General features: G+C 38.4%; 1 long non-coding RNA gene across 2 annotated transcripts; it reads left to right on the top strand.

Moving 5' to 3' along the window:
* Positions 1-66,111: 66,111 nt before the first annotated feature.
* On the top strand, positions 66,112-140,576 carry LOC101688061. Of its 2 annotated transcripts, none has more exons than XR_001176489.2 (4): positions 66,112-66,313; positions 127,744-127,834; positions 128,907-128,979; positions 139,986-140,576. It is a non-coding gene; the product is annotated as an uncharacterized LOC101688061 (long non-coding RNA). The 2 variants fall into 2 exon arrangements; XR_001176488.2 differs by lacking the exon at positions 139,986-140,576 and adding an exon at positions 133,137-133,645.
* The last annotated feature ends 3,603 nt before the right edge of the window (positions 140,577-144,179 follow it).

Here is a 144,179-nt window from a genome sequence, read left to right as displayed (position 1 = left end):
TTTTTTTATTTTTTATAAACATATATTTTTATCCCCAGGGGTACAGGTCTGTGAATCACCAGGTTTACACACTTCACAGCACTCACCAAAGCACATATCCTCCCCAATGTCCATAATCCCATCCCCTTCTCCCAAACCCCCTCCCCCCAGCAACCCTCAGTTTGTTTTGTGAGATTAAGAGTCACTTATGGTTTGTCTCCCTCCCAATCCCATCTTGTTTCATTGATTCTTCTCCTACCCACTTAAGCCCCCATGTTGCATCACCACTTCCTCATATCAGGGAGATCATATGATAGTTGTCTTTCTCTGCTTGACTTAGTTCGCTAAGCATGATACACTCTAGTTCCATCCATGTTGTCGCAAATGGCAAGATTTCATTTCTTTTGATGGCTGCATAGTATTCCATTGTGTATATATACCACATCTTCTTGATCCATTCATCTGTTGATGGACATCTAGGTTCTTTCCATAGTTTGGCTACTGTGGACATTGCTGCTATAAACATTCGGGTGCACGTGCCCCTTTGGATCACTACGTTTGTATCTTTAGGGTAAATACCCAAAAGTGCAATTGCTGGGTCATAGAGAAATTAAGGAGTCAATCCCATTTACAATTGCACCCAAAACCATAAGATACCTAGGAATAAACCTAACCAAAGAGGCACAGAATCTATACTCAGAAAACTATAAAGTACTCATGAAAGAAATTGAGGAAGACACAAAGAAATGGAAAAATGTTCCATGCTCCTGGATTGGAAGAATAAATATTGTGAAAATGTCTATGCTACCTAAAGCAATCTACACATTTAATGCAATTCCTACCAAAGTACCATCCATCTTTTTCAAAGAAATGGAACAAATAATTCTAAAATTTATATGGAACCAGAAAAGACCTCGAATAGCCAAAGGGATATTGAAAAAGAAAGCCAATGTTGGTGGCATCACAATTCCGGACTTCAAGCTCTATTACAAAGCTGTCATCATCAAGACAGCATGGTACTGGCACAAAAACAGACACATAGATCAATGGAACAGAATAGAGAGCCCAGAAATAGACCCTCAACTCTACAGTCAATTAATCTTTGACAAAGCAGGAAAGAATGTCCAATGGAAAAAAGACAGCCTCTTCAACAAATGGTGCTGGGAAAATTGGACAGCCACATGCAGAAAAATGAAATTGGACCATTTCCTTACACCACACACATCATCTTTCTTATCAGATAGTAGGCTGCTTAAATGCAGTGGCCTGATCTATTACACCTTACGCACCACTATGGTCTGGCACATACTAGTGAGCCCAAAGTATTTGTTACTCTCTTTTTTCCAAGCTTGATTACATACACCTGAGTGGGGGGAAATGGACATCCTCTTTGCTCCTCAATTTCTAGGCAACAAGACCATCCTTTCGTTCTAGGAGTGTGAGTACTTAGGCTTCCCTGTTAAATCTCCAGATTAGGAATTCAATAAATGTGTGTTAGATTTGAATTTAAAGTACAAGCTGAGATTAATCAAATAAAGGTGATCTGAGGGCAAGAGAAATTTGTTAGAAGTGCAGTAGCTTCACAGAGCAAACACTTTGCCCAGTCAAAGAAGAGTCTAGTTCAGGCTAAATCTTTAGGAATTTCACTGTGCACTTATTTTGTGCTATTTATTGTGCTCAACTTTGAAGACTCACCACATAGGTTCTGGCTTTTGAAGTCCCCATTGCACTGGAGGGGGCAGATTATAAACCAATACGGATGAGAAGCACACCTCAAGAAGGGCAAGAAAAGTGATTGTTGTAAGTGTTCTGAGATGAGTAGAGGGTGGGCAGTATTCTTCGTGTGGCTTATAGAGGAATGGAAAGTTCTAAGAGGCTTCACAGAAGGTGACAGTTGAGCTGGATTTTGAAAGACTGAAAAGGGGTTTATCCACAGAAAAGGGTGGGATAGCATGGGTGGTTTTGAGGAGGGGGTTTAAGGCAACATTTGGGCTCTAAGAAGGAAAAAAAAAGTTATTTCCCCTCAAAAGTCAAACTTTAACATTTCATAACTTTCATGTCTCTAGGAATTTGACATGAAAGTTATGAAATGTTAAAGTTCCACATTTCTACGTTGGAATTTTGGGGGGAAAACACCAACAGCTAACCACTGCATAGTGTTTGCTCTTTGCCAGATGCTGTTCTGTGTGTTTTCTGTACAAGAGCTTACTGAATTTTCTCATAATAATCCCATGTGATAAATACTATTATATCACTACTGGTGGAAAATAAGGTACAGAGAAGTTAAGAAATTATGCAGTCATGCAGCTAGTAAGCAAAAGCCAAGTAATCTGGCATTAGAGTCTTTGCTCTTAATTAGCAAAGTGCCCTTAGAAGTAAAGATGAATTAGGACCAATAGTTACAAATAACTATAGAAAATTAAAATAGATAATACCAAAGTGAGTAGCATTTTTGTGTGAAATTTCTCTCTTACACATAATTTGTGCTCTTACATGGCCTCTCAGCATGGTCACAGGAAGGCAGGATAGCGTGTGACTAATGGAGTTCTAGCATCCGCCAGATGAGGACTTGAGTCCCTGGCAGCTCTGCTACATGCTACCTCAGAGAGCTGGATCCCATTTATTAACTTCTGGGGACATTCGCTTCTTCACCTCTCAAATAATAATAACAGTCCCCATCTCATAGGGATGTTTTGAGAATCAAACACAATGCTGTACGTGCTGAACATACTGGCACACAGTAAGTGCTTAATAAATGTCAGCTATTTATTTTAGCAGCAAAGTTAGTGTTATAACTTCATCATTCATTTTACAAAGCTGAGGAAATAGGCTGTGCAGGAGCTAACCGAGAGCTGGGGGAGAATGGCAGAGAAGTCAAAGAGCACTGTGGTTGGAGATACAGAATCCCCTTTTCTCCTGGGGAGTAGCAGCACCAAATCTTCCAAGTGGTTCCATGCATGACCTTTTGTTCTTTGCAGTGGTAAGTCAGCAAGGCACAGACCTCAGTATTTACTTAGTCAAGGTATCTAGTGTCCCTTAATCTCAGTGATCAGGACTAGAGGGCAGAATCACCGTGACAAGCAGCACAGTAAGTGGTTTGTCTTCTCTCTCCAAGGGCTGTTGGTAAGGACAATTACTGACACAGATCCATTTCTTTCCTCCTCCTAAACAAAATATGCTCTATAATAAAATTTGATAGAGTAATATAATTACTGCATAGTAAGGAACTTGGTTCTGGGAGTTACCCTCTAAATCTTTGGAATTTTCCAAATGATAGGAGTATCTTCGGTATTTATCACAGGCCCTGTCTATGTTAATGCAGTGATTGAGGAAGAGGTCTGGCCACACCTGAAAGACCAATCATGTGACTGGAGGGTTGTGGCTTTGAGTCACAGGATAGCAGCCCAACCTCCAGGAAGGGAGAGAGATGGAGATTGAGTTCAACCATGTTGAATCAATCATGTCGTCATAATAAGACTCCAGTAAAAGCTTTGGACATTGAAGCTGAGGGGAACTTCCTGGTTGGTAATTCACACTGATGTGTTGGAATGGTGACACATCCTAAGGACTTCACCATGTGGGTCTCTTCTTTTGGCTGATCTTGATTTGTATTGTTATAATAAAACTCTAATCCCCAATTCTTGAGTTCTGTGAGTCATTGTACTGAGTTACCAAACCTGAGGGGGTAGTAGGAACACCCAAATATGCAACCAGTTGGTCTAAAGTATGAGGGGCCCAACCCCTGAACTTGAAGCTAGTGTCTGAAGTGCAGAGTCCCTGGGGAGTTGTGGGGGGAGACACTGTGCTGTGAAGCTTGCCCTCAGGGTAGTTGGCATCAGAATTGCATTGCAGGGATCAACTTGAGAAATAAGTATGAAATGAATTCTGTAAGACATCATACTCCATTGGGAAAATTATAGAACATGAGATACCACTTTAAAGCTATCTAAAAGCAAAAGAACTGTGAAGCTTTTGAAAAACACAATCTTCATAAAATCTTGCTTGCTTACCTTTATTCACATTCATTTGCATGGTTCTTGGTAGAGTCAGTGCCCACTGAAGGCCTTGCAGGCACCCGCAGGTTTTCAGTTAACCAAACCATCATATAAATGTAACTTCATCCCCATGAGAATACCAATGCAACAAGATTTACTTGTTTTTCTTCTCTTTGCTTGATTCTTAACTTTTCTAAAGTTGTGCCAGAAGTTGCTAGATGTTACGACACCCCTAGCTTACCATAAATGCTTTTATCCAATCATTCACTCATTCGACAAGAATATATTGGCAGCTACTGTGTGTCCAGCACAGGACAAAAGATCCTGAAAAGAATGCTACATTTGGCCTCAGAAGCTTTCTGGAGTTGGATCCCCCAGCTCTGGGATCTTCAACACATCACTTGCCCTTTCTATAAGGTAAGAAGATGGGACTAGATCACATTCCTAGGATTAGAAAAGTGCTGTCCGATTCTGAATGCTCTTGATTCCTTGAGTCAGCCGGTATCTGCTGGGAGACTGAAGCAGGAGCCCTCTTCCTCACTGTGTGTTTGCCAACTCTCTTGTGAGTCTTCCCTCAGCTCCTTCTCAAACACCCCTCCTCGTTCCATAAATCTGCATACGAAAGGACCAGACAGCTGTAGCTCTCAACAGCTTTGGTTTTCATCCCTGCCTGTGTCATCCTGCTTGCTGAAGCTGCTTTTTAAAGGGGCCAAGCCTCCTTTCAACAATTCTAAATATTTTTGAAGTTACGAACCAGAACATAACAAGCTTACAAAGAGATGGAACAGTAGTGTTTTTCCACAGGTGGTTCAACTAACAAGAGGACTTCTCTGTGGCAACTCTTCTGTGATGTGGGGTCCAGACGGGGCCAGAGCAACAGGGGAGAAGTGCAGGTAATGCGAATCAGTCAGAGAAGCTCCAGGGAGAAAGGCAGCATCATGAAAAGAAGCAGGAGAAAGGGAAGGAATCCTGCCTCAAGAGAGGACATCCCGCATGCCACGCAGTCTCTGCCAGTTGTGCTATTTAGAGCAATTTAAATTTCCCCATACAACCAAGAGTCATTACTGTGGTAAGCATTGATACTGAACTGAAAAGACATCGCTGCTAGAACAGCAAAATTACTCTGGTCTTGCTAAATATAAGGTAAAGGCGGAGAAAAACTCGCACCCTGCCACTCCCTGCTGTAAATCTTCTGCTTGCCTTACTCCCATGTCCCATCTTAGGTTGTGTCACTGATTTAAAGATGAATTGTTTGGTGGCAGCTGAGGTTAGCTAACAGGCACCCGGCATTGAAAAAAAAAAAAAAATAGCAGGACAATAGAAAAAAAATGGCAAAATATAGCAGTATGGTAACTTAACAAATGAGATTTAGATTTCGAAGTGTGAAACTCATGGTCCAAGAATGAGCATTGTCTTTGAAATGACCTTAAGAAACCACTGCCAAAGACTAGGTTCTGCAACTTACACCTTTGCCCCCTCCAGTTGCTCTGAATAAATGGCATTTTCCTTTATGAGAGTGAAATCAGAACACCGCCAAACACTGGTCACTTTATTTATTTTTACCAGTTTAAAAAAAGAAAAAGGTTTATTTGGGAATAACAGAATTATAATCCAGGACACAAAAGTTATATCAAAAGCATAGATTTGTCCACAGAACAAATGACAGGAGGTTCTTTTATTTGTCTTTTTTGTTTTTTTTTTTTTTAAAGGCAGCAGCGGGTAGTTGGGAAGGGTAGTTATACATCTAATGTCACAGCAGAACAGTAGAAAAAGGGAAGTCTAAGATTTTACTAAATGAAGGTGGCACCCATTGCAGTGTACAGAAAGAAGTAAGGAAAACCACTACCTTCCTTGCCCTTGACACAGTATGGATGACGCCACGGCTGCAGTAGACTGGCAGGAGGAGCAGCAGTTAACAGGGCATTGCATAGCCCTAGGGATGGACACTGAATGTCTGCTGGGCACAAGAAGTCTCATATTTTCTTCCCTAGCATCTGGGTCTGGGGGCAAGGACTGCCCCTCCTGGGAAGGGCTGATGTTGATGACAGAGTAGGGGTTAACTCTTTTGGGACCTCAAGTGTAGTGGGTTCCACCAGCACATCTGTGTCTATCCCCATCCTAACTTTACCTCCCAGCCAGGACCCTCTCCACCGTCCCTCAGAGCCCCTCACCCTTCTCCAGCTCTGTACCCCGGGATGCACCCCAGTCTCCCAGACACTGGACACTTTAGATTTCTGTCCCTAATATATTGTGATGTCTGACCTCTTGTTGATATCTGATTTTCACTTTTTAGTCCTTTTCATCTTATAGTAATGCTCGCTGACATTTTTCTTAAAAGAGCTAAGCCTTGGCTGAAGAAATGGTGACATCAGAGCAAAAAAAAAAAAAAAAAAAAAAAAAAAAAAGATGTAGGACTTTATAAAAAATTCAGCACTTAGAGCTTTTAAGAGTGAATTTAGACTTTGTTCACAGGAAAATTTTTAAAAATGTGATCATTTGCTTTGCTTGTATGATAATAGATATTTATGAAGGCTACAGGCTGAATGTTTCCTGTCATCATTTTGTTGGTGGACATTCTGTGGAATACGACCCATGGGACATAGAAACAGTCAATCTTTGGAATCTAGAGAGCTGGATTTTAGTCCCAGCTTGCCGACTTAAAAGTTGTGTAGCTTCAAGCAAATGAATTGATCTATAAGGGCTTCAACTTTCCTTACCTGTTAACAAAAATAAGGAGGAAAAGAGAAGGAAGGAAAGGAAGAAGGAGAAGGAAAGAGCATGTCAAGGAAGGAAAGGAAGGAGAAAAATAAAAGGGAACTAATAATATATACTCAAAAAGCTCATAGGGTTATAACTCACAACTCATTGAAAGCAGTATATACACTGTAAGATGTTTTTTAAATATAGTATTGTTGGTAAAAATCATACTTTAGATATTGTTAAAGTCCTCTGTATACTGGAAAAAAATTCAAGAAACAAGCTATACTTCCTAGAATAAGTAATAAAACCATCACCTTCAGATAAATGTCAGAATCTCCATTTCAGGACAACTGCAGTTTGCTTTTGTTGGGCGGCAATGTAGGTCTGGCTTTCTAGGACACTCGGCTCAAACCCACTGCCCCCAAAGAACGTGTCTTTTTCCATCAGTACCTTTTACAGATTACAGACTTCTGGGTTTGACTCTCCAGATCTTCCCTGTAGCCTGAAGTCCTACAGAGGTTAGAATACTAACCATCAGACTGTACACTAAGTACAATAAGTACAGTCCTGTGGATACCAGCCCCTGAACTGAAATAGTACCTGGTGAGTGTATGGTGACCAGCTCGGTGCACACTGGAGCTGTTAGTTCTGGTTTGGTATTCGGTAAAGAGAATATGAATCAGGTCATGGAGTCTTGCAATAAAAAGGAACTAATGGAGGTAATTAGGAAAGAACACCTGTCGGTGAGAAATTGCAACTTCTACATTGGCCATAGCCAGCCATTGCTCCCAATTGTTATTCACAACAATGGAGAGCCTCTGGACTGTGAATGTGAGCAATGATGGACAGCAATAAAATTCGCAAATGAGTTTTCACATTGTCTAATAAAATTCTATGACTTTGTCAATCTGTGTTGACACAGACCTACATAGGACTAGATGATAAAATGTTGTAATGGGAATCTAATTGTTTCCTTGGGTTTACGCATTTGCCTTTTATTTCTATGGTTCTAGATGCAAATTCTGACTTTCTTAGAAGCAACCAGGATAGAAGTCAATTCTAAGGCCCTAGCAGTCAAATATCCTATTGCCCAAACCATTTCAAGACAAACAGCTAAAAATGGGCAACAAAATGAAAGCCACACATGTGGATCTGACTTTTAGGGGTATGTGGAATCAGGATTGCCTCAAACATGGCTCAGAATTGTGCATTTTAATTTTTCCCTGTTTTTTAATTCAAGCATCATTAACATGCAATATTTTGTATTAATTTCAAGTGTACAATATAATGATTCAACAATTCTATACATTTCTCACTGCTCATCAAGTTTAAGTATACTCTTAATCCCTTTCATCTCTGTCCCCCATCCACCCACCTCCTTTCTGGCAACCACCAGTTTGTTCTCTGTATTTGAGAGTCTGTTGCATTTCTATATACTAATAATGAAGTGGCAGAAAGAGAAATAAAGAAAATAATGCCATTTACAGTTGCACCAAAAATAATACCTAGGAATAAATTTAACCAAGAAAATAAAAGCTCTGTGCTCTGAAAACTATAAAACAAACAAGCAAAAAAACCACTGATGAAGAAATTGAAGATGACAAAAATGGAAAGATGTTCCATACTCATGGATTGGAAGAATAAACATTGTTAAAATGTCTATGCCACCCAAAGAAATCTACAGATGTAATGCAATCCCTATCAAAACAACAACACCTTCCATAGAATTAGAACAAATAATTCTAAAATTAGTATAGAACCACAAAACTTCACGGATTGCTAAAGCAATCTTGAAAAAGAACAGAGCTGGAGGTATCAAAACCCCAGATGTCAAGATATACTACAAAACTGTAGTCATCAAAACAGTATGGTAATGACACAAAAACAGACACACAGATCGGTAGAACAGAATAGATAGTTCTAAAATAAACCCATGTTTTTATGGTCAGTTAATCAACACCAGAGGAGTTAATCAAACACCAAAGGAATATTCCCAATACTATGGAAAAAAGATAGTCTCTTCAACAAACTGTGTTGGGAAAACTGGACAGCTAGAAGCAAACGAATGAAATTAGATCACTTTCTTACACCACACACAAAAATCAACTAACAACCTGAATGTGAGAACTGAGCATTTTAGGTAAGCTGAAAAATAAAATCTGGATACTGTCACAGAATTTCTAGATTAAGGTTTGCTTTATACCTGTTCTAAAGATGCCATCCTGAAAAAGAAGAAAGAAAGAAAGAAAGAAAGAAAGAAAGAAAGAAAGAAAAGCATTTTACGCTTAAATTAGCCTCAGAAAATAACATTTTAAAAATTTACTTCAATTTGCAAATAGCTTTGGAAGTTGTAACCTGGGAAATGGAAATGGGGAATAAGAATGAAAATTTTTTGCAGATATATCTCATATTTATTTGACTTTACATATTCAGCATGTAATAACTGAAACAAACAATTGTGGAGGGAAAGAGGAGGGAGGGGGAAAAAAATAGGTTTATATACCTGTAAGCTCCATGTGGCCAAAAAATTTATTCAGTTTGATATTTACCAGAGGGAGGTGGATGCTCCGGAGGGGAGGGGTGGGATGCAAAAAACAGGTGATGGAGATTAAGGAATGCACTTGGCTTAATAAACACACAGGATGTTTTATGAAAGTGTTGCATCACTATATTGTACACTTGAAACTAATATTACACTCTATGCTAACTAACTGGAATTTAAGTGAAAACTTTAAAAAATTGTTTAGTTTACTACTCTACACCCATTGGCTAGAACAGGTCAAGCTTATAATAAATGTTTAATAAATACTTCTTATATAAACAAATAAAAACAGCATATCAAATTTTGCATTGTTGATTAGTAGACATCATTTTGTTCATCTAAGTTATCATTTTTTTCAAGTTTTTTTAAGTTATCATTTTTAACGCAGCCTTAACAGTATAAAATTGACAACTCTCTTAAATATTTACCCATTGAAAATCCCGCAAGCATGGACACACAAATATAGTAGAGTTACCTAGGCATTTTCTATATTAAAGATGAGAGGAACTATTGAAATAATCACCTGCTAATGTCTGCTTGCTAAGTATGTATATATTACACTTTACTTGAAAGGACTTTATTGATCTTTGCTCCATTTCTGTGGGATAGTAATTGAGGGTTCATTATACTTCGTTCTAGACTGTCTCATGGAGGGCATAGAATTAAAGCTAGTAGAATATTTTGAGTTGGTGGAAATAAATTAACATAATAATTATTTTAGAAATAAAAATTTGAAAATTGAGAGAAACATCACACTCAGATTTCACAGGGACTTAAATCTCATTAGCATCAGTTTTCAAAGCATTTTAACCAATGGAACCATAGTTCACAAGTAAATATAAATCAAGTGTGGAAGCCAAAATTACTTCCAATTTCTTATTCTCCTTTTGTGCCAAAATATATTCAAAATCAAAGTATGAATTTATGGGATACTTAAGTCTTTCCTGACTACATAGACCCAATGTTCTTGAGAAAATTATATATGTTGTAGGACAGAAGATTATTTTGTGTGGGATTTTCATAGAGAATTTTCAAAAACATTTGATGATTAAGAGAACAAAAAACATATGACAAATTATCTTAAGTAAAAATAAATATGCTAATACTATATCAAGACATGGATGCATGTGATATATATAATATATAGTTTTCACTGTGGTTGGAATTTACAAAAGTGAAAATTTGGGAAATTTATACACAGACTCTCATTAAGAGAGGTTAAGTGATGACAGGTTCTTGGAAAGAAGGAACTGGCAGAGGTTCTCAGCCCAGCCCAGCCCCCTTTCAGATTATAAAAGACAATGAGGTACTCCTGAATCCAAAAGGAAAAGAAAGTCTCTTGTCTTCAATCAGCACTTAGATCCCTCAGCCCTTCTGTGGACCTCATGGGTTCCTTTCCAATTTCTCTGGACAGGCAGATGAGCACTAAGTTATGGAGAAATACATATTCATTTTGTTGGCCTGGAAGACAATTGCTACACAAGTGGTTACAGAAGACCAGTCAGGAACGTGAAAAGAGCATTCAACCTGGCCATGTGGGGGCTGGCCCAGACCCAAATTGCCCAGAATGTAAATCCAACAGGATGTGCCTGGTCTCTACTTTTTGGCAGCCCTGTTTTTGAAATGCAATACTCAACCAAAGATGAGGTGACTCATTGTTCCTACATGGAGAGATTCCAAAATGACAAATACATCTATTCAGACCAGATGGAAGAACATCACCTTGAGAACAGAGTCCCTCCTCATCCTACCCAGCTACAAGGTGCATCTTGCATATTTCTCCTCTCTACCTGTTCTCCTCTCTACCCTTCCATGAAGGGTCTAAAACTTCCATTGTTACACATACGAATAAAGTTCATCAGCATTTGTCTTCTCTGAGGTGCAAGACTTACTCGGTGTAACAGCTCTGATTTTTGCCACCTTCTTATATAAAACCCACAGAAATACTTGGCATTCCTCAAAGATCCATCAGCCTTCATACAGGTGGGCTCTTGTATAGGAAGTATGTCCTGCCTTTGCCACCCTTCTCAACCTCATGACAACTGAGATGGCCTATCTTCCTGAGGTCTCCATTGACACACATTTCCTCCCTTCCCCTGCCCAGGCTCAGTAGTGTGTCCTCATCCTGAGTGCCCATAGCACTTTGTATTTATCTCTATCCTATTTGATTCTACTTATATTCAATAGTTTATTTAGATGTTTATATAGTAGCTCTATTTACTAACTTGATATGACCTTGAGCAAGTTATTTTACTTCTCTTGGTCTCAGTGTTCTGATCTGTAAAATGAGGAGATGGAATAGTTAGTCACAGTTACATTTGGATGCATTGTTCTTGGCTCTATGTTAGACTTCTGGAGTGCAGTGGTGAACAAGATTGGAGTTTTGCCCTCCTCATCTTACATCCTACTACTAAAAGGGAGAGAAAAAATAAATGAGTAATAAACATATGAATAGAGACTAACTTTGGATACTATTGCAAAGTGCCCATGACAAAAACAAAATAAGATGATGCTGTAGATGGTGACAGGGAGGGAGCTACTTTAGCCGGGGTGGAAAGTGAAGGCCTCTCAACTTTAGTTGATAATGGAACTAGAAATAGAGATACCTTTTGTACCTACACTTCAAGTAGAAGAAACATCAAAGACACTAAAGCGGGTACGTGCAAAGATGAAGCTGACAGCAGTGTCTGTGGGCAGCTGAACATGGGGATGGCAGAAGATGAGGTCAGAGTAGCAGATTACATGGGGCCTTGTAGGAGTTTGGATCTTATTCAGCTGCAACAGGAAAATATCAGAGCATTTTAAGCAGTTGACATGATTTGCTTTATTCTTTAGAAAGATCAATCTGGCTGCTGTATAATGGAAGGAAAGCCATTTAGGAAGATGTGTCTTTAGCACAGGTGAGTGATGCAACAGTTTGGGAAGTATTGCAGCAGTGAAATGATGGAAGACCCAAAAATGAATCGCAAGATATTAGAGGTAGAGAGTGGAGAAAAGAACTTAATCAAGAATCAAGAGTGGAGCCTGAGCAGATGGATGAACACAGAGGTGGAGAAGGCTTGGGCAAGAGAGTGTATTTGACTGTAGAGGTTTTAGCCTTATGATTGAGGTATCACCACTGGACATCTAAATGATGATGCAAAATGGGCTGTGGACTAGGTGTGTCTGGAGCTCACAGGAGAGTCTGAGAGTTGCCTCCTGAGTCTGTAGTTTCCTCTTGAGAACCATCAGAATGTCTATAGGAAAAACCATGGAATTAAATGAATTTTCCTGGAAAAGAGTGAATGTAGAGAAAATTAAAGAGCCAAAGAGATAATGCTAGAGCCTGCTGATATGCTGATGGAGGAGAAGAGGAGAAGGCACCAGCAAAAGATGTGGAGAAAGTGGAGAGGGAGAAAAGACGAGCAGGCATGTGTGGTGTCCTAGCTCTGGATAAGAATGGGTTTCAAGAAGAGAGGTGAACATCTGATGCTGAACAAATTAAAGAGTATTAAACATTGTCTTTGGCAAGAGGTAGGTCATTGTTTTATTGTTGTTCTTGGAAACTATAATGTCTGACAGTTCCGAGTGCCTAGTTGGTATTCGTGGTCATAAAGTGAGGTGGTTTCAACTGTCCTGATGGTGTCATCTTCTCCATGGTCAAGGCAGGGCAGGATGAACCATTGAGTTTAATGAGGTTATGAGCTTCTTTGGCAGAAAGTCAGAATAGGTTACTTTAAGTTTCTGCTGCTCTCTAAAGATTCATAAAATAAAACTAAAGTTTGGGGGTTTTTTAAAGATTTTTATTTATTTGACAGAGAAAGAGAGGGAGCACAAGTAGGGGGAGCAGCAGGCAGAGGGAAAGAGGGAGAAGCAGGCTCCCCACTGAGCGGAGAGCCTGATGTGTGGCTTAATCCCAGGACCCTGGGATCATGACCTGACCTGAAGGCAGATGCCCAACAGACTGAGCCACCCAGGTGCCCCATAAAACTAAAGTTTTATTTTATTTGAATCTAAAATGTCAAATGAACTTTTTAAACTAACCTTTTAAAATTATCCATATTAAGATTATTTATGATTGGATGCAAAAATTTGACAAGGAAGCAATAAGAGGGAGCTTTAGCAATCTTGCATGTTACTAAAATCACAAATATTGGGCTAAGGTTATGGATCATCAATCCAAAACAAATGGCATGGTTCATTCTTTCAATATTTTTCACTTGTATTTAGCTTCCCTTCCTTTTCCAGTTTCAATCCTTGGGAAGTTTAAAAGAATGGACTGCGGTAAGCTTGACGCCCTGCCAAGTATGGCCAAGAGATACCTAAGGTAAAGTTAGAGCTGCCATAAAAACTTCTTTTAAAAACTTCTTACTTCTTTATTAAAAAAAACAAAACAAAAAACAAAACTTCTTACTTCTTTTAAAGTAAGACAAAATCAAGGAATTTATATATTAATAGAAATCATTTACCCAGTGAATAATTCGAAGATTAGCTATTCCCCCAAACTGTGACATCTTATAGAAGGCAGCATTTGTCTTTTTTTTTTTTTCCTGTTGTTTCATTTTAGGAAAATCTAAAATTAAGACCTACTTTAAATTCTAAAAATAAGTGGTTTAACTCCTGAAAATTTATTCACTCACATTTTAAACTCCAACATACATATTTCTAGACTTGTAAACATATTTGCATTCTTTTAAATTTAAATAGAAATAGATTTGTTAAAATCCAGTTCTCCGAAATGTTCAGGAGTCTATCATGTGGCTTGATTTTTATAAATGATATGTAATGTTTTTAATAAAATACTATGGACTATGTGCTACCTTGGAACAGGAATTAATGATTTAACTCTCTTTCTAACAGACCATTAATTTTTCCACAGTGTCCACTCAGGGGCCAAAAATAAATGGTTGTCATTTTCAGTATGAAGTGATGTTTAACTCTTGCTAAATTCATTTTGTCGTAATAAAGAAAACCAACTTGAGTCCCAAACATTACAAGTGACAAAACATTTTATAGAGTGTTCATTTGGTATGTAGACCGCACCTGAAGTGCTCTGCTTTAATCTAAATGAAAAAGCCAAAGTGAAGTCAAAAGTTATTTACTGTTGCTTCTTCCTTGACATTTCTTAACAGGATGTAACAAGCTGGTAAAAAGGGAAGGCCGGACAGACAGGCCTCCCTGTCCGTGCATTCAGTGAGTCCCAGCAGCGTTGCCTACATGCTGCCAGTAACCTCAGCAAGACCAATGATGCTGTGCACTTATACAATGCTTTCTAGTTTATCAAGTGCTTTTCATATTGGGTTTGTTTCTTTTTAATGAGAGGGAAAGTTATGTGGAGGATTTTATTCCCTTAGAATACAGGAGACTTTTGGCAAGATTTTGAATCTTTCCTCTGTGGCCAATTAGTGACAATTCCACTTTTGCAAGACAGCCGTCTCCCTGTCCAATTTGACAAGGCAAAGCAGGAAGACTGGCACCGGATTCGATGCCAACAGTAGTTCAAAATCTCACCACCATCAAAATAGGAATTCGGATGCAAAATTCCAGGGTTTGTTTCATCAGCTCTGGCCGCCACAGAGGCTGAACCATAACCAGAGTCGGCTTTGGAAAGAAGCAGGTTGATGGCAGTGTAATTCGTGTAATGCTTCTGCAGAGGAAGTCTGGCAACATGTTTCTGATAAAGGCAAAACCGTGTAATTGTGCAATCACTGCACACCTTGCTTCAGCCTTTCTTATAGCAGGAAAATATTAGAAGCAACAATACTAGTCAATGGTGGTCGGTTTGCTATAGTTAAGTGGAGTACTATGTAACCAATAATGAAAATAAAATGGAATGCCATCTGGGAATGGATAGAGTAGACCAGATAGTGTAGGACTGCACAGGCTAAGATAACGCAGAATTCAAACTTGTTCTCAGTGTGAGGTAGAAAGCCCCTGGAGATACCTGAACACAGGAGAGACAGGATTTGATCTACATTGCTCTGACTTGGGGTAGGAAAGAGACCAACAGGACTGTGGGAGGAAGAGATGAGGATGTGCCAGGGGAGGGTTAGCCTGGCTTCGACCAGGTACTACCAGCGGTGGAAGTGGGGAACAGTACTGAAAGTCTATGAATTGTAAAGGACGGGAAAGCAGGATCCTCTAATATACTAGACACTGGGTGTGTGAGAAATTGAAGGGTCAAGGAGGACCCAGGATTTGGTTAAATAGAAATGTTTATGCATAAGTAGAAGAAAGCACAAGAAAATGAACCCCCAAAATAACTGGGTTGTTGCTGAGTAATTGGTTTAGAGATCTTTATTTTCATCTTTATACTTTTGTTTGGAATTATGCAAGGAACATGTGTTACTTCAATAATTTAAAAGCTATTTAAAAAATAAACTAATGCCAAAGAGAATGAGAAACAATGCGCCCTGGTATGTATATTTTTTTGGTCAGCCACCCCTTGTTGCATGACAACCAAACCTCGCAGAATAGCAAGCAACAATTCTGGAATATGAAACAATATTTGACCCCCAACCTGCTCAGTTTTAGGATTCATAGCAAGTTGCCTCTCTTTATCTGAGTCTTTTCTAACTGAAGGAGAGAATTCACTGGGGCCTCCTACACAATGAACCTGAAGATTAACACCACAGAGTCAGCACACCTGCCAACCAAACCACATAAGTAAACCTCCATCTGTGTAGTGAAATGACTCACTCTTATTCTCATTAACCCTCATAGTTAGCATATTTGAGTCTACCTCTTTCAAAATTTTATTTTCTGTTTATATTTTCATAGGCCCTATGACATACATACCTTTTTTTTTTTTTTTTGGTTAGCCATTTTGAATCCTTTTTTAAACATGTGGGTTAAAAATAAATACATACATAAACACTTGGATGTTTTCTTTCTACCCCCTCCATTCCAGGTATATCTGCGTGATTTATGTCTCATTCAAAATCATGCTTTTCACTCCCCTAACTGCCTCCCTCCTTACTGTGCAGTTGTCAAAACTCATGAGAAGAACCACTGCAGTTAAGAAAATTATTCACATAGAGATCTGTATGCAGCGCCGAGCTATTTGTATACTAATGTAGTATACAAATAATACACTGGGCCCGGGGAGCCATGCATGAACGTGGGCAGACACCTCTTCAGCAGAACACAACACAGTGGGTGTACCCCTTCACGTGAACCTCTTCATTCAGCAGTGGAAATTAATAAAATGTGATCATTACCCAACAATCATGACACAGTGCACTGCAAGATGAACAAAATGGTTTTCATGGCAGTGGTAGTTCTTGAAGCATCTTATAGAAAAACTCCTGTTGTCTTATATCACACCAGGTCCTTTCTAGTTCCTCAAACATCCCTTCTCCAGGGCAGCTGCACTGTTCACTTTTTGTCCTTCAACATGGGAGCTCCTGGAACCCAATACATCGATAGTGATTCCAAGCTATGTTTCTCCCTAGCTACTGATGATGGGGACTTTTGCATTTCTAGCTCATCTCATGGCAAATATTCGAACACTTGGAAGTTAGGCACGCAGTCTGTGCATGTACTAAGCATGTGGCTTTCTGCATATGTCTGCACATCATTTTTCAGGAAACTCTATTTCACACTACACCAGCTTGATGAGTAGCTGTTGTTCACACCCACTGAGAAATAACTCCATGTGAGAATAATACCTTTACAACTTTGAAATGTCCTCAGACAGACTTCTCATCTCCAGGCCATCAACCTGCTGTGAACTCTCATCTTGACTTTTCACACTTACAGGCAACAGTCATGCAACATACTGTCAAACAATATGAAGGTTTGAGGAAACGTGAAAGAGTGCAAAATTAAATTGGAGACTGAACATCTTTTCGGCTCAGTATAATTTTTATAATTAAAAGAAGTCCCCTGCACATGCAAGTATATTCATCCTCAGGATCAGTTTAAAATATCTGCTCTGTGTCTTCAAAGTGTGTTTACACTTCCGATCATCATCAACATTCTTTTTGTTGAAAATTGGTGTATGAATTCAGTATCTGATGTCCCTGTCCTCAAGATGCTTTCTATTTACATCTTCCTTAAAGGATTTCTAGTCAAAAATCTCAATCTTCACTTTAAGCCCCAAGTACTATGATAACAAGCAAACTGAAAACCAGTGTGGGTATGGTTTCAATGAGCCATTATGTTGTGTCGCAGATTCAAGGGTGAATCTAATGTGAATCTGGACCTAAAAGAAACTCACTCATGCTTGGTAGAAGAGCTGACAGATTGGTTATACTTTCCCCAACTCAGCAGGAACATTTTTCAGTAAGGGCTAAAATACACACACCAAGCTTCTTATTAATTTTCAGTTAACTAGAAAGTTCATTTGAGTGAAAAAAACCCAGCTAACTCTTAGTGCTTAATTCTTTCACAAATACCCAATTTGTCTAACATCTGGAACTCAGTTCAACCTGACAGATGTATTGAGTGAATATCTAGACTCCACATTGTGCTAGGTCTGGGGTATTCAAGATGAGAAGACAGAGGCTGGGAGGAAGAAGAATGAGTCAATGATAGTTCACACCGAATTCTGGGATGGACGAGTGAACTAGTATAAGAGAAACAATAGAAGAATATACAAGATTTGGGAGCTGATCGTGGGTTTAGAGAAAGGAACAGGGCACAGAAGAGTGCATCAGGGAGGCCTCTTTCCATATGGGGATGCAAATTTAGAAGGCTTGAATGGGTACTAATCCAAGACATCTTCTAGAAGTCATTCTTAAAATTTCCAGTGTCAGCTTGTTTCCTTTTCATTTGCCCCTATCCTGGAAGGTCTCAGTAGAAGGAAAATAGGATAAATCAAATCAAATCTTCTGAGTAGTTTTATTCTCTTCAGTAAAAATTGTCATGATTATATATCTTTTTTATTTAAATTTATTTGACAGACAGATCACAAGTGGGCAGAGAGGCAGGCAGAGACAGAGAGGGGGGAAGCAGGCTCCCCGCTGAGCAGAGAGCCTGATGCGGGACTTGATCCCAGAACCCTGGGATCATGACCTGAGCTGAAGGCAGAGGCTTTAACCCACTGAGTCACCCAAGTGCCCCTATGATTATACATCTTTACTCCCTGAATGCACAAGATGTTTCTGATGTAAATTATAGTCTGGACCTAAAACTAAAAGAACTATTGTGTGTATGTGTGTGAGTGTGTACATAAAATATAATAATATGTACATTTATATGTACATATAAAATATAAGTATATACATTTATTTAAGGATATAAATATGTATTATATATACATACACAGTTAATACAAACATCCTTGACTAGATATTTGCTGTTAAACATTTAAATAATTATGAATGCTAAATATTAATAAGAAGAGTTTCACTTCTAACTTGGAATTTGTACAGAAAGTTTAAGAAATGGCATATGGAAACATATGAACCAAGAGAAATTTGTGGTCAACCAATGAATGTAGTAAGCCTCGTAGCACAATCAGTATAAGACTTGCTTCTTTCAAATTTCTTTCAAATTTTTCAACAGGAGGGACATATTTTTTTCCCAACTTAGCTTGGAAAATGTCTTGAAGTATTTTATGATACATGAGTACACATATATCTTAGGAAAATGAAACTGCAGTTATCATCATTTATGAGTCTCAGAAAGCCATGTAAGATAAAGGGAACCAAATTTTCCATTAAAAAGGAAAACAATTAAATTTCATAACTGTGAAAACTTTGAGAGATCATATGAAACAGTCATAATGTAGTTTCTAGAGTTTAAAATTCTTATAAAAACTCAGTATGTAAACTGTTTCATCTGTGAAAGATTTTCCAAAGGATTCTGAATACCAGGATGGAAAGTGAGCCGGAAACTGAGGTCATTTGTGGGTTGGTCTCCGCTAGCACTGCTAGCCTCAGCACAGCCAGTCAGACATGAAGTGGCAGGTGTCTAAAACATCCCTATTAATTGGCTGATAGGCTCTTTGACCAAGTTCATCAGTAGTTATGTCCTCTAATGAAACAGCAAAAAATGAACACAAACTTTTGCATTAGAAGTACAGAGATACAGAGTATTTCAAAAAGCAAGTGATTCTACTAAACAGATTCTCGTCTTGTACTTACATCTATTGACCAGAAAGGCATGGAGAAAATAATTATGAGATGATAATTCTTTTAAAATTATCAATACTCCCTGTTAGTTCTTCTGTGGTAGGAGTGAATTACCAATTTTTCTCAAAAGAGATGTAAAGAAAAATTTCCAGAAAGAAGTTTTTAATAACTCAGAGTGGGTCAGGCAGAAGTAGAGGGTGCTATTGGCTACTGTGGGTTTTTGATCTACAATTGATGGTTGTGATAAAGCCTATTCATCATAGCAGGAAGTAAGCATAGCCCTCTTTTCTTTTCTTTTCTTTTTTTAAAGATTTTATTTATTTATTTGACAGACAGAGATCACAAGTAGGCAGAGAGGCAGGCAGAGAGAGAGGAGGAAGCAGGCTCCCTGCTGAGCAGAGAGCCCGATATGGGGCTAGATCCCAGGACCCTGGGATCATGACCTGAGCTGAAGGCAGAGGCTTTAACCCGCTGAGCAACCCAGGCACCCCCATGGCCCTCTTCTCTAATATTCAGCTTTTAACAAAGACTAATCACAAATTTTTCTTTAGACAGTTTTGTATAATAATCCAGATTTTTTAGGTAATAGATATTTACTAAGAAACATCTCTTGCTCGGCACTGTGTGCAGCAGTAAGATACAGCACAGAATGGGTCAACTGGGACTCTGCTCTCAGGGAGCATCCTATGAGACTGCTGGACATTCAAAGCCACCACTAGATCTCTACCATATTAGTATTTAGAAAAAATATCCTTGTTTGTGAAAGACGGGTTTGACTCACCTATGACCATTTTCCAGCTCTACATTCCTTTTATTGCTTTGAAACGTGGAATGTACATGGTGCTGGAGATACAGATGATTAGTTCATCAAGTGATTAGCTTGCCTTCGGGTAGCTGAAGAGCCAGGAAGACCATAAAACACATATCAATCCAAGAAAGTATTTGTTCTATTCAATAATTTGGAAAATGAGAAATTCCTCCTCTCTCTCCAATCTGTCATTCATCTCTATTTACCTTTTATTCTGATAGATTATAAACCTGCTCTTTGGTTATAGTTATGTAAATTAATGGAATTACTGTACTGAACATTACTCCCAGTAAAAGATTTTTATGTCTGTAGGGTTTTTTTCTTATCTAGTCCCATGAGCGATTTCAGTGATTCTCAGATTTTCCACAATTAATTTGCTCATAAAGGAACATAATTCCAGCTAACACTTAGCACCTCCTTGAGTATATCATAGTAGAGTTCAAAACTGTGCCAGATGGCCACCTGAGTTTTAGAGACATCTAGTTTATTTATCAGAACTGAGCTGAAGAAATAAGCTGACATTGTCAAATGATGCTTTCAAATGAGAGAGGCATAACTGTGCAACCTTTGCCTTTGGCATTGGTTGACTTCCCTCCCCATCACTTGAAAATGACAATAACTAAGAGACTACAGATCCAAACGATCAACACTCAGCTTTGGGGAACCAAGAACCCCCTAGAATCTTGGACCATACATACATATATTGTATTTTTATGTCAGAGAGAAGCACTATTTGTTTTTCAGTCTGTGCTTTACAGCCTGGAAGCCTGTTTCTGGGTATTACATCAGGACGATGTATTCTAGATGTGATATACAGCTGACAATGGGGATGGCATCTGTCTCATAGTAGTGTGTGTCTTCCAGGTCTTTATTAACGTGCTGCCTTACCATTTATCTGAAACATTGTATATGGAGATATGGACTGGAGCATGTGTACTATTCTTTGAATGATTACATGGCAGAGCCACTTGGAGATTAAAACAGCTGTCTAAAGTATGGATGAAGTGCTTAATGATAACTGATAATCTGAGGAGTTTGGCAAATGGAACTTTCTAGTGATCTTAAGAAATGTCTTCACTAAAGCCAGGTTCTATTTACCAAACTCAATGAAAAACCTTTCTAATAATGAGGGTTTCTAGGATACACAATGGGCTGTGACTATTCTAAAGAAATATCATTAATCCAAAGGATGAAACTTCTCTGTTTTATAGAGTAAGAAGTATTTATGCCTTCTGGGCTTACAAAGACCACAAATTTATGTGTCCATATGGGTAGTTTATAAGTGTGCCTGCTTTAATAACTATGAAATCACACACCAACATTAAAGAGTAGCAATTTAAGAATATGCCGGCTCGATATCTGGCCTATTTCCTTGTAATAACTCATGACTTTCATGTGCCATTACCCATGAGCAATTCCTTCTTCACTTCATCCTCCATGTCTCATTGCTATTGGAAACACCATGATAATTTCATGTTCAAAAGATCTAGGAGGCCTAACCATTACGCAAGGTTTCAAAACCATTTTTCACAAAGCAGGGATCTGACACATACAAAGCACCCCAAAGCACTATTTCTCTTGGTAAACACAATGTGTGCATCATTTTTAAAGCCCAAGGAACCAATAAACCAACAAAAAATTAATAAATAATTCCAAAGGGGGGGGGGGAAACGATTAAAAAGTGAACTTACCATCCCTCACCTTATTTATTCCACACGGAACCAAAGATGGACATAAGTTGTCATCTTCCTCAATAAAACCCTGCCTTAGAAAAGTTAATTACAAGATCCCACTGAGTCTGACATGTAGTGGGATAATGAAAACACTTTGGTTCTAGAGAATTACAGTACAGTACACAGTGCTCACAAACAGAATGAATAATTGAAATCCAGAGCTTTTATGCTTCAATGAAAAAAAAACAATATTTCATGGCACATAAATTTATTCAGCTTATTTGCATTAAGGTTGAATGATCAAAGCACTGTCCACAGGAAAATAGTGATGGTACCTTGATTTAAGTGGGATGAGCGTTCATAAATATTCTTAGGAAGCAAGATGTACCTACATTTAATCAGCACTTATTAAAATTTTATTCCCTATAGTTATTCAACAGGATCTGTGGTATAAAAACATAATTACAAAAATCAGATTTGAGCTCATTTGACAACAGAAGGGTTTTATGGTGACCTATCTCCAAATGTTCCTATTTGTAATTAAATGCAGCGATCAGCAGTAAGGATTTTGAAGCTGTTTTAGTAGTTCCGCTATTCTGCTTAACATGTGGCACCCGTAATAATTAAAATGATACTAACACATGCACAATTTTATGGCCCTTATGGTGCAACCCATTATGCCAAATAAGGGCCTCTGTTTTCACAGCATACTGCACATGGTCTCATTACACCCACTTTTCTTTTCCTGTCTTCACACTAACAACTGTTAAAGTGAATCAACACACGAAACGTACTATAACAGCTTAGTGTTTATGATATGTGTGCTGTTAGTCAGTGAACAGGAAAATCTAAACATTTACTGTTTATGTAAAGAATAGCGTTAGTGTTAGCGAATTGCTCGGGTCTGCTTACTTTATTATCTAGATCACAAACGTAATGATGGGTTTCAATGGCATCTATATTTTCGTTTTGTTTTGTTTTTCAATGCAGATGTCTATAAAAACCAGAAAAATTTAGCATTTACATATCTTAGAATATTTCTTCTCAACCATAAGATAATTTAGGGATCGCTTAAAAAAAGATAGATAAGTCAGTATGTCATTCCTTTAAAAAAAAAGGGGGGGGAAGAAAGAAAGAAAAAGAGAAGGAAAGAAAAAGAAGAAGAAGAAGAGTGAAATATTCAAAAGTATTTGGAGATGATTTCCCCCACAACATTCTGAGGCTGGGTCTGGTTTACCTAAGGTGTTAAAAAGCTATAAACCATTTTTATGTGGTTCCACACTAAAATTTACAAGAAACTGGGAATTTGAGATCAGTGCCATTTTATCATGAATAATTTTGTAATTAAGAAGCTCCTCAAAGACCTCCTACACTCATTTTACAGTCATCAGTTCCGAATGGCATTCAGTCTTTTTGTTCTGGGACACAGTCCAAAGTAGGTCCCATCGGCAGAACACCAACGGATTGGGCAAGATCTCATGTCTGCATTTTACATTGCCATTTTTCTGAAGATGAGTTGAACCTTCAGATAGAGAATACCAACCTTTCTTCATTTTTTTGTTTTTTAAGTCGAACTCAATTCTGTCCATTTAGGAATTTTGCCGGATTGGCGCTAACTGGGAGTAGGCTGAGCTGAGTAGGCCTTGAATGTTAACGGCTTAATAGCTCAACTGATTGCAAAGATACAAAAGAAAAATGCTCACAGATTGCAGCCTTCACATGGTTTGGCTGCGAGATCTCATCAACAGTATGACGTCGACCAGTAGAGAACCATGTGGATGCTGTATGAAGACCATGCGCTCGTTACAGAACTGTGAAAATTTGTGGGACCGCAAAATGAAAATTATCAGCCAGGAAAAAAAAAAAAAAAACGAAGAGAAAAAAACAGCAAGATGAGAAGTGGTAAGGGGAAAGCAGCTTGAGAAAGACCTAACACATTCTTCTATACAAGCTCCTTAGTAGAAAGACTAAGAACATTTAATGTTATGTAAATATCACCGCAGGTCCAACAAATCTGTCAGAACCCTAGCAACACCAAGCTTTCACACTCAGACACCACACGGGGAAAACCGCATCCCTGTCAGGGTGCATTCCCCAGCCCTACTACTTAGAAAAACAAAAACACACCCTGTTTCAACATTTAAAGAAGGGAAAAAGCTTTGTATCTGAACTTGAAGAAAGTTGCATTTCACAATCCCTATTCTTTGATTAAAATAAGCGTTTGTGATCGGCATTCATATTTACTACCCTGTGATCAAAAACAAATAACCCACTTTGTTTGTTTCTTACTGCAAATGAATTAAATTAGAAGCCATTAGGAGGACTTGCTGTTTATATCCTTGTTTCAGCAGTGGTAGTATTTGAAGTTTCCTGCGGTAAGTTCATTACTCGTATTTTGTCCAGAATTAGTGAAGCGTGCTGAAAATTGCTAATGACAGATGTTTCTCCACTCTGTCACACTTCTTGTATCATTTGATTTGGAAAGCAACATACGGTGTTCTGCTCTATCAGTATGTCACAGACTGTCTGTAAACAGCTGGTCATAACTCAGTTCAGTGAAAACCATTACTTTCCAATGAAGGGCTGGACACCCTCCAAATTGCATTTTGGCATGGCCTCGGCTGCATAATGCATAAAGTTCCTCTGTTCAGAGGTTACCTAAGGAAGAGTTATCACTTTCCCCACTTGTTTTTATGTTTCAGAAAATAGGAGTGTTTTCACAGCAATAGATAGAAATCAAGAGAATATGAAAAAACATATAATGACTATCTGCAGCACTCAAAAAAAATCTGTGAATGGTGCGTTGCAAAAGACAACACAAACCACACCTAAAATGTGTATCTTACCAGTTCTAGTTGTGTCTCCAGTTGAAGGGAGCATGCATTATCAGGGTCAAGACCCACAAGATGACTAACTTAAATGTCTCCTATAGAATAGTTGTGGCATATGAACATGACCGTGTGGCTATCTCTGATAACGATCTCTGATATCTAGAAGTACTAAAATCATCCCTCTGTCATTTCCACAATGGTGAAATTCAAAGAAATTGTTCCTGTTTTTTTTTTCTTTCTGAAAATCATCAAGCCAAGACCAAATACAAAAATAAAGTAAGTACAGGGCCACACCCTGTATTTTTTAACATGATATTCTAAAACATGCTGACAATTACATTAACAATGGCAACTTGTTTGAATAGTTAGTATATACTGAACACCAAGAAATCATCATCAACACCTTTCAGAAAGTTTGGAATTTCATCTCCCCATGGAAATAAAATCTCTCATTGAAAATCTCTGAACAGAGGAGAGAGACAGAGATATTTTTAATGCTACCTGGAACTTCCAGATCCATAGAGGTTTTTTTGATAAATATGATGGATCTAAACAGAAGGAATTGAGCCCATTTGAGGGACTGGATGATAAAGGAACACGCTCATCTCAGCTCAGCACTCATTCAATCACATTTTCATCAATAAAGATCAAGTACTTACTTGTGCCAGATAACTGCTGGAGATATTCTTAAGGGACTTCTTTTCTACACATGTGAGCAAAGGTTTATGAACACCGAACTCTAAAAGTATGCCTTTTCCACCTGGCAAACTACACTTCCTTATAGATCAGACTCTCATATCACCTTTCTAAAGCCTTCTCTGACGCCCCCCACCCCAGGCAAACCTAGCCACATCTGGGCCTTCTCCACACATCTCTAGTAAGTCTACTATCATTATAGATAAGGTCAGAGTGGAGCCCATGAGAAAGAGTGATTCATTCTGTGAGTCAGGGGAGACATCAGAAGAGGTAACGTTTGTCTGGGTCTTAAAGAATAATTCACATGTGCAAAATAGACATTTTAGAACATCCCAATTAAGAGATAGATACACACACACACACACACACACACACACACAAACACACACACACAAAGAGAGAGAGAGAGAGAAAAGGAATGAGAGAGATGTCAACTAGTAAAAAGAAAAAAAAATGCAACACTCTTTCAAAATCAAATACCATGAGGGTAGAAGACGAATCTGTGAGAAAATTCCAAGGAATAAATAGTATATAACTATGAGGATTCTCTTTAAAACAAGATATTTTATTGGATCTATTTTTCTCTCTTCTTCTAGGCCAGAAGTTTATTAAGTACTTCTCATAGATAAAATCAATATATCCTGTCTATGAAAGGATTTGACAATTGGCCAAAGACCATTTTTAAGTGAAAACAAATGTACTTTAAAAGTCATATCACGGGGCGCCTGGGTGGCTCAGTGGGTTAAAGCCTCTGCCTTCGGCTCAGGTCATGATCTCAGTGTCCTGGGATCGAGCCCCGCATCGGGCTCTTTGCTCAGCGGGGAGCCTGCTCCTCTCTCTCTCTCTGCCTACTTGTGATCTCTCTCTGTGTCAAATAAATAAATAAAATCTTAAAAAAAATTAAAAAAAAATAAAAGTCATATCACTTAAAATAAAATAAAAATAAAAACATGAGTCGTATCACTAATTACACCACTGAATACAATTGGTTTCCCAATACTAATGTTTTATTACTATTGCAAGGTAATACTTAAGTAAAAGTTATTTCCTTACGGCTCCTAATTGGAAACCATTCCTCAAAAGTACTTTATATTAGTCTTGCTTATATTAAAAAAAGAAAAAGGGAAAAAATTGCCTTATTGTGGATGTGTCCATCCTTTTGAATAACAGACTCTCTGCAGTTGCTATATTATAAGTTTCTTGGCTTAGGTTGACCTGCCCAGTTGAACTAGGCTGCACCATTGAAGAGTTTCATCATCTGTAAACACAGCAGCAGAAATTAGAAAGGACATTTCCCCCTGTGGGTCACACAGGGCTTACCTTATTAAGGAATGTAGCCAGCTCAGAAAACGTGATTGATTCCTTTAGCTACTGGATGATGAAAGAAAATAAAAGGGAGGAATGTTTTTGTCGTTTATCCTTTTTCTCGACCTTGCTCTCTCTCTCCTTCTTTGAATATTTCCCTCTGTTTATGGTGAATCCCCTTCTGTGGTGCAACTCACTCCTTTGACTGCTCAAGTGCTTAGCGAAGGGCTATTGCTTTCTCATCATAAAGAAATATTCTCAGATCTCATTCAAAGTAAGTGCCTGCTGGTTTTTGTTTTTTTTTTCAAAAGGTGGTACAAGAATCTCTATAGACTGATTATGCCAGGTGGCGAGAATATAAAATCAGGACTTTTGCACCAATATTACAAAGTGATTTGTCTTCTTTTTTGTTATTGGGTTTGTTTGCTATTTCGATGATGGCCTTTTATTCTTCTTTTTTAACTTCTGTTGATGGTCTTTTTTTCCTCACTGTAAGTAGCACTACTTCTAAATATGAGCTATGGCTCCTAGAGCAGATGGGTGAGAAGAGAAATAATTTCCACCCTATAACTTGTTAGAAGAGCTCAGTGCCTTGCCAGTTGGCCAGGAGTTTCAGTACTCAGATACAAAATACACAAATTCTCAAAGGTTGGTCCTCTATGTGGTTCTTATTTGAGTCTCTTGAAATCCATATAGGGCAAAAAATTATTCATAGAATTTTTGACTAATGAAAATTGCAAGTTATGGCCAATATCCTATGGTAGTCCCCTGTTGTCCTTCTGATCAAAACCTTTGCCAGAAAAAAAAAAAATGCTAACATTTCTGTCAAATATATCCAAAGAAATCGAGGCCATCATCAGTGGACATTTTCCCTTAATGAACATAATTTTCTTAATCATTTCAGAAAAGAAATGCTTTGCAACAATGCACAACTAGAGCTTTTCAGGAAACAGTAGAACAAGGATGAGGAGGCATAAAAAATTAATTTAGTGCACCAAATATGTAAAATTTATATTGGCACCTTGGCCCCTCCCAATTTGTGGATAGAAAGATAAACCAACACAAATCATCCCTGACGGGACAACTTAATTTGATTTCATTTTATTCAGTTCCACTGAACAAATATTTATTAAGTATCTACTAAATGCAAAACTGTTTGCAAGGCATTAAAAGAAATTAAAGATGAATATATTCTCAAGTGTGGAAGAATATTCTTAAGGAAGCTAATGGGTATAATTGAATAAATTATTCAAATTATTTCAATAAATAATTAGACTACGAAGTAGTATTATAGAAGTGCCTTGTGTGTATGTGTATGCATGTGTGTCTGTGTATAAAATCTCTTAAAAAGTGTTAGTATATTTTATAAATTCCAACTTAAGTAGCTAGATCCCCCTCTTCCACCAAAACAATACAAAAACCCTAAGACCCTACAATTAAATTACAAAGAGCTTTTGATTATCTCGGGCCTGATTAATAGAGTGCCTATATAATTTATCATCCAAACAAGGACATTTTGAGAGTGAAAAGTGATGCTATTAATAATTATGCCAAGTCAGTAGGAATAAACTGGGACTATCCCAGGCAAAGAGGGACATATGGTTACCCTATCGATTACCTAATTTTAGTGTGACCAAGGCAATATTGCTCCTCTTTTTCTGTTTCTTCCTGCTACCTGCCTTTAGTAATCCATGAAAGTCTAGCCAGGAATAAAACAAGACTGTGGTCCTCAGATCCATCCATTTTATACAAAATAAAGACTGAATAAGAGATCATTATTGAACACTTATGGGACCGGGTACTGTGGCAGGTGTTGGTGATACAAAGACATGAATAAGTAAACTCTTGTCCATGTTTTGCTTCCACAAAATTGGAAAGTCATATATATTCATAAAATTTTTAAACACTTAAAATTACTTTTAAATATTTTATGCTATTATTTTAAAGTATTTTTAAAGTATTATAAAATATTTCTACAAATAAATGTTTTCAAAACACTGAAGTATATATAGTAAGATAAGGAGAAAAGGGAGCAGGGAAATAATTCTTCCACTAATGACTTTAATCCAGTTTACCTCACACATAAGTCACAATAAATTCCTCCTACTTTCTGTCTCTTTCCCACTTCTCTTTTTACTTTTTTGATCCACCTCTAACATAAAAGATTAATAAGACATGAAAGGACATAAGCCACGCAGTCAAGCCACCCTTTGAGGGTATGGCAAAGCTTTGTGGCAGAGGGAACAGGTCAGTGTCTTTGTGTCCCATCTCAAATCCAGGGTTAACTGGCAAGAATAGATGTGATGAGCTAAGTCAAATTGAAAAAGACACAAGATCAATCTCTTAGGAAACAGAGTTTTAAAATTATATGTATAATGGCATGCTATGTAAAGAAGGAAAGTATTCTATCAAAAACAGAAAAAGCAGAAAGGCAGAGCTCTAAGCAGGCAGTAAGTCGTAGGGGTGGTGGGGAGAACGTAGAAATAGAGCATGGATGGCAAACCCAAATGCCTACAGGAACGCGAAAGTGATCCAGGCATAAGAGGGTCAGGAACATGTGATGGAATGGTATGGACTGTGGCAAATTGCAGAGCTATGGTCTAGCTAACAGTGACAATAGCTACTCAGCAATAGTCGTTATTATGTGAAACTGTGGATCCAGCATAGCCAAATCTACCAACTTCCAAGAAAAACTAAAAAACCAAAATATTTTAAAAAGTTTTTTAATTAAGGGGTGCCTGGGTGGCTCAGTCGGTTAAGCATCCGACTCTTGTTTTTTGTTCAGGTCATGACCTCAAGGTCATGGGACTGAGCCCTGCATCTGGCCCTGTGCTCAGCTAGGACTCTACTTATCCCTCTCCCTCTGCTCCTCCCCCTACTCACTTAGTGTCTCTCCCTCTCAAATAAATAAAATCTTTAAAAAAATTTTTTTTCGGGCACCTGGGTGGCTCAGTGGGTTAAGCCGCTGCCTTTGGCTCAGGTCATGATCTCAGGGTCCTGGGATCGAGTCCCGCATCGGGCTCTCTGCTCGGCAGGGAGCCTGCTTCCTCCTCTCTCTCTGCCTGCCTCTCTGCTTACTTGTGATCTCTCTCTGTCAAATAAATAAATAAATAAAATCTTTAAAAAAAAAAAAATTTTTTTCAAAAGTATTTTTATTTAATGTGGCAATGAAATCAAAGGGAAAGCTCTGTGAACCAAACCTGTTCCTCAGGCATACTAGTTTGGGACTTCTACAAGAAAATCTTCCGGCACATGGCTGCGGAAAAACAGAGCTTTCCCTTCCATATCCAGGCGTATTTGCTTTTGCCTTATAGCTTATCCTTTCACAAGGAAGCCTTGTGAAGGAGGGATTGTGTGGATGTGTGGATGTGATATACAGGTTTCAAAATATTTTTAACTTATGAAATGGGGGTTGACTGTGTATTTTTAAAATGTATTCTATTATTTAAATGTGAAAAATTGTCATATTAACAATTAAAGACAAGTTGAATAGTACTTAAATGTGAAGTTCCCTCCAAGGATTCACCAGTTCTATGAATATTTGTCCACTTGAAACTTTGTCCACAAAGTCCATTTCTATTCACTCATTCATTCATGGTGCACTCTAGGTACTAGGCCCTATTCAAGGTGTTAGGAATACAAGACAGACAAAACTTCCTGCCTTCATAGAACTTATACTCTAGTGAGGTAGAGAAGAAATAATTAAACTTAAAAAGCAAATCACACATCTATGGGAGGAACATAGTTTCATTGAATAGTAGGTGAGATTCAGAAGTTTCTCTTCAAATGTCTAAAACTAAAATACGATCTGACTGGTGTTTTTGAGACATATTTATTTATCTATCTATTTATTTATTTATTTTTACTAGTCATTCATCTTTTATTTACTGTAATTTTTAGGATAAAAGGCATTAAATGTAAGCTTTTAAAATTCCATTTTTGTTCAATAAACTCAGTAATGAGGGGAAATGTAGAGAACGAATTAGAGAAATCAACTTCAACCCGTATTCTTTCTTTTTTTGTCTTGGAAGGCAATAATTTGCACAAATGAAAATTATATTGGAGCTGATGTTTCTGCTATTTCTATATTTTAGCATATTAAGTTCAGGTCTTTCCTAAGTTATTGAATGAAGCATGCTAACAAATACTGTAATAAAGTATTAAAACTTTTTTATAGTTGTAAAAAAACCACATAACATTAAATTTAACATCTTAACCATTTTAAAGCATACAGTTCAATAGTGTTAATTATGTATAACAAAACTCTAGAACTTTTTCATCTTGGAACACTGAAACTGTATACACTGAACACTAATTCAGTAATATAATATATTTTTTATTATGTTACACTGTCACCATACAGTACTTCATTAGTTTTTGATGTAGTGTCCCATGAGTCATTGTTTGCATATCACACCCAGTGCTCATTGTAACACGTGTCCCCCTAATACCCATCACAGGGCTAACCCATCCCCCTCCCCTCTGAAACCCTCAGTTTGTTTCCCGCTCTGAGATATTTTTAAATATCAAATGCTTAAAAAAAAACTGTATGACAATAAATCACCAATATTCTTTTTCACAGGAAGATAAATAAGGAAAGGAATTATCAACTACATGATTTAGGAATAAGAATAGCAAGACTTACTACAATCATTAGATTCAGTATCGCTTTTATATTACAATATAATATAAAGTTGATAAAATGCTGTTCAAATTCAATCAATACAGAAAAAGTATAAGGAAAAAATCCTCCAGAAATAGGCATCATAGTATTATATGAATTTCATCTCTGTATATACAAGATAGAAGAATGGATGCATAGATGGATGCTTGCATAAATGGATGGGCAGATGGACAGACGGCTGGACTGATGGAACAACTGGCTTTTAATAACTGTGATCAAATGACACATGCATAGTGTTATTAAATACGTCTGCAGTTGAAATCTTGCCTCTCCCACTTTCTAGTGAGTATATGGGACTTGAACAGACTGCATCCAGTTTCCGTATTGGATAATGAAGATACTAAATGAAATAATCGATATACAGCGCTTCGAACAGGATGTGGACCGTACTAAATGCTCAATAAATGTTAGCTGCTATTATTATCTGCTTCATTAGCTCATTAATGATATTGCTTTGATTCTAAAATTATTTTCTTAATTCTGCTATTTCCCTCTCCTTTTCCTTCTGTTGTTCCATCGTCATCTTTGAGCTATTTATTGTCTTTCTAGGTTATCCTAATGTGGGAAATGCTCATGAGGGATTATGTTTAACTCCTTGACAGGCTGCACTCAGTGATCATTTCTTCTCCTCCTCTCCAGTCTCTCCTCTTCTTCATTGCACCCTTGCCTAGCCGCCTTGCTGTCTATCCCTTCTCACTCGCTCATGCTTAGCTGCTTATCCCTCTTTTCCATGGACTCTGCTATGGCATGAATGATTTTTTTTCGGCCTGTCTTCTGTACCACATATTCAGTTCTGTTCCTTTTCCTCACACCAATATCGTCACGCTGACTATGTCGTGTTCTGTGCATCCCTTCATAGCCCCTTGGGTATGGAGAATTGAAGAGGACAATGGAGCAGACTCCACGGAGACCCGGCTGGGCACTTGCTCTTTGCTCTCCCTTCTTAGGTTTCTGAAAATGATTTGCCACACTGGGGTTCACTCTACCTAGTGGAGAGAAGGAAAGAATCTCCTTCCTGCAGGGATGTTCTTTTACTTCAGGTTATCTCTCCATTCAATGTGGAGCCTGGGGGTCTTCGCCACCATCTGATCCATCTGATCCTGCCCCCATTTTTCACTTCCTCATTTTCCCAGGCTCCTCCCACAGTCATTTCTCTTAATGCTTCTTCCTCTCCAGAGAATCTCAGCTCAGTTAGCACTGTCCCTATAAGATTCTAAATTATACTCAATTATAATTATTTATTATTAATTATACTAAATTATACTGGTCAAGGGCACCCTCACCTGCCTTTCTGACAGTGTCATCTTCTGCAAAGAAAATTCATGCAAGATAAAGGACAATTTGACCTACTTGACAACGAAAGGAAAACAAACTTACAAAGAAACCAAATGACCAGTAACAGGGTATAGTTAACAAGGAAAGGAACATCCTCCCAATAGCATATATGGAACTATTAAAAATTATATTGACAACAAAACCTTTAATAATATACTGTCGACTATATAAAACTTATTTATACATTTATTTACTCATGGTGTAGAAAAATATATTAAAATATTTAGATTTGGGGATAATGGGAGTTTTTTCTCTTCTATATTTTCTAAATCCTTAGATTATATTAGTTAGACAATCAGTAAACAGGATCCATAAAACCTTACTTAAAGAAAAAAGTAATTTTGTCCAGTGTGGCATGTTCCAATGCAAAGTAAGATGGAAATACATAATTAGAAAAGAAGAAACCTCTCATACCGAGGCTGAATCTTATTTTTTTTCTTATAACACATAGACCCAGACATTTATTTTTCAGTAATCTAGACATCATTGCCCACCAAATATGAATAAGGAAGGTCCTTTGTGTGACAAAGTCAATTCTGTGAAACTGTGATGGTGACTTTGGTGAGAACTAACAGATCTGCCAATATAACCTCCTCTCCATTTGTCATTCAGTTAGCTATTTGTGCTTTCAGAGGACTGTTTTTACCCTAAGGGCCAATTTCATTTTAAAAAAGAAGAAGAAAATATGCAGATGAATTTTATGATTTTCCTGCCTTTTCCACCTTCTGAAAAATCAAGCCACACAATGCCAATGTTCCACCTTTTAGGGGTAGACAGAGATTGCCCCCACACAAATGAAAATCTCAGACTCTGCCTGGTCATGAAGAAAGCTTCCGCTTGTCCAAAGAAAGGCATGAAATCAGGAGTTGACAGAGATTCTCATTCAGGAAAGAATTGTCACCATTTTTGCTGTGCTCCGGCCAGAACAACATATGGCAGCCCAGCTGACAAATATAATCTTTTCCTCTTTTTTTCCCATTCCACATGCACATTTCATTTGTGGAATATTAAAACTTCACACAAAGTGCCTGTTAACCCCTTGCCACCACAGCATCCCTCATCTGGGATGTGCTATTTCCCAGAATCCTCCCATCCAGCTGTGAGAGGGTTAAGGCCAAGAGAAAGATAACCTATGGTCAGAGGCTTCTGACTTCCCTGCCTCCACCAGGAAGGGAGACTCTCGGGCAGGGCTGTCTTTATGTTAGAAAATTTATAGCTTCCTGGCTTCAATATAAACTGCCTTGTTACCCTGCATCTCAGAGCCTTTCTGTTGCCCAAATGAAAGGTATTTTCAGAGAAAGCTGTCATCTTGCGGTCCATGGGGCCCCCAGGCAGGCCCACAGTCCACCCTACAAGCACCCTGCTGGCCCCAGTCCTGAAGGAAGAAAGCCTGCACACATGATTTAAATAGAAAAAGCAACTTTGTTCAGTTCACTACCTCCCTCCCCAGATTTAAGCACTGGGTTCAGGTTTAGATATCTTTGTTGATGGAGGCAGGATAGGAGGGCTGTTCACATTCACTCATGTTACACTGTAGAACTCCCCAGCAGCCCAAGCACACTTCCAACAAGATGTTTCCACGTATGTGCCAATGTCTGATTTCTCTCTCCATTCACTCCTTTATATTTTGCTCTTCATTTAGGAAAATTGCCTAGCATAAAATAAGGCACTCAATATATATTCATTAATAAATTTCAAGTATACAAAAATGCCGAAAATAATACATGATCAATATCCATGGATTCACCACTGAATCCATTATATTTGCATCCAGTGACTCTCTTTGAAAAAAAAAATAAGATAAAATGTTTCAGGAACATCTGACTCCACATTGCTCCTCTACCAGGTTAACACCTACTCTGAAACTGGTGTGCATCCTTCCCTTGCACATACATGGATACATAAGTGTCCTAATACATACACAGGTATCAAATACATACATATTTATATGTATATATATATGTAATTTGTTTCTTTAATATTTTCTGTGAACATTATCATGCTACACATAACGTTTACATATATTTTGCATGTAATATTATGCTTCTTTGTGCAATTTATTCCTGCTAATTCCTGCAGATCTAGGTCACAATTTTAATTGCTCTATATTTTCCCCATCATTTCAATAAGCAGCACTTTATAAATTCCCCTAGTAAGAGACAGATTATTCCATGTGTTTACTACTACCAACAATCCTGTTTGATCAACCTCCATCACATCTCCTTACAGAGGGGATGCCGTATATTCTCTAGACTGGACACCAGGAGGTAGAACTGCTGAGTCCTAACTCCGCCTCTCCAGTATTGCCTGATTGACAAATTGTTTTCCAAAGCAATCATATCAGTTCCTATTTTCACCATAAATTATAAAAGTCCCCGTGTCCCCAGGTTCTTGCCAATGTTTGGTGCAATCAAACTTATTCATTCTTGCCAAACTGGTATGTAGGCGGTACTTATTGCTGAATTAGCTTTCAGCTCTACTTTTTAGCGGGGCAGAGCAGCTCTTCTTATGTTTATTGAACATTTGTTTTATCTTCTTTGTAAATTATCTTTGTTCATTTTTCATTCAGATTGTTTGCCTTTTTCTTACTGATTTACAGTTCCTTATAAATAAAATCATTATCATCATCTTCTCTTCCCTGTCAATAGCTTATCTTTTTACTTTGTTTTGCTATCATTTCTCCTATATATAAAGTTGTTTATTTTTATTATTATTATTATTATTATTGAATATAGTCAAATTCATCCATTCTTATGGTTCATTCTTCTTTTGCCTTGTTTAGGAAAATTTTTTCCCCTACCACAATGCCAAAAAAAAATACTCTCTTATATTTTCTTAGTCAGTTTGGCTGTAGTGTTTGTGTTGGAAATGCAAATTTGTTCTAACACAATTGGTATAATAAAAAATATGACCATAACATAAAACTCCAATTTGTTTATGGCAATTTTGTCAGTAAAAAAACACTAGGCGAATGCTAAGAAAGACATGTAGCTTAATCAAACTGTGTTGAAATACACAAAATACACACACTCACACACACACACACACCTCAAACGTCTACCAGTTACCTCAGTTCACAGATATGTTACATGCCACACCCATCCAAATCTGCTATTACAACTTCCCATGAAATTTCAGATAACCTATTCCACTTAACAACTGAACTCTTCTGATGTCTATTCCACAAGCAACCTGTTTATTTCAAGATAAAGTGCCATATTTATTGTAGTGTTTATGTACTTTGTAACTATTTAATATATGAAAATTTGTGCTTCTAGTTTTTTTCCTATCTTTCTTTTTTTGTCAGTGATGAAGTTTTTGAGTTTTGCCTTTCCATTCCATTTCTCCCACAAGCCCTATGTTTTTTAACTGTGAGATTTTTGCATGATGGGGTGGTTTTTAGGAACACATATGTTGTGGTATAACAGAACTGATTTATGAGTTCTGTAGTCTACACATGAAAGTCTTTATTCAATCTGGAATTTGCTTTTATGAAAATTGTACTATTTCGATTTTTTTTTCTATAAGGAAAAATATTTAGCCTCCATTTTAGTTGATACATGTTTCTTTTTCTTTTCTTGTCCCATTTCATTAGCTAGGACCTCCAGTAAAAATTTAAATTAAGACTGAGATCAATGATATCAGTGAATTTGAATGTTTCTCAAGTTTCATGATTTAAAATATTTGCTCTAGGTTTTTGGAAGATATATTTTCACAGGATCATGAAACTTCTTTTTATTTAGTTTACTAACCAAGATTATGAATCATTGTGGAATTTTATCAGATATTTTCTGCAGCTATTGAGATGATCATATAATTTTCTCCTTTAATTTCTTAATGTAGTGATTTAAAATAATGGTTTACTGTTAAAATATCTTTGTTTTTTCAATAAATCTAAAAATTAACTATGAAATAGACATGTGATATATAGACATACATATGTGTTTATGTATTGTGTGACACATGTATTTTTCTATAGTTTTAATACATCTTGTAATAAACAAAATTTACTCATTTCAATTGTTCATGTTGATGAGTTTGGGAAAATGTAGATAGTCTTGTGACCACCATATTAATCAAAACATTCCAAACCCCCCACATTTTTATTTTCTACAATGTTACTATGAGGTGTCTAGCTCTGGTTTTCTTAAAATTTTCCTACATGAAGTTCATTGAGCTTCTGGGAACTATGAGTTAATGTTCTTGACAAAATTTGGGAAATTTTCAGCTTTTATTTCAACAAATAATTTTTCTACACAATTCTCTCTTCTCCCTCTAGATCCTAATAATACATATGTTGGAATTATTAATATTATCTCACAGCTCTTGGATATGTTTATTTATCTTTACACTTTTTTCCCCATTTTTTGGATTAGGTAATTTCTAGGTTCATCGATTCTTTTCCATGATATTTCAAATGTGTTTTTAGTACATCTGGTGTTTTTTTCTTTTCAGTTTATAGTTTGCATCTATACTTTCCAATTGTTTCGCTTCAGTTTTTATTTTATCGTTGTAATTCCTTATTGATTCTCTTATTTTATCATGTTTTATTTTAATTCCTTGAACATATTTTAATCTACATCTTTAAATGTAAGATTTGTTTGGAAGGTTTCATCTGCTAAATCCAATATCTGGGCCCAGTTAGAGCACATGTCTATTAACTTTAATTTTTCCCTTGAATAAGGCTCAAAATTTCCTATTTCCTTGAATGTCTACTAAGTTGGTCAAACTTGAAAGTGTATGTAATATATTGTAGAGAGTATGGATTCTGTTTTGTTCTTCTGACAATTGGCAGTTAATTCCTGTATTCTAACTGAAGAATGTGTCTCTCAGTGTTATATAGTCACTGATATCTTTGCTCAGGTTTTTTCTTCCAGCTTCTGATTTTTAGCCTTGCCCCCTAGCAATCTCCCCTTCTCCCCTCCTCTTGAGTTATTTAGTGATAATCCAAGGATTAGTAAAGAGATATACTCAGCTTCAATTTGTCAAAGTCTAAACTCACATCTGTATCAGGACAATCTTGCCTTTCAAAGATGGACCTCTCTCTTTGTGTGCTTCTTCTCTGGGCTCTTGGGGGGTTTCTCATTTATATTTATAACTTAGCAGTCAATGAGATATTTGGGAAGAATTTTTCTTTTTAGGTTTCAGATCTATATTTTATATATGTGCTAAATTACAAGTTGACAGGGGTTTTTTTTATAGTATTTTGAAGATGATATTCCATTGTTTTCTGCATTAGTAAATACTATTATTAATTAGAAATCTACTCTCTGTTTAACTTTCTTTTGTTTTTAGAAAATCTATCTTTTCTCTCTGGCTACTTTTATAATCTTCTCTTTGTCTTTGGGGTTCTGCAGATTCACTATGATATATTTATGTGATTATATTTTTATTTATCTTTCTTGGAATACATCATATTTCTTGAGTTGGTAGCTTCATGTCTATATATCAGTTCTAGAAAATTCTAAACCATTGTCTTTTTGAATATTGCCTCTTATTTAGTCTCATTTTGTGGAACTATTATTAAATGTATGCTGATCTTTCTAATTCTATTCTCCATACTTTTGAAACTTTCTTTTACATTTGTATCTATTTATATTCCCAAACCATGTTCTGAGTATCTAAATTATTTCTTTGTTTTCTTTTTTTAATTTATTTTTTATTTATTTTTAGCATAATAGTATTCATTATTTTTGCACCACACCCAGTGCTCCATGCAATCCGTGCCCTCTCTAATACCCACCACCTGGTTCCCCCAACCTCCCAACCCCCACCACTTCAAACCACTCAGATTGTTTTTCAGAGTCCATAGTCTCTCTTTGTTTTTTATTTCAGATATATGTCTTTAAGTTCGTCAAGTCTTTCTTCAATTTTGTTTAGTTATTCTAATAACTTCTCAATGGATTGACTGATTACTTTCATTTTTCTGGTGATTTTAATCATGACAATCTTGTGGCATGCCCCACAAGACTACAGGCTCCATGGTAGTGATAGTCTCACAATTATATCTCCATTATATAGCATAGTGGTACCCATTTGCAGATGCAAACAGACCAATAATCCAGCAATTGAGTCTTTAAAAAACTAATTTCATTTCTAAAAATTCTACTTGATTTTCTTCTTATCTATTTATCATAGTATTTTATTCTTTTCTTAAGCTCTTGATTCTTTCTTTTATATCTTTAATATAAGTTACATTGTTCTACTAAGGCTCTAATCTTCCTATTTATGTGTGTATGCATGTGTGTTTGCCAACTTTTGTTCAAGATGGCTTATTTTTGTATGTTTTGCAATTTTGGATTGTGAGCTTATCCATGCTGAGATGTTATCCATGGAAATGATTTGATTGGCTTAATAGTTCCCAGATAATAGTACCTGTATGACTGTAAGTCCCAACCCTTCATGAAGTTCAGTTTTGGGGTTTTAAATTCTGATGGGTGTGTATTACTACTACTACTACTACTATTACTACCACTACTACTATTTCCAGACTTGAAACTAACTCTCTTTGGTTTCCTGATTCCAAGCACAAAACTTTTTTCACAAAGCAATGCTCCCTTCTGGAAAAAATTGGCTAAACTGGAAAAAATGTATGCTTTGTGACAGTGAGAAACTGGAAGCACATGACACACATTCTTTTGATTGTCATCTTAGTGGGCACTAACTATTTCTACTGAAATTCATCAGCATACTATATTAGCCTGTGCCTAAACATGAGATGCAGCAGTGAAACAACTTGTGAAAGAAACATTTCTAACATTCTAAACACTTCTTAGCTAAACCTCCCATTTATTTTTGACTTGCATATATTTTCTAAGGTCTTGATATTATTCATTTTATAGATGTCTTGGTTTTTGAAATAGCTAAAAAATTTACAAGATATTTGATGGAAAAACTCACAGAATTTTGACATTGTGTGAAGCAAAGCCTTTGGTTTAAAAAAAAAAGCCTTTAATTTAAAAAAAAAAAAAAGTTAAAATGGTAAAAAAGAAGATATGTCATGTCTTGTCCAAATTCAGCCATATTCCATACTTTTCAAACAAACAACACAGATGTAATTAAAAACTAAGTCCAATTTCAGAAAATTGGGCAATTTATTTATTTTAACACATTTGATCTTTACTGTTTATTAATTTCCTATATGAGAGGAAAAAAGGGAAAAGGAAATCAGTTCAAAACTGATGACTATAATGATCTTGAATCTGTTCAAACACCTTGACTTCCTCCCATCAGTATACTTATCAAGAATCTTGAGTAATGAAAATCACATTTCTTGATACTTTTTACCCATTAAACATTTTGCAAGTGTTCAAATTTTGTGGTAATTGAGGCCTGTTGTACACAGAGAAGTTTATGCAGGAACTAGTCCTGCATCAACACATACCTCTCACCACTCAGAGAATTTGTAGGTCCATACACATGATTAACCAAACATCTCTGTCTACTTTCTGCCTCCAACAGTCTTAGTTTAGACTTGTTGTTCCAATGTAATCTTTAGTGTCTCCTTTCACACTCAAAACTACCCCAGTTTGGATAGTAGTTTATATGGAAAATCACACTTACCATATTAGAGACTATGTTCTAACTCAGTGCCTGGTGAGAAGAACTCAGTTTTTCTGGGAAGAAAGATACCAATCAATGCTAGCCCTTCACAAAAGCAAAAAGACACTTGGGACCTGATCTTCTTTAACTGATCTGTACAGACGAGTGGTCTCTCTTGGCTGAACACATGTAAAGTATTATATTACCCAAAACCCTGGAAGAAAGATAAAATGGTACATCTTGTAGTTTGTCAAAGACGATATATCCATGCTCCTTAGTAGACAGGGCTAGATACCAAGGCAGCAGGCAAATTCATATAGGGATCAAGGGGTATTCTTTGGGGAAAGAAATTAAAATTCTGACCTCTTCCTTGTTTGGAGTCAATAACATTGTATTTCTCTAATGGATTAGATTATTTCTAGCTGGGTTTTGCTGGCAAGAAATGATACTAAGGGCCCCAAAGAGGGACATTCCATAAAGAGGCAAGTAGTCTAAATTAGGGAGCTATAATGAACGCCAAGTCCTATAAGTGGAAAGGTAGATGCCAAACAGCAGCATGATGTTTGTATTTTGGGAATGATGGCAGATCATGTAATGTGTAAATTGAGACCCATAACCATGAAAGCTTGAAAGGGAAGTGGATTAGGATGGACTAAACTGGGCAGCATCAGCTTTCAGCAGCCTGAAATCAAAAGCCATCTAGAACTGTAACCCACCGAAGGACTGGTAAGAATTCCCAGTTCTCTCCTTGCCCAGTATGTGGAAACACAAGTCATCTCTTCAGACTAAGTAAATGCCTAGATGTCTTAGGTAATTTAGAGTCAAGGAAAATTGTAAAAGACAGAAAATGGACTTCCTGCTAATATGAGCATATGAAAGGGATTTAATGAGTAATTGGGAAAATAAAAGGGATATGATAGTATTCTTGCCAAGAAAAAAAAGATATCATTTGAAGCCATCATAATTCATATATGACACAATGAACGCATTTTATAATGTTTAAAGAATAATCAGTTCATTTTGAGGAATGGAGGTAGTGTCTCATACATGGAACCTGGAGCAGAAAGGACACTGCTCTAACCAGCCTCCTTAATGCCCATCTCTCCCTATCAAAGTCCATAGACAATGTGACTTAGAGACAGCCATATGGACAGGGATAGGAAGTTATAGAGACATTTTCAACTCTTGACAAGAAATCTGCTCCTGAAAGAAAATAAGCAAGCAAGGGCTAATTAGTAAGTGTAACACTGGCTCCTTAATTAAAATCTCCCTTTAGATTCAATCTATTCCATGGGATGACATTTAATAATATTGAGTTATAGTTATGAATGAGTTTGCCCAAATGTCTTCATCTTTGATTAAGATAAGTATTACCCATAGAGAAACAACCTTCCCAAGTTAAGTCATCTGTAAACAGAGATTTAACAAATCTTTTTATTCTGGAGCTTAGGTGTTCTGGGACTATTGTTTACCAAAGGGTATTCTGAGCGTACACTTTTCAAAATGCCACCAAGCAAGAGGTGTCAAATAGCATTGCCACACAGTTCAACAGTAAGAATATACTGGCATGTATATTCCATATATAGAATATATTGGCATGTATATATGCATATAAAACAACAAGAGAGCTACAAGGGGATGAGAAAAAAAGAAGTCCTTATTGTACCTTCAAGATAAGACTGACGTTTTCTTATGACACCTTCTGAAACCATGATGACCAATTTGCCCTTGATTCCACTAAAACATTTTATTGAGGCTAGGTAAGAGAGGAAAAAAAATCATAACAGAGCTTTGGGTTAAAAGGATTTCCTTCTTTCTGGAATGAGTTGTTTTTGAAAAATAACATTAATGCCCAGATATTTGTATCTATACCTCTACTACACTTCACTTCCACTATTATCCATGGTGGGCCACTTGCCTGAAGAACCATGGATCTTCTGGGACAACAGAGACAACAGTATTTGCTATTTGTAATATATGTGCCCAAAGCATTCTGCCTTCTGATTTTCTGAAACATTCAAGACTTGACAGGCTCTATTCATTTGGGCTAAAATATTGCATCAAAGATGATTTCCTTTTTTAAGGGAGAGAGAGAACATGATTGGGGGAAGGGACAGAGGGAGAGAGAGAAAGAATCCTCAAGCAGACTTCCTACTGAGTGTGGAGCCTTTTGCAGGGCTCAATCCCAAGACCATGAGCTCACAGCCTGATCCAAAATCAAGAGTTGAAACTTTAACCTACTGAGCTATCCAGGTGCCCCAAGGATAATTTTCTTTTGCTGGCATTATAGTTAGTTGTGAATATGTCTAGTTAATGAGATCTTCAGGATCAAAATCTATGTTTTGTTAATCATTATATCTCAAAATAAACATCTGTGGAACTGAAACTGGACTATTATTACCATGATCTTTTAACTAACTAGGCTTCAGTTATAAGTGACAAAAAAAACTGACCCAAATAGCTTAGGCCAGGAGGCAATTTATTGTTTCATAAAATTGATATGTCTGGTGACAGGATTAGCTTCAAGCATGGCTGAATTCAGGAGCTCAAATGAGTCATCAGAACTTGATCTCTCAGTTTAGTTCTCCTTTCCTCTGTGTTTTGGGCATTATTCTCTGGCATATTCTAACCTTTTGAATGCAAGATGGTTCCTGACTCTTTAGTTCCTGCCTTCTCATGTTTAATTACAGCAAAATAGAGGAACCTGGTTTTCTAGTGTCCCATGAAAAGCCTTGAGACTTATTCTAATTGTATAAGTTTAGGACTAATGCTCTCCCCTGAATTATTCAATATAGCCAGAGATGGGCACGTCCATTATGGAGCCAAGGCAACCATATGCAGAAGTGTCGGATTATCAGTCAGCAATATAGCACCATTTTGCCTCTTTTATGTTCTCCCCTTTACCACAGATTTGGAAGCTTGGGAGCCCCTTTGCCTTGCAAGGCTCCAAATTGGGTTCTAACAGTGAGAGTACTAGCCTAAGATTTAAAAGTCAAAGGAAATACACAGTGTCATTTCTCCTGGGGCCGTGGCAGGTAGGTGTGTGTGGGCTTTGGCAGTGCGTGGTTGTGAGGTTTTGATGGCAGCTCCCAGGCATCTTCCTGTAAATCACTAAGCTTTGATGATGCTAGTAGTTGAGATCATTGCCAGAATTTCTGTGATTGTGGCATTTTTTTAATTTCCTACCCATGAGCGACAGTTTCCCTGATCCTTACTCCCCCTTCTTTCATGGTTTCATAAGTCTCTAACTCCTTTATTAAATCCTTCCTGCTTGAAGTTCCTAGACTGGTTTCCGATTTCTGGTTCATCTGTGCAGAGGACCTGATAAGAGTGAAGGGGTACTACATCTGCAAACCAAATCTTGATTTGTAAAGAGGTAGAAGAATGAGGGACAAAGTGGCAACAAAGTTTCACTCTACTTCCTCTCAGTAGCACCATCTTAACATTCTAGAAATCATAGGAATTGCTTTTTCAAAATGCCTCAATTGCATGGATTAAAATACTGCATTTGTTTCCATCATTTGCCAAACCTGAAAGAGAGATTTCAGGCTGTCCTTCCTGGCCCTTCATAATCCGGTCACACTTCTCTTTCTTACCCTAGCATTCACCATCCTTCCATATGCCCCACAAAAGGATTTAAAGAGAAGAGATTCTATTCTTGGAACATACCCTAAGCTTTCCTGCCGCTAGGCCTTCCTTCCAGTCATTCCTCCCATCTAGCATCTTAGTTTAATACAAACCCCATAACCTCTTTTCAAATGTCCCTCAAACCTCATCTTATCCTTTCCAATCTTCCTCCTTGTCTTTTTCTTCCTCTTCCTACTCTTCACAGCAAGGTTAACACTTAGAGAGCATGTACCACATGCCAGACAGCATAGTAGCTCTTCACATCCCATAAACTGAGTTCATCCCAGGTGGTAGGGGCTATTGTTTGCCCCAATGTATATGCAAGGAGCCTGAGGCTTGAGAGGTTGCATCCTTGCGGCAACCAGCCAGTGGCAAGTGGCAAGACTATCACTCAAATCCAGGTCCATCACTCCTAGTCAGAGAAACACCCCTCTTCCCTGAAGAGCCTCAGGGAATTTACAGTCTACCTTGAATATGAAAAATATAAATGAGTCAGCACATTTTCCAAGGTATTTTTGCCCAAAGGACTGATGAGAGCACCTCAGGCTACAAAGCTGGGATGCTCAGCCACCTGCCACCTGCCACCCATACCTCCCTATCACTAAGGAGCTTCATCTGTCATGACCTGTCAGCCTGCTTTGTATCTCCAAGGCACCCATCTCCTCTCCACCCAGCCCTCTTCTCCCTCCATGTCCATTTCCGCACATCTGATAACACTTTCTTCAGACAACCTTATATGTTGTCACATGAATTTATGTAAAATATATGAAATAGCAGTGTGTTCTTAACTATTTAACAGACAGCATATCTGAGCCAAACATTGTCATGTGAATTTGCTGTTTTGATATTTGACCAAGGACTTCTTTTCAACATAGTTATCATGTCAGATGCTTGGCTGAGGCCTCCTTAGATCTAAAAATCCAAAGCAGGGGCATTTGGGTGGCTCAGTTGGCTAAGCAACTGCCTTTGGCTCAGGTCATGATCCCAGAGTCCTGGGATCGAGTACTGCATCAAGCTCCCAGCTCCACGGGGAGTCTGCTTCTCCCTCTGACCTTCTCCCCTCTCATGATCTCTTTAACTCTCTGTCTCAAATAAATGAATACAATCTTTAAACAAATAAATAAATATTCAAAGAAAATTTTAAGAATGGATCAGCACTACATTAAGTCCATCAAATTCACTCTTGTACTGTTACTGCTGCCTCATGGTTTTAAAATCATGATATCATCGAGTACAGGTAATGAAATACAGTGCTATTCCTACACCATGTTATTTGACCACCAAAATCCATCTGACTTCTCTGCCTGGACAATGTGACTTCCCTAATGAGCAATGAATTTCCAGTTTGCCTTGGTAAATTAGATGTGTGCAACACCCGTATCATTCTTAAGAGGAGATCATTTGCCCTGCATTTTTTTTATCTTTCCTGTGAGCTGAAACACAGATGTGTTGCCTGAAACTCAGGGATGAGAACAAGCTATATCCCAAGCAGGACATCTCAATTTGGGATATTTATATGGTCTCATAAAAGAAAAAAAATAAACATCTATTTTCTCCTAGCCACTTTAATTTAGATATTCTTTGCTTAGAGATTTCTTTAGAGGCTAAGCATCATCCTAGCAAACAGTATTAAATATATGTGCCTTTGAACAGAAACACACCTAAACAAAGTTACATATGACCAGTTGATGAAAAGTTATAACCAGAAGCTTGAGGGAACTTAACCCTCTATTTCCCCTAAGAGTAATGGCTCAGTATTAAGTACTTCAGCATTCATGGCCACTGAGAACTGAACTATAAAACAAATAAACAAAGAAGAACTGTGTCTAACAGCCTTGCCTCCTATATTAGTTGCATCATGCTGTCCCATTCTAAGTGACACTTGCAGGTAAATGAAAACAAAAACAAAAGCAAAAAACCCCACCAGCTTTACTTCTATACATGGTATCAAAGGGGAGGAATACTAATTAACAGTAAATAAAAAGGTTGTTTTCTTGCATTGCAGACTTTTTTGAGCAGTAAGACTGAGAATACAAATCAAGCACAGCCATCTTACCCTCTCCAACATACTCGTGAGAGAGAAATGTTATCAAGAAGAATACCAGCTCAATACAGCTCAATACCTTCTTAACTCAGAGGAGGAAACAAATGCCCAGATGTCTAGGACCGCACTATCTACTAGCTGATACTAACGCAGAGCAAAACCTCAGGTCTCCTGGCTCCCAAACCAGGTCTGCCCAAGGCTTGCTAGGTAAGGTCATGGGAAGAGAACTGTCTCTTTTGGTGCAATGAAAAGAAGTAGACAAACTAAGCACTGGAAGGAGGGAAAGTTGGATGCAAAGCCAGGACCATTTGATTCTAAGTTGTTGTGTTCCTGACTTGGGACTTATGTTCCTGACAGCCAAGCTCTAACCTCCTATTTGAAATGAAGAAAACAGTCCTGAATATGGCAGACTCTGAACGAGTGTTGTGTCCCTGCCTCTGACTGTTTCTCAGGCAATGAGTTTATTTCTCCAAAGAACAGGAGCTCTATGTTATTTTTTCCCTTAAAGATTTTATTTATGTATTTGAGAGAGAGAGAGTGAGAGAGAAGGAACAGAGAGCCAGCTGGAGGAGCAGAGGGGGAAAGAGAGGGAGAAAGAATCTGAAGCAGACTCCGCACCTAATGTAGAGCCTGATGTGTGGCCTCATCCTGTGACCCTGAGATCATGACCTGAGCCAAAATCAAGAGTTGTACACCTAACCGACTGAACCACTCAGATGCCCCAAGAGTTCTATGTTTTGAATTGAGTTAGATGCCTGGCCCTGAGCTCTGGTTGCTACCCTGTTTTGATCATATTTTTGACATTCTTTACCTCTTCTTCCAATATTGTCACTTGCCCCATTATCATTAAGTACTTATCATATCTCAGCAGTAATTTCTTGACTGTAAAATAGTCAATGGTCTTTTTTTTTTTTTAAACTTCTGAAGCATAGTTATTTGATATACAGATTTTTTCCAAAATGACTCTCTATCAAGATGTGTAAGGATACTCATCTGGTGAAAAGAAAGAGATGGGTATTCCTGAAGATCAAACCAAAGCCTCCCAACAACATTACCTTGATGGGCGGGAGGGTCATGAGGCCCGAGAAGGTAAGTTCCCAGAGGACAGGAAACTAAACAACAAGCACCAACTACATACAACTAATTTCGGCTGGGAATTTAAAAAAAAAAAAAAATTAGCCTGCATTGTGACTTCAGCATGCTGAAACAATGTCTGCACAATGCCAAAAACATCCAGATGGATGTGGAGAACTCAGCCGCCACCACATGCTTCATCTGCACCGACGTCTTATGGAATCAGCCAGCACAGATCTCTGGGGCCTGGAACAGTTGCCGGGCAAGAAGCCAGAGGGGAGAAATATTGCCAATATATGTTTAAATTAAATTAATTAACATTTATATAACTCTCTACATTGTATAAGGAACTTCTATGAAATATAGTGTCTCATTTAATCAGAAGAGCCACCTTATAAATTAGCTATTATTATCTGCTGTACTTTACAGATGAAAAATTTAAGCCTCAAAAAAAATTAGATCACACAGTTACTAAAGAGTGGAGCCAGGACTCGAACCCTTCTCATAGAGTCTATAATAATGATTGAGGACTTACTGTGTAAAATCATATCCTTGTACTGTAATTAATGTCCTCCACATAGATATGCTGTCAGAGAGGGAAGCCAAACATAAATGTTTCATATGGCATTATATACCTGGATTTCATATATCTAGACATCTATCTATATACATATTGATATCTATATCAGTCTATATGTATCTGCAGTATATATGTGCATGTATATGTATATGTATATGTATTATATGTTATACATACATATATATTCACTTTACATTTCTATAAAGTAGTGGGAAATAAAGAAATGAAGCAGAAGTGAAAGGATATATTGGGTCTATTTGAAATTCAGTGGATTTGTTCCGTGAAGTCCTAATACTGCAAACATGAGCCCAGACAGGTTTCGCGTACCTTTTTAGACTATCCACACCTAACAAGGCATATGTTTCAGTGAAGACAGACTATAATAATCCAATATGTTTGTAAGATTCACAAGTTGACAACGTGGGGCAAGTTGCCAATTTTGCATTCCTGAAAATTATTCTAAGTAGTGGCCCTAGTTTGATGACATTATGCTCCAGAAAGAGTTTATTCTTATTTCTAGAACCATCCAGATCAACACAATTCTGTTTGCACTTTTTTCACCAATATATTTTTATCCACCTCCAGTCCTCATCTTGGTCAAATGTATCCATGAAAGTAACTTGATTTTAGGGACAAAAAAAGAAATGGATAAAAATGCAGCACTGAGTTTGGAATCACCAGTTTCGACAGATTAAAAAAAGAGGAGAACCAAAGTTCCCTTCAGAAAATAAAGGAACATGCTATCACATAAGAGACAGACACCATAGCCATGTACAGTGAGTCTCTGAAGTTTCCTGGTGACTGGGAGATAAAAAGAGGAGGATGTGTGAAGGATGCAGCCTTTTACATGGGTCCAGGACAAATTCCTGCAGCCTCATACCTCAGTCAGATCTCATATTCAGGGCAGCAGGTTTTTCTAGAACATTGGTCTCCCCCACTTATACTTCCACCCACTATGAGATGAGATTTGATGCCAATCAGATATTCACAGATTTGTATGCTCAAACCCCTGCCTGGACTTCTAAATTCCACCTATTCAACAGGTTCAGAAAAAAGCAAGATTGTAAGTTACATCTAAGCAGACAGATTTGGGGATGAGTATGTCCCTCCTATGGTGCGAACTATATAACTCAATAAGAACATATGATTCATGCCCTATTTACACAAGCATTATATTTTCAGTATCCAACATAACATGAATTATGCATGTTAGAATTTCATAACTTTATATAATCCTACACATGAAACAGGTGCCTGGGCTCTTCTTAGAGTTACATCTACAAAAGATTTCAATGGTAAACACTATGATCACTTTACATACTGTAAAAACACAATGTTTTACATTAGAGGTCACCAAACTTTGGCCAATGGGCCAAATACAGCCTGCAGTTCGTTTCTGTATGGTTTGGGAGCTAAGAACTGTTTTTATAGTTTTAAATAATTGTGGGGGGTTTTTTTTTTACCAAAAACAAACAAAAAATAAAACAAAACAAAAACAAACAAACAAAAAAACCCACACATACACACACACAAAAGTAAACAGAATCAAATAAAACCATGCAACAGAGAGACCATGTATGGCCTGCAAAGCCAGAAATAAATTTACCACCTGGTCCTCTACAGAAAAAGTTGGGCAACCTATTTTAAATGATGAGCTGCAAATAAAACTATTTCATTTATTTACCTTCTTGTCTTTATTTCTCTTTTTTCTTTATTGGATTTGATTTATAGTGTTTTATTTATTTGATTTAATGACGTATAATAACACTACATACCCAAACTTCGGTTTCTAACTTTTGACAGTGGCTACCTGACGTGCTTCATAGGCATCTAGGAGTCTAGGAGTTTGCACTTGAGTGTGGTAGCAGGGATGCTGTATCAATTAGTGAAACCTCCATAATAGATGTAGGAGGGTGAAATGGGGGTAGAAGCCCCACAAATTACCCTCCTTGCCTTGGGAGAGATTTTTAAAGTGTAGTTATATTTATACACGCCATTAAATATGCAGGGGTAAGAAACAAATACTTTAACAATGCAAGTCTCCGTGAGCAAAAGCCAGCTCTAGCCTGGAATGTGTCGTGCCACATGTTCGCTGCGTGACTGAAATGAGCTTTGCGGAGCTGCATATATTAAATGCTTGCACCCAGGAATTCAGGTCATTTTTTTTCAACTGGGCATCTCCACCAGCGTGAGTTGTGGCTTAGGTACTCTAGAACCTCAGACTCTACACCAGAGCTTTACAAACAAGCACTTAGAGCTTTTTGCAAATATTCATAAATACTGGAGGAGGGTTCCCATAGCCGAGGATGGCCTGGCTGGCTGCTTCCTTATAGAGATTACACATTTTCATGTGCGGGTTCTCTTCCTCCATCAGTGGAGGAAGGGAAAGCACACTCCAAAGAGGAAGGCCACTTCTTGGGTCTGCAGTTACAGGGGGAGGCCCATGAAGAAATCCCCTTTCACTATGACAAGGACATAAACTAGAAGCGCAACCTCACTGTCATCCTTCAGTTTCAAAAGCACAACATGGTATATTTCTGTGGCATCGCTTCAAAATGTATTACCTCATCAATTCGTTTCTGAAAAAGTCAAAATAGTGGAGGCAGTCTATTTTGCCAACATTTTGAATCAAAGCTGTTTTGAGTTCTTCAGGCACCAGAAAGCAGGCTTACTTAATGAATGGCATCTTCTCCCATCACTGGTGCGGCTTTTTGGGTTCAGAACTAAACATCACCTATCTAGTCATTTGTTCCATTCATTCAGCAAATACTAATTCAAATTCAAAAAGGGTTAGCTGTCAGATACTCTCTGCTCAGCTTTGGAGACCCAGAAGTGATCAGAACATAGTCCCCGGACTCAAAAATCTAGGAAGAGAGGTAGGTGAGTAAGCAAGCCATTAAAGGGCAGTGGAAGAGGTATGAGAGGAGAAGCTTACTGTTTCTGGGAGAACACATAGGAGGGAGGAGCACTTAGCCCATATCCGCAAGGACAGGGAGTCATGAAAGGCTTTCTGGAGGAACAGAGATCTCTGCTGAACTTTGTAAGTCAAGAAGTGGGACAATACTACTTGACTTGTACGAGCATTGCATGTTCTGGGTAAAAAATGCATAGGATGTTCTGGGTCTCCAGCGAGTAGCAGGAACCCCAGAGGGGGCAGGATATACATGAGATGACTCAGGGTAGGCCAGCTGTGGAGCCAGGACGGGGCCCCACCTTCAGTGCCAATCAGCTTAACGGCACACTGTATCTTCTCTCCTCGAGAGACCTATGTTTAGGTCTGGGACACGAAGACGGTAACATAAAGACCTAAAACCCGACTATCACAAGCTCTGGGGAGAGTATCTATTCCAAGGACCCCTTCTATATTCATCTGCTAGGGGGCCAAGGATGAAGTGTCACACACGTGGTCATTTCAACAACAGGAATGTCTTGTCTTGTCTCGCAGTTCTGGAGTCTAGAAATCCAAAACTGAGACGGTGGCAGGGCTGGTCCCTTCTGAGGGCTGTGAGGGAGAGTCTGTTCCATTCCTCACTTCTGGTGTTTGCCAGCAATCTTTGGCATTCTTTGTAGATGACATGCTCCTTTGTCTCCACATGACTTTCCCTCTGTACATGTCTTTTTCTCTTCATGTGACATTCTTTGCGTAAGAACATCACTCATAGTGGATCAGAGGCCCACCTTACTCCCACATGACCTCATTTTAACTAATCACACTGACAGTGACCTTATTTCCAAATACGGCCACACTCTGATATACTGGAGGAGAGGACATCTGTATTCAAATGAGGGGAAGGTACCATCCAACCTTAACACCCTTATTTAAGACAGTAATAGAACTGCCTTTCTGCTTCTCTTCACAAAGCAGCAGCAACAGTGACAATCCAATGACGCCTACAAGCAGAAGGGATGGGATAGAGGCCTCAAGGCTGGGCCCTCAGGTGCCCAAGAGCTATGAGGAAAAGCCCAAGATAAGGATAACAATCTCTGACTTTCAGCTTCAAGCCCCTAAGAAATCATTTCTTCCACCTTGGCATTTTACCTGTCCTAGTCACCAGATCACCAAAAAAAACCAAAAAACAAAAACAAAAACAAAAAAAAAACAAAAAACAGAAAATGTGAGTGGGGCACCTGGATGGCTCAGTGGGTTGTGTCTACCTTTGGCTCAGGTCATGATCTCAGGGTCCTGAAATCGATCCCTGCATCGGGCTCTCTGTTCAGTGGAGAGCCTGCTTCCCCACCCCCCACCCCCCGCCTGCCTCTCTGCCTGCTTGTGATCTCTCTCTCTGTCAAATAAATAAATAAAATCTTAAAAAAAAAAAAAATACCACAAGGCTCCCCGGAGGTGAGTACATCCCGATGAATCCCATACTGGCAATGAGGTCAGCTAGCCCTTCCTCACTGTGCAAAGCAGGCTGTCTTAGCTGTTGTCAGGTCAGGAGGCACAAGGCTGGACCCTGGAAGCAGAGCCTCCAGGCTGAGCAAGGATGGAAAAGGAGGACAAGAGAGGAGGAAGAAGAGCAGAGAAGAGCAGAGGTCATCTGGTTCTGTCCTGCTTGAGATGCTGGAGCCCATGGGCTGAATGTTATTTTAGAATTCGGTATGTCGCACCGGCACAGCATCACCTGCCTGCAGCCACCCTCCTACCAGTGGGGGAATTAGGCTAATTATGTCTCCAGGCAGGTATTCCCCTAGTTTTCAGGAAACAGAGACATAAGTAGGAAAGTTGCTGTGGAAAGGAAACTGTGGGCTATGATAGGATGGCAGGTTAGTACTGAATGTATGCCCCAAAGGTCTATGCTCCCCGGAGCCCTTGTGCTCCTACCTCCGAACGAGCTGTAGAAGAAGCAGGACAGGGGGAACCTCCAATGGGGTCACTGAGGAAGCGTGCATTGTCACAGGCATCAACTCACCTAATCTTAACCTTCTTGTTTTACGAATGGGGAAACTGAGGACTCAACACACATGGAGATGAGTTCCATTCCCCCAGGGGGAGACTAACAATAAGCCCTACCACCAAACTCTCCATTTCAAGCTCTTTCCACAACATGATATGATCTCAAATTGCTGGCCAGCCTGTATAAGTTCCCTAGGGCTGCCATAGGAAAGTGCCATAGCTGCGATGCCCTGAACTTTATTTTCTCAAAACTCTGGAAACTAAATATTTGAAATGAAGCTGTTAGCAGAGCTGGTTTCTTCTAAAGCCTCTCTCCTTGGCTTGTAGACGGCCTCTTCTCCCTGTGTCTGAGCATGTTTTTTCCTCTGTGCCTCTCGATGTCCAAATTTCTTCTTCTTATAAAGACACCCATCATATGGGATTAAGGCCCATTGTAATGACCTCATTTTAAGTTAATTACCTTTTTCAAGGTCCTATCTCCAGAAACGTCATGTTCTGAGATACTGGGAATTGGGGCTTCAACATACAAGCTTGGGGGGATACAATTCAGCAGTAATCCGCTCCCAGAGCCTTTCCTTGGGAAAGGCTGCTCATAACTTGTGCTGCTGGTGTCACATGACCCCGTCTCTCTGATAAACACAGCCAGGACCAGGGCCACTAAGCTCCCTGGAAGCCCAGCAGCCCTAAAGGTGTTTATTGTGACAGCACTCCCAGTGGGGACAACTGGCTGGCCCAATTCAGGCTCTTTGGGGCAGTCTGAACTCAAGATATGGGAGAAACAGAGCAGATACTAGGGAAGCAGAAACAAAAAGAACAGGCACAGAGAAGCTAAGCCTACAGCACAGTGAGGTCTAAGCAGAACCGCATCTCCTGCTACTGATCAAGAGAGAAAAAATTCTGGACACCAGAACCAGGCCGGACTCTGGATACATTTCCAAAAACCATACTGCTCAGCCCTGGTAAGGTCCCCAAGTTGTGCCTGGTTTTTGAAGCTGCCAGCATTGGATATTCCTTATTTCCAGGGGTAACCCAACAAGTATAAGCATCTGAAATAACCATGGTGAGCTGAAAGAATCCTACGTTTTTTTTTTCCTTCTCTGTCTAGGAAATTCATGTTACCTGCAGATGAAAAACAAACAAACAAATGAGAACCAATACAAAACCTCAGACATACATTTTGTTTCTTTCTGTGAGCCTATGGAAGTCATGGAGGGTTGAAACGAGCCGAAATGGTCCTACTGTTCCCTGAAACAAGAATAAATGGAAAGCAAGGGTCTGGGAAACATATGATGGGCACACCGTAGTGAACAGCATTCTTTCCATCTGTACTTTGAGTTGTGCATAAGATAAAACTGATTTTAAATGCAACAGAAAGAAGGAAGAGTGCTGAATCCATTCAACAAACCTACCGTGAGAGTCCTACCCGCAGTTACATTCCTGACTGCCCTACTGAGAACATTTCAACACAGAGAAATTTCAAGAGTTTCACATCATTTATCCCGTTTTTTTCTAGGTCATCCCTTTACATGGCAGTTGATCACCTGTCAGCCCTTTTCATGACAGGTTTTTAAGCAGTTAGAGTCCACCCTCCATTACATTGGAAGGAATAGTTTTTTTTTTTTTTACTTCTTTATATTTTTCCCTTTTCGATTAAACTGTCTATTCCTTGGCCTGTATCCGTTATTCCGCTCTAGGCTTACTTCAATTTGTCTTTATCTTTCTGATAGTCATGATCCCTAAAACACTACAAGATTTCAGAGTCATTAGTTGTAAGCCCCTCTGGAGTAGAAATTAGGCTCCTGATTTCTGTTCCATCTCCCCACAGTGTCTATGTGGTGCCCTCCATACAGGAGGCAGGAAACAAATGTTCCCTGACTCATTCCTTTATTCAGACTAGTTCTCCCCCAGGACTGCTCACATAGCTCACAAGGAAAGACAAAGATTCTGGACCTCTTTTACCTTCTAAATAATGTTTAGTTACGTCACGTTTTTGTAATATCCCTCTGTTGACCTGAAGCTGATTTCTTTCTCAGTCCTGAGTTATTCCATCAGCTCTGGAAAAATCCAGATTTGTAACATAAACTGTTCTCTGACCCTAAATTTGCTCAACTGCCAACGGAAGGATTGGAAGTTGGTCAGAAAAAGCTTAACCCTGGCACGACTTCCCCCAGCAACTTAGAGATACCTGGACCAAGCCTTCCTTTTTAGAATTAAATTTCTTGCCCTGAGATGCCCCAGAAATCTTCAGTGGCAAAACCACAATGATATGCCACTGAGGAGGATGCTGTGGGGTTAGCTGAGCAAATACATAGTGTGTCTTCTACGGGGAAGGGCTGAGGGAAGGGAGAAAATCATGAGTGAATTCAAAAAAAGAAAAAAAAAAGGTGACTTTTTCTAATCATTCCTAAGTATCCCTTTTTTGTAAAACAGTTGAGCTGTTAACTTCTATGCTAAGGCACGTATGCACTTTGGAAAGGTAATTTGAAAGCGAGTTGAGCCATGACAAATAGGGACAGCTGGCCTAATTGAATCATTTGATCTAAGACAGCTCAACTTGGTTATCCTCACTGCAGCCCACACTGATATTAGCGAGTGAATCATTAGCCATGAAATCATGTCGACTTTCCCGACTGCAGCGTTCTTGACATGACAGGATCGCGGTCTGCCTTTCATTAGAGCCCCAGTAAGTTCCTTCGTCTGTCAGGAAAACAACAAAGCGGCTTGGGAAACTTTTAGGCTCTGCTTCAGAAAGTCATTTGCTCCAACATGCCACATAGAGCATTTCAAAGAAAGGGCACGAGTTAGAGACGGGAGCAAGCTAGCTGCACCTAAGCAAGTTCACTGCACTGAAGCCTCTCCAGCAGCCACACCTGCAGGGAGAATGCAAGAGCAGCTTTATTTTGTAGGCACCAGTTTGTGGTCACTTGGGAAAGTGGGCTATAAATGGAGTAATAATAAATGCTTTAACACTTGACCCACGGACCTCTCTAAGGGGAGTCTTCATGTAGAGAGGGCATTCCTGCCACCTTTAATTTAGTTTTTGCAAAAGGAAGGAAAGGAGCAAGCTCCTCTTTTTGCTGGATTTGTCAGAAGTGGTGAGACAGTTGAGAGCTCAAATGGAGGGACCAGTTCATTGACATGTGGAATCAGCCTTGGTTCCTTACAGCACTCACACCTTATCCCTAACTTGGCCCCTCACAGCCAGGCTCCTTCTTTAGGTCTCCCTCTCAAAACTGTCCCTGAGGGTGCACTGGCCTCAATTCTTCCCCACAGGCAGACATTGGGACAAGGGCTTATGAGGACCTGGAGGAGTGAGACACAGAGCAGAGAAAGCCAAAACAAGATGCATCAGCTTTGGCTTCAAGAACACTGCTCAATCCTACGGAACCTTCTGAGGGGTCTATGAAAGGCATTTCAGAGCTGTCTGCAAGGGGAAGAAAGGAGGAAGCATTTACTCAATTGCTCCTGCCCCCTGTTGGTAAAAGGTGGCACCAAAAGAATTAACTCCTTGCACTTACGGGTTACACAGTTGTGAGTTATGAGCCCTTTCCTTGGCTGTCCCCCCACAACGCATCAACAATGCCCTAGACAATGCCGCAAGTCAAAGCACCACCTGTTGTTGCTGTACAAGCCTCGTCAAACCCTGCCTCAAACTGGTCTCTCCGCCTAAGAGATGGCCCAACAAGATTTTGAAGAAACTGTACTGATAAGAATGGTCAGAAACAGAAGTGTGGTTTGGATGCAGTTCACTGTAGAGAAAAAGTAGACAAATGGATACATCTGAAGTTTTCCAAAATGTCTGAGTAAACAATGCCATTTGCAGATAACTTTTATGCCGAAAATGACATAAGATTTAGAATGAATATACCAAGACCAAGAAACAATTGATATGGTTCACTTTCACAACTGTCTAAACAGTAGGTGAATCTGAAAAGCAATGGCAAAAACTGTGTAAAATGAATGTTGACTTGGAGAGTACCTCAGTACTGTAGGGGTACATGTCATAGGTACAATAGTCAATCTGAATCACAAAATTTCAGAGCTGGAAAGCAAGTTGGAAGTCATGTCCTCAAACCCTCTATTATTACAGAGGAGAAAATCAAGCATCTTCAGATTCCACTGCTAGGTAAAACTGCTAGACCAGCTTTACCATCTGATGGGAGCACGTGAAAATAATAAGGGTGATTGGATAGCTAGAGTCAGTTATTTAGTGAACCCTAACCCCAAAATATTTTCACAGTAACCATGACATGCAACAAAGATCACAGCCAGAAAAGAACTGTAGACAATTAAAAAAAATTTTAAGGTACTGTTTTAAGTTTTAAATGTAATTTTGTCAGGGAAAAATTAAAATTTTTTAATTAAAATAAATATTATGGTACAAAAAAAAGAAAAAATATAACTATTCACCTGATGGTTTTTAAGTACATCTAACAGTTTGAACTTTAATCCATTGGCTACAGTTTCATATAACAGCATTTTATGAAAATCATTGTCTAGTAACTAATTTATAAATTTGAATTAAATGATAATATCTGGGGTGCCTGGTTGACTCAGTCGGGAAGAAGAGCATGTGACTCTTGACCTCAAGGTCATGAGTTCAAGCCATACATTAGGTCATAGAGATTACTGAAATTAAATAAATAAACTGAAAAAATAAAATGACTTTAAAAGGTACAATTTAGGTATTATTAAATAGTGCCACTTATGTAACTTTCCCTCTTTTTGACTTTTAAATAATTTTAAAGCAATTCATTTTAAAACAATATATTTTAATTTTAAATGCATATTCAGATTTAGTGAAATATTTCACACAGAGATAAATTTGTCTTTATGAACAAAAATCTTTTTTTTCTGTGCCTTGACTTTATTTTCAATCAAATGGAGATTACAAAAACCTATTATTTAAGGATCAAATGAATTAATACAGGTTTTACAATAAGCCCTATAAACATGATATCAATTATTATTATCTTACTATTGCCACTATTATTACTGTCATTATTTGGGGTATACAGAGGTAAAGTAAAGGAAAAGAATTGGAGAGAATATTTTCACAGGTGATGTTATGAGTGGTTCCCCCAGCATCTTCTCTACACTCCCTTGGAATGTTCCACTGAGCTCCTCAAGTAGAGTTCATTTTAGTTCTACACCACTTTCAGCCTTGAGGGGGATTAGCATAACAATGAAAGGTAAATTTACCTGCGAGAATTCCTTCTTTTTGAGATTTACCAAAAATTTAAGCCATTTTTAAAATGTATTTATTTTCAGCGTAACAGAATTCATTGTCTATGCGCCACACCCAGTGCTCTGTGCAGTATGTGACCTCCATAATACCCACCACCTGGCTCCCCCAACCTCCCACCCCCAGCCCCTTCAAAACCCTCAGAGTGTTTTTCAGAGTCCATAGTCTCTCATGGTTCATCTCCCCTTCCAATTTCCCTCAACTCCCTTCTCCTCTCCATCTCCCCTTGTCCTCCATGCTATTTGTTATGCTCCACAAATAAGTGAAACCATATGATAATCTATACTTGTCTTTTGCACTCAGTTTTACTGTTTTAAGTTGTAAATACCACTAAAACCCCCAAATTGTCCCATAGAATGATAAAGCTGAAGAAACGCAAGTTCTCGTTCTACATCTTCACAATCACAACACTATCGTTTACTTATTTTTTTTAAAAAAAGATTTATTTATTTGTTTACTTTAGAAAGAGAAAGCACAAGCATGAGCACGGGAAGGGGTAGACGGGAGGGAGAGGGACAAGCAGACTCTGCGCTCAGCGCAGAGCCCATTGGCGGACCCTTATCCCACAACCCCAAGATCATGACCCAGAGCCACGTCAAGAGTCAGGTGCTCAACCAACTGAGCCACCCAGGTACCCCAACACTATCGTTTCTTTCTAATATGCTCTTTAAACTCAGGAATATGTCACACCGTAGGGACCAGCATACCTTCTACACCCACAGCAAGCTGGGAAATTCTGAACCAAAGGAAAGGTCTGAGATAAACACATAGTATCCACATATGTCAGGGGCAACTATGTAACTAGGAATTCTTTAAATTAACTTTCATGTAGGGATGCCTGGGTGGCTCAGTTGGTTAAGCAGCTGCCTTCGGCTCAGGTCATGATCCCAGCGTCCTGGGATCGAGTCCCACATCGGGCTCCTTGCTCCGCAGGGTGCCTGCTTCTCCCTCTGACTCTGCCTGCCACGCTGCCTGTGCTCACTCTTGCTCTCTCTCTCTCTCTCTCTCTCTGACAAATAAATAAATAAAATCTTTAAAAAAAAATTAACTTTCATGTAGAATACTGTTTATTAAAGGATGAGGAATAGCGTTACACTCATTTAACTATTATTTAAACTTGACAATAATCTCAACAATTGTTAGAATTCAGATCATAAAGTTTTTTCAGAGAGCATTTTATCACTGACACTGTTTAGAATTGCTGGCAAATGGTGACAATAAAAAGGCCAGCTTTGGGTCAGGTTTGTAATTGTTCTTGAATGCTGCACAGTTGATTCACTCCTTACTGCATGCCCCTAACGGTCACTCTATAGAGTGGTGAGCACTGTTCTTGAGCAACATTACTGATGTGGATGACCACAGGCTGGCTCTGGTTTAAAGAGCACAGGATCCAGCCGACCACACGCCAAGGATTTGCTGTCCAGACAGAACGTGATTTTGCCTCCTGCAGTCTCTCGTCTTTATGCTCATGATCTGAGATAATGACAGAGCTTTATTCCATCACCTATTTCTGAGCCTTCATTTCAGCCATTTTTTCTATCAAAAACTTTCTTCAATAAAAGGTTTTTATCTCTTAGCTTATTCATAGCATAGAGACAAAGACAAAGAAGCCAACCAGGACTTGGGACTTCACCATTTAAACCATGACTTTTTAAAAATCCCATGCATGCACACATGTGTAGAAACCATACATCAATGCTCCATAGCTCTGCTCATTTTAAAAAATTAATTACATTTAATCAGGTTAACTCAACCGTGTCCATTAAGTAATGGACTAGGTGAGGCATAGCAAAATAATACTTTTTAATGATTAAAGCACCTGCATAGAAATGAGGAATCCAAGAAACAGAGAGGATAAAAGATTATCCTATAGTCACACAGCAATTGGTTTTAGATCCAGTTTCCTCTTCCCCTACTTAGATCCCTTCCAACTTAAAAGCCATGTTCCCTAGATACATTACCTAGAATCCAGAGTAGGAAAATACCATTGCAATACATGAAGTTGTTCAGCGTTATGACAGTGTGTGGTCAAATGCTACAATGAGACCCCTGGAAATCTAGGGAGGTAAAAAGTGGCTGGAGATGTCAGGAAAGGGCCAGTAGAGGAGGCTTGAGCTGGCTTCAGAAGCTCTTCAGGATGAAAGAAAATGGAGGAGGAATGGATCATTCCAATGGTCTGTCAGCAAAGACAGAGGATCCCCAACACATGAGTGAACCAATGGCCAGCAAGTCACTTCACCCTCTCTAAGCCCATTTTATCTCCCTTGCAATAAGGGCACAGTCTTAATGACATAAAGAAGTGTCATTCACCAGAATCACTCATGAGTTGAGTCTGTATTTATTAGAAAGAAATGAACATAAGCAAGAACAGACTCATGCACCTAAGGCATTCCATGAACTGTTATTTGTGAAATAGAAAGAACTTGCATTTTTTTTTTCTTTCTGAAATGAAAGGGGTAGGAGAATGAGAAGAGGAAAAAACAGGGAGAGGTCAAGATGACAAAATATGGTTATGGCACATAATGTGACCCCCTTCTAATGACCTCTCAAAAGCTCATGAAAGCATACCAAAAAAACTACAACATGTTAAGTGTGATGGGATTTCTTATAGAAACTGGCAGGGTATAAAGTTCTGCCCAAGTGATCATGGATAGAAAAAGATGTAGCATCAAGGATGTGGGCGTCAACTGGCTTCTACGCTACACTCTGTGACGCCTCCATATTCATTGCCTAGAGCTGCCATAACAAATGACCACAACCCAAGTGGCTAAAACCAACAGAAAATTATTCTCTCACAGTTCTGGGAGTTAGAAGTCCAAAATCAAGGTGTCAGCAGGGCCAGGCTGCCTCTGGGGAGAAGAATCTTTCCTTGCCTCTGCCAGGTTCTATAGTTGTAGGCAATTGTTGGCATTCCTTAGCTTGCAAGAGCCTGATTGCAATCCCTGCCTCTGCAATCACATGACCTTCTTTCCTGTGTATTTCTGGGAGGCTCCAACTCTCTCTGCCATTATAAGGACACCAGTCATCGGAGTCCTAAATCCCATCCTAATCCAGTATGACCTCATCTTAACTTGATTACAGCTGCAAAGACCCTATTTCCAAATAAGATCACTGTCCCAGGTACCAGGGTTAGGACTTTAAAGTATCTTTTTGAAGGACACAGTCAACCCACAATAGACCCAGATATATCCCTGAATATTTGCCATGTGCTTTATTAGGAGAAGCTCAAAGTAGCTGTATAATAACTGCATCCTTAACTTCACCTTTGGCTTCTCTTTGCTGGCCCAGAATGGTGGATCTGTGGAGAGTAAGACAGATCTGATGTACCCTTACAGCTTCCCCATTATGACAGTACTTAGAGAACCATTAGGTTCAGGTAATAGTTTTCATGGACGATTCATCTGTACATAGGCTCACAATGAATAGGCAAATAGTGCTTGGCCTTGCCTTAGAACTTTCCAGATATCTCTCTGGGCACATAGCGTATATGAGGGCTTTCCTGCTGCATTTCACTTCTTGTCTTTCTCCCATACCCATGTTGAGGTCTGTTGATCCCAAGTATAGTTGGTACTCTATTGTTAATACTAGCAATATCATCAATATCAACAATACTAACAAAATCATCTACCTCATTATTTTGTAATTATGAATGGATGCCAAAGTTACCATACTTTTGTTTCTCTATTGCAATTATTACAGACTCTAATAAAGGCCTTTCACAGAATTCCAAATTTAATATGTTGTCCAGTGGCTTTAGGTCATATGCCTTTCTCCTTAAAGGGATAATTCTTCCCGCATCCCTCTTAAAATTCTTCCAGCATCCCTCTTCTGTCCTTGGGAGAGTCTGATGAGCTTTAAGTGGTCTTAGATGGCTTGCCTATTTTCCCACATTCCCTTACACCACTATTATTAATACCTTTACAGACCCACCATTCTCATGCACTTCTATTCAAGCTAGCTTGGAGCATTCTCAACATTCCCCTTATTTGCCATGTCCTTTGTACACCTATAACTTGCTGTTTCAGGCTATTCTATTAACTTTATCACACATTCACATTATTTCAACTGGGTTGTCAACCCCTCAAGGGCAGGATTCATGCCTTGTTCTTCTCTGCATGTTTTTGGTTTGTTTTTTTTTTTTTTTTTAAGAATTTATGTATTTATTTGACAGAGAGAGATCACAAGTAGGCAGAGAGGCAGGCAGAGAGAGAGAGGAAGGAAGCAAGCTCCCCACTGAGCAGAGAGTCTGATGCAGGACTCTTTCTCGGACCCTGGGATCATGACCTGAGCCGAAGGCAGTGGCTTAATCCACTGAGCCACCCAGGTGCCCCATTCTCTGCATGTTTTATAACGTTTATCATGGTGTCTAACATGTGGTAGGTGTTCACAAAGTATGAATATCATTAAATTGAAGTTGGGATTATCTTCCATCTTTTCAGGGCCTGAGCTCTCCTGAATTTCAGCATTGTAAAGGCAGTGAAGCTCACAAAAAGATATGCATTTATAGTACCCTATTCATCTCAAAAGAAGAGAGTATGTTTAAGGAGATGGCATAATTCTTCCAGGAATGGGACAAAATTGTGCTAAAGAGCTGGTGGTAAGGGTGAAACAACATAGCATTGTTTCTGCCATAAGGAAATCAGGCTTCTGGAAGGAAATCACTTTAATGCACTCTGAAAATGCTGCAGCAGATATACAGCTGGATGCAGAGGGAGATGCAAAGCTGCTGTTATTGCAATAAAGTTGGGAAAATCCTACCACCAGACTGATATCCCCTCTCATTTTAAAAGAGAACTATTATGTTCACCCTATCCTTTCTGGGCTCTCTGGTTGGTTTCCTCTTGCATCATTACAGGTTTTTCTGAAAATGCAAATTTTTGAATCAAGATACTGTAGACTGAATATTTGTTTTTCCCAAAAATTTATACTTTGAATCCTAATGCCCAATGTAATGGTGGGGCCTTTGAGATATAATTAGGTCACCAAAGAGGAGCCCTCATGAATGGAATTAGTATCTTATAAAAGAGCCTCCAGAGAGGTCCTTTGCCCTGTTTACCATGTAAGAACACGGCTAGAAGGGGTTATCTATGATCCAGAATCTGCCAGAACCTTGATCTCGGACTCTCCAGCCTCCAGAACTGTAAGCAGTAAATTTCTACTGAAACAGTAGAAAGCCCCCAACCTGTGGTACTTTGTTAGAGCTACAGAGACTAAGACGCAAGGAGACCAGTAAAGGCTTCCATACAAGCCCCTTTAAATGCCATGTCATTAACCAAGTTTGGAATAATGGAATCGTTGGCAATGGGATTGGTGGCTTTCACATTTGTGATTTTGTTTACACTTTTCACAATGCAAATACCACTCTGATTTTTCAGGGTTAATTGAACAATTTGGAAAAGAAGATACCCACCTTTTCAAAGATGTCTAATGTTTTCCCCAAATACTTCCATTCTTTATTCTTCCCTGATTTACACATCATTTTCTCCTGAACAGACAGTACGTTGTATGCCAGCTGGACCTGGACCGTAGTAGGTTTGTTTCCAAAGAAGGTTCGTGTCCAAAACATTGATAAAAGACCAAAGAAAACTGAACAGAAGAATTTTTTTAGGAATAGTTGAAGTAAAACAGTCCAAATCTGGATTGTCATCATTATACAATGGGAGGTGTAAAAGTTTTTTTAAGTGTCAAATGCAGATATCCTACATCTACAAATTTATTCCCAACCTAGAATTTCTAAGTTCCATGTCTTTACCCACTACCACCTATGAGAAAGAAGAAAGAAAGAAAGAAAGAAAGAAAGAAAGAAAGAAAGAAAGAGTTAATTTGCAATAATTTGTTTTAAAGAAGACCAAGTGGTTCTAGTCAATCTTCACAACATGTTATTATAAACTCACTAATGCTTTGTGATTAATAATGTAAGAATTTACCCTCACTCAACAACAAAATACTCCAAGCATTGTCAGTGAGTCACTTTTAAGTTATCTACTACCCAGCTCCTATTAAAAGTCCTCCTGTTAAAAGTTATATAAACAAGCAAACAAAAAATCAGGTTACCCAGCAGCTCACTTCCCTTCACTTTATCCTTCAGCCTCCGTGAGCTATATCTAAGTCCTTCACAGACTTGCTTCCCCTGCATTGCAGTTTTACAATAAGGGAAATCCATTCCTGTATCTATGATTAAAATCGTATCAAGGTAAAGGACATGGTCCACTGTCCTATGTGGCTGCTCTGTCAATGCAGTAGATCCTCCTTGTCCACGGTTTTGCTTTCCATGGTTTCAGTCTCTAGCAGTCAGCCACCGTCCAGAAGAAGATGGTCCTTCTGACATACCAGAAAGTCACAACAGCCTCATGCTACGTCACAATGCCTGTAGCTTTCATTCAATTCATCTCATCCCATAGGCATTTTATCTTCTCACATCATCACAGGAAGAAAGTGAGTACAGCATGGTGAAACATTTTGAGAGAGATCACATTCAAATAACTTTTATTACAGTATATTGTTATCATTGTTCTGTTTTATTGTTAGTTACTGCTGTTAATCTCTTGCTCTGCTTGATTTATAAATTAAATTTTATCACAGGTATGAAGGTACAGAAAAAAAGAGTATAATATGTAGAGTTTGGTACTTTCTACAGTTTCAGGCATCCACTGAGGGTCTTGAGCCATATCCCCTGAGGCTCATAAGTGGGGCCTATGGTATTCTCCCAAAAGTGATTTGCTTCAGAATTCAAGGGAAAGAAAAACTGTTTCAGCTGGGGAAGTGGACTGGTGCCTGTTATGAGAAATCTGACTCCAGTTTTGATCTTTGATGGCTGACAGATTTTAAGCCTCTCCCATCTTCCTCTTCCCCTTTTGTCCACAAATGAACAAACTGATAACAAAGCCCCTTATTTGGTACCTGTGGGAGATGCAAACCACACAAGGACTCCAGAACGTTCCCCCAGGCCCAGCTCCTAACAATAAAAACTCAGGCCAGGCCCCTGCCCTCACTCTCTCCAGCCATTTCAGTCGGCTTGAGAGGAGGGCCCTTCTCTCCACTGAGATCTCAATGGTGTAAGCAACAAATCTTTTCAGACCCTTATAGAGTGTATGTGGTGCCATCAGTTTCAACATCCCAAACAAATTTCGGGTGGGGGTGGGGGGCCTCTTGCTTTAGCAAGGGTTACTGTAACAGCTACCTTCTTTCTGAAGTGAGAACTAGATAATATACACCCCCTTTTGATCTTGACCAATATAAATACCAAGTAATTACAGCAGGCCAGCGTGGTCTGTACATCTGTGGACGCTTCTAAGGCAGGCAGATGGGCATCTCATGGTTATGGACATGAACTCCCAAATCCAGGTAGAGCCCCTATCTTTGTGCATTCCTAGCACCCTAGATTAGGGAGTGTTTACCAGCCTGACTCTGCACTGGGCTGTAAACTGCAGGGCAGCTCTCCACCCATGGTGCTCATCACGGTCTTCCTAGCAGCCAGCACAAGGGCAGGCGCTGAGCAAATACTTAATCAATGAATGACTGAAAGAATGAAATTTAGGTAGAAAAGTGATTTGCAAGAAAGCAAGGCAAAGATTAATTAATAAGTGTCCCAGGGGATAGGGGTGACTGGGTGGCTCGGTTGGTTAGGTGTCTGCCTTTGGCTGAGGTTGTCATCTCAGGGTCCCGGGAACAACCCCACACTGGGCTCCCTGCTCAGTAGGGAGCCTGCTTCACCTTCTCCCTCTGCTGCTCTCCCTCTTGCTCTCTCTTTCTCAAATAAATAAACAAAATCCTTTTAAAAAGTAAGTGTCACAGGGGGAAAATAAAGGCTTCTTCTGTAATTTAGGAAATGAGACAAGTACCCAACATCCAAACAGTAATCCTAACCTACAACCTTCTGATCCAGTTAAACTGCCAGCATGGCACCTAATTGCTCAGGCCTTATACTACCACAGCCACCTGCATTGAAATTCTGGCACAAATCACAATTTACTTCCCAAAAGTTAAACTTCATTAAATATTAGTTTAATTTAATGTTTTCTAGATTAATTTAAGATTAATTTATAGCCAGGCATTTGCACAGCCCAAGCAGTATCTTTCCTTTCTGTCATTTCTATCATCTCACAGACAGCAGAAAAAGGGAAAATGTATGGTTAAGAAGCTCTATGATAAAGTAGGGGGAGATTTAATTAAACTATTACATATCTTTTCCTCAAGTGTGGGGGAAAAAAACATAAATTTGCCAGGGAGTACAGTAGTATGCATATCAGGAAGCCTGATAAACAAAAACTTTGCAGATATGAAAAGTGGTTCTTACAAAATGACTTGGGCTGAAAATCCAATAATGTATTTAACCCTACATTTTCTTCCTAAGTCTAAAATTATGTATTTATATCAAAAGAATCTTTGATTCATTGTTGCTAGAATTTGTTTTCAAAGAAAATGGGGGAAGAAAAAAAAGGCTGTTCATTGATATCCAATGACTTTTTTTTTTTGCACAACTGTCTTTTCCAGAATCATAGGATCTTAGTGCTGAAAAGGACCCTGGGCAACATCTAGTCCTATAGAGTTCACACCACTTTAACACAGCACCCTTCACTCAAATGGCATCTTATATGGAAATCATCACTGAAAGTAGGTCAAAACACAACTGCTTTGGTGAAATTGAGAGTGAGGAATCTGAGCCTTCCTCCAAACCCCCTCGTTCTTAGGGGCTGCCTCTGTAAGTATTTCATCATCAGTTTCAGAGCTCTGCAAACACAGCCTGAAATTCACTGATTTAATGCAACCTCCCATTTTACAGATGAAAAAATACTGAAACAGTCAGGGCCAATGTATCAATCAAACTGCGCTGGTAAATTGTAGCAAATCCAAGTTACCCCCCATCCCCCCACTCACTGGTCTTCTGGCTGTCTTCATGACACCCAGAGCTTCTTGTCCTGGAGAGTGTGGCAGCCAAACTCATCATGCAGGTCTAGAAGAGGGTCTGACTGGGGGAAATGGTCACAAAATAGAATTCTATGAGCAGAATGGCTGAGGCCCTGATGCCTGCCTGTGACTCTTTTTTCATCATTAATATCTGCAGATTGTTTTAAGAAAAATCAACTCTTACAGAACTCTAAAAATAAGTATAAGTGTCCCTTCCTCCCACCCCACAGGTTCCACACCTCAGAGATAATTACTCACTTTCTTCTTCACTGAACAGATGCAGATTCTATTTCTAAAGTTATCAATATTAAATGAGGAATTTGATAATGATACGACACTCCACTTTTGCTTCTCTTATAGACTTAGTTTTGCATTGTCAAGGTTTCTAACATTCATTTCTGTAGTTATAAGTATATTCTGGGTGATTTATTGATTCTCGCACATTTTCAAGGAAAATGTTCTGATTTGGGGTTGGTTGGTTTTCTTTCTTTTTTTTCTTTTCCCCTTCCTCTCTGGAAGTACTCACGATGTTTTCTCTATACTTTGTGTTCTCAAATTTCACAGGATATATTCAATGGTAGAATATGTATGTGTGGATATATGTAACTTCACTTATCCTGCTCAGAACTCAATGTCACTTTTAATCAGCAGACTTGTGTTTTTCTTCAGTTCAGTCGAAATGGTCTACTTTAAAGATATCTATTATTATCATTATTACCCCTGCCCTCCCATTATCTCCCATTATCTCTGTTTTGCTTTGTAATTACAATTAGTGGGAATAGTGCTGGACCTCCTGGTACTAGCCTTTTGTTATGGAACCTGGACTGGATCCTAGGGGAAGAACCAAGTGGCACTCGGCATTTGGAGACTTTGGAGGATTAGAGGTTTATTTAATACTGGTGGGCTCAGAGGAGACCATTCTCCAAGGGTCTGAGCCCCAAGCCCCAAGGGTAATTTATACTCTTCTACTTCCACATACTTGGTACTTTTGGCGCACGTGGGAAACAGGGTAGGAAAGAAGAACCCAGAAGGGCTTTGAGACAGGGACTAGAATTCCCTTGCTGGTTTGGTTGGCCATCTTAGAGTACAGTTTCATCTTTGGGGTATAGTACTTATCATTTCCCCCCTTTGATGTCCCTTTAAACACCTTAGTTTAGAGGGCATCATTATCATCTATTATGGGCCAATACCCCTGCAAGACTAGTATCTGGGCAGCGGCTTGCCTGGTAACAGTGTTTTCTCTGAACTTAGCAAGCCATGTTAAGGTTCCTAAGGCTGCCCAATAAACAATAACAAGAACAAGCTTCTGGGGGAAAGTCCAGTCAGAAGGGGCAGTGGCATAAAGTCCAACTCCTGAGGTGAGGGATATCGCGCTGATAATAGCCAGGGACCAAGGTGAACAGATGTCCATCAGTTGGTGGGGTCTTATCGAAGGTGGAGCCAGAGTTGGTCCATAGGGTCTAGTTGGGCTTTTCACTGGTGTGATTCGTCCAACTCCAAAGCAGCGGATCCATTGGGTGACACCTAAGACCTTGAAGGCAGTAGAGGTGGTTAGAAAAACAGTGTGGGGTCCTGACCCACATGGTCTCAGGGGGTCCTTTCTAAAGCTTCTCATCTATAGAGATGTGCCCTAGAGTTTTTCCCAGGGCTTGGAGGTACTGGGACACTTCTAAGTTTCCAATCTGTTCCAGGTCTCCTCTAAGTCTATTTATTATAGGGGGTGGCCTGCCATTGAGCCTTTGAGGTGAATTTTAACTGTGGGAATCTTTCAAATACAGTTGACTAGAATAAACAAGATCAATGACCTCCAACAGTTATGCTCTATGGAAGTAAGACATTCATGTCCAGGCATAAGGGTAGCTGGATTTAAAGTTCGACAGGTTTTAGGTATTATTTCAGGCATATCTGTAAGTGTAGCCTGATATTTAGTACGTCAGTCTCCTTCATCCATTGGTTTCTAAGACACTCTGGACCTGATGTGAAGTCATTACTGTTAGGGGCTGTCCCATGGTAAGCTTTGAGGTTCCTTTTACCAGGAGCACTGTTGTATGCTTAGCTAAGCCTTTGTTTGAAATTGCACCTCAATAGAGGTGGCTTCTAGGATACATATGACTGAAAAATACCATCAAGAAGACCTCTTTGTTTGAGGTAATGAGTTAACATTCTAATTACAAAGGATCACTGGCAAGTGGGAGAAAATCTGTCTCAGGAGATAAGGCTATCCCCAAGTGCATCACCCAATCCAATCATAAGGAAAGTGGGGTCACCCATTCTCTACAACTCCATAGTTAACCCTATGGAGTGGAGTATGCTCTGGCTTTTAGGGAATGGTTTCATTATCCCAGCCACACAGAATTGGTCAAGGTGGTAAGTTATACAATTGTTGGGGAATCAATCCCATTTTGTTTAATCATGTGCCATGGGGTCCTGTTATTATTATAAGTAAAAATAAATACAAAAATAAGAAGATTGTCTAAATGAGCTATTGTGCAACCTCTGAAGTTTACCTCAAATTGTCTAGCTTAGGTAAACAACAAACATTTAAAGACAATCAAACCTAGAATTTACATCCACAAAGGTGGGTTATTTAAATGTAATTTTTCTCTCTAAAATAACCCTCATTTCCAGAGATAGCAAAGTCAGGACTAATTTATTTGAGAAACAAGTCCATTTCTAACAAACCTGCCTTATTATTTACATACACTCAGCAAGAACAGTGAGTAATCATATAGATCTTTTAGAATCTGCTTTGCTGGAACTTTATAAGGAATCTCTAGGTTGAATTTTTAGTAGCCTCTCCAGGCCAGAAGCCAAGCCAAGACATACCTGCAATACCTGTAAGATTTGGGCAGATTCTTGTTCATGAGGTCCCCAAATTATCCTGAGGTTCCTGTACCTGCCAGGAAGTGACATTCTTTACTCACCTGGTGAGGTTGCTGGGACCTCTGTAAGCAAGGTATCAGGCCAACAGTTCAAAGGGGCTTTATGGATCCAGGTTTCATAAAGTCAACCTTAGCTTCTTAAAGCTGTCTGGTCATATCTGAGTCTGTGAAAGTCTTTCTCAAATATGACATTCCAGTCAAAACCTTGGTAAAATAACCAACATTTCCAATGGTGTCCTGTTACAAGGAGAACAGATTCTTATGGAACTTGTGCAAATGACTAGGATTGCCATGGAAGAAGGTATACTTATGGAGACCTTTTGGGTTTCAGAGGCTTCAGATAGAAAAGTTGAATGCTTTAATTTGCTTACAAATGATTATTTTATCATGTTTCTGTATGTCATAGAAATCTTAATTTCCCTTAATCAGGAAGAATGAACATTAAGGAAACAGTAACATTTTTCAAACAAGGATCACAAAGCTATAATCATCTTTTTAGTTCATTTAGTCCCATGTTACTGATTCTGGGTTTAATCTGAATGCAGCTTCTTACTTCTGGAAATTCTTACTCATTTCAGTTCTGATCTTAAAGATATTGAATACCTGTATTGTCCTAAAAGTCCTTTATATGAACCTCCTTAAAGATGAAACTTATTTTACAAGAGAATTAGAATAATTATAAGTGACAAAAACCAAATTACACATGGTTAATGATCTGATAGGAGAGTTCACTATGATACGATTGACAAGGAAACTCAGTTATTCTGTGATACATAACACTTCAATAGCCAGAACCAGAACATTACATACCACACAAGCAAGTCTTTAGTCAACAAGACTTTGTTCATGATTTAAATCTTGTTAAAACCTTAGAAAGTTTTAAAGCACATGCCTACATAGGATTAGGGATGTTCAAGACCTGATAAAGGCTAGACATAGAAACTGGTTTTTCTTAGCAGGCAGAGAGAAAACAACTATTTGAATTTTCTTGTCAAGAGCAGACCAAAAATTGAGAATACTTTGTCTTTTTGAACAGAGAGAAAACCAAATTTCTTTTTTTTTTTTTTAGATTTTTATTTATTTATTTATTTGACAGACAGAGATCACAAGCAGGTAGAGAGGCAGGCAGAGAGAGAGAGAAGAGGAAGCAGGCTCCCTGCCGAGCAGAGAGCCCGATGCGGGACTCGATCCCAGGACCCTGAAATCATGACCCGAGCTGAAGGCAGAGGCCCAACCCTCTGAGCCACCCAGGCGCCCCAGAAAATCAAATTTCTATACCTGTGTCTTTTTAAAATTCATTCATTTCAATCTTAGTTCATCCTGACCACACCTAAAATTTGTTTGCAAAGATTTCCCTTCACAAACATTTTACAACTTTCCTTTGCATTCAGGTTTTGTCCCAAGCCATTTCCTTCTAAACAACAACTCATGTAGGACAAAATTACCTTCTTCTACCTTCAACAAATGTGCATTTCCATTCCTTATCTTTTTTAAGGTTAGCAAAATTTTGCACTTTAGAAACCTTAATCTCAGCGAAGACTGAGTAACCAATTGTGAACTATTGCACCAGAATTCTTATAAATGGCAAATTTGTGAATCAGTTAAGCAAAAAACATGTTTACCAACAGATTTAAATATCCTTAGTTCTCTGCAATAAGTCAAAAGCACAAACCTATGTCCAGTAATCAATGCTTTAGCACTTTATCCCCATTTGAAAAAGACCTAGATGTCCACCAAATTTAATTCCATTTGTCATCCAAGCAAAACTAAAAGTTTCAGGTTACCAAAAACTTTGAAAACTATTTTAACAACTACCCATGAAAACTTTGATGAGACAATTAATCATTTTAGTCATCTTTTTACTAACAACTCAACAGAGATAACAAGAGATTATCTGACCTTCAGTAAACCTTGACAGAATAAAAGTTTCAGGTTTACCACCGATAACTTAAAAGACACATCTATCTTAATTAAACCAACGAACTTGGTTTAAATACTGAATTGTGTTCCATGTGGATCCTCCCCATGGTCAATTTTCACCTGAGACACATGGGGAAATCTGGAGTGGGCAGTGGGGGGAGGGTCCTCTTGCTCCTTGACAGTGAAGGGAGGAGCCATGGTGCCTAAGGCACTGAGGATGGTCTAGTAGCCAGCAGTGTAGGCCACACCCAAGGTGGTGCAGAAACGGGAAAAGGGGGATGGGGAAGCAGAAGAGACAAAGTGCTGCCAGAGGGCAGAAGAAGGGTTCTTGGTTCAGGAGCTCATCAGCTCCAGAGAAGCAGATGCCATGTTTCCCACCAACAAGGCGGGTAGGTAGTCCATATCTGGCCAGAGAAGACAGGGAATTTCCTGGAAACAAAGGAAGTTTTGGCAACTGCTTGGGAATATTCCTTCAGTATGTTTTGTAATAAACCTATAATCTAGTAAGAAAATTGTTTTCTGAAGTTCTGTGCAAAGTTCTGTGCAAATTGATCAAACCCAAGGAGGGCTCTGGAGGAGGATGGCGCTCTTGTGGGATAGCCTTTATCCTGTAGGATCTAATGCTATCTCCAGGTAGAGAGTGTCAGAATAAATTGAAGGACACTCAGTTCATGTCACAGTTGTCAATTCATATTTATGGTGTTAAAATCTAGGTAGAGTATTCAGGAAGACCACAACAAATGTGTAGGTTGGTTTTCCTAGCAGGCCCTTTTCCTGAATGGAAAGGCTATCCATATCTCAGGAAGGCTTCTCTGAGGGGTCACCATAGACACCCAAATGAGGACTTTACTCAAGGATAGAGAACCTTACTGTATTTCACTTTTAGGCAGAGCTGTCCCTTCTTTTAAATTTTTATAGTGTCTGATGTGACTGTCCTAGATTTGCCTCAAATCTGCTCTAGTTTTTTCTCAAGCCTCATTACTCACTTCTAGATTATTCTCAGACAGATTATCCAGTGTATTTATGGTATGTTAGTCTGGTACTAAAGCCACCACTCAATACACAAACAATAAGTGTCACAAACTTAGAAGGGTAATCTTATAGGCTCAGCTATTTGAGAAGTGAATTCTTTCATGAAGTACCCTGGTGACTGTCACATGTTTCACACTCCATTCCTGGTCTCACATCTGAGTTTCACTCTTCCCTGGAATGTTCTTATTGCCTATAGCTTTAATCTCCAATAAATGGATTTTCCCCTGTTACTGCTTTTCAATCTAACCCCATCCATTTCTCATCTTGCAGTATTTCCCTAAATGTTCTGGTCTACCATCAGTTTTCTTTCCTTGGTTTTCAATATTGTTATGACTTTATTTTTATTTATTTTTGTAAACGTCTTTTCAATCACTTCAACAAGACATAGGAAAACGGAGGAAATGATGTCTATCAAACACCTGCTCATCTTGAGTGATGTTCTAGAATTTTGGAATCATTGACTAGAATACTAAAATCTTCCAGTGTTGAATGTAAAATAACAAATGTGTCCACATATATGAAGCTGTGTACTCAGTAGCCCTCCAGCTCTGAGGACAGGTGTGGCAGACCACCTGCAAGCTATCATCAAGCAGGTCAACCCTATACACTCAGACTCCCTCTACTTCCATAGGTTAATATTACACCTATCATCCCCCTACATAAATAAGGTAACCTGGCAAAAAAGAAGAGAAAGACCTAGAGTCCGCAGTCTCGACCAAGGTTCACAAAGGTCAATAAACAATCACAAAGGAAGTACAGATGTAGGGAAACTCAGTGATTATCTAGATCAATATCTTATGTTGGCCTGTGGATAACATAAAACTCTAAGACTTGAAGCTATTTTCTCATGGCTACACAGTTACTAGTAATACACTTAGGACTTGAATCCTAGTCTTTTTATATCTAGATTATGGCTTGCCACACCTCTGATTGTCTTTTTTTCTCCTTGTTTCTCTTTTTTCTCTTATATATATATATTTTTTTCTGAACAAAAAAGCAGAATAGTTACCCTCACCAATGAGTTCCTCTCTTTCTATCAACCCATTTTGCCACATACACTTCTCTACACAACATTCAACAGCAGAATTGCATGTGTTTGTGATGTCTAAGATGTCAGTCTTACTTTGCATAATCAGTGGCACCAACATTACCCACTGACTACAGTTCAGGTAAATTCTGAATATTAAGCATGTAAGACATAGAAAGCACTGTATTAAATGTTTCAGGAAATACTAGGATGAATAGGAACTATTAAGAGACTAGAGATAGAAAGAAAAATGGCCCATAATAGTTTATTCAGTTCATTTAGAGGACAGGTGGAGAAATAGAAGTAGACATTGCAAGTGTCCAATGGTATCTGGTGCTTCCCCCCACTCCAGGCACTTCTCAGCAAACTTGCAGTTAGACGGGTCCAGGTGACTCTTTTGGCCAATGGAGAATATGAACAGCATGTGTCACTTCAAGAAGAAAGGCATAAAAATGATTTTTTTCAGATTCCTTTTCCTGCTATAGCAACTAAGGTGACTATGTGTTCTAATGGTACAGCTATAAGATATGGGCAGTATCTCTAAAACTAGGGCCCCAAGAGACTGTGTGGAGCAGAATCTCTTGCCAACCCATGGGACATATAGCATGGGTTGTATGTATGTCTTTCTAAACCATTGTAATTCTTGTTACTAGAGCATAATCTAGTCTGTTTAGTATAGTCAATCCTGACCAACCAGAGGACCCAGTTAAAGAAACGAAGAAGGAGCAGCTAGCAAAATGAGAAGATAGCAAGGAAGAGAATATCATGTGGTCATGAAAATTAAAGAAGCAGTGGGTATTTGTTGCCAATATATCAAGAAAAATGCACTAAAATTTTTACTTTCATTGATAATCATTCTGTCAACACTTTGTCCTTCAATACAGCTTCGTTCTGCTTCAGTAATTTTCTTGGATTAAAAAAGCACATGCAAAAATACCTCATTGCAAAAGTATAAACCTGCAATGTGAAAACAAATGCATATTACAATCAGACCAAAATATTTACATGATGTAAAACATTAAATAAATAAACCATTAGAATAATCCTATTGAATTAAGCAAATGGAATCCAATAGAACAGCTGTTAATATTATCTTCCTCCATAAAGAGAAACCTTGATGACTCATTTAGAGCTTCATAAATTGTAGTCTTTTCCCTGCTTGGTATAAATAGGGTTTTTTCCATCTAGTATATTATTTGGTAAATATTGCTAAAATTCATATGCATAACAACATAAGATCTTATCTGTCTATTGTGTCTCCTAGACCTGGAAACTCCCTGTCCACCCAAGTACCTCATACAGGCAAATCCACTCAAATAAGGCTGAAAAAACTACAGATTAGTGGTAATCTAATTCCTCCTATTTACTTCTTCATAAACCCATTTCCAGGATAGCATACTTTTTAAAAATATATGTATTTATTATCCATTCCAGAAGAATCATAATTTATTCTTAAGAAATAAAACATCACTAAAATAACTTGAAGTTTTTGTGTATTCCCCTAAAATTGCATCCTTCTCCTTTTGTGTGCCTAACCCCATTGTCTTGGTAACAATTCAAAACACCTTCCGCCTTGTTCTCCAGCACTCTAAACATTTCTTTGGACCCCTCGAGTGATCAGTCCTGGTTTGGACTTCCCAAGGAGCTTAAGCGAGAGACCTCTTGTCCTAATCACACATCCATGATACTTCCACCACCCAGGAAAGCACCCTATGAAGAGAAAGGGCGGGATTTGTCCACGCCCTTCCCTTTACAACACAGAGGATATTGTGAAGGGTAAAGACCAATAGTATTTCTGAGCGCCTTGGTCTGAAATTGGGCAAAAGAAAGAAGAAAAGGAAAACACTTGTGGCTTGTCTACCACACCCTCCTCAATAAAAACACTACTAATTTTCAATTATCAAAGGATAAACTGTTTCGTTTAGAACACAGAGATGGCCATCATGAGGATTTACAGTATTTTCAAGGATTTAGACCTGAGAAACCCACGATACCTGACACAAAAAAAATTGACACAAAACCATGAGCATCCTTTACTAATGCCTCGTATTTGGCAGAAAGGAATTTTCACCAATGAAGAGAAAAGCTGAAGACAGTACTAATAAGTGGAAGGTGAGATCATAAAGGTCTCAAGCTGAAGCTTCCACATACAGATCTTTAAAACTTTAAGTTCAAGCCCTTCACTTTAACCGTGTATAGGCAAGGCAAGAACAGGACTCTGAGAACACTTTAACCAGATAAATGGAAACAGAACTATGCCACCCACATATCCCATGTTTTCTTATAAATGTGTGTAATAATAATCTGATTAAAATCAACAGAATTTCTTACATTTTGATACCTGATACAGCCATATTGTGGGAAAATTGGTATCACCTAGTGAATTTGAATTTGCACATATAACCCAGTAATCCTACACACAGGTATATACCCTGGAATATAGTCTTCTATGGCCATAACTTTTTCAGAACTATGAGATGTGTTACAGAAATGTTTATGGCAGTGTTGTTTGTGAGAGGAAAAACTGAAACTACTGAAGTCCGCAAAGAGGAAACTGGATAATTTTGGAATACTCATACCTGGACTCCAATAAACATAAAAGAATAAATCATAGGTATACATAACAACATAGATGACTCTCACAAATTTACTCCAAAAGAGGACAGGTGACAAAATAATACATACAGCATAATTCCATTTTGCCAAAGCCTGGCAAGATCAAGCAATGCATTGCTTAATCTGAGTGAAACTCTAAAGAAAAGAGAATTATTCACAAAAGATTCATTATAATGGCTACTTAGAGAATGAGAAAAGAAAGGATGAGATTTTGGAGGGACAAATGATAGGCCTCAAAGAAAATAATAATTTTCTATCTTTCAAGCTGGGTAGAGGGCAAAGAGGTTAGTAGTCCTTGACACATATATGTTACCCATACTCTTTTGTATATAAAATAAATTTTTATATAAAAATTATTAAATTTAATGTACATAAGAATTTCTGTTTAAAAAAATTTTCACAGGCCCAATGTTCAGGGAATCTGTTTCAGCGGGTTTAGGGAGCAAGGGGTTGCCTCAGGTTCATCTTTTATTTCTTTTTTAAGATTTTATTTATTTATTTGTCAGAGAGAGATAACAAAAGTGAGAGAGAAAGCACAAGCAGGGGGAGTGGTAGAAAGGGAGAAGCAGGCTCTCTGCTGAGCAAGAAGCCTGCTGCTCCAGACCCTAGGATCATGACCCGGGTCAAAGGCAAGTGTTTAGCCACCTGAGCCATCCAGGGTGCCCAGGTTCAGCCTTTTTAAGTACACATCCCAGGTGCAACTAGAAGTGGTCCATGCAGGTGTATGTGGCACTTAGTGGTACCTACCAATCTAATAAATACTATTTTCCTGAGTTATCAAGTTTTATACCAAAGTTTATAGACTTTCTTTTTCAAACAAAATCTTGTTTTTTAAAAAACCCAATTTGTAGAAAGGATCAAAACAGAGAGTTTCTAGTTAGAGTTGGGGAGGAATTGTTAATGGGCATTCCTTTCCCCCATTACAACTGCAGACTTGGAAGCAGCTCTAGAAGTCCATAACTTTATGACCAATGGCAAAGAAACCCCCAGTATCAATCCTTTTCAGTGAATTTCAGAATAGAAAGAAATTATGCAAGCTTGGCTGTAAGACAGAGGCAAAGTGGAAAATAAACCCTGGGAATATTTTAACTAGAGTTTATAAAATGTGTATGCTAGTGTGGCTTGATTATGCACACACAATTTACACACTTTGCATAAGTGAAAGTACAATGTCTGGCACACAGTAGGTATGCAATACAGCTCAAGTGAATCAATACCTGATTCATTCCATAACTTTGGATAAAATAGGATTTAAGGCAAGAGACTTGTTATTCTGTGATTCTAACTTTTGGGTGCAATTTACAACATAGTACTAGCCACAACTTCTCCCACTGGAATGCTTCCAGGCAACAAAAGTAATGGATTTGTTAAGTTACCCTCGGCAAACCACAGCACCCTGAACACCTGCTGAAAGAAAGAATTTTCTAGTTACAAATGTAGTTGAACATGCTGTCTAGAGCAGATCTACTCTGCATGAAACATGTAGCCAAAGTGAGAAAGGAATGGGATGGAATATTCAAATAGGAAAAAATAGGTGGGTGGCTACATATTGGTGTAAATGGAACATCATGTAGAGAAATGTGTTCTTGCTTCCTGAATTTACATTTTATACACAAATTGTATAATTAATACTTAGCCATAAGCAAAACTTCATGAAGTGGCTTTGGAAATGATTTGCTAAATTATTGCCACATACAGAGCCCCTCCCCACCAAATATTGGTAAAGACTTATACTATCTATAATGGCAAAAAGAACACGGAAGTTAGTATTCTGGGTGAAAACCCTCCTCATAAGCCCATTGGTTTCTGTTGATTCCCTTGGCCTTCATTCAAGAGAAGCTGGCATGGGCTGTTGCCTAGCAACAGCATGCAGTGCACTTTTCTACCAGCCCATGGAAACGCTGTCTCTGGACCTCATGCCATTTAGCACCATGGTTTTGTAAATTATGACAATCCCTTAGGAACTTTTCTTTCCTCCCTTTAAATGAGTGCCTAAGGATGACTATTTTAATACTCATCCTTCAACGCAAATATTGTACTTGGCTTAACACAACCAGAAAATAAGAAGTTATATCCATTGGCAACTCTCCATTTCTCTGACCACTGACAGAGAAACCAGTAGGAACACACATCTTCTTGAGAATTGCAGTATATTTTCTTTGAATGAACTGTGAGTTTAATGCCATCCTTACTAGTATTTAATTAATACCTCCTATGTGTTTAGGATATCATATCTCAACAAAACAGACACTGTTCTTATCCTCCTGGAATCTACTTGCCTATTCTTGAATCTCCCTAGACGTTAAATGTCCACCTATAAGAACACATTTGATATCCTTATGCTCCAGCTAAAAGGGAGGTCCTACTTTTTTAAAACCAAGAAGTATTTTCAAGCCCAATTCAGATGACTAAAGCCCTAGTTGGTCAAGGGCAGGTGAATCCAAATTAGAAACTCCAGAAAATCAAGTCAGCAGCCCAGGAATCTTATCTGTGTGAAGGTCCCAGTCCCCACAGAAATGGTAACAGCACTGCTGAGACTCACAGACCCGTCATGATTGAGGTTCTTTAATCAAAAAGAAAGGATGAAGGTTTTCAAATAAAGTATCTCTGAAAGGCCAGAAACTAACTTACCAGCAGTTAAGAGAGGATTAAAGGATCTGTGTTCATCCTGTATCCTAGCATACAGGTTCGAGGACACCTAAGGAATGTAATGGGAACTTCATTCAAAACATCCTCTGAGCCATTCAGTGAGAGGAATGTTCCAAAATCCTCAACAGAGAGGACCAAAAGAGGATGACAACTCTTTGAGAACCCAAAAGAAATCTGGCTATGTGACTGTTCTTTAAAGAGTCATATCACTCAGGAAGAAAATTCCTCCAATTTGAGGAAGGACAGAACAAAGCTACAGAGCAAATGTTTGGGAGTAGAAATTTTGACAGTTTTAAAGAACCACAATTACTCAACAAACCATGAGTTACTGAGACTTGTAGGAAAGGAACAGAGGTTACTGGGATGGGTAGAACAGTATTAATGCCAAATAACTAGTGAGTGCTATGGAAATTTGTATGACATGATTTTCATTGGAGATCTATAAACAGATCTTGAGAAAGTAATATGGGCCTCAAGTTGATTTAAACATGAAGCAGCCACTATTCAAATTTGTGACAATGAACCTAAATTCAAAGAACCTACCTGCTCATGAAAGAATGGAAGACATCTTGATGGCCCTTTGACTGTTTCAGACTAGAAATAGATGGGGTACTTTTTTAAAGTTTCAGGAAAGGAAGAAAAGAGAAGAGAAAAAGGGACAGAGAGAATTTCACCAGAAGACTATATTATGAAGAAAGTTTTTGGAACTTTTCTAGCCTGATTTTTACCTTATTTAATGCCAGCTAAGTGCTCTTCCTCCCCCCATCCCCACAAATGTTTTAACTAAAAGATAAAAGAGGCAAGGCAAGGTTCTCTCAAACTTTTTTTTTCCCCTTCAGACACAAAGCATAATAATGGAAAAGCAATCCTATCACTATGCCTACATGATGAGCAATTTCTTAAAAAGAGAAAAATAGAGATAGAAAGAAAGCCCATGTCAATTAAATTCCATGTTCTTAGTTGATAGAAATTACTTTAGGAACATCTCTACATGTACATAAATATACTTTTTTTTAATAGCAAAACCAACATGCAATAAAGGCTCTATGTGTTCTTTTTTTAGAGCGAGAGAAAGTGAGCATAAGTGGTGGGGAGGGGCCGAGAGAAAAAATCTTAAGCAGGCTCCATGATCACTGTGTAGCCCAACGTGGAGCCTGGTCTCATGACCCAGAGATCATGACATGAGCTGAAATCAAGAGTTAGCCACTCAACTGACCGAGCTACCCAGCCACCCCATGTGCCCATTTTTTAAATGGTACTGACTGCCTATATAAACCCACACATACATGGGCCTTCCAAGCTTAAATGTTTGGTCACAAATATTTCAGATCCTTCCCCCATGCACTTCACAACTCCTGTCTTTTTCAAATTGCAAGATGTGCCAGTGATTTCCTCCTTTTGGGGATCCCTGTGCAGACTGATCTCCTTCCCCTGCGTAGTGATAGAAAAGTCATCTACATGCTGAAGTGTCTGCAACCACAGAGCCTCTGCGGAGTCAGTCAGCCAGACAGCACTCATGACTGAGAGTAAGAAGTCTTCCCAGGGGAAGGGACATTCGAGTGGGACTCCTAAAGCCACATTAGCTCCAACTCTCCTTGCCAGCTGTGCTGAAGGATAGAGCTGAGTCCGCAGGTGCTCTTGTTCACTCAGGAATTACATGGATTCTCTAAGATAATTAGAGTGGCTACTGTGTTTTTTAAAAAAAGCATTTCCCCATTGACGTGACTTTACTGGTGAGGTATGTTCTCCCCCACAGCCCATCCCCCCATGATGCTGGGTAGAGAAGTGGCTGTGACTGAGGACTCACCTCCAGGGAGAGAACAAGTCAAAGGGAATACCACTCTTTCTGGCTCAGGAGGGCGGGGGAAGAAAGGAGAGATGGGAAGAGGAGCCCGGAGGAAGGCCCAGGGATTCAAGAGTATCCAGATTCACTCCCCGGGCCGCCTCTGTTAGAAAAGGAGAAAACCAAACACAGGTCTATTCCCTGTTTTCCATCTAGGACTCTGAAAGGAAGAGTAAGCACAGGGTACGCACAAAATCAGGAGAGGCCTCGTTTAGCTCCATAGTTGTCCTCAGCTCCTGTATACCATTTGGAGACCGCGAGAAGTTAGCAGAAGGTATCTCCTGATGAGCTTCAAGGGCTGGAGAAAGATAACCAGACCAGAGACTGAAGGCGAGTTTCAGGCAAACCTCAGGAGCAGAGAAAGAGGGGCAGTGGGCCTGAGTCAGCTAGGAGGAGCCCCAGGCCTGACCACCAGGGAACAGACCCCAAGTTCAGCAGCTGGTACCCGAGGATTCCCCTGCTCCAGAGGCCTGCACGGAGGCAGACTCGTACATGATCCTTCTCATCTGATCCTAACTTTCCCGCAGGCAGAGCCCTCTTTCCCACCCCCACTGCCACCAGAAGCTCATGGCACCCGATGCTCCTTAACCACTTACAGCTTTCCAAAGGTGGCAGTCTTGGCTGCACCCCATCTATGCCTTCGCACTGCAGTTGTGTCTTGAGGATCCTTTGTCCTCTTGTTCATATGATCGGTTTATTCTACAAGAACTAACCCTAGCCTCTGAAAAGACTCACCAGTCCCTCAGGCCAAGATCACCACTCATTACTCTGCTCACTGCATCTTGTCTACTTACTCTATGGTAGGACTCATCAGGGATTTGTATGTGATTTCACCTTCCCCACCAGATGGAAAAGTATACCTCCTTCATCTCTGCATCCCCCACTCTAATGACAGCACCTGGCTAAGAGGAGGCACTCATAGCTTTATTTATTTGTTAAGTGAATTTCCAGACATGGACAAAATAGAAAATTTCTGTTAGGAAGTCCAAAAAGTGCTTTTGTTAGGACCTACTTTATGCCAGACACTGTTAACATGCATTTTTATATACATAATTTCATAAAATCCACACCCCAACGTGCAAGAGTATTATCATTGTCGTTGTACCAATGAGTACACTGAGGCTGGGAAGGATGAAGGGACTCCTCCAAGAACAGGAAGGAAAGGAGAAGGCCAGGGTGAGAATTCATGTCTTCCGACTCCAATAGGACGACTCCACAACATCAGTTTCTAAATAGCTTTCACCATTGTACTCAACTAGATTAGAAAGGTTGATATAGGGGCGCCTGGGTGGCTCAGTGGGTTAAGCTGCTGCCTTCGGCTCAGGTCATGATCTCAGGGTCCTGGGATCTAGCCCCATATCGGGCTCTCTGATCAGCAGGTAGCCTGCTTCCTCCTCTCTCTCTCTCTGCCTGCCTCTCTGCCTACTTGTGATCTCTCTCTGTCAAATAAATAAATAAAATCTTAAAAAAAAAAAAAAGAAAGGTTGATATACAGTTAAAAAAAAAAGAAAGAAAGAAAGAAAGAAGGGGTAAAAAGTAAACTATGGCTTATATTTTATCTTTAACATCTCTTCATATGATTATAATTTAATAGCATCAATTCACATTAGTCACTTAAATTTTCTGTCCTAGTGGGGGGCCCATAGGGTAAGGAGGAGACTGAAGGGCATGGTGCCAATACCATCCCCCACCTTGTCACAGGCAGCCGATAGCTTACAGTAGTTTTGGGTCTCCATGAGACTATGATCAAACAGAGAATAAATGCTGTTAGAAGCAACTGTGAGGCCACAGCTGCATGGAATAAGGACTGGAGGGTGACTTCAACAAAACCAAGTGAAGTGTTTTAATGATGGATACATTTTTCAATGAGATGAGCTTTTCCCAGACCCTACTGGCTGTTTCTTTGAGCGATCATGGTGAGTCATGGGTTTGACAAAGCTTTCCCCTATAACTTTGAGGCATTAGGAGGTTGTCAGAAAACTCACACTTGCGGTGGAGATCTGTTTTTGAAGTTGTACAGAATTACCAATTAATGAGTTCTCGTATTATTCTTTTATAGCTGGGTGCATCTGGATAAGACTCAAGCACAAAGGGGCCCAAGTTGTATATCATTAATTCTAACTTCCAGAGACATATATGGTCTCACTGTTACCTACTCTATTTGCCTTTGTTTTCTGGAGAACGAGTAAAGCCAATTAATAGGCCGATTAGCAAAATTTTTAATTCTTTTCAAGTGCCTCCTTTTTTTAATGACTGCAGATGCACCAGATCCTCTAAGCAGGGCTATAAAGCATTTGGGTTGTCTGATTGTAATAAGCTCTGCAAGGCAAATGCCATGTGCCGGCCCATAGGCAGACGTGGAATTATAGAATGGATTACAAGTTCTGAGAAGTATTTTACTGGTAGTAAACACACACTCAGAAAAGAAAGACACTTGGTCATCGCATTATGCTCAAAGGATCAGCTTGACACCTGGCAGGTAACAGATGCTCTTAAAATACTTCTCAAATAAATAACGCGACTAATAGACCCTCGACTATGACATCAGCTGTAGTATTCTTCAACTTGCTATCTGGTACAGATTATAGAGAATAGATTTACTTTTATTCAGAAAAATGTTTTAATTTCCCTAAAAATACAAAGTATAACAAATATCCATATTCCTGCCATTCATAATTAATCAATGTTAATCATGTGTCACATTTAAGATTTTTAATAAAAGAAATTAACTAACATTTATTGAGATTTAGCCATGGAAGTATTCCAAGTATTTTACATATATTAATTTGAGTAAATCTTTAAGAAAAACCCTATGAGATAGGGATTGTCATTATCTCAATTTTACCTAGAAGAAACTAAGGTATAGAATTTTAAGATTGTGCCAAGTCATAAGATTTAAGAGGGTACACTAGTTTGCTAGGGCTGCCATAACAAAGTACCAAAGGCTGTGTGCCTTAAACCACACAAATTTATTTTCTCATAGTTCTGGAAACTAGAAATCTGAGACCAAGGTGTCTACAGCCTTTCTTGAGTCTTCTCTCCTTGGCTTATAGACACCTGCCTTCTTCTGGTGTCTTCACATGGTCTTCCCTCTGTGCATATCTGTGTCCTAATTTCCTCTCGTTATAGGAAAACCAGTCATATTGGATTAGGACCTACCCTAATAAACTTATTGTAACTTAATTACCTTTTTAAAGGTACTGTCTTCAAGTACAGTCATTTTCTCAGTACTGGGGATTAGGACTTCAACATACCAATTTCAGGGAGACACAACTGAATCTATACCAGAGGCAGAGCTGTCATTCATTCCCAGGAAACTGTGACCCATAGCCATGTACTTGCTGTCCATAGCATAGCTGTCTCTGATAACAGTCAGGTCCCCATCGCACACTTTCTCAAACTGAGTCTCCCCATCCCATCCATTCTTCCCAGAGGCAACACTATCACAAAGTTTATGCTACTTTTAGAAGTTAACCTACATAACATGAATCCTTAAACTTATGTTTTTCTAACAAGTATTAAATTAAAAATACCACCCTTCTCCCAATAAGACAAGAGTCTTAAAGTGTTTTAACTTCTCTCCAAATAGCATCACATGCTCACACCTTTCATGTTATTGGTGTCCCGTATCTTAATCATCCTTTAACCACCTCTCCTCCCAAATGAGTTAATAGTGCTAACATTTAGGCTTACAAATATGTTTGATTGATTTCCTTGGTCATGATTTCTTCTTGCACTTGGGGTTCATTTTTCTAGTTGCTGAAGTGTCTACATTAAAATTTCTTACAATGAGGGTCTGAGAGTAGGAATGTGCTCCATCTATATATATCTGGAAACATCTTCATCACCCTTACTTGATACAGTTTTAGGTTCAAGGTATTTTCCCTCCATGCTTTAAGATAGGATTACATGATTCCTGGTGATTAATTCATAATTCTAATCATCATTTGTTTCCAAGTTTATAACCAGTAACCTGGTTTATCTCTCTGGTATCTTTAAGTCTTTCCCTTCTTTTTCCTTAATGTTCTGCAGATTTACTATGTTGTGTTTAGATGTGAATTTGTTTCTATTTACCTGACTTGAGACAAATGTCTTTTTTCCATTCTAGAAAAGTCTCAGTTATTATCTCTTCAAATACTCTCTCTTCTATTCTTTTCATTTAATTCTTCAAGATCTCTAATAGAAAAAGTTATAGCTGTTCATTGTACCCTCAATATCTTCCATATCTTTTAATTTACCTTCCTTTTCTCACGTTGAGATCTTTTATCCATTTTGAGTTTATCTTTGTGTACGGTGTAAGAGAATGGTCGAGTTTCATTCTTCTACATATAGCTGTCCAGTTTTCCCAGCACCATTTATTGAAGACACTGTCTTTTTTCCAGTGTATATTTTTTCCTGTTTTGTCGAAGATTATTTGCCCATAGAGTGGAGGGTCCATATCTGGGCTCTCTACTCTGTTTCACTGGTCTATGTGTCTGTTTTATGCCAGTACCATGCTGTCTTGGTGATCACAGCTTTATAGTAAAGCTTGAAATCAGGTAACGTTATGCCCCCAGTTTTATTTTTGTTTTTCAACATTTTCGTAGCGATTCAGGTCTCTTCTGATTCCATACAAATTTTTGGATTATTTGCTCCAGCTTTTTGAAGAATACCGGTGGAATTTTGATCAGAATGGCATTAAAAGTATAGATTGCTCTAGGCAGTACAGACATTTGAACAATGTTTATTCTTCCAATCCAAGAGCATGGAATGGTCTTCCATCTTTTCTTGTCTTCTTCAATTTCTTTCAAGAATGTTCTGTAGTTCCTCAAATACAGATCCTTTACCTCTTTGGTTAGGTTTATTCCCAGGTATCTTATGGTTCTTGGTGCTATAGTAAATGGAATCGATTCTCTAATTTCCCTTTCTTTATTTTCATTGTTAGTGTATAAGAAAGCCACTGATTTCTGTACATTGACTTTGTATTCTGCCACGTTACTGAATTTCTGTATGAGTTCTAGTAGTTTGGGGGTGGAGTCTTTTGGGTTTTCCATATAAAGAATCATGTCATCTGCGAAGAGAGAGAGTTTGACTTCTTCATTGCCAATTTGGATACCTTTTATTTCTCTTTGTTGTCTGATTGCTGTTCCTAAGACTTCTAATACTATGTTGAACAAGAGTGATCAGAGTGGGCATCCTTATAGTGTTCCTGATCTCAAAGGGAAGGCTGTGAGCTTTTTCCCATTGAGGATGATATTTGCTGTGGGTCTTTCATAGATAGATTTGATGAAGTTCAGGAATGTTCCCTCTATCCTTATACTTTGAAGCATTTTAATCAGGAACAGATTCTAGATTTTGTCAAATGCTTTTTCTGCATCAATTGAGAGGACCGTGTGGTTCTTCTCTCTTCTCATATTAATTTGTTTTATCACATTGATTTGCGAATGTTGAACCATCCTTGTATCCCAGGAATGAATCCCACCTGGTCATGGTGGATAATCTTTTTAATGTGCTGTTGGATCCTATTTGCTAGGATCTTGTTGAGAATCTTAGCATCCATATTCATCAGTGATATTGGTCTGAAATTCTCCTTTTTGGCAGGGTCTTTGCCTGGGGGATCCTTTTCTCTAAGTCCTTGTCTCAGTACTGAGTTCCAGGTGATTACCCCAACTCTGTCATCTACTTCACTTCACTAGTTCTCTCTCTTTCTGTAGTTAAACTATTGTTTAGTCTGTAAAGGAAACACTTCCTTCAAAGGCACAAGTTCTCTTAAAAATCCTCAATTGTCAGCATCCTATGATAGGCTAACATTCATTTCAAAGAGCTTTGTTCATAAAGCTCATAACACTGAAGTGAAATGTTTTCCCTAGATGCAACAACAGTAAAAAAAAAAAGTCCAAAACCTTATTCAAGTGATCATTTTTTAAAGTAGTTCATAGATTATCTATTGTATGCATTTTATTCATTGAGAATCTGTACTAAGAATGGCAGTACAGTCAAGCAATGCGTTTCCAGAAATGGTAATGAAGTGCAGCCAAAATAGAGATAATTATTTTAATTAATGGTAATGATTTTAACGGTTGAACATTTTAACTAATTAATTATGATTGATTGCTTGTTACTAATCAGGAATATGATTTGAAGTTGTAATTGAAAAACCAGGAGCAATAGGTTCTGCAGAGAGCATATTACAAGCCTACTGAGATCAGGAGCATAACTTTTGCCTTGAAAACTGCATCCTGGAGCATTCCAGTCCTTTTTCCTTCATATATTCCTTAGAATAACTGTCAGAACACAGATTTGGGTTCCATGTTTAGGATCCTTTATCAGCAATGGAAAACAAAATGTAAATACATTTGATGAAATGTTTTATGGTATTATGGCTATAGCCTTTAATACCATATTAGTCATTTAAATTTATTATTATTAGTCTTTGAGTCTAAGTTGTCTATCTTTAGATAAATAGTATGGATATAAGAAGCTACTCAATTAGTCTACTCAGACAACTTGAAACTTCTTTTATTTTAATAAGCATTGACTGAGAATTCGTTTTCCATATAATTTATATGTAGTACTTTGGACATTGGATTGTTAAACCTTTTAAATCTGACAAACTAAAAATATCACATTAAAAACTGCTAAAACCAATGAAATAAGCTTCTTTTAATTCTTTCATCTATTGTTCTAATGATTCTATCTAATTTGGCAGATCACTATTTCAACATAATATGGGATTTTTCTTGTAGTAATTCATTCTGCATTAATATGTGTTACTGTACTTTGGTAAGGTGGCTATTTTCATCTAATCCTTTACCAAAAGGAAAATGCCACATTGACCTGCTTCTATTGGTTAGATAAGGAGAGGCAGGGAAAGAGATAGAAAGAATAATAAAGTGATAATAAGGCATGACAGGTTTGGAAAAAGGCAGAAAGTCAGTGTAGCGTGGTGCGGGTATGAAGATAGGAAAGTGGAAAGAAGTAAGACTGGAGGGGTGGGTGGAAGCCAAGTTGTAGAGCCTTTGTTTGTCAGAGTGCTATGGACAAGGAAGAAAGGCTGGAGATCACTAGGGAGGAGATGACATAATCAAGTGTATTTTCTGGAAGGCCATACGGGAGCACCTATTGGAAGATCAATGGTAATCAGGAGAGAAGTTAAGAAGGAGGCTGTTCCTATAGTCTAGATGACAGACAATGAAATCTTAGAGTAAGACAATGACAGGTTTTGGAGGCCACAGCATGGTTGGAGTTGGGGACCAAACCAGGCCCTGACTTGTGTCTCCTTCAAAGTCCGGACACCTTGACAAGGTTAAGAACGGGAAAGTTGAGTAACACTGAGAAAGGGTCTGTGCTACGTGTCCTGGGCTCGCCTACGTGACTTCCCACACATTCTCCCTGCAGTAGGGAACAATGTGGCCACAGTCCTGAGTTCTTAGTTAATCCTTGTTGTTCTGTACCTCCCATGATCCACTCCCTGGTTGATTGTCTTGCTAATGGCTTTAGCCGAAACTACCTGGCTTCACGAGGTTTGCTTGTAGTTAATGTAAACTTGTTTGTTTGGTTTTTTTTTATAAAGATTTTATTTATTTATTTGACAGAGATCACAAGTAGGCAGAGAGGCAGGCAGAGAGAGAGAGAGAGAGGGAAGCAGGCTCCCTGCTGAGCAGAGAGCCTGATGCGAGGCTCGATCCCAGGACCCTGAGGTCATGACCTGAGCTGAAAGCAGAGGCTTTAACCCACTGAGTCACCCAGGCACCCCATAATGCAAACTTGTTATAGGAACTTGCGGTCATCTGACTGTACTGATATAATGCTCCTCCTATTCTGGTCTGCCTTATAAATGCTTCTAAGACGTGAAATAAATTTGGCACTGTTGGGCATCATCTTCAGTGTCCCTCCTGCCCCCATCTCTTTGTCTCTTCACTTTTTTTCGTCATCTCCTTAGCCCCCCGCGGTTACTCTGGTCAATTCGACGTGCTGGCCGCGACAGACAGGGGGCATTCCTAGAATAGGACTGCTCACATTTGGTTAACAGTTAACTGTACATAAGTATTTAATTAGCAATTAAATGTATGGTGACCGTGGAGGAGGTTCAAGTTCAAGGGATAAATATGAGCTCAGTTTGGGACATGTTAAAATCAAGGTCCTGAAAACACTCTGGTTACCTCATGTTCTAGCTACTTCTTTCCACTTAGCCCTTTCAACAACAATACCTCATCAACCTATTGTCTACAGCCATGGTCTCCAGATCATGTATCTACTTTTTAAATTGGATTCATACAGCCAGGTTCTGCCATCAGAGAAGCAAGTGTGGGAGGAGGGCCTGTGCCATTGATTGGCATGGGAGCAAATGCACAAAATATTGCCAAGATTGGACCCTTTTTTTTCTACGTCTCATAGTCTAATCACTGATTTTTCAATCACTTAATTTATACTGCCTCCTCTGAAATTATTTTAATCACAGTCTTTAAAAGCATTGGCTCTGGGTCGCTTTTGCAAAATGGGTTCATAAAGAGTGTCTGATCTCCCTTCTTTTCTCCTAGTAAATTTCAGTATCTAATTAGCTACAATTGAACCTTTCTCTCATTGCTCAGCCCATCCTTATGAAAGTCTAGTCATAGATTACTGGACCCCTCCCCATTTTCTCTACCCTGTAGTGGCCCAGTTATGAAAAATATCAGCACACTGAGGCCCAGAGGACAAGACTCAAAATCCCCGTAATTCTTCTCGTCCATAGTCAAGATGGGACCAAAGCCCTCTGTGATCATGGAGTCTTCAGCTAGGGGTCAAATGACTTAAGTGTGAAGAGAAGAGATCTGTAAAATGTGAAAGCCACGCAATTCCCCAACATTTTTTGAAGTTAGTAGCATTTGCAAACCTTTACCCATTTCATAATCTTGTATGAAACTCTGGGGGCATAATCTTTATTTCTCTCAGGTATTATCAAGGTTAAAGTGCACTGTTTATATTTCAGCCAAGAATTTTTTTTTTTTCAGAATCAAGGGGAAAGTAGACACAGAGATGAAGGAATAATGATATTCAGATCATCAGCTTTTTTTTTTTTTTCTTTTACCTTGCTGTAGATCGTCCACTCAGTAATTTACCCTTGGACATTTTTAGTCTCAGGTCAGACTTCCTTCTGCCATTTGGCATTCTCCCAGGCACCATCCTTTTCCATCACTCAGTGTAAACATTAGCCAAGCATAATTAGGAAGGTAAATCTGCTGTAGAAATGATCATGATTTCATTTAGATTTAGCCAATGTTAAACAATGGATAGGCAGTTAATTTTCTTTTCCTGGAAATTTAAAAACAAATAACAGACTCATCATCTAGACACATCTAAACTGTCTAAGTCACCTGCTGCAGCTTGTTTTTCTGATGCTAATATTTTCAGTTATGTTCTCATTTCAGTACTAAGAAATGAATTTTGGGGTAGGAAGAAGGAAGGAGCACAGAGAATGAAGGGAAAAGTAGAAAAGGACAGTATGAGAGACCACTGTGTATCAGAGGGCCATCATATAATTTAGGTATTTCAGCTGCAAACAAAATTCACTACTTACACTGGTTTGCAGAACTGACAGTCTGTTTTGCCAGAACGATCAACATTAGCAAGCAGCATCCTACTGTTCAGCTGTGGATTTAGTCTGGAGTCATAGAAGAGGATAATATGCTTACGAATAGCACCTCTCAGAGTGTGAAGTGCACCTCCTGCGCTGGCAATCGAACCTTGGTTCTGGCAGTGCCCCCAGCAAGGTGAAGGAAAAGGGGGGAGAAATGAATGAATAATATTTCCTCTTTTACTAAAAATTTGCTGAAACTAGAACCTGGCATTGAATACTCAGAGCTGAAATACTCCACAGATAGTTCCATTCATGTGCTGGATCAAAACTGATATGGCTTAGTAAAGAAGAAAAATGAGCACTGGATGCTCTATCCATATGGTAAAAGTAAGAGCCTGACAACATCTCCCTTTTCTTCCTCATTACCAACTTTTGTGTGTTCCTAATGATCTGCCTTCAGAAGGGATCTGAATCTGAGATCATAGTCAGTGAGTTTTGAAAGTTCTTATGGCAGTGTCTTCAAGATCATGATGTAGGCTGGATATCCCAAGACAGAGCGAACAGTAATATTCTCTTATGTATGTATACAGCTAGCCATACCCACTAACCACAATGAGTTAAGCATCTCACAGTAAATAATCCTGCTGAAATAAAAGCCTTAATTTTCTCAGCCCCATATGAATTATAAAGATAATCCATTTACCAATTATAAATATGCCCAGTGGAAGCTATTATGGTGCAGCAAATGTGTATCTTATATCCAAAAATGATGCTATTGTTATATTCTGTGATAGGGTTTTCTCTTTGGATCATCTCTGCAGCAGTGGTATTGAGTTCATACACAGATACTGACATGCTTTCTTTCCTTGTTGCTGATGACCAAAATCCTCATTTGTTAGAGAGTTGGCCAGAATTGGGATCATCACAGCAAAATAGTTTAAAGCTTATAGATTATTGTTACTATCAATGTTAATTTTTTTACTACCAGCAAAATTTGCCTAACCCATACAGAAAGGGTTTTTTTAAATGTTATATCCTATTCTGTAAAGCAAGTAAAGCACAATATGTACATTATATCACATGTACATTTAACTGGTTAAGGTAAAGTATTAGTTTCAGTAAAAAAATATTATTCAAAGAAGAATGATTATAAAGAATTCTTTATATGTGAATGATGATTAAGTTGAGTTACAAAGAGAATCAATGGATTCTTTAAGAGATTTATGATATGAGTCCTAATTTTATTGCTTTAAACCAAAATCTTGTATAAAAGTTAGAAAACAAAGCATACCTACAAAGTGAGGTTTAATTAAGTCACAAAAACTAAATAAAATAAAGTTAGAGCAAACTACTCAGGATTTATTTTGAAAAACAATTAACTATGCAACTGTATCTACCATCTCTTTTGAGCTCCAGGTTTCAAATAACATTAGCTCAGGTTTTTTAAGAATTCAGTGCAAATAGTGTCTCCAAATTTAAAATACTTTGTCACTGTCAGATAGTAATTTACCATTCCCAACATTAATCAAGAGTAAATACTAATTAAAAATATGTTTAGTGGGCACCTGGGTGGCTCAGTGAGTTAAGCCTCTGCCTTCCACTCGGGTCATGATCTCAGGGTCCTGGGGATGGAGTCCCGCATCGGCCTCTCTGCTCAGCAGGGAGCCTGCTTCCCCCTCTCTCTCTGCCTGCCTCTCTGCCTGCTTGGGATCTCTCTCTTTCTGTCAAATAAATAAAATCTTTAAAAATATATATGTTTAGTACTTTATCCCATAATTTTACATAAACAAAGAAGGGTCCCTGTCTTGTCAGTTCTAGATAGAAGGTCACCAGTTTAAGAAGTAATATTTGACTCGAACCTTATATTACAAGGATGGAAGATGTGGAGTAGGTGGTCTCCTGAGGGGGCTTCTTCCAGCTCTTGACTATATATTTGGATAATAATCATTAGAAGAAAATGTATTATCTTTTTAATTTGACATTATTATTTCCCTCTTCTCCCATTCAAAAGATGTGTGCTTTCAAGCAGCATGATGTAATTGACAAAAGCAAGGAACCTGTAGTCAGAAAAAACAGAGCCTTTTCTCATCCATTTTAGAAAGTCACTTTCTTTGTAATTATAATGGAAATAATAATGAGACTGTCCCCCACATACCTCACATGGTGAATTTCAAATGATACAGGAATGTAAGAGCAATTTGTAAAGCCTAAAGTCCTGTATAAATGTTAAAGTTGAACGTTTATTTAGTTATTTTTTTCTAATTATCATAATGATAAACACTAATTTAGATCTTACTGATATTGAGGAAATGCATTTTCTTAATAGATGGCCATGATTTAGAAATACAATCTGATGTTGAAAGAGTTTAGAATTATTTAAAACTAAGGGACAAAAATATAATATTTGTCATTAAAACCCAGTAGTGAGTTTATCATCACACTGGACCCATCAGAAGACAGAATTAGTAGGCTAAAAGAGAGAAAATTATAAGATATTCCAATTGAAGCTTAGGTTAAAAAAAGAATAAAGGGGGAAATCATAAATATATGAGCAGCATGTTCATGAGTTCTAACATGTGTGCAACTGAAGTCCTAAAACAAGAGAAGAAAAAGGAGCAGAAGAAATACTGGAAGACAATAATTGCTGAGAATATTCCAAGGATATTAAGAGGCTCAATGAACCTCAAGCAGGATTAATACAAAAGAAACCACACATAGTCATATCCTCATCAAATGCTGGAAATCAAAGACAAACATCTCAAAAACAGAAAATCGTCTGCAAAATAGTAGCATTGAGGCTTATAAAAGACTTTTTGTCAGAAACTATGAAATTGAAGTAATAATGGAACATCGTTAACATGTAGAGAGAAAAATCCATCAAGTTAAAATTTTAAACCAAGCAAAAAATATCTTTTTAAAAGTAAAGGTCAAATAGTTTGCATAAAAATGAAGATATACAATTAATAACCAGCAGTGATGTTACAAAAATATTATACTAAAAAGAATTCTTTAAGGTGACAAGATAATTCCAAATAGAAATACATATTGACAAGTAGAAACAGAGAATCAGGAAGGATTTGTTGCATGAATATAGGATATTTAAAACTTCTTCAACCATCCAGGAACCATGAAAAGTGTATTCCTGATAAAGAAGATGGTGAAGCCAAAAGATAGAAGTCATTAAGGTATTGTTGAACTACTGAACCATTCTGGAACTAATTTTCACAGAATTCTTAGGTTAGATAATAAATTTCTTATTTTTAATAAAAATATTTCTTTCTTTTAAAAAGCTAGCAATTTTTGCTTCCAGCATTATGGCCTGTTAGATGCTCGAGAGATATTCCTTTGGCAGAAAGAATACATTCTGGATAGGACACACTTTGTTGCATTGCTTTTCTTCCAGGGAGTATGTGAAGTCTCCAAGGAACACTTTCGTCTCCTTCCTCCCAAAATAATCACCTGTCAGCTAATGGGTTAGGGTTGCCCTGTGGGTGCATGTTAATACCACCACTGTTTTATGGATGTTGAGATGTGGTGCAGTGTTAAGGTGCAATATCTGAGTGTGGAACTCTGTGCCAGCCAAGACCAAGGAGAAAGTCTGAAGGAAAAAGTCTTCTGTGGAGGAAAACTATCCTAATTTAGGTCCATATGACTCCCAGGTTAAAACTAAGTAATGAGCTTATGAATTCTTAAAAATCACCAAGCATTTAAGAATGCAAACCACCCCATGTAAAAGTCATAAGAAGCTATAAACAGTAGAATTGGCTACCCAAGAAACTGCAGATACAGAAAATGGAATTTGATGATGTGTAGAAAAGTTTGTTTTAAATTGCTTAAAGAAATAAAACGCATTAAAATGAATATGAGCAGGTAACAAGAAACTATCCAAATGAACAGGCAGATTTGAAAAACAATGAAATTTATATATATATAAAACTTTTAAATTAAAAAAGGTTAATGGACAGGATATGTACTGTATATAAAATAAGAGTGCAATCTGATAAAAAAAATCCATAAAGTAGCACAGTGAGATAATAAGGTATAAAATATTAGAAGGATAAGAAATATGAACAGTAAAAGGATATAACTGATTAGAGAGACAAGAGGAGATAATGGGAGACTAGAAGGAAAGGTAATATTTGATAAGTTAATGGCTAGAAGTTTTCCAGAACTTTATGGATTCATGGATACAGGAAGAATACAGTATCCTATGCAAGTAAAATAAAAATAAATTCGTATCTACCACATACTAGTAAAATTACAGGGCAAGAAAGATCTTTAAGGGAGCATGAGATCAAATTCGTATAGCCTAGAAAGGACAATTCAAATGACAAAAATTTCTCAGCAGTAACAACGGAAGCGAGAAAACAACAGAATGTTGTTATCTAAAAAAATGCTGAAAAAGGTAGCTTAGGGGCATAGGGTGGTTCACTCAGTTAAGCCTCTGCCTTCAGCTTGGGTCCTGATCCGCTTGGGTCCTGATCCTCGGGTCCCGAGATTGAGTCCTGCATGAGACTCCCTGCTCAGAGAGGAGTCTGCTTTTCCCTCTACCTACCTCCCCTCCTGCTTGTGTTCTCTCTCTGTCAAATAAATAAATTAAATCTTCAGAAAGAAAGAAAGAGAGAGGGGAAGGAAGGAAGGAAATGTAGTTTAGCCTAATTGAACTGCTTTAATAAAATACCATAGACTGACTGAGTGGCTTAAATAACACATTTATTTCTTACAATTACGGAGGCTGGGAAATCTGTACTTTGCAAGTTTCACTATGATATATCTTGGTGTTGACCTGTTTTTGTTAATTTTGAGAGTTCTCTGTGCCTCTTGGATGTGAATGCATAGTCCCTTCCCCAGATCGGGGAATTTCTCAGCTATAATTTATTCAGATAAACCATCTCTCCTTCTGGGACTCATACAGTATGGATATTATTGAACTTTGTGGAATTGCTGAGTTCTCTAAGTCTGTATTCATGATCTAATAGTTTTCTTTCCCTCTTCTTTTCAGCTTCTCATTTATTTAAACTCTCTTAAAATCTCTTATTTATTTAAACTCTCTTATTATTTTCCATAATTTTATCTTCTATATCACCTATTCATTCCCCTGCTTCTTCCATTCTCATTGGGATTATATCCAGTCAATTTTGAATCTAAGTTACAGCATTTTTTATTTTGGCCTGACTAGCTTTTAGGTCTTCAATCTCTGCAGCAAGAGTTTCTCTGGTATCCTCTATGCTTCTTTCAAGCCAATTAGTATTCCTATGACTGTTGTACTAAATTATTGTTCAGATATATTGCTTATATCTGTTTTGAGCAAATCCCTGACTATGATTTCTTCTTTATCTTTCTTTTGGGGAGAACTCCTCCACCTTGTCATTACGTCTACACTTCTGTCTTTTGCGTAATATAAAAGCTTGTTATGTTTCCTGCTCCTAAGAGTACTACTATACTGAGAAGGGGTCATACACAGTCCAGGGCCTCACACTTCAGGAGTGTTTCTGGTGTATGCCGTGTGCTCTCTGATGTTGTGTTTTGGCTGCTCTTCCCCATAGGTCAGACCTCTGCAGAGTTCCTCCTGGCCTGTAGTGGGGAGTGTTTGGACCTTTAACTAAGTGTGCTTTGTTTGTTAAGCCTCATTACAAAGACAGGAAAAAAGAAAAAAAAAAGAAAAAAAAAAGCCTGATCCAAGAAATGAGAAAAGGAAAAGAAACAAAAAAACAAACAGACAAAAAAAAACTATTAGCCCTATTACAAAGAAAAAGAAAGACAAATGGAAAAAAGAAAGTGGGGTGTGGTGGGGGGTGGGGAGAGAAGCCTGATCCAAAAAAACAAAACAAACAAACAAACAAACAAAAACACACAAAAAAAAAAAACAAGAAAAGGAAACAAACTAACAAATGAACAAAAAATCGTAAGCCTGTTTCCAAAGAGAAAAGAAATAAGTGAAAACTGAAAACTAGAAATAAAATAGAAAGAAAAAGAAAGCCTGTCCTATTCCCACTAGAACTGAAGCTGACAGTTCGGTGCACTCTATGGTCAGTAGACTTGGTACATGGCAGGGATTGGGGGGGTGATGCGGGGGGACTGTGTTCTAAGGAAGAGGCCCACTCCACTGCACTGACTCAGTCAAGCCTGCCCTTTTAAAGATGCCCCTGCCCAGCACAGGGTGTTCAGGGTTTGGTGTAAAGGGCTCCAGCCTCTATTGGAGGTACTGTCTTTCTCTTTAAAGTGTAACTGTGCTGGGGAAGTGGGGGGCTGATTAAAGATGGTATCACCCTGCACTCTCGTCCCAGGGGAGAGGAACTCTCAGCCACTAATGTTCAGGAGGCCCTCATAGAAAAGCGAACAATCTCCCTTCCTGTGTCCCAGGCCCTCTTCAGATCCCCACCCTCACCCTGTCTGTACCCAGGCCATCAGCAGACCTGGCACTACAATTCTCCTCTTCTACCTTTGGCTGGCAATGGGATTCAAGACTCCAAATCTTAAAAGACCTAGGAAGGCACGGACTTGCTCTCTCCCCCAGAGGAGCGCTTCACAGCACTGTGCCCAGAAAAACCATTCTGTCCCAGAAAAACCAATCACATGGCCACAGAGGTGCCTGGAATCTTCAGTGAAGCACAGCAAAAAGCTACAATCAGGTTATCTGCACTCTGTGAGCACCTCTGCCCCAGCTTTTGAACTGCCACTCGGTGGTGCCCAATAGGTCCTTTGTCCTTGGAGAGGCGATATACCCTCTTCCAAATGTACTCCAGGAAGGGGAACATTCATTCTTTCCTAGTGCAACCCATGGGATCCCCACACCATAAGCACCTTGCATGAACCCGAGGTACTGCTCTCCCTCCCATTCCCTCTCTCCCTGACTTGTCTCCACAAAAAGATCTCCCTCTGCTCTGCAGCACTGTGGCTTTTCTCTCCCCCAATTCATATCTCTGAACCTCACATCTGCCATGCACTCTCCTTCCAATTGTACAGATTGTTTTCTTAATCCTCAGATCAATCTCCTAGTTGTTCAAAATGACTTGATGTTGATCTAGCTGTGTTAGAGGGACAAGGTAAACCTAGGGTCCCCCTACTACTCTGCCATCTTAACTCCTCTTCTGGAGGCTGGAAAATCTGATATTGGGTTGCCAGGATGGTTGGGTTCTGGTAAGAATCTACTTCCTGGCTTATAGATCGTTGCCTTCTTGTTGTGTCTTCACATGGCAGAGAGAAAAGCTCTGGCATTTCTTCTTATAAGAGCACTAATGCCAACATGTGGGCTCCATCTTTATGGCCTCCTCTAAATCGAAATATTTTTCAAAGTGCCCCTCCTCCTAAAACTACCTCACATTGGGGTTATGACTACAATATATGAATTGGGGACGGGGGACACAAATATTCAGTCTATAACAACAGATATCAACCTTGAGTTGTTTACTGAGTTAAATTCTTTAATCAAGATAAATACACTTGAGATAAAGAGAAATTGAGAGTTTACAACCAAGAAATTTATACCACAAAAATTTAAGTATTTTTGAAGAGTTTATTTTTAAGTAATCTCTACACCCAATGCAGAGTTTGGATTCATGACCCTGAGCTCAGGAGTTACATGCTCCACCAACTGAGCCAGTCAGGTGCCCCACATGAATTTAACTATTTGTGAGAGAGGAAAATGATTCCAGACTATTTTAAGATTGAAGGAGAATGATAACAAATTTAATTACAAACATACGAAAATCTAAATATTTATATAAAAGAATGTTAATAACAAAACTAAAGTGGTAGGTAACAATGACATTTAATTTGGAGAGAATGATCAAATTTAAAGTGTTGTTAAGCCCTGATACTAAAAATATGATCTACTAATTGTCAGCATCAGCATCACCTGTAACTTTGTGTGAAATTCACATGCTCAGGCCCCCTTAACAGGATTCCCAGGTAATTACATGCATACTAAAGTTCAAAAACTGTCCAAAGTTCTACAACTGTTCGTAATGGAGGATTGAAATATTATGCAAATGTAAATTAGTTTAGTTCATACATGATAAAATGTCAGTGCTAATCCCTAAAAATAAAAAAAGAAGGTGAAATTTTAAAAACACCTAACCCTTGGTCCCACAGGGTTTAATTACAGAGGCTGTAATTAAACTGGTCAATGGTATGGAACTGAGAACATAACTTTTGGAAGTTTCCCCCAGATACCTGTGATGTAGAGTCAAAGCTGAGACCCACTGCACCAGGTAACTGAACTAACATAAATATTTTCTTAGTATCTGAAACTTTATGGGGCTAAATATAAAATACTCTTCAGTATGTCCTAAAGAAAATAAGGTATACCCAACTAAATAATGAACACATATGCTTTGGAAATACTAGCTTTTCTGTCTTGAGTAATATTTGAGTAATATCTTGTCTTTTCACTAAGGAAAAAAGAACCTCTCCTGAATAGAAAGAAGGGAGTTATGGAAGGCTAGTATCACTGAAGTAAAATGGAATAGCCTTTTAGATAATTAGAGTTCTGGTGTTTTAGCATTTAATAGCATTTTATAGATTATATAGATTAATAGCATTTTATAGATTATATAGTTTGCTCAATCTGACTATATCCTTACTTTTAATAAGTACTTTTAGTATATTGTACATTTTCATATATTCTTATGTTATTAATTAGTGTCCTTCCACTCCAGCCTGAAGGATTCCTTTCAGCATTTCTTTTAAGGTAGATTTAGTGATCATGAATTCCCTCAGCTTTTGTTTTTGGGAAACTCTTTATCTTGCCTTTATTTCTGAAGGACAACTCTGCTGGGTAAAATAGTCTAGATGGCAATTATTTTTTTTTTCTTTCAGCACTTTGAATATATTATCCCATTTTTTTCTTGGTCTGTGAATTTTCTCCTGAGAAATCTGTTGGTAGCCTTGTGGGGGTTCTCTTGCTGCTTTTAAAATTCTCTGTCTTTGATCCTAGACAGTTTTATTATTATGTGTCTTGAAAAAGAATATCTTGGATTGAAATTATGGAGTGACCTATTAGCTTCATGAATGTGGATGTCTTAATCTCTCTCTCGGTTTGGGAAGTTCTCATCCATTATTTCTTTAAGCAAGCTCTCTGTCCCCTCTTCCTCTCTTCTCTTTATGGGACTCCAAGAATATATAGATTGTTTCTCTTAATGGTATCTCACAACTCCCATAGGTTTTCTTCATTTCTTTTTATTCTTTTCCTTTTTGTTCCTTTAAATAAAATTATTTAAAAATAATTTTAAATGATTTGTCTTCAAGTTCACTGCTTCTTCTGCTGCTTGGTCTAGTCTGATGATGAAAATCTCTTATTTTATCTTTTATTTATTTATTTATTTTTTAGAAAGAGTGAGCATGCACAAGCAGGAATGGGAGGGGCAGAGGGAGAGGAGAGAAAGAAACTTAAGTAGGCTCAATGCCCAGCACAGAGCCAGACATGGTGCTCCATCTCATGATCCTGAGATCATGACCTGAACCAAAATCAAGAGTCAGATGCTTAACTGACTGAGCCACCCAGGTGCCGCTCTACTGAAATCTTCAGTTCAGTCATTGTATTCAAGAGCTCCAAAATTTCTGTTTAGGCCTTTTTTTCTCTCTCTCTTTATTAAACTTCCCCTTTTGTTCTTCTATTTTCCTGACTTCATTAAACTGGTTAATCTGTGCTATGAAAGTATCTCTCTGAGCACCTTTAGAATAATTATTTCTAATTCTTTGTCAGGAAATTCATGTATCTCCATTTCTTTGAAGTCAGTTACCTGAAGTTTATTGTGTTCGTTTGGTAGTGTCATGTTTTCCTGATTCCTCATGAGTCCTGTAGATTTGTGTAGTTATCTGCACATTTAGAAAACTAGTCACCTCTTCTAGGCATTATGGACTAACTTTGGTAAGGAAATATGTTCACCTGTAGGTAGGAGCATATTGGAGCATGCTGTTACCCTGGGTAACAGAGCACCAAGTGCAGGAATGTGTGGCATCTCTAGGTTTGCGGTAATATGATTCTTCATTGGCTCAAGACACTGTGGCCACAACAGTGACAACCGTGTGCTCTTTGGTAAGTCATGTGGGGGTTTGCAGTGGCTGCAATGACTTCTGAGTTTTCAGTGGCACCTCTAAGTCCACCAAATTGGAACCACAGTAGACAGCAGTGGTGGCCAGAGCCTGTGATGTGCATACCCTTAGCAATAGGGACCAGCTGCAGATGCTGTGTTGTGACATGTGCTAGTTGCAGACACACACATAGTGGTGGAGGCCAAGGCCAACTTCAGGCACACTGCAGTTGTAGTGGCCCTGGCTATAAGTGTGCATTTGTGTGGCTACAAGATCACACCTTGGGCATGTGCCCACTACTGGAGACCAGTGACAGGAATTGGATCAGCAGGGTGCAGGTACATAGTTTAAGAAGCTAACTCAGATGAACCCACTGATGCAGGAGATAGAGTTGGATCTGGGTTCAAAAGCAGCTATGGGGGTCCCTGGCTATTGACATGCACTCCTACTCCTACAAGATCTCCCCACTAGCATGCACATGGCATTGATGGCTAGTGACAGGGGTGAGCCAGGAGCATGCAGGTGCACAGCTAGGAGGGCTAGCAAAAGGTGAGTTCAGTGGTACAGACCAGTAACTGGAGATAGGGCCAAATTTGGGCCCATGAGCATCTGTGGGGGCCTTGGCAGTTGGCGTGTACTTCTGTGACTGTAGGATCTCTCCAAAGTCACATACATGACAATTGTGACCATGGCAAGTCAGGCTGGTAGTGTGCAAGTATACAGCCTAGCCACAAAGCATGCACATAGCAATGGAAGTCAGCATCTAGGCCAACATGTTGCATTAGCATAGCCACAGAAGCCTGGGTTGGCTGTCAGTGTACATCTCAGATTCCAGTTGTGGCAAGAGAAATGAGGCAGTGGGGAGGGAATCAGGCAGCTGGTATTAGTTAAGAATACATGTGGGGCAAAAACCAGAGAAATCTGCTGGGGTGTGTGGTTACCTTACTAGCTATCAGTTTCTTCAGTGGCGAAAGCTGCTGGGGTCCTCTGCAGAGCAGGTCACTGAGAACCACTGGCCACTCCCATTGCATGGCTAATACTGATAGCCCTTGACCTTCCTCCTTGCTCCTCGTCATCTCTATATGTCTCAGCTTTGCCAGTTTCTGGTTGGGTGAAACCTAAGTAGTTCTTTCATATGATGCCCCAAAAGGCTGGGGATCCTGGTTGCTCACCATACTCTCCTTTTCCTGGCAAAAGGAACTCTTTCTAGCTGGTAGGTCTCCTCCCAGTGCTAAGCTGGTCGATGGGGTGATCCAAGCAAATTGAAGCTGTTCTTCCTTCTCTTTTTATGCAGTTATTCCCAGGTTTTATTCCACTATCTTGCTGAAATTTCCTATATAGACACCTGAGCTCAGCCAGAGCTGGTTTTTTTCTGTGGATAGCTGTCTAATTGTCGATCTTTGTGGGGGGATGGGAACTGCTGTCTTCTATTTCACCATCTTGGTGATATCACTCCAAATATTTCTAAATATAGTCATGATTAATAAGGAGTTCTCTGGGAAAGCTTTCATTATTAAGTGGTGATTCATAATATTTCTAGAGCGGCACTGTCCAGTAGAATTTTCCACAAAGGGAAATCTGCTAGCCACACGTGTCTATTGAGCAGTTGAAAAGTGATCAGTGCAAATGAGGCACTGGATTTTTAACCTTACTTCATTTTAATTTATTTAAACTTATATAGCCACAAGTGGCTAGTGGCTACCATATTGTTCAGTACAGCTCTACAACCTTGCTACTCAAGGTACAATTTCAAAGCCCAGTAGTATCAGCATCACCTGGGAGTTTATTAAAATCTTGAACCCCATACCAACTGAATTAGAAGGTACATTCTAATATGACCCCTGTGATAATTCACATGTATATTGAAGCTAATAAGCACTGTTTTGGAAAATTTCCTCCTTAAATGAGGCTACATTAATTGGCTGGAGTTTTTGGCTGTTTGTTTTGTTTCATTTTAATGTTTTCTTGTTCTGAAAGCATATATCAAATGACTGTCTAGGCCTGAATCCAAGAGTATAAGACCTTAAACATACAATGTCTTTGTGTCCCAGTTTCCATATATCTCATATACAAATCTCAGTTCCATAGCAACCTATGTCACAAGATTGTACTTGGGATTTTTTTTTAGCATCCTGAAATTATAAAGTATAATTTGCAATAGGAATAAGTATAATTTGAACTAGATAATGTTACCTCTGGAAGGGCCTATACAAATAACATTTAATAACTAAGAAAAGTCAAGCCTTCAAAATTCATTTTCCCTGATTTCATCCTTCCAGGCATCTCTTCTTGTCTCATACCCCCAGGCCTTTCTCTGCTCCTTCAAATGGTCCATTATCATACAGACCAATATACGGGCAACATACAGACAGCTATAGATCGACAATTTCCTTTTCCCAATGGGTTGCAATCGGCTGTTCAGGACCACGTGTCTGTGACATTGCATGTGTTCTTCTTACCGAGAATTTTCTTTCCTGCCCCTGACTGGCAAAATTCTATTCATCTTTCAAGGATGCTGGTCATTTTTTTTGTCCCTGCCCCTAAGCAACGTGAATAAATACCTATCTCTTCTAAAGCTTCATGGTAACGCATATCTGCTGCCATATGGTATGTATCACACAATATTGCAAGGATTTATTTATCTGTCTCTCCACCTCACTACATTATTAGCTCCTCAAAGAAAAAGAAGCTATATCTAATTCATCTTGCTAACCTTTGGGACCAGTACATTATTGGCATGTAGTTGGAGTTCAATGAATATACAATGAAATAAAAAGAACGGATGTTTCTCCAAGGGTGCATGGCTTTTGTCAGAGCTGGAACTGGAACCTAGATTTTCCAATTCCCATCCAGGCCAATGCTCTTTCTACTACAACCTATAGCGTGTTTTAACACAGAGAACAATCTTGGAATATTTGGAGCAACAGCTAAGAAAGAGAATTCCATTTTCCAAAGTGATACAGGTCAAAAGAGAAACAGAGCTATGTCACCTCAAAATTCATCCAGTTTCTCAGAGGCTCCCTTAGAGATCGTGTTTCACTTATATACCTGGTAAAATTAAGCAATGAAAATCCAAAAATGGATCAAGAAAAGAATAAAAACAGACAATTTGTATTTAGAAACACCAGAGTATCCCTATTAGTTATTGTGAAATGATGACAGGCAGGGCTGCAGTGAGGAAAGTACAGATTGCATCTGCTGTTCTGTTAAAGTACGTTATGCTGACTACACTTAGAGGTTATCTGGGCAAATGGCCCAATAGTAATTGAAAATGAGCCTATGAGCAAGACTGGATGGGGAAGAGAAGGAAACACGTGAAGATAGAGGAAATGTATGCAGCTGGTAAGAAAAGGCAGAGGGACAGAAGGAAGGAGCTTAGAAGAATAGCTGAAGATTTTAAATTTAACTTAATGGTAAAACTGATTTAATATATGCATATGAACAAAGGGCACCTATATCCACCCTTTCTTTTCTCAGTTATGAAGGGTTCTCTTCCTTCTATTCTTATTTCCTTTTACTTGGGTTGTTTCATTTAAAAAAAAAAAAAAAAGGTGAAGACAATGAGTAACCAAGAAGATAATTACACATTCTGAAATATTTCTAAACTGTTTCAACTTTCTATTGCTACTGTAACAAACTACTACAAACCTAATGGCTTAGAATGACACAAATTTTCTCTCTTCCTATTCTGTAATTCAGAACTCCAACATAGATCTCACTGGGTTAAAATCAAGGTGTCAACGGCACTGTGCCCCTTTCTAGAGGATCTACATGAGAGAGTCCATTTCCAACTCTTTTGTGTTGGTGGCAGAATTCAGTTTCTTGTATTTGCAGGACTGAGGTCTGTTCCCAGGTTCTAGAAGCTGCCTACACTCCTTGGATAATGGTCCACTTCCCCCATTTTCAAAGCCAGCAATAGTGGGTCAACCTATCTCATACTTCAAATCTCCCCTGCCTGTTCTTCTCATTGTATCTGTCTTCCTTCTGCCTCTCACATCCTTTGTTAAAGATACTTGTGCTTACGTTGGATGGACCCAGATCCAGATATCCCAGAATAATCTCTTTATTTTAAGGTTCATAACCTTAATTCCATCTCAAAATTCCTTTTGACATGTAAGATAACACATTCAAAGGTTCTAGAAATTAGGGCATGCAAATCCTTGGGGGCCATGATTCTGCCAACCCCACCTTCCTTCACTAGACAGATGCACATCCAAGAGGTCACTTGGCTCTGCCTGCTGGAAAGACATCATCTAAGAAACAACTTCAGAAAAGATTAGGGGTGAATTCAATGTAATTGCATATACATCCCATCAAAATATCTGCAGCATTTACTCACATGGTCACTGAACAAAATTTATTAAACACCTACTGTGGACCAAAAATTCTATGGTGAGTATTAAAATGAAAGTTGGTCAAGTCCTAGTCCCTTCCCTGCAAAAGTTGACAGTGAAGTGACAGGCAGGAAAGTCAAGCAACTACAATGCCATGTGGTGAATAGTGAAGGTATGTATGATGGCTGAGAGAAGGAAGAAACCACACAGAGAAGAGGTTCAGAGGAGGCTTCCAGGAAATACAGCCTTAATAATAGGGATGTTACATACGAAAGCTGTGAGCTGTCTGGTGTGATGAAGTCAGGGACGTATTTGGGGATGTGTTGAGAGATGGGCAGGGGAGGAAGGCAGGAGACAGTTCCCCAATATCGTGTATGTGCATCAGAGTAAGGAGTCTGGATGGCACCTCAAAGTCAATGAGAATCCATTAAAGGATTTAAGTAGACATGTAAGTAGATTTTCTGTTTAAAAGATCACTCAAGAAGCAAATAGGGAAGAACTAAAACAGTAAATTTGAAAATAATTTCCAACCTATATGCTCAATGGGAAAAGATATCTATATAGACATGTAAAAAATGAAGACATAGGAGCAGGTATGAAAAGCTGTTAAATGCTACTTCCTCTTTCAAAGTCTATTTGTGAATTCTTCATGGTAACGGTACAGCAACAATCTGAAAGCACATTTTCTCTCAGATAAGCTGTTGTGGCCATGTTCCATGGAGATCTCAAACTCTTTCACTATCCACCAACACAGGATCTCCTCCCTTACACACGTGTCTCTACTTTCTTCAAACCACTACCTTCCCTTCCCATAACCCTACTCAGTTTCATGGGAAATGATATCACGTTTTAAATCCAGTAAAAGATATTTCTATTTAAAGAAATCCTACACTTTCATCACATATTTTCTGAATATAAAAGTAATACATGTTTATAGTCTAAAATTTGGAAAACTATAAAGTTTGATGTAAATTCTTTCATCTTTTTTTCTGTAAGAAGGAACACTATGATTATGTGATTATGTGCTAATGCTTTTTTATCTCCTTTTTTTCTTTATTTATTATAATAGGAGATTTATTTTGCCCTTAAATATTATTCTAAAGCATTGTTTTAATGTCAGTATAGATAGAACGTTACTTTATGAAACACCATAATTTACCTAACAGCAATTTACTAATTTCCTAGTATTGGTTATTTCTTCTTTTGCATTCTTTTTTTTTTTTTTTTTGGATAGTATAATACTCTAATAAAACCATTTGAAACACCTGTGATTTTCTGAACATAAATGGACTACTTTTGAATTTTTTTCACATGCATCCAGAATTAAATTTTTTTAAAAACTCATTAACGTATATCTGAAGCCAACTGTTTGATGCTCCTCTCTCAAGAAAAACAAAGGAAAAATGACATGTAAATACTGCCACAATTCTTTTTGGTGAAAAGATAGCCAGGATACAGGCAATATCTGAAATCTGCAGGAGGAGAATTATGTTAGAACAAGGAATTAGCCATACAGAGAGGGATACAAATGTTTATTAAGCACCTACCATAGAACAATCTCTATCCTGAGCACTGGGGATATAGCCATTGCAAGACAGGCACAGCCTCACCCTCCTGGAGTTCAGTCTAACCAGGTAGAAACACTTAGGGAAATGACACTGGAGAATGATGTTAAAACCAATGCAAAAATTGCACCTATAAATAATTTTTTCAGGGCTACTGATTTTTAAGCCTCATTGTCTACTATTAATTCTCATCCTTCACAAATATTAATCAAAGTTACCTGCACATCTATACTAGTTTCTTTCATTAGGTCTTAGACCCTTACGCATCAGAGAACATTTTGCCTTCGTTAGGACTGTAATATCTTGTCTTGAATTTTGAAAAATGGCTCCTTTCTCTGATAGAAGGTCATTCAGTATCTATTAGCCATACCCTAGTGGTATTTTTAGATCCCGATTTGCAGGATCAGTGTTTGGGGAACACAGAACTCTTAGCCCCCTAGAGGGCATCATCCAGGCAACCACAATCTTCTACTTTCTTTTTAAAGGTTCCCTAATTCGTGTTTCTTAATATAAAACATACTACAAATGAACTAGATGATCTGCTTATCTTTTAAGATTTAAATATAATCATTTCTCTCCCTCTTTGCACCAACCTAGGCACTTTTGAACTCAAAAGCTTCCATCTGCAAAGAGTACTTGCAAAACAAAGAAGGACAAATGGTGGGGTGGGGGGGTGTAAACTTTTTCTGAAGAATGTGCTAAACTCTTTCACTGTTTAATAGATAAGAATGAATACTGCTGTTTAACCAGATCCAGCCTCTGAAATATCTAATTAAAACTGATGTGCTTATTTAGTTTCCAATTCATCACAGGTGGGCCCACATTAATGTGAAAATGAGAGTAAATTGCCAGCATTTGGCAATCTCACTGAATGTCATTCACATTATTAGCTCAAACCTCAAAATGCTTTTTAAAATGTGGTTCACAGGTAGGGCACTGTCTCTCCACACAAACAAAAGTCTTCACTGGAGGCCTGCTGGAATTTCATTTTTGTGTAAGGAGTTCCTCATGGCAAAGGTCCACCTTACTCAAAACACCTACCCATGATCGGATAGAAGGTGCACTCAGAGAAGGTGGTAGGAAGCAAAGCTCCGTCTCTTCCCACTCGTAAACATCTCCTGGGAATGACTGTGTAGTTTGGCCCAGCTCTCTTTTAGCTTGTCAACCAGAACTTCAGATAAAATCAGTTCATTTAACTTTACAGAGGACTTCTTTCCTAGCCGTCCTCATGCAGATTCCACACTATCCCAGCAGACAGCCACATCCCTGCTGCAAGCGAGCCCTGAGACCATCATCCTTTCTCTTTTCACATCTATAAAACATAAAGTCATCTTCCAAATAATTGATTTTTGAAAGGCTCTTTACAGCAATATGATGAAATGTAGTCTGGAAATGCATGGATTAGAATTTTCGAAAACAAGGGCACCTGGGTGGCTCAGTGGGTTGGGCCGCTGCCTTTGGCTTGGGTCATGATCTCAGGGTCCTAGGATGGAGCCCAGATCGATCGTGATCTCAGGGTCCTGGGATCGAGCCCTGGGATCGGGCTCTCTGCTCAGTGGGGAGCCTGCTTCCCCCCTCTCTCTGCCTGCCTCTGCCTACTTGTGATCTCTCTCTCTCTGTCAAATAAATAAATAAAATCATTGGAAAAAAAAAAAAGAATCCAACATCCAACTTGGTTCAGTCTACAAAACATGCACAATGACTTATTCGCATCTCAGAATCACTTTTGTTTTCCACTTTCTACAGCTTCCAAATCCACATGGAAGATAATTTTGTCATTAAAGCACCCACTGCTACAGGCTAATTTATAAGCAGAATAAAGTATTTCAGGGGTACAGAAAGGAAGCCAAGAAAGCTTCCACTTTAAACACATACTTGCACATTCGTATCTACTTTACCTGCCTTTAATACCCAAAGCCCTAAATGGAAATTTATTTTTTATCTCAAAGTTCCAAACATTTTGATTGAAAATTCAGATTTCTTGGCAAAGAATAAATAGATGACATGATGCTCAATCTCAGTAGAAGTTTGGGAAATCTAAATTAAAGCAACAATGAATTATCCATATTCAACTACCAGCTTTATCAAAGTTAACAAAAACAGGAACATGCTGTGCTAGTAAAGAAATGGACCAATCCTCTTCTCACTCATTGATGATAGGAGTTGAACTTACTACAAACTTTTCATTAAAATAATCTAGCAGGGACGCCTGGGTGGCTCAGTTGGTTAAGCAGCTGCCTTCGGCTCAGGTCATGATCCCAGTGTCCTGGGATAGAGTCCCACATCGGGCTCCTTGATCGGCAGGGAGCCTGCTTCTCCCTGCCTCTGCCTGCCATTCTGTCTGTCTGTGCTCGCTCACTCTCCCTCTCTCTCTGACAAATAAATAAAATCTTAAAAAATCTAGCAAATTTTATGTTATATTTACTTTATCACAATTTTAAATGCAATAATGATAAATAATCTAGCACCAGCTATTATAATTAAATATATCTAAACCCATTGGCTCATCTCCACCTCTCCATCTTTGGGAATCTAACAAATAGAAATCGATACACTAGTACATAAAAGTATATGTCTAAGAAAACCAATTAACCGCAGCATTATATGTGTCAGGGTGATAGGAGATTAGCTGAAGACACTGACATAGCTATACACTGCGGAATGTTCTGTTATTAACCTGGAAAAACCTCCATGGAATACATAGTTAAGTGAGAAAAATGAGTGCAGAGTATTATAAATAAGCAAAGAAATACTGTGTAGTCATTCAGAGCATAGACTCTGGAGCTAGATTGATTCTGTAGCCTATATTTTTAACAGTTTGACCTTAGATAAGGTTCTTCATCCCTCTGAGACTCAGTACCTCCTGTATAAATGGGCATACAAAAATGGGGACAAGACCATCCCTAGCACAGGGTTTGAGTAAATACTAACTAAAAAAGGATGTCAAAAGAATGTAGAAAGCATTCAATTAATGCTAATTCCCTTCTTCCTGTGCCTCTAAAATGAATCAATTTTAGAGGCCTGCTTGACAGCCCTCACAAAGAGAAAGACTGATTGGGGACCAACAACAAGAACTTCACTCAAAAGAAATGAGCACAATCTTGAGGTTAGAAGATCTGGCTTCAAATCTCTGATCGGCTATGTACTGATTCTGTGACCTTGGGTATGTCATTGTTTTGAGCCTCATTCCCTTCCTTTTAGTAGTTTCTATGAAGTTTAAATCAGGTGCATGCTTTGCGCACAAATCTCTATGTGTGTTGTGTGCACCTGTGCACATATACACATGCTCTTTGCTCCAGAGGTGGTATTCGAAATGTTAACACCTGGTATTGCATAGATACCATCTAACTGGAATGAGTCCTGGCTGTTGGCACATAATAGGTATTAGGTATGTTTAAATTCCTTTCTTTCTGTCATTAATAAAAAAAAAAAAAACGAATATTTTTTGAATACTTAATATAAGCTCAGTACTATGCTTTCTTTGATGGGAAAAGATAGTTCTGCTACTCAGCTAAGAAAAAGGCAAATCATTTTTATGAAAAGGTGGTAGAACCAATTTCCACTCCTTTGCAATTTTTTCTAAAGTCAGTGTCCCACACCTATCAACAGAAAAATCAAAGTGAAACAAAACTCTGAAGTTCTTAATAGCAGTGTTATTTTAGCTGTGAAGTCCCTGTCATAAAATGCTCTGGCAACATAAATAGGGAAATCCAGAAAGGGAAGCTAGACATTAAAGTTCACAATGAAAGAGTGGGCAGGGGAATGCTAGGATCAGCACCTTGTGATCTGCAATGGAGATGATGCAGCTGCAGGTAAGGAAAGGTAACACCTGTATCAAAGAGAGCTAACTAGGAGCTCAGGTCACCACAGCCCTTGTTTTGTCTGGGTCTCTGTTTCCTCATCAGGCTAAATGAGGACAGTAGAGGTCCACATCACCTGTAAGTAAGGGCCCTTCTCTCCAAATGCTGAGCTATTTTGAGCTCCAGTCAAACCTCTCAGGATTTTGAGAGTAAGTTTTAAAGGGGTGAGGGCCGAGAACAATGAAGTTCAGTGTGAAGTTGCAGGAAAAGAGAGTTTGGTGTCTGAGAGACCTGGGTTTGAACCATTTTCACGATATTCAAACCATCTCTCTCCAAGGAACTGGAAGTGCTTCAGTCAGAAGGGAAAGTCTGCACTCCACGTGAGTGTAACAGAGCTCCTTAACTAAGTTAACTTTTTTTTTAAGATTTTTATTTATTTGACAGACAGAGATCACAAGTAGACAGAGAGGCAGGCAGAGAGAGAGAGAGAGGAGGAGGAAGCAGGCTCCTTGCTGAGCAGAGAGCCTGACGCAGGGCTCGATCCCAGAACGCTGGTATCATGACCTGAGCCGAAAGCAGAGGCTTTAACCCACTGAGCCACTCAGGTACCCCTAACTAAATTAACATTAATGAAATCTGTGGTTGCTACAAAAGAGAACCACTATACTCCAAACAAATACTGTTTCATTAAATTGGGAGTTATTTATTTTTCTCATGTACTGAGAAGTCTAGGGCAGTTGCAATGGAATCAATCTCCTCTTATCCTCTTGCCCAGCCACCATTATGTCACCTCATGGCCATGAGATTTCTAGAGTTTCTAGAAGTCCAGCCAGCATACATAATATTGTGTGGAAGAAGGAAGGTAGGGTGATCAACTTACCCAGTTTTCCCAGTTTTGTCTGGGCTTTAAGACTGAGAGGTCCATGCTTCTGGACTCCTGACAACCCTAGGCAAACCAAAATAGTTGGTCATCCTAAAGAATAGACAAAAGCTAAAAAAGAAACTGCCAGGTTTGTCCTGCCATTTTAAGGATATTTCGCAGAGGTCCTGCCCAAACAATTTCTACTCATTGGCCAGAATTTATTCACATGGTACCAATTTGCAAAGAAGGCTGGGAAATACACATGCCTGCCTAACTAAACTTTGTGTCCTGGTAGGAAAAGGTGAGATGGCTATTGAATAGGCAGTCTCTTTCACCCCTATTAGTCTGGAATGGTTCAGTTCAGGGAACATCATATTGTTCCTTAATCCTAAAACTACGGTGAGCCCAAGAGCATTCTTAGAGTTCTGTTTTAAGTACCTGCCACAGCAGAGGTGATAATGACTCAAGAATTTAGCAAATCAGAGTACCATTTTGAGAAGAGCTGGGATAGGCTATTACAAGTGTAACTGCCTGAAGGCTCCCTCTGGGCTCTAGATCTCAGGGTCTTATATAAAATAGTCCCAACAAGGGGGTAGGAAATGGTTTCCAATGATTCCCCTCCAATGAGTGTGCATCTCTGTCTTGTATCTAAGCTCCAGCAAGCAGAAGAAGGAAGAAAGATGCACACTACTACCAGCACTGACAGGGCCCTGATTAGGGATTAAGCTTTCTCCAATCCCATCTCCACCCAACCACAGAGTGTCGTTTTGAAGAATGTGGTAAATGAAGAGAGAGGAGCTATAAGGGCAAGAAATTGGTAGAAAATAATAGGAAAGAAGTGCTATCGTTTGATGAGGGTAATAACCTTTCTAAACTAGTGTCCTACTGCATTAGATTTTCCATGAAATTATTTAAAACAGCAGGGAATCAAACATCCCCACATTATTAACCTCTAGTGTGTGCTTACTGAAGAAAATCCAAAGGATATTTATGCGTCTCATGCAGAGGTTGAACCTTAATGTCACCGACTGAAGCAATGAAGCTATGGAATCCTGACTGCATTGTCTTTTGTCGATAACAGGAACCACAGATGTATTTCTTGCCTGGTGAACATGCAAAATCGTTCTTCAGCCTATTGTGATAAGCAGAATGTCAGTCATCACTTTCTAGCTTTTGGCAGCTTATTACGTAAAAGAACAGGTCTTATTTGCAGCTGATCCTCCCTTTTCAGGGACTCTTGGTTATGAGAAACACTGAAAAGTTGATACACAAACCACTGTTTTTTTTTTTTAGACTCTGTCCTTAGAGGAAACACAGTGGTATGAAAGCTTCACCACCATAGACCTGATATTGTTATAATAAAGCATTACATCCCATACACAAATAAGAACATCCAGACACAGCTCATCACATTACCTGGGAGTAAATCTGTCACAATATGAGTCACTGTAGAAGCACTATGGTCAAACATGTTGAATTATAGCTAGGTTTTAGCATTAATTATAATAATTATGTTGTAACCACCATTTCATCATAAAAACTAGTTTCATTATGACATTTTATTCTTTGTTCCAGGGCTTGCAAAATTCCCAAATTGTGATAGGAGTTTAAAAATAGTGTTTGATCAAGGTTACAAAATGTAAGTTTTTACAGATTTATGGTTTTTTAAAATAGCATTCAAATAAATGATAATTAATATACAGGGAAGCTTGCTAAAACTGATTGGATTCCATACTCCCTATAAGTTAGAAGGATTTAATTTTTGCGTTTTTTGAAGAACTATGCATGTATAAATTATAGGTAGTTGTGAATTCCAAAGCTATAAATATACTGGAGGACCCTGGTGGTATCATACTGAACAGCTGTTTGCAGAGAATAAACCTCTCCAGTACCCTGAGGAAGGCACAGAATACTGAAATGTTGGCGAAATGTTCAAATTGTTCAAAGAATGAATACCTCTAAAAAAAAAAAAAAAAAAAAAAAAAAGGAAAATGTGAATGACGTCCCTGGGTTTATTCCTTGGTCTAAGTAAGCTCTGCCAAAATCCACTTCCAGTCTTTCCTTTCCCTTCTCTTCCTTTCTCTTTCCTTCTTCTCCTTCTCTCCTTCCCCTCCCCTCTCCTCCTTCCTCTCTCATCTCCTTTTTGTTTAGTTCAAAGGCTGTTAGCTAGAGCTGAGCAATATAGGTATCAGCAGAGGGGCTCAGACCATAATGGCACAGAGTAATATATTACGGCCCAAGCCCAGTAAGAATGGCACTTGTGATGAGGAAGGGTAGCCCAGTACAGGATGCTGGAGCCTGAGAAAGGTGAGGTGGGCATCCATGGAGATGGCAGTGGCCTAGTGAAGAGCATCACCCCAAGTAGATAAGAGCAGGTGGGGTAATTCAGAACAGAGTGTCCAAGTTGGTGCCAGTGTGCCAAGTATCCTGTGGGTCTGGGAGCTGGAGTGAGAAAGGGATAGCAGGAAAGGGTCAGCAAGGGTGCTATGGTGTCCAGGCCGAACAAGGTAAAAAGGGCACCTACATTAAGTTCAGTGGTACAGCATGTAGTGCTGAGTACCACCAGAATACAGAGTATCTCACAGAGGGGCAGTGGGACACAAGTGAAGGCAGCAGGGTATCTGTGAGGAAGGGCTGCACATGCAATTGGGTAGACTCTGAAGGGCTTGAAGAAGCCTCCATTCATGGAGGAGAAGGTAGCACCAGCCTGGCATGGGGTTCCAGAGCCCATGAGAGAAGGAGTAAGTATTGTGGGGAGGGCAACTAAGCCCAGGTAACTGAGCCCAGGCTGGGCGAGGTGGATGTTTAGGTAGGAGGGTCCCAGAGTGGGTGTCAGTGTCTGAGTAGGATGAGAAGAGAGTCCAGATTGGGGGTGAGCAGCCCAGCAGCAGATTTAGGACTAAGCAAAAGTTAAAGTCTACAAGAAAGGATAGCCTAGTACAATATATCAGAGCCCTAACATGAGGGTGGGGAAGCATATATAGATAAGGTACATTTATTGAGGGATAAGAAACAGTGGTGGTGACCATAAGACTATCAGAGCTCAAGTGGGATCAAGAAGGTGTCCAATATAGGAATTTGTCCAGGTGCTCGCTTCGGCAGCACATTTACTAAAATAGGTATTTGTCCAGAATCAATTGTGTGAGCCCAAGCGGGGGGGCAGAGCAAACTCACAGAAGGGAGCCTTAGTGCAGACTGGCAGAACCTAAGCAAAGTGAAGGGATAAGGAGGAGAGTTCATGGAGTTGGGGGGGCAAAAGTGGCAGTGGTGAAGCATGGGAATTTGGAGCCCAAGGGGGATGAGGTGGGTGTACTAGGGAGAGGTGGGCCCATGTGGATATCTGAAACTGAACCAAATAAGCATAGTGCTCGTGCAGGGGGTAAGGGACCACCCACAACAGGAGTCAGGTGGAGCAGAGTGTCCTTGTGGGATCATAAGGGAGGGGGGTACTGCAGAAGCAGTGATAAGAATTTGGCTATAGCAACAGACTTATCAGTAAGTAAATATGTGAAGGATAATGGGAATCAGGTTTCTCACTGTCAAAGAAGAGAATTTCAAAATATGGAAAGGGAGAAAACAAGAGTGAGACATGTGACATTAGACTGCAATTTGAAGTATGAATTTATGGTTTTAAATTTATTTAGATAGATATAGAAATACATATTGATGTAAATGTGTGTGTGAATGTGTGTATATATATATATACATGTATTATCTAGCCAATTCCACTGAGAAGGCCTAGAAGTGACACCCCAACAAAAATGAATACACCTAGTGCCCAATCCTGATTTGTAAACACAATGTTGCAGTCTAAAAAATCAAGACTTCTCGCAGAAATGGCTGATTCCAGAGCTGGGATAGGGATACATAGAATGAGCTGAAACATTTTTCTGTGCCAGAAAGGAACTGCCCAAAAACCAAAAGAGACATGTCAAAAGGAAACAATGCCAGCTAGGGTTCCTGTTGGCCTAATCTGAGACAGTTTTAAGTATCAAAACCAACAACAATAGAAATAAATTTTTAAGTCATTCAGTAGTAATGGGAATCCATGAGCCCATACCTATATAAATAAATAAACAACAAATAAATGTAAAAGTAAGAAATTTAATTGGGTGGGGTGAGACATGCTTGACAGACACCACCTTAATCGGTGATCAAAATGAACATCCACAATGGAACAAATCAAAATTATGTGTTCCCTGATAGAATGCAATAAGAACAGCACAGCATTATTTCTGTGATATTTATCCCAAAGATATATATTCTGAATCTAATCATTAGGAAATAGACAATCCCAAATTGAAGAACACTTAACAAAATAGCTGGACTGTAATCCTCAAAAGTTACATGGTCTTGGAAGTCAAGGAAAGACTGAGGAACTAGTCTAAATTGAAAGAGCATCAAGAAACCTAATCACTGGGCGCCTGGGTGGCTCAGTGGGTTAAGCCGCTGCCTTCGGCTCAGGTCATGATCTCAGGGTCCTGGGATCGAGGCCCGCATCGGGCTCTCTGCTCAGCAGGGAGCCTGCTTCCCTCTCTCTCTCTCTGCCTGCCTCTCCATCTACTTGTGATTTCTGTCAAATAAATAAATAAAATCTTTAAAAAAAAAAAAAAAAAAAAAAAAAAAAAAAAAAAAAAAAACCTAATCACTAAATGCAATGTGTGATTTTTAGACTGAATTCTTTTGCCCATAGTACTGTTATATAGCCAAAATATATGTGCCAAAAAGAGCAACAGAAGTTCCAGCAAGGGAGACTATCTAGTCAAAGACCTCAGCTAGACTACCTAGCTAAAGACCTCAGGAAAGCATCATTGGAAAAGATAGTGGACAACCAGGAATGGGCAGCATTTTATAAATGGTCAGGAGAGAGAAATCCAGATGAACAGAAGTTTGAGCAAAACAAAGGAGGAAGAACAAGATATCCAAGTTCATAGAAGAATAGAATGCATAGAGTAACACAGATGGAGGTAGAAAGGTAGAAATTTGACCATACTAAAAATTTCCTTCTGTGTGTAATTTTGTTTAGGAACCACTATCAAACATAGTTTTAAGAAGATAAAGCATTTATATTGCCCTATGAATTGATATTTGGCAACAATTTTGAGAGAAGATTAGAAAGAGGAGAGAGCTGGATTTGAGGAGGGTCAATCTGAGGTACAGTATCATATCTGTTACTTATATTCCTCATTGATCTCTGGACTCAAATCTAAATTATGGGAGAGAGTTGCCATAAGGAACCATTATGAACTACATGGGCTCTTACTGAAATTTCTATGAACTATTCAGAGCCCAATACAGGTTACTTTTTAAACTATATAAAGGTGGTTATTACAAGTAGAGGTAAAGAATATCTCCCAGGCAGTTGGTACTGGAATGTGCTGAAGTCCAAAACAAACTCAGCAGCTGAAGTAATGGAGCCAATCAGCCTATGTCTAGGCTAAAAAAAATAGTTTAAAAAGAACATCCCCTCAGATCTTGGAAGTCTTCTTTGTAGGTAGCTGGCCAAATGCAGCAGTAATAATGCAAGCAGGGAAAAAGAACACCAGAATAAGTCAGAGGAAAAAACAGATGACCTTCTCGAGACAAAATGAATAGTTTATGAATGCAGCACCTGAAACACACTCTGGGAATTCTTTGGACTGAAATGAACTTGATTTTACAACATCTGAGGAGTCATCATGACATTGGTAGTCTGTCCATTTATTTGTTCTGAAATCACTTTTATACCCAGCTATTTATAACACTTGCTATTAATGACTTTAAGATACAACATGGTGAAAAATAACTGTAACATGGTGAAAAATAACTGTTACTAAACACAAAAACATAATTATTCTGCCAGTTATATATAAGTTTTGTACTCTGAAGAATTAAAGACCTCACCTACATAATTCATGAGCTAAATTGATCACAAAATGTTTTTAACTTTATTCTTTAATTCCCCATTTTGAAACGGATTTTCAGGAAGTTTCAAAAATAATACAGAATTATCTCATGTAACCGTTACCAATTTTCCACAATAGTCACATCTTATACAAAATCAAAACTTGAAAACTGACATTTGTAAAATGTGTGTGTAATTCTATGCCATTTTTCATATGTAAATTTATCCACCATCACAATCAAGATTTAGGACAATTCCATCACCACAGAGATCTCCTATGGCTACACCTTTATTGTCACACACACACACACACACCCCCCAAAAAAATCTTCCCTAAGTCCTATTTTCCCTATTTTTAATTTTGCCATTTTGAGAGCATTATATGAATCACATTATATAACATATTATTGTCTTTTTTTCACTCAGCATAATACCCTTGAGATCAAACATCTATTGTTACCTGTATCAATAAGTCATTCCTTATTGTGACTGAACAGTATTTCATGGTATAAATGTATCAAAGTCTAACTATTTACCACATTTTTACTATTTTGGTTGTTTCCAGTTTTGATTATTACAAACAAAACTCCTAAGAACATTCACGTATAGAAGGGAGGTGGGCAGAAGACATAAACAGACACTTCTCCAAAGAAGACATATAAATGTCTAACAAACACATGAAAAAATGTTCATTATCATTAGCCATCAGGGAGATTCAAATCAAAACCATAATGACATACCACTTTACACCAGTTAGAATGGCCAAAATTAACAAGACAGTAAACGTGTGTTGTAGAGGATGTGGAGAAGGGGGAACCCTCTTACACTGTTGGTGGGAAGGCAAGTTGGTGCAGCCACTTTGGAAAACAGTGTGAAGATTCCTTAAGAAATTAAAAATAGAGCTACCCTGCAATTGCAGTACTGGGTATTTACCCCAAAGATACAGATGTAGTGAAAAGAAGGGTCATCTGTACCCCAATGTTCATAGCAGCAATGGCCACAGTCACCAAACTGTGGAAAGAACCAAGATGCCCTACAACGGACAAATGGATAAGGAAGATGTGGTTCATATATACTATGGAGTATTATGGCTCCATCAGTAAGGATGAATACACAACTTTTGTATCAACATGGGCAGGACTGGAGGAGATTGTGCTGAATAAAATAAGTCAAGCAGAGAGTCAATTATCATATGGTTTCACTTACTTATGGAGCATAAGGAATAACATGGAGGACACTGGGAGAAGGAGAGGAGAAGTGAGTTGAGGGAAATCAGAGGGGGAGACAAACCATGAGAGACTGTGAACCCTAAGAAACAACCTGAGGGTTTTGGAGGGGAGGAGGGGAGGGGGTTGGGAGATCCTGGTGGTGGGTATTGTGGAGGACACACATTGCATGGAGCACTGGGTGTGGTGCATAAACAATGAATCTTGGAATACTGAAAAAATAAAATTAAATTTTAAAAAAAGGGGGGAGGTGGGTAAAAGAACTCTCCAGTACAGGGAAAAAAAAGTCATTATAAAGAACAATTTGGGAAACATTGGACAATTTGAATATGGACTGTGGATTCGATGTCAGCATTGTATCAATGTGAACTCGACTAATGTTGGTGATTGTAACTATGATTAAGAAGACAACGTTCTTGGGGCACCTGGGTGGTGCCCCAAGCACCAGTGGCTCTGTGGGTTAAGCCTCTGCCTTTGGCTCAGGTCATGATCTCAGGGTCCTAGGGTGGATCTCCCAGGAGGGAGCCTGCTTCCCCTTCTCTCTCTGCCTGCCTCTCTGCCTACTTGTGATCTCTCTGTGTGTGTGTCAAATAAATAAGTAAAATCTTAAAATAAAATAAAAGACAACATTCTTCCTTTCAGAAAATACACACTGAAAGATTTAAGGATGAAGAGACACTTTACCTCTCCATTTCAAATGATCCTAGAGAAAGAGAAAAATAAGGCAAAATTTAAACAATTCATAAATCTGGATAAAGATATACAACATTCTTAGTACTATCCTTTAAATTTTTCTGTGCTTGAAAACATATTAAAATAAAAAGTTACAAAGAAAAGTACCATCAGAATGACAACCTACTTTGTATATTTTACTCGAAGATTCTTGAAGAGTTAAAAATGATTTTAGACATGTCCAGAACAGAGAACCTTCATCTGCTCTAAATCGAAATAAGTGAAATGTAATACTAGGTCTCTCTTTCTAAATATTACTTTAAAAAAAGATCTGATCAAAGATTTTTTTTTAAGATTTTATTTATTTATTTGACAGAGAGAGACCAAGCAGGCAGAGAGAGAGGAGGAAGCAGGCTCCCTGCCAAGCAGAGAGCCCGATGCAGGACTCAATCCCAGAACCCTGAGATCATGACCTGAGCCGAAGGCAGAGGCTTAACCCACTGAGCCACCCAGGCGCCCCAAAGATATTTTTAAATTGATGTTAGGACGCCTGGGTGGCTCAGTTGGTTAATTGACTGCCTTCAGCTCAGATCATGATCTTGGAGTCCCAGGATGGAGTCCTGCATCCAGCCCCCTGCTCACCAGGGAGTCTAATTCTCCCTCTGATCCTCCCCTCTCTCATGCTCTCTCTCTCATTCTCTCTCTCTCAAAAAGTACATAAAATCTTTAAAAAATAATTAAATTGATGTTAAGGTTAAAAGATTAGTATAGGCTCAGCCAACTCAATCTTCCGTAACAACATTTTCACAAAGACCATGTGGTACAGAGGCTTTGGTGTCTGGCCTCTGGAGCCATGAGACTTGGGTTTGAATCCTGGCTTTGCCACTTACTGGTAGTGTGAACTTAGGCAAGCTGGTTAACCTCTCTGTGCTTCAGTTTCTGCATAAAAGAAAATAGAAATAAAAATAATACCTAGTTCTCAGTGGTTTCTTGAGTTTTAAAAATGTTTATATCTGGGGCACCTGGGTGGCTCAGTGGGTTAAAGCCTGTGCCTTCGGCTGGGGTCATGATCTCAGGGTCCTGGGATCGAGCCCCACATCAGGCTCTCTTCTCTGCAGGGAGTCTGCTTCCTCCTCTCTCTGCCTGCTTCTCTGCTTACTTGTGATCTCTGTCAAATAAATAAATAAAATCTTAAAAATAAAGAAATAAATAGATAAATAAATAAATAAATGTTTGTATCTAAAGTTGCTATAAGACTGCCTGGCATATACTAGATTTATACAGACGTTTACTGTTATTAAATAGAGGGATTAAAAAATAAGTCCCTGGACAGACACAAACACTGCATGTTGCCTTTTTTCTAGACATTTTTGTCTTTGCCTCATACACCCCTTCAAATTTGTATCAAACTCCGTCCTCTTTTAGGGTATTTTTATTTTCCTGCTCTTTGACAAAATGTTTCTTAATCTTCAGCAGTAATACATCAATATGGAGTGACAGTTTGACAATATGGTTCTCACTTTTCATAGTATAAATTCAAAGACAAATTGTGAACGAGTCAAGTGAAACTTGTAATTCACAGCTGTGAGGTCACACTAGTGAATTATAAGCTTTTCATTATGTCAGAACTGTGAATTACAAAGATTTTTTTTTCTATATTTCCTGTCAAATAATTTATTAGCTACCCCTCTATCACAGGATTTTGCAGCATGCCAGCACCAGAGAACACAGGGACTCTACTGTGTCATTTCCAGATAGAACAATAAGAATTCAGGCATATAGGAAGAATATTAAAAAGGAAACAGCAGTGATTTTAAACTGTATTCTCCTCAAGTTTAGGGTCATTCCTGATGAGCAGTTAGATTTCTCTAAATTGGAATCATCACCATCCGGACTTGAGGGAAGTTGTGTTTTCCCTGTCTCCTCCTTATTAACACCATCAACTATCATTGCTCGAAAGCCAGTAAGGGTGTAATTTTGTACTGTTCAAAAAATTAAAAGATATTCTTGTTAACATGAACATCACTATTATTACTGCTATCATGAAACTCTGGATAACTCTTTGTAATTTGCAAAGCATGTTCAGGTCTTATTATTCACCTTGACCCAATGAAGTACTATATTATATGAGTATAATATAGTGAGATATATATATATATATACTTATATTTACATTTATATATGAGAGTTACTATATCCTTACTCACTTATGAGGAAATTGAGGTATGGAAAAGCTCCAAGAAATAATAGAGGCTTATCCAAATCATGCCACTACTAAATGTCAAAAGCAAGAATTCTATATTCTAGTTCCATATCCAGAGATTATTTCCCATGTTGCACTAAACCTCCTTTTCTGTATAAGCCTGCATGTACAGTGCAAACCAAATAAATCCTGGTACCTCTATAGACCAATATCTCTTCTGTTTCACATATGTAGAAGGAAGGCAGTATTCTAAAGTAATTTTTGAAAGAATTCTGACATACACATGCAAATCTTAAAGAAAATTTACTCAGTTTCAATTTATACTGTACAGCCGCATCAATTCTTGTCTTCTGTTGTACCCTCAAAACTTTCCCTACCGTGAGTCAATATGGCTTTTGCCATTTGTTCCCCTTCCCCTTTCCTTTGGTCTCTCAAATCCTGACCCTCTCTCAGTAGCCTCCTGATTCTGCACCATAAGTGTCCAGGAACCAAACCACATTCTCCTTGAAGTTCAGGGAGGTGGGCAAAGGAGACAAAATCAAAATTATCTCTCATAACTGTGTTGGGATAGTAAAAGCTTGTAACACTCACTCAATAATAAATCTTTTCCCTATTCCTATAGTTCTTGATCTTTCTAGCTTGAAGATTATACTGATGAGAATATCGTTACATATACATTTCAGTGTGATGGGTTAAACCAATACTTGGTCAGCATCTCTTTCCATGTCTCATACATTTCAACCCTTGTGCAATTCCCTAAATATATCATGTTCTCTCTATCTTCTAAACCACTGCTCCCCACTCTTTTCATGTCATGATACATTGGGATAAACAGTAGAAGTCACTGTGAGGACTGGGAGGAAGTATCTTTGCACAGGGATAACCTATTCAAAGAACTCCAAAGTATAGAGATTCACTGATTACAACAGTTGGTTCCTTGTCTTTGAGCATGGTGCTTTACCATCTAGAATAATCTTCTTCTTCTCCCCCTCTCACTGCTTTGTCTAGTCAGCACCCCCTTATCCTTCAAGAAACCACTTAGTGTCACACCTCCCAGCATGTCTCCCCACTGCTCTCCAAAAGCAAGGAGGTCATCAGCCCCTGCTTTTCTGTGCTTATCCTCATCTTAGTGCCCCACACTGACTTTGTATTTAGCTCTACCTTCCATTAGACTGTAATCGTGACAGCAGGAACTTAATTTTATACACTTTGGTATTTTTAGCACTTGCATGTTACCTAGCAAATGGTCGACACTAAAAAACTACTATCAAATGAATTAATGAACCCATGAACTCTGCTTGTCATTGGACGGCATTGCAACCTTACTCCTAAAAAGAACTCACAACTGATAGTTACTGCAGGAAATGATCTGATAAAGTCTCTAGGTGACTGCCGTAGGAATGAGCCAAACCTAGTCTGGCCATCAAGTACCATGTTGTTCTTTCTTGTGGCATGCTGGTCTTTACCTAAATTATAATTTGTAAAAATATGTGTATCTACTTGTTTAATGTCTATGTCTCCCACTAGACTGTAACCTCAATTAGGCAGCAACTATTTAGATTTGCTCATACATCATTCTCAGTTCTTGTAAGAGTAACTAACTTATGGAAATGAATGAATGAATGAATGAATGAATGAACAAATTAAGTCACTCTTTTCTTAACTGCTGAGATTGCTTGTTATCACCTTTTTTGATGGGCAGCTCCCAAACTCTGTGGTCCTCCAGAACAGGGACTACGTATATTCTAGTAAATCAAATGGGTCTTTTTCATTTGGTCCAGAATTTCCCTTATAGAACCAAAGCTGAGAATAATATAAAATAAGCAATGTCAGGCACCTAAAAAAGATGCCAAGGGCATACACAAAGAATTTGTTAAAAGACAGTAAAACTGGTCCAGAGACCCATTACCCCATGAATCCATACTAACAAAAAAGCTAGGGTTCTTTGGAATCTTGTGATATCACTGTATTGTGAGTTTAGTGGGACATTTCCTCTCTTTTCTATGAAAGTGAGAATGAGGGTGTTTCCTCTTTTCTTTTACTGAAACCAATTCAAGAATGTTTCAAGAGAACAAGACATAGAGATAAAAGGGGACCTGCAAGAAAAGAACATCAGCAACTCACTGCCCAGATGGATAATTACAAAGATATGGATCCAAAGGTCCCAATGTTACTAAGAGGCTCAAATGAAAAAGGCTAAGAGAAGCCTTGGATAAAACTGATATATGATTCCCAGACCTGGGGAGTATATATAAACACAGAGATTGATATCTGTCTCTTCTTGGGGAACTCTATGAAGGGGGAATTCTGAAGATGAGCAATTGCAGGGACTAGCCTAAGACAATAGAGGAAAGAAAGAAGCAACAGTGAAGCAAGACTAGAATGTCCACTACTTATTGTTTGTCAAGACAAATGTGTATAAGTTTCCCAAGAATCAAGTGGATACCAAGGAAGATAGATGGGCTTGAATTATCATGCCGGGACCCCATTGGCCAATAAAAAACTAGTCAGAATGGGGGGGCACCCCACTATTAAATGGCTATAGGGTAGATCACTGGGATCATGAGTTATAAGAATTCCCCCAATATAGTACATTATTCACATTAAAGATTGATGCCATGAGGGATTTCCCTTGGCTCCTCTAATGAAACCACAAATATATCCCAAAGAGTCAGTATTTTGAACTACAAATATCATAAACTAAGTAGGAATATCTTTGACCCTTTTCTTCTGTGTACCCTCCCTCTCTGAACTATAACCCAGAAGAACAAGAGGGAGGGAAAAAGAGGACTAGAAGTGCCCAATGTGTGAAAAGACAGCACATAACCATCTTTCCCTGAGTTACAGGTCATGTAGCAGGCAGGAGAGCACCTCTGAACTAGATGTAAGACTCAAGTTTTGAATTGGACTGAACTAAGTTTAATATCAGAAATTGAACAGAGAGCTATTGGATCTTCTTGAAGTGTGAAGATGTTGACAAAGGTAGGAAAAGGAAAAGTCAAGGGAGATATTAGAGACAATGATTAGAGAAAAATTAAGCCATTTCCTGATCATACATTTCTGAATTCAGTTCAATCAATTAACCACTCATAGGTGTTGTGGCCCCTTTTTGCTGTCCATATCAGAACCTTAAGTTTGCCTTGTAAATGACTGACATGCTTTTGAAAAAGTGTAAAATAAATCTTAAATTTGTGGTAAGAATGCACATATATTTATGCCCAACTTGCCACTTAAACCCCCACTCCATGCCTTGTCCTCCTCTTCCCCACATCCATATTACCGCCACAACTCTTTCTTCTACATGGAATCCAAGGGGTGGAGTCAGGCAGAACACAAGGAAAATTACCTGCAGATCACTTTTATAAGGAAAGGGTTAAAGCAATAGTGATGTGACCAAGTGACTGTGACTATAGGATTCCTGTTCATGTACTCCAATTCTTTAGGTAATGTTAAGAGATTTATTTTCATAAAACAAAGCTGATCTCATCACTTACCTGCTTAGGACTTTTAATTAATAGTCTATTGCGGGGCGCCTGTGTGGCTCAGTGGGTTAAGCCTCTGCCTTCAGCTCGGGTCATAATCTCAGGGTCCTGGGATTGAGCCCCACATCAGGCTCTCTGCTTGGCAGGGGGCCTGCTTCCCCCTTTCTCTCTGCCTGCCTCTCTGCCTACTTGTGCTCTCTCTCTGTCAAATAAATAAATAAAATCTTTTTAAATAAATAGTATATTGCTTACCATAAAGTACTAAGTCTTTTTTTTTCCTTAAGATTTATTTATTTGATAAAGGGAGAAAGAGCAGGAGGCAGAGGTTGCACAGGAAGAGGAAGCAAGAGAATCCAAGCAGATTCCCCACTGAGCACAGAGCTCAACCTGGGTTTCGATCTCATAACCCTGAATTCATGACCTGAGCTGAAATCAAGAGTTGAAGGCTTAACCAACTGAGTCAGTCAGACACCTCAGTACTAAGCCTTTAATACTCAGATTCCTTAAGGATCTGATACTAAATTATCTTCCAAACATAATTACCTATCACTCCCTTATATAACATATATTTTAGATAAATTTTTTAAAACTTACTGTGCTTTCATTTTCATCTCGGTTATGAATGGTTGAGGGCAAACCATTCATTCCACAATTATTTACTAAGCACCCACTAGGTGCCAGGCACTATGTTCAGTATAGAGTTACAGCAACCAAATGGGTCCCTTCCGTTACAAACTCAATAGATTTGCAATAAAGACAGACATTAAAACAGTAATTAGATGAATAATTCATTATTGCCATTGTGATATGTGCTTCAAGTGTCTCAGAGTGCTATGAGGACAATGACAAATCTAACCAGGTTATGACAGCCAATTGACATCCAATCTCCTCATTTTTTGTCAGCCACAGTTGCTGCCAAAGGGCATTTTGGTAGGACCATAAGCCCCTGGGCAAGAGCTAAAGGGAAAATAAAGTCTTTCTTCAAATAATGGATCTGTCAGAGGCTCTGTGTATGGAAAATTGTTCCCATCTAAGACCTAGCCAATAACTCAAGTCTCTTAAGAAAACTTGTGATTTTCTCATTTTAATTAAATGTGTACTTATTTTATTTTTTTAATATTTTTAATCACCTATCAAATACTTGAACAACACACCACATGTCTTTGCACATGCTAGAAATCCTTCCTCTGATCTCTGTCTAAATTGTCTAACTTGATGGCACCTCATGCAGCAAGTCCCCTTGATTTTCCCTAAACCTAGTATATCTTCTGTCTTCCCATAGTACTCAGTTGTAACTCTTATGTAGCTTACCCTTTTCTACTGTATATTATCTCTTTTACATCCCAATTTTTAAGAATGAGGGAGGGAAGGGGCACCTGGGTGGCTCAGTGGGTTAAAACCACTGCCTTCGGCTCAGGTCGTGATCCCAGGGTCCTGAGATTGAGCCCCACATTGGGCTCTCTGCTCAGCGGGGAGCCCGCTTCCTCCTCTCTCTCTCTCTCTCTCTCTCTCTCTCTCTCTCTGCCTGCCTCTCTGCCTACTTGTAATCTCTATCTGTCAAATAAATAAATAATATCTTTAAAAAAGATATTATGAGGGAGGGAAGAGAGAAAATGGAGGGGAAGAGAGTTACCAAGTTCCGACAACCCTAAAGGACAGTCAGTCAAGCCACTAATGCTGAGTTATACCCTAGGTAGTCAAAATGATCATATACAGGATGGCGAGCACAAGGGACATTAAGATGCAGTCATTGTCTCAGTAGGCCTCTGAAAGGAGAAGAAAAAACAGTATTATAATCCTTTTAGACATTTGTTAAAAATGTAAGAATACCAAGATAATTGAGCCATCTCTAAAATGGAAAGCCAATGCACATACCTGATTCAAAAGAAATTGGAAATGGTTAAATATATGTTATGGTATATGGTCCAACTCAGTATTTTTAAATTGGACAGTATTGACTTTAAAGCATTTTTCTCCTAGTTTTCAAAATAGTCAATGCCGAAATAGCACCCGTAAAATATGTCCCATGACTGTTATAACAAGCTTGTCCTAGATACAAGAAAACTAATTGCAGAGTCTGTTTTTCTCCCTTTTCTATAAATACATTCTAAACAAAGGGTTATGAGTTTAATTAAATAAATATTAACATATTCCATGGAAAAATAAATGTCTTTCATAAGACTTCCCTGTCTTGGCACCATCTCTACAATAACCAGAGTAATAAAGGATTTAATCTTATCCGAAGTAGGAATTTTTAGTGACACTGGAATTTCTGGTGAGCAGTCATTACACTGCTGTTGCAGTGTATGTTGGAGGATGTCTCTTACCCAAGAACTTGACTGAGTTTTCTCATGAAAAAGTTATATGTACTTATATTTGTGCATTTAGTGGTAAACTCATCTTTTGAGCTGCTAAATTACGATTCCTTTTTTAAAGCTTAAGATTAACCAACCGTTAAGAAAACTGAAAAAGTTTAATTAGAATCATAGAACTAACCCCATCACAAAGCCAAATAATTTTGAGCCAGCTAGAAAGGCACTTGCAGTTCTAAATCTGAATATTTTCTTTATCACAAAGATTTGCTTGTCACTGTAGAACTGAAATTAGATCAAAGAAATCACTTTATAATCTCTTTCCTAAGGATTCTCACCATATTTTGACAACCAGTGGAAATTATATAAGGCAGTCTATGGTTCAGTAGGTAAGAGCATGGATTCTTGGAGTCATGCTGATATGGGTTCAAGTCCTAGCCTTGCCACTCACTGGCTCTGTGACCTTAAGAGTGTAACTTAGTCTCTTCGAGTTTCAGTTTCTTACCTATAAAATGGTGATAATAATTGAACTATATTACAATAATGCCATGAAGATTAAATGAAGATGTGTAGAATACTACTGAAGTGTCTGGCATATATTAAGTGTTCAGTAAATGTTAGCTATTTACTCTATTACTATTATGTATTATTATTATTATATATTGTAGCATTATTATATATTACTAGTATTACTCTATATTATAGCATATACAATATACTACTCTTTATTATTTCTAGTGTCTCTATTGTCCATGATCCAGGCTACCTTTCATTAGCAACTTCCTTCCTAGCCCTATTCCCTCCCACTTTGTGAGAGACTCAAGCCAATAGATACACATGTATGAACGTCAAGTGAGGTTGTTGTAGTAATAGAAAGCAAAAAGTAGATCAAGAGATGAACTTAGTGGAATCTTTTGGAAAAGTGAAAATATGTATTATGTTGTCAACCCTTCTATCCATCCACAAAACTGCAGTAATATATGTGTGCCCTTAGTCAGTTAAATGTCTGCCTTTGGCTCAAGTCCTGGGATGGAGCCCTGCTTTGGACTCCCTGCTCCGCTGGGAGTCTGTTTCTCCCTCTTCCTCTGCCCCACTCACCTACCCCACCCCTACCCCCACCCTGCTTGTGTGTAATCCTTCTCTCAAATAAATAAATAAAATCTTTTTAAAATATTTTAATTTTAAAAAAGGAACTTAGAGAATTCAGACATTCGATAAATATGTATTAGGTGTCATGAATAAGAATGACACAGTCTCTACCCTCAAGGAGTTTATATTCAAGCTGGAGACACAAACTTTACGCAGTGAATTATTTCCTTACAGTTGTAATTATATATTACAGAGAAGAAGAAAGGTGTGCAAAAAAAGAGCACTAATGAAGAAAGTGACCTCCCCAAACCACTGGAGTCAAAGAAGTCTTCTGTGAGGAAGAGGTACTTAGACTGACATCTTAGGGATGAACTGTGAAGAACTTGGGTTTGGAAAAGGTAGTTTTAGCAGAGGAAACACTGTGTACAGTTTCTGAAGGTACCAGGTGTGTGATGCATTTCAAAACTAAAAGAAGGCCTGTCCAGAGCAAAGGACAGTCATGTTTACTGCCCATTAGAAAAGTTTTGGGCCCCAATCTCAGGATTTCTCTCCTTTAATGCAAGTATTGCATTAGTATTGCAAAGAGTACCATGGTAGATGGTACTCTTTGTGTTTCCCTGGGAGAACTGAGGCTTGGGATATGCATATTGAGAGAGAAAGAGAGGAATTAAGAGGAAAGTCAACAAAGCACTATAATTAAAAGCATAGATTTTGAAGCCAACCTTCATGGTTTGAATATTAGCTTTGCCACTTATTAATAAGATTTGCTGATTTCTTTCAGAAAATAGAAAAAAGGGGGAAACGTGCCAACTTGTTTTATGGGAATAGAATAGCCTTGACACAAAACTTGACAAGGATATTATAAGAAAAAAATTACAGATCAGTGTCTCCCATGAACATAGATGAAAATATCCTGATAAAAATATTAGTAAACTGAATCCAGATATGTAAATCAAGATAATTCATAATGATCAAACTGGATTTACTCTAGGAATACAAAGTTGGTTTAATTTTTTTTAAAGACAATCATTATATTTCAACATGTTAACAAAATAAAGAAAAAGAATCATTCAAATAAATGTAGAAAGAACATTGATAAAATGAAATTTCTATTCATATTAAAAACTATCAGCAAACTAGATAGAATGGGACTTGAGAACTTCCTAAAGATGATATGGGGTACCTTAGAAAAACTAAACAAAAAACCTACAACAAACATCATAGTCAATAGTGAAATGTTGAAAGCTTTCCCTCTGAAACTGGAAATAAAACAAAGATGTCTGTATAATCAAGATAATGGTCAAGATTCTAGCCCAGACTCCCAACCTCCAGAAACTGTGAGTTAATAAATGTTATGGTTTCAAGCTACTAAATTTTACTGTAATTGGGGTAAATTTGATTCTAAAATTCTTATAGATCCAAGAAGTTCAGTGTACCTCAAGCAAGAGGAATATAAAGAAAAACATACCTAATCACTTCAAAATCAAAGGTAAGAGAAAAATGACATATCACATATGGGATGACAGCAATAGTGATGACTCACTTCTCAACAGAATCAGTGAAGAACAGACACAATGTAAGGACATCTTGTAAAGCTCAAAGAACAAGGGCAACTAGAATTCTATGTCTAGAGAAAACCTTTCAAAATTAGAATAAAATAAACTTTCAGATTAGAGCTGAGAAAATTTTTCAACAGTAGAAATACATAAATAAATAAATCTCCAGGTTCAAAGGAATGATAGCAGATGGAAACTTGGATCTATATGAAGGTATAAGATGTACCACATATGGTAAATATATGGGTAAATATATATAAAGATCTACCTTTTTTTTCTTTTTTAAATTTCCTTAAAGGACAACATACTGTTCAAAACAAAATAATAACATAATAACATGGGGGCTTATAACATATGTAAAGCAAAATAATATATAGCAACAACAGCAAAAAAGGGAAAGAGATATAAGTGGATTTATAATATTGAATTTTCTCACATTTTATATGAAGTGATTCACTCTTCATTCTGAGTAGACCATAGTAATTTAAGGGTGTCTATTGTAATTCCTAGAGCACCCATCAATAAATAAACTAAAAGAACAACAGGAAATATAAAATATAAGACTGAATTTAAAAAAAAAAAAAAAAGACTAGATTAAATAAAAACAAGGGTGGAAAAGAAGAACCAAAAATCGATGGGGCAAATTGAAAACAAATAGCAAAATAGCAGATATAAACTAAACCATACCAGTCAGTACAATCCATGTAAATGGATTAAATTCTCCAGTTAAGAGGAAGAGACTCAGAATGACTAAACATCAAGACCTAACTACATGCTGTAGACAACGCACACACTTTAAATATAAAGATAAAAATCAGTTGAGAGAAAAAAAAGAGAGAGAAAGTGACAATGCAAATAGAATTTAAAATCACTAGATTTACACCAAAGTGGACTTCAAAACTATACATATTTCCAGGGACAAGTAGTAGTATCTTGTAATAAAAAAAGAGTTAATTCACCAGGAAGACATTATAATCCTAAATGTGTACATGCACCTAAATGTGTATATGCACTCTACATATAGAGCAAATATTTATAAACCTAAAAGAAAAAAGACAAAAATCCACAATCATGATTAAATATTTTATCATTTATCTCTCAGTAATTGATAGGACAAAGAGATTTTTAAAAAGTTGTAAGGATACAGAAGATCTGAATATTATTCACAACTTGACTTAATATCTAGCAATACCCAAGAAGTTCAGAATTCACATTATTTTCAAATGAGCATAGAATATTCTTCAAATAGACTATATGTTAAGCCCTAAATTAAGTCTCAGGGGTCAATGGGTGACTCAGTTAAGCATCTGACTTCAGCTCAGGTCATGATTTCAGGGTCTTGGGATCAAGCCTGTTAGGCTCCGCACTCAGCAGGGAGTCTGCTAAAGATTCTCTCTCTCTCTCTCTCCCTCTGCCCCTCCCTCTGTTCGTGCATGCTCATTCTCTCTCACTCACTCTAAAAATAAATAATAAATCTTAAAAAATAAAAAACAAAGTCTCAATAAATTTCAAAAGGTTGATATAGTGTTCTCAGAATAAGAAAAATCAAATTAAATAATAATAATAATAATAATAGGACATCGAAAAAAAAAAACCAAGAAATTGAAAGTCAAACAACACACTTCTAAACAATGCATCATCCAAAGAAAAATGACAAGGAAAACTAGAAAATACTTCTAATTGAATGATAATGAAACACAACATAACAAAATTTATAGAATGCAACAAAAGCAGTGTTTAAAGGGAAATGCATCATTTTAAATGCCTTTATTAGGAAAAACTTTCAGAGAAAAAATATAATAAAAGCTTCATGATTTGGAAGAATTAACATTATTAAAATATCATCTTCCCCTAACTGATCTACAGAGTCAATACAATCCAAATAAAATCTGAGCAGTTTTTTTAATTGGCAAGCTAATTTTAAAATTTATATGGAATTCAAGTTATTAACAGTGGCCAAAACAATTTTGAAAAATAAGAACAATGTTGAATAACTTAAACTACCTGATTTCAATACCTACAATAAGGATGTAATCATGACAATGGGATATTGGTGCAAATATAGAAAAATAGATAACAGAAAAGGACACAGAATCCAACAACAGACCCACACATGTATAGCCAACTGATTTTGACAAAGACACCAAATATCAATGAGGAAATGATCAGAGTTGTTTTTTCCCCAGTAAATGGTGTTGTAACTATATATTCATGTGAGAGAAAAAAAAATTCATCTCAGCTCCTAACTCTCACACATAAATTAATTCAAAGTGAATTATAGACCTAAGCATAAAAATTAAAACTCTAACATTTATTAGAAGAAAACAGAAAAGATTATCTTTTTGATCTGACGATAAGCAATGAGTTCTTAGGACACAAAGCATTAACCAATTTTTTTTTAAAAAATGGCTAATTGGACTTCCTCAAAATTAAAACTTCTGCTCATCAAAAGACATGATAAAGAAAAGGAAAATTCTCCTAGGCTCTTAGAACATACCAAAGAATTGAGTACCATCGTCCAAGCAGAGACTACACACTAGCACCTCCTTGCCTTGGTTTTCCCTTTTTCCAGTTTTTTTTTTTTAAGATTTTATTTATTTATTTGACACAGAGAGAGAGATCACAAGTAGGCAGTAGGCAGAAAGGCAGGCAGAGAGAGAGAGGAGGAAGCAGGCTTCCTGCTGAGCAGAGAGCCTGATGCGGGGCTCGATCCTAGGACCCTGGGATCATGACCTGAGCCAAAGGCAGAGGCTTAACCCACTGAGCCACCCAGGCGCCCCCCCTTTATCCAGTTTCTTCACTACTGCTCTCTGGAATCTCGTTCCAAAATATCCCATATATCATCTTTCACTTCAGCCTCTGCTTCCAATGGATCCTAGGTTAAAACAATGTTCTAGTTCATGAAGTACAGATGAAGTCCTTTGGGCCAGGAAGAAAGAGAAACTACCACTTTCTGAACACTCAATACATACCAGGCTCTGTGCCAGGCACTCCACAATGGCTATTGCACTTGATATGCACCAGAACTGTGAAATGGCTCAAATTGGAAACTGGGAACCATGTTATTTAAAATTACACAGCTTTGCCAGGGCTAAAACTACAGGTTTCTCTCACCTCAGTTCGTATTCTCTTGTTCTCCCCACTGCCTTCAGTAATATCTACTTTTGACTGTGCTCTTAGACATATTTTTGGAAATGAACTCTCATGATAAAAATAACAACAGTAGCTATTATGCCTTGAGTGCCTGTTTAGGTCAAACAATTGGTGAGGCACTTACAATCAGTCCTCACTGTATCTCCATAAGCTATTACTATCTCTAATTTATTCAATTGAAAATGGAAGCTTGCTGAGGTTAACTTTCTGAAGGTCTTCTGCTAACAGAGTAAGAGCTAATATTTGTGTTCATTATATGCCCTTAACATCTATAATTTCATTTAATCCTCTCATACATTCTTGAGGTACATTTTTTATGATCATCACATTACAGAATCAGTCACTCCAAAGCCCATGGGTACCTTTTCCCCTGCCATGTTGCTTCTCATTATAGGAAAGGGTAAAGGAAAGTAATACACAATCAGAAAGAAAGAAAGATAGTACTACCATCACCTTCTCTCTCACATATGTTGATAAAAGACTTGGACAAATTGCTTTGAACAAAGCAGTAGTCTCACCAATAAGCACCTATTAAAAATATGACCCATGGCTAGTTTTCTTAACCTCAGCACTATTGATATGTTGAGCTGGATAATTTGTTAGAGTAGAAGAGTGTCCTGTGTATTATTGGATGTGTAGCAGTATCTTTAGCCTCTGACCATTAAACACCAATAGCACCCCACCTCAAGACAATGAAAAGTGTCTTCATACTTTGTCAAAATTATGCCTGACTGACAACCACTGGTTTGTGATATTTTAACCGAATCATTTTAATTCTGAAGTTGAACAAAGCATATCAGGGTAATGGTTCTTAGGTGAATTCTACTTATTTCCAAATCAATTGTGGATATGTAAGCCAGCCTTTAATCCAGATTCACATCTTCTCTTCCTCTACTCTTACTCTTTCCCTCCCTCTTTTTTTGTCTCCAACTGCCAGGGATGCCATTCACCCAGTAACAACAGACTGAAGCACTGGAAGAAACCTTGTTCCTGGGCCATGACGGCCTTCTCATTTCTCATCAGTTATTTCTCCCTTGATTCAGATTTTTTTGTCTAGCCCTGATTAGCACACCATCATCTCCAGACAAAGAACAAAACCTATGTAATTGGCTCTGCTTCTAAATGAAAGCACACTATGTTAAGAACATTGTTTCTATATTTACAAATCCAAGACATGATTGAAAGCGTCACGCTCTCAGTGTAGGAACAATATGCCCATAATCAAACATCCAGAGCAAATTGTATGATTATTTGTATTATCCAGGATTTCAAGGCTGTTTCAGGGCAGAGAAGCCAAGTAGAAATATGTCAACTTTTTCAGCAGCCCCTTTTCTCCTGCAAACACAAATTAAACTATCTTGTGCATTATTTTGTCTAAAATTTTGACACAAATTCCCCTAAACATTCTAAACTTATGGATCATAAATAAATGTTACTGAGTTGAAACCATAAGAGATATGACTAGCCTAAAAAAGATCCTAGGTTTTTAAATATCTCCTAAACTATCAGTTCTTTTTGGAATATACCATGAAGCAGGAGTGTGTGTGTGTGTGTGTGTGTGTGTGTGTGTGTGTGTGTTATATAAAGCTGAATGTGTCCTCTCTTAGAAATTTGGCCAAGTAAAATACCCTTCTACAAAGCTATTCTATAAATAACTTCTACAAAGTTCTATGATATTCCTATCACATCTTCTAAATAAATTTTTACAGGTAGAGTTTAAAGGGTAAACTCAAAGACATCAAAATTAGATCAATTTATCCATATAATGAGTATTTTACATTTATATTTAGATAAACAGTTTGCCAATTCTAAAGTAACATTACCACCTTCTTAAGCCATTCATTCTAAAATATGTGTTTGAAATCTTGGGAGCCACATAGCAGAAATTGAGGTCCTTCTTAACAAGTTTTATTAGACTCACAACTCGGTAAAAGCGGGGGGGGAATGTTCTTCTCAATTTACAAAATCCTTGATCTCATAATCTAATCTAAGCATTCAAAATTAGAGATAATTTGGGGTGCCCGGGCAGCTCAGTCAGTTAAGCATCCAGCTCCTGATTTCAGTTCAGGTCATGATCTCAAGGTTGTGAGATCTAGCCCCCAGTCAGGTCAGAATCCGCACTCAGCAGGAAGTCTGCTTGAGATCCTCTCTCTCTCTCTCCTTCTGCCCCCCAACCCACTTGTGCTCTCTTTCTCTCTCTCTCTCTCTCAACTAAACAAATAAATCTTTTTTAAAAATAAGAGATTATTTCATAAGTTAAAGAGCTGACTTAATACAAGTTAAAAAGCAACTGGTATTGAAGTTAATTCAACTTTGGATCTCCATTCTTTTGTTCCAATCCCATTCTAAAACTTGTCGTTTGGCACTAAAGTAAAAATAACTTCCATTAGGTAAATAATTGCCATGGAGATTCCATTTATGAAAGTAGTAACATGTATAGACCAATGTATACCAAATATATACCAATACACATTTTCATTATAAATGAAAGTTTAAACTAAATTTTGTTCTAAAGGAAAATCTGTTTTTTACAGAGCTGCTGTGAGAAACAAGAAAGATTACATATGTAAAAGTGCTTTGTATATCTGGATATGCTATATAAAGTGTGACATTTTTTCAAATTTCAAACAAATTTCTCCAGGTATTAGTTTCGTGAAATAGTTCCAAAGACACGTGCCATCGCCCTGGTGGCTCTTCCCTGCATTGCCTCACCTTCCCCGCTATTCATGAGAATATCACCAATCCAGGGAAAGCACCTTACCATAAAGTTACATTTTATTAAGAAGTTAAAAAATAGAAATGAGACCTAATTTCTATTTTTTAACTTCTTAATAAAATGTAACTTTATGGTAAGGTGCTTTCCCTGGATTGGTGATATTCTCATTTGGGAGAAGGGGGTGGGATTATGGACATTGGGGAGGGTATGTGCTTTGGTGAGTGCTGTGAAGTGTGTAAACCTGGTGATTCACAGACCTGTACCCCTGGGGATAAAAATATATGTTTATAAAAAAGAAAAAAAGAAAAAAAAATAGAAATTAGGGGCGCCTGGGTGGCTCAGTGGATTAAAGCCTCTGCCTTCGGGTCAGGTCTTGATCCCAGGGTCCTGGGATCGAGCCCCGCATCAGGCTCTCTGCTCAGCAGGGAGCCTGCTTCCCTCTCTCTCTGCCTGCCTCTCTGCCTACCTGTGATCTCTGTCTGTCAAATAAATAAATAAAATATTTTTTTAAAAAAATAGAAATTATACAGCTAAAAATCAGTGAGCAGATCACAAATAATCATTAATTGCTAAGTTACAAACCTCAATTACAAAACCCATTTCATTCACCTGCCTTGGCATTTTGTTCCATTCCCTGAGTTAGAAGTTACTGCTTCAGTGTGCCCTACACTTGTGCCCAGCTTCAGCCTTCCTTGGACTCTGGAGAAGCTGCTTAAGCCTTGAAAGCAACTGGGAGTCCTTCTCATCTGGGCTCCCAGACCCCATCTCTGCTCTATTACCCCTGGCCCCTTCTCTGGTTACTTGGACTATGGTTGCTGAATTTTCCATTTCCTGGGAAACTGGACACTGGTGGTGTCAGAGTCAGTCTAGCCCACTCTACTCTGAGGCATTAATTGAATTGAAATCCTCCTGATGCTGTTAATGCTAGGGAGGAAGGTGCTATAACTCCCTTTTCTTATTGTTTCCTTTTTTGCTTCAAAGTTTGTTTCCATCCCCTATTCCATCCTCCAAATTTCTCTTTGCCACTGCCCCCGCATACCCTTTTACCCCTTTCCATATTATAATTCAGTATTATAATGTTTCTACAAATATTGCTAATATTTGACTTTCATTTGTAAGGGTTTGAAACACCACCAAACATGAAACAAATAATCTTTGACTGAGCATGTTTACTTTCAGGTCACTGTTGCATTTAAAGATTAGAAGCCAGTCTTGGGCCACCTGGGTGGCTCAGTCAGTTTAGTGTCTGCCTTCCTTTCAGGTTATGATCCCACGGCTCCCTGCTCAGCAGGGAGTCTGCTTTTTCCTTTCCCTCTGGTCGTCTCCCGCACCTGTGTTCCAGCTCGCTTGTTCTCTTTTGCGCTCTCTCTCTCTCTCCCTCTTAAATAAATAAATAAATAAATAAATAAATAAACTTTAGAAATAAATAAAGATTAAAAGTCAGTTTTACCTACAAGCAAAAGCATCTTCACTATGTATGAAGAATATCCTAGAAAACAAGATTCGAACAGTTAGCAGCTAATATGAATAATAACTGAATTTTTTAAACTCTGTTCCAAGGATATGCTAAGTCTTTACATACATAATGCATTTGGTCCTCACAATAACTCAGTGAAGCAGAGTATAAAATACCTGCCCAACATAGGAAAGCAAGTAAGTAAAAGAGCCAAGGATGGAAAGCCTGACAGTTGTGTGGCTAGGAAGCCCTTGCTTCCCGAAAGTGCATAACAGGTAACAGTGGAGGACAGGTGAGAAAAAGGGGGGGTTCCAAAAACGTTCTTTGTCTTCTTGAGAAATTGTGATTCTTGTAGATGGACTTTGAGACCATTATGCTAAGTGAAGTCAGACAGAGAAAGACAAACACTATATGATCTCACTTCTATGTGGAATGTTTAAAAAAGAAGAAGCCTCTCTCATAGATACAGAGAACAGACTGGTGGTTTTCAGAGTCAGGAGATTGGTGGGAGTGGAACTGGGCAAAAATGGGTTGAGGGAATCAAAGGTACAAAATTTCATTTATAAAATAAGTAAGTCATGGGGATGTAATGGACAACATGGTGAGTACAGTTAATAATACTGTATTGCATATTTGAAAGTTTGCTAAGAGTAGATTCTAAAAATTCTCATCATTAAAAAAACTGTAACTATTTACTGTGACAGATCTCAATTAGACTGATTGTGGTGATTCCTTCATTGTATATATAAACATCGAATCATTGTATATTTGTATAATGATTATACAATTATTGTACATTGTACAATTGTACACCTGCAACTAATATAACGTTATATTTCAATATATGCCTATTAAAAAAAAACAAAGAAAAGTAGTGATTCTTGGAGCATCAGCTTATCAAATGAGGTGGTAGCTAGGAAAAGAATCAAGAAAAAAGGAAGTGGGGGAAGCTTGTGCCTCCTCCAGTTAAGCTTAAATTTCTGTCCATCCTGGTAAAAACAATGTTATTCACTGATATCCTTCCCAGTATCCTCAAGGAATCTCTCATTAAAAGCAAGGTGAGCTATAGGAGGAAAAAAAGGGTGACAGTATTAAAGACTTCTTCCCCAAATGGGAGCAAAGTAGCACAGATTAACAGAGTGGTATATGAGGCATATTTGTATTGAATGAAAGCCATGAGACAAGAACTTAGATTTAAGCAATTACATTGGTATGCTCAGTTTTTGAGGAGAAAAAAACAGAAGGTGTCAGCCAGATCAGTTTTTTATTTTACCCCAAATTATAGAATTGCTAAACTTCACTACAAAAGTCTCCCGTGTACTGCTTTATTCTGCTGTACATTGAGTTGTAAATGCTACTGAAAATTCCAGGACTATAAAATTGCCTAAATTTTATAGTCTCTTTCTTGGTCTCCTGAAAATTATCAGCTAGCTCCATTCACATCAACATATTCTTAACCAAAACAACAGTAAACTATAGAGAAGGGAATGAACTCTCCATTAAAACCTAGAAGGCTTAATCACAAAAGCCCCTATGGAATAACAAATGCAACCAAAGCTGAGTTCCCAAAGGCTAAGTAAGAAGGCCCCAGGAGGGATTGGCTCCAAATGATAAACGTTTGAATTTCCATGAGCACAATTCTGCTGATAAAGACATAGGGCATGCTAAACAAAGAACTTTACTTATAAATGGTGAGTCCACATTTGTGACCTGGGATGACTGGGATAATTAACGAGGCCCACAAAACAGGGTAGATGGTTATCCTGGCTAAACACCACTATTATTCTGAAGTTTTTTAGAAAACTACCTAAGCATTTGACATTGCATCCCCTCTTCTCCATTAATGTACACCCTTTAAAGTTTTCAAAGTCTAACTAGAAACTCACTTCCTCCAAAAAAAAATACCGCCCCCCCCAAATAACCATAGTTGTCTCTGTTCATTATTTCCCAAAACCCCTTCAAACTTTATGTTTAATCTATATAATGTCAATTTGGGAGCCTGGCTGTCTCAGTCAGTACAGCATGTGACTCTTCATCTCAGGTGTTCAAGCCTGAAAAAAAAGAGAAGAGGAGAGGAGAGGAGAAGAGAAAACCCATGTATAATGCCGATTTAGGGCTAAGTGTATGTGTGTCTCTCAGCCTGCTAATGTTCCCACTGTAACCAAACAAAAGAAGACACTTCATCCCCTAGGCTGCTTACACTGGAGACTTGAACATTTACTCTGCACTTTGTGCCAGGTAACATGCTAATAATGCTCTGTGGGTTAATTCATTTGTTTCTCCCATCAATAAAAGAGACACACAGTGACACACAAGCTGCAGTTCAAAACCTTAGTAAGTAGAAGACACATCCAAAAATGTCATTCAAACCCATACCTTATCTTCGGTTCTTTCTGCAATCACTAAAGTCAATAATAGTGGCCTATACCTAGTGGGAAGATGAAAAATGTTATTTCAACTAATTCAACCAACATTAATTGATAAAAAGAAGTTTGATAAACATTGTAAAGCAGTGGGTCTCAACCAGGGATGACTTTTTGCCCAGAAAACATTTGTCAATGTCTAGAGACATTTTTGATTATCAGAGTTGGGGAGAGGTACTGTTGGCAGCTATTGGGTACAGGCCACCAACAGTACTAATCACACTACAATGTACAAGATGGCTCCCGCTTAACACGAAATTATCTGGCCCAAAATCTTAATAGTGACTGAGGTTGACCTGCTCTAGAAGATAATTTCAGAGATTAATTTTACATCTAGAATGTTCCATTTCTGTGAGGACAGGGACTCTGTCTATCTTATAGTGGAAGAACCAGGCCAAATCTAGTACCTGACACATCACAGGAACTTAGCAAATATCTCTTACATTAATACATGCAATAGTGAAATTAAAAAGGGTAAAAATACACATGACTGTAAGAGAATATGAGAAAAGGAAAGGGCCCATGAAAAGAGTACAAATAAAGTGTTTTGGGAATTTAAAGGACAAGAAATCCTATCCAATTAAACAGGAAAAGACCATCCAGAAGGCAGCATCTGAGGTGGAAGGACATTTAAGATTTCAGGAGGGGGAGATGGGCAAGAAAAATCATGTGAAGCCAGCGAAACAGCTTGAGGAAAACACTGCAGGGTATAAACAGAGAAGCAATGAGAAAGAAACTTGGGAAGATAGATTGGGGTTTGTAGTGGCAACATACCATGAAGATTCAGGTATGGAATTTATAATGAATTTGATATATAATGAGAAGCTGGCTCCAGGTGAATTTAACCATGATTAATCAGAAAGCAGAGTCAGAAGGAATTAGAGTGGCAAGAAATCAGAGGCAGGAAGATTAGTTGAAAGTATTTTATAATCGTACAATCAAGAGAGAAAGAGGTAGCACTAGGAGCTGGGTTTACAAAAGATTTGGAACATAAAACTCACATTTCTTGCCAACTAACTCTATGGAATCAATATATGAAGTGAATAAGCCAGAAATGATTACCTAGCTTTGATTCATCATAGGAAAAGGGAAGTTCAGTTTGAAAGGTTTAGGGATGAAAGGATTATGAATTGTATTTGGACATAAAGGAGGTGCAAGTGAGAGATGTTAAACAGTTGTTGCACATTTCAGAGCACTGGATTCTGCAGCTCAGAATAAAAATGACGGCTAAGGAGGGAGCTGTGCAAGAAACAAGATGTTCACGGTGATGCCTATGAACATAAAACTCAGAAAAGTTACAAAGTCAGAATTTGGGGGAATTCCTCCAATTAGCTGGAGTGGAAGAAGAGAAGCAAACAAAGAAGATGGAAGGGAATTGGGAAGAAATCAAAACAGTGCTGTGTTAGGACAAGAGGTAAAGTTTGAAGAGAAGTGGTCAGGTCTGTGAAACACTGTAGAGAAGCTGGGAAAGCTGAGGTGTGACAACACGTCATTGACCATGAAGAGACAGCTGATGGCTCTGAATGGACAGTTCATGCAGTGTGGTCAGGACACAAGACAAAGAACAAGTTTGCAAAGGAGTTGAGAAAATGGTACGGCTTGCCATGGTGGAATATTAAGTTAACTTTGCAATGTACAGATTCTTGACCTTTGTTTTTGCAGTAGCTACCCTGGTGCATTGGCATAGCAACTTCTGTATGTGACTCATAATCAAAGGTAATTCACTAGAGAAAATAGACTAAAGAATCAATACCTAAATTATAAACAGGTTACCTTCCAATTCTTAATTTAAGTTATACTCCACGTAAAAGTGTTTTCCTGTAGGTTAAAAAAAAAAAAAAGTTTTAAGACGTGAGTAAATTTCTAGACCTGGAGAGCCTTCCTCCAAACTTATCAAGCCATAATATACTAAAAATAGAAGTTTATTTCAAACAAATCTAGAATATTATTTTTTAAACAAAGATATAATGATTTTGTATTATCTTCTTCATGGTAACTTTTACTGAAAAATAAATTAAGAAGGTTGAGAATAGGTACTTCGAGGATATCAATAGGGGCTACATTAGAAAAACCAGTCCTCTACCTTGGTTTAAGGAAAAATATTTTACTATATTTGCCTAAGAGGGTGACTCTATAGCCCAATTCCTCCCCAGTATACTAATGGGGCCCCAAGATTCTTGTTATGAATCCCAAAGAACTTTCCTTCTCTAACACTGTTCCTCCCTGTTTTGTGTAGTCAGTCATAAATCAATGTTATAAGTTGAGGACTGTTTGTATTACACACAGTCACCCTCATGAGGATATTAATTGAGCCAATAAATATTTATTACATGTTGGCAGGTAAAGGTGATCTTGTCCTGAAGGCTAGTTGGCCAGAAGTTAGTCTTCCATAAAGTTGAATGGCTACTGACCATGGCTCAGCACTTAAGACAAAGGCCTCTAGTCAAATATAAGGTTTGGACCACAGCTCCCAGCGGTGCTGTAAGAAGGAGTCCTTCACTCCCAGTCTTGAAGGCTTACATGGCAAATTGTGCCATGGCCTTGTCACAGCACAGAGCTACAACTAGGGGACCCCACGGGCATCCTCCTTCTCAGAGCTAGGAAAGAGCTGGTGTTATCACAAACACAAATAGAACTGTCAGGACAGGACTAGAGCCAAAGCTCTGCCACTCTGAAATGCTTTTGTGTTCGGGGAAGTGGATGATGCTTATCTGATTATGCAGCTTCAAAGGCCTCTCTTCTATCTCTCTTTCAAATAGCCTAAGAGTCAGGGACCCTCTCCCAGAGTCTAACATATGTAGTTGCTACATCTCTTTGCAATGCCCTGTAATGCAATGAGCAACAGGGGACTTCTTAATGCTCCTGTCTCCATGAGTTTTCCCCATCAACACTGCTCCAGCAGGCCTGGTACATGTGCTGCTTGGCCATCTGCCCTTGATGCACAAGTACCCACAATCAATCAGGCACTAGAGACACAGAAGTAAACAAAACAGAAAGCCCCTGCCCTCAAACTTACATTCTCCTGGAAAGGGAGAAAGCCAACAGACAAATAGGTACATAACAAACCAACGAAGGGGTGGTAAGTGATATGAGAAATAATAAAGTAGCAGAAGGAGATAGAATGATCATGGGGGTATACAAGGTAGTCACCAAAAGTGACATCTGAGGAGTGACCTAAAGGAAACAAGGGATTGAGCCACATGTTTGTGCAGAGGAAAAGCATTCCTGGCCAACAGAACTCAGTTCAAAGACCTTGAGGCAGACTATTTTGTGTGTTTGAGGAAGAGCGGAGTCTCTCCCTGTTGCAGGAGATGCAGAGAAGCGTGGGAGGAGATGAGGTCCTGCAGTCCATGGCAGGGGCTGTGGATTTTACGTTGATTCAGATCAAAAGCCATTAGAGGAAGCTGACTCAAATTTCCAAAAGATCCCTTGGGTTTCCTGTGAAGAGACCAGATAGGGAGAACTATATGAAATGTAAATCAAGGAGGTAGAATTCATTGTGATAATCCCAGCAAGAGATCTGGTGGCTTGGAGTAGGATGAGTGGTGACAGACATCATGAGAAGAGGTTGGATTTGAAAAATATTTCCAAGATTAGCACGATCTGCTAATGAATTTGATGTGGAATATGAAAAAAAGAAGTTAAGAATAACACAATCTTTTTTTGGCTCACGCAACTGGAATCCATTGATTGGAATGGGGAATGATGATCAAGTTTGTGGGGGTAAACTGAGTCCAATTTGGGACATGTTAAGTTTGAACTGCCTCTTAGACAAGAGGAGATGCAAAATAGAAATTTACAAATACATCTCCTGGCATTCAGAGAAGTCATCTAGCATGAGATGTAAATTTCTGGAGTCACATTCAGAGACAGCATTTAAGGACACAGGTGAGGTGACCTAGGCGAACCAGGAATAAAATGTGGCCAGGGACCTCTGCAGATCCCTGAGATTTTTTTTAGGAGGCACACATGGTCAATGTTATTTTCATAACAATACTAAGATCACATTTGCCTTTTTCATTCTCATTCTCTCACAAAAATATAGTGGAGTTTTCTAGGTGCCACATGACATGTGATGCAGCAGCAGATTAAATGCAGAGGCAGATATGAAAATCCACCTGTTTTTTATTAACCCGGACATTAAAGAGATTAGCAAAATGTAAAACTGTGACACTCTTCTCACTAAATGTTTGGGAAAATATGGTTATTCTATATAAAAAAAATGTTATTTATATTAAAATGTAATGGGTTTGGGGGTACCTGGGTTGCTCAGTCAGTTAAGCATCTGCCTTCTGTTCACGTCATGAGATCAAGTCCTGCATCATGCTCCTTGCTCAGTGAGGAGTCTGATTCTTCCTTTGCCACTTCCTCCTACCCATATTTTCTTATGCATGTGCGCTCTCTCTCTCTCTCTCTCTCTCTTTCAAATAGATAAATAAAATCTTTTTTAAAATATCCAACAGGTTTGTTATTTTTAAGCAAGTTAATAAATGTTTTTAAATTTTTATGCTTGAATTTCTTATATAGTAATCAGCAATAGGAGCAATCCACATAAGCAAGAGCTCTTTGGGATCCCCAGCAATTCTGAAGACTGTAAAGAGCTCTTTAAAAAAAAAAAAAGAAAGCGCATAAGGAGGTATAAGACCAAAGAGTTTAAGAATTGATGACCTGTGTGAAGGAGAAAGAAAGGGCACCTAAGAAAAAAGGTAAGGTAGATAAGGAAAAACCAAGAGGGAGAGTGAAAAGAAGAGCAAGTGAGAAAAAATTTTTCAAGACGGGAGCAATCACCTGCCTCACATATTACAGAAATACTAAATAAAATGAGGACTCTTGAATTTGGCAAGACAGAAGTCAACATTTTACTGTGGTAAGAGAATTCGTCAAAGTGGTAAAGACAAAAATCTGACTAGAGGGAATTAAAGAAATAACAGAAAGACAGGAAACTGAGAGGGGGGCAGGATCACTATCTAATGAATATAGTTTAAAAAGAAAGTACATATAAAGAGTGAATATAACACCAAAAGGGAATGGTGCTGTTTTGTTCCAAATAAGGGTGTTTTAAAATATAATGTAATAATAGAAATTTTGAGGCAGAGTAAGAGCAACAGTTTGGAAGACAACTGGCACTGAAAAGATGGTGAGTCATATATTCACAGATACAGGGAGAGTACCCGTCATGGGACAGGGAGCCAGAGTGAGAAACACTGTGGTCAGTTTTGAGATAGAAGAGAGAGGGAACTTCACTGTGGTTTCTACAGGAAAAAAAAAAGTGTCAGGCAAGGCAAGCAGGCTTAGGATTGGTTAGTTTGAACAACTTCAATGGGCCCTGGGGCATAGAATTTGCCCATTGTCATCTGGTACTTGACCCTGGGGTGATAAGGGCAG

The sequence above is a fragment of the Mustela putorius genome, unplaced genomic scaffold (assembly GCF_011764305.1).
Source record: "Mustela putorius furo isolate JIRA1106 unplaced genomic scaffold, ASM1176430v1.1 tig00000151_pilon_pilon_pilon, whole genome shotgun sequence".
NCBI lineage: Eukaryota > Metazoa > Chordata > Mammalia > Carnivora > Mustelidae > Mustela > Mustela putorius.
Note: the sequence above shows the minus strand (reverse complement) of the source record. Positions and strands in the feature narration are given on the sequence as shown.